The following is a 144,179-nucleotide window of genomic DNA, read 5'->3' on the forward strand; positions in this document are numbered from 1 at the left end:
ATGCAGGAGAGCAGACAGCAGCTGCAGAACTACAAGGCTCAGCATCCTGCATCCAGGACTGTATGCAGTTTTTTACCCAAAAAGAAAAAAAAATGACATGGGCTTCGCCATATTTTTGTATGCTAGCCAGGTACAGCAGGCAGCTACGAGCTGCCCCCAACCCCCAGCTGCCTAGTTGTACCCGGCTGGGAACCAAAAATATAGAGAAGCCCTTTTTTTTTAATTATTTCATGAATTTCATGAAATAATTTTTAAAAAAAATGACGTGAGCTTCGCCTAATTTTAGTGTCCAGCCGGGTACAACTAGGCAGCTGGGGATTGGAATCCACAGTGAAGGGTGCCCAAGCTTTCTGGGCACCCCCACTGCGAATTGCAGTCCGCAGCCACCCCAGAAAATGGCGCTTTCATAGAACCGCCATCTTCAGGCGCTGTATCCAACTCTTCCAGTGGCCCTGGTGGCAGGTGGCACGCTGGGTAATAAGGGGTTAATACCAGCTATGTTTTACCAGCTGGTATAAAGCCCGAGATTCTTAATGTCAGGCCAAGTTTAACCTGGCCATTAAGAATCTCCAACAAAGGGTTTTAAAAAAAAAAAGACATCACACAGAGAAAAATACTTTATTAGAAATAAATACACAGACACAGTAGGGACTCCATGTTTATTACTCCCTCTCACCCCTCCACGATGGAGAGATTTCTGTACTGACCATGCCAGGAGAGAGCGAGGAAAAGAGAGCGAGCGGGGGGAGAAGAGAGAGAGGGGGGAGAAGAGAGAGAGAGGGGGGAGAAGAGAGAGAGGGGGGAGAAGAGCGCGAGAGGGGGTGAGAAGAGAGAGAGGGGGTGAGAAGAGAGCGATGGGGGAGAAGAGAGCGAGGGGGGGAGAAGAGAGCGAGGGGGGGAGAAGAGAGCGAGGGGGGAGAAGAGAGAGAGGGGGGGAGAAGAGAGAGAGAGGGGGTGAGAAGAGAGCGAGGGGGGGAGAAGAGAGCGAGGGGGGGGAGAAGAGAGAGAGGGGGGGAGAAGAGAGAGAGAGGGGGGAGAAGAGAGCGAGAGGGGGGAGAAGAGAGCGAGAGGGGGTGAGAAGAGAGCGAGGGGGGGAGAAGAGAGCGAGGGGGGGGAGAAGAGAGCGAGGGGGGGGAGAAGAGAGCGAGGGGGGAGAAGAGAGCGAGGGGGGGAAAAGAAAGAGAGGGGGAGAAGAGAGCGAGGGGGGAGAAGAGAGCGAGGGGGGGAGAAGAGAGAGAGAGAGGGGGGAGAAGAGAGCGAGAGAGGGGTGAGAAGAGAGCGAGGGGGGGAGAAGAGAGCGAGGGGGGGGGAGAAGAGAGCGAGGGGGAGAAGAGAGTGAGGGGGGGAGAAGAGAGCGAGGGGGGGGAGAAGAGAGAGAGGGGGGAGAAGAGAGAGGGGGGGAGAAGAGAGAGGGGGGGAGAAGAGAGAGAGGGGGGGAGAAGAGAGCGAGGGGGGAGAAGAGAGAGAGAGGGGGGAGAAGAGAGAGAGGGGGGGAGAAGAGAGAGAGGGGGGGGAAGAGAGAGAGGGGGGGAGAAGAGAGAGAGAGGGGGGAGAAGAGAGTGGGGAAAGAAGAGGGGGGGGCAGAGGTGCTCTGTCACCAACTGTCTCCACTCTGTGACTTGTGGTGCAGGTGACAGAGTGCAGACAGTTGGTCCCATGCAGCAGGACAGATGGCAGAGCACAGCGGTGACATGCCTGTCAGTGTCTTGCTGCTGGGAGGAGCAGAAGATCACACTGCCCGACACCGGCCGCTCTCCTGACATCGCAGCAGAGCGGGCGGGTGGACAGTGTGATCACATACTTACGTGCAGGGGGGGATTCAGCTGAAGAACCCCCCCTGTACTGCACACTGGCGCCCCGTTCCTCTCCATCTGCAGGACGCTTCCGGCTCCACACTGACGTCCTCCGGCTCCTCCCCTCGATGCTGGGCTGTGATGTGCGGTAGTCACCGCCCACAGCCCTGTCACTCAATCTGAGTGGCGCCGGCATCCTGTGACGTACCCGTCTTGTTTGAGAGCCGGGACGTCAGAGGATGCCGGCGGCCACAGCTCCAGGGGGTCATGTGACCGGCACTGAGCGTGCAGGATAGCGCCGCTCAGTGCCAGAAATGGAAATACAAGCCAATGGAGAAGACGCCTAGAATGGTAAGTATAACTCCTACAGAAAATAAAAAAAATGGGTGAACCACCCCTTTAATCACTGTATATGCCCAGACACACTTTTAACGATTCTTTACATAGATATGACAACACATAACGTAAGACTGTCTCTCATAGTTCGATCATAATCACAGCAGATGTCCAAACTGACACATTTGTAACAATTAGTATTAGTCAAGTAGTTACACTAGGTACAGCAACACATGACATAAGTCTTTTTCTCGAACAGCAATATCGATTGTAGCAAATGTGTCACGGATGTGTCTGGACCTTCAGGTGCTGTTGCTGGGACCAAGTGCAGAAGGGCCCAGCGATCGTCCAGACGTTAATGGACGCTTTCCCTTTAAGGGCTTGATTTAGGTTTTTTTTCTGTTTCCTTGCCAGGTTGGAGGAGCAGTTCCTCCAGCTGGTAAATTAAGGGCCTTTATAACGTGGAACCTCTCACTCCTCCAGTGCGGGTTATACTCTTCACTTGGAGAAGTTGCTTGCTCAGGAGTGCATGTGGCTTCAGACTACTGTTGCTGTATATTCTGAAGATTCCCTCTCAAGATTAGTGGTTGTTTTTCTTTTTCCTCTTTTGCTGTTTATTTTTGTGTTTGTTTTTCCCTCCGTGGGTTGGTGGGTGGTGGGATTTAGTCATAGGGTCTGATTAGGAGACAGGGGCACGTTGGCGGGCTACACTTCCTAACCCTTATAGGTACCTGTGGTTTGAGGGCAAGCGCAGGGCCCCCAGTGCCAAGGTCAGTGCAGGAGCCCCTGGTCACTCCCCCTCTTTGTGTTTCAGCCTCCCTTATTCCCAGGAATCCGCTTGCTGGGTGTCTCTCCCCACACCTAGCGTGACAATATGTATATCTATATATCTATATATATATATATATCTATATATATATATATATATATATACTTTATATACATATATATGTATATATTTTATTTTGTTTTTTTCTTTTTTTTATCAATAAATTTATTAATAGCAAATAGTGATGGGTGAACCCGAGCTGTAAAGTTCGGGGTCTGTACCGAACACATAGTGTTCGTGCACACGGTCCCGAACATGAGTTTTCCTGGGAAACCCATATTAAAGTTCGGGTCCAAGGTGTTGTGAATGTCAGTTATGCGTTTGCTGCTGTGAGGCTCCCTCTTGTGGCCAGGAATGGTTTGGACAGAGACCAGGTGTGTTGAGCAATGGTTGTTTCCATTGCTAACTCTCTGCCTATTTAAACCCTGGTCTGCTAGCAGGCTATGCCGGATGTCAGTTGTTCTTTTTTCACCAGCCTGCTTCATCCTGCTCCAGACCACATCTATCCCAGATAAGTGCTTGGCTCTTTATTTGTTGTTTGGTTCTTTTTTCTCTTATCTGAGTTTGTCATTTACTGTGGTTGTTTTCAGTTTATTTGAACGCAGGGATCTTCCCTCTCAGTTGCTTAGCTGGGAAGCTCCCTGCAGCTATGTTTGGAGTATTGCTAGTCCATGTGTTTGTTGCTTCTTGAATATGTAATGGTTCCTGCTTTCTGTTCATTGGCATGACAAGAGCGCCTGGTATAGGACGGAGTTCAGATCTAGCGATCTGACGGCTTTTTGTACTATCAGGTTTTTGGATTTTTGCAGGGTTTTTCTCTGGCCATACAGCAAGTTGGGCTGCAGTGTGTACATCGCCCAGGCCAAAAGCTAATGCTCTACCAGGATACAGCTAAACCCCCACAGTGGGGTACGGCTTGGCAGCCCGCCTGATCTAATAGAAGGGCATCACCTAATAGGCTGCGGGTTTGTGACTGTGCCATCTGCATGTGAACAGCGCTCTATGCAAGCCACTTGTGTGCAGTTTTATCATCTAGCATTCGCCTCCCCTCCATTACATGGAGGTGTGTGTGTGATCTGCGTCTCCTGCACCTGTGATGCTTCCACATTAGTGGGGGTTTAGCTGTATCCTGGTAGAGCATTAGCTTTTGGCCTGGGCGATGTACACACTGCAGCCCAACTTGCTGTGAGTAATACTTAATTTTTGGAGGACATTTTCCTCTTTTTGTTGCTATTTTTATATTTTGTTTTTCTCTGGCCACCATCAGTCCCTTTCCTATCCTGTCCTATTCAGTCAGTAGGGCCTCACCTTTTGCTAATCCTATCATCTATCTGTGTATTGTGTTTTCCTATATCACCGCAGTCTTTGAATGTGGGGGGCTTGCTATAATTTATCTATTTTCTGATGCAGAGAGTTATTCATCTTTCCTTCCTTTAGGATAGCTAGTTCTCCGTCTGGGTTCGCGGTGCACATGATGTTAGTTCACGCCTCGGCTACTTCTAGTGTTGATGGTTAGTAAGGGGATGGCGGCCAGATTAGTTGCCAATGCTCTTGTCACCTTTTACCAATGATTTATGGTGGTCTTCCATAGTTCCGGACCTTAACAGTACATCCGGTTAACAGTACATCCGGCCAACAAATTTAAAGGGTACTCTTAAGAAGGAAAAAAAGAAAAAAGGTCTGCTGAAAATTTATTTTTTTTTGGTGTTTTTTCTCTTTTTCTTTGGGTTCCGTGGAAGATTTCTTTTTTCTAGCATGGATGAATTGGGTGAGCGTGTTGCTCATCTTGATGCTAAGGTTCGTCGTATAGAGTCTTATCTTGCACAGACTCCCCTTGCAGAGCCTAAGATTCCCGTTCCTGAATTTTTTTTGGGAGATAGGTCGAGATTTTTGAGCTTCAAAAATAATTGTAAATTATTTTTTGACCTGCGCCCTAAGTCCTCAGGGAATCCCGTACAGCAGGTCAAGATTGTCATCTCCCTGCTGTGTGGTGACCCTCAGGACTGGGCCTTCTCTTTGGCGTCTGATGATCCGATTCTCAGTGATGTAGATTCCTTTTTACAGGCCTTGGAATTATTATATGACAAACCCAATATTGTGGACCAAGCAGAAAAGGCCTTGTTGTCCTTAACTCAAGGTCTGGATTCTGCAGAAACTTTTTGTCAGAAATTTCGAGAGTGGGCGGTCCTTACCAAATGGAATGATGACGCGCTTGCGGCTCTTTTTCAGAAGGGTATTGCTGATACTGTGAAGGATGTAATAGTGGGATTCCCCGTCCCTTCTAGTCTTGATGCCTCTATGACCTTAGCCATTCAGATTGATAGGCGGTTACGTGAGCGCAGGAAGATACCTGCTGGTTTTGTGCCTGAGGAACAGCCTTTGGAGCCTATGGAGTGCGATAGGGTCCTTTTTAATGCTAGTCGGCAGGGGTTTAGACGGAAGAATAGACTGTGCTTCTATTGTGGAGACGCTTCTCATAATATCTCTGTCTGCCCTAAACGTGAAAGGAGATTGGCTACTTCTGTTACTGTGGGTTCGTTGCAACCAAAGTTTCTTTTGTCTGTCACATTGATTTGCTCATTGTCTTCCTTTTCTGCATTGGCCTTTGTGGACTCAGGGGCAGCGCTCAATTTGATGGCTTTTGGGTTTGCTAGGGATTGTGGTTTCCCCATGGTTCCTTTGCAAACTCCTATTCCTTTAAGGGGCATTGATGCTACCCCTTTGGCAGAAAATAAACCCCAATTTTGGACCCAGGTGCCTATGAGAATTGCACCAGCGCATCAGGAAACTTGTAAATTTTTAGTATTGCATAATCTACAGGATACCTTGGTACTGGGATTTCCATGGTTGCAGACCCATAATCCATTTCTTGACTGGAGATCCTTGTCGGTAGCTAGTTGGGGTTGTCAAGGTGTGCATCAGGACCTTTCCATGTTGTCCACGTCTGATCAGGCAGTTGATGTTCCGGCCTTCTTGTCTGATTTCCGTGATGTATTTAATGACCAGGAATCTGATTCTCTGCCCCCACACCGGGACTGTGACTGTGCCATTGAGCTGGTGCCGGGTTGTAAATTTCCCAAGGGGCGGATTTTCAACTTGTCTGTGCCCGAACATGATGCCATGCGGTCATACATCAGGCAATCATTGGAGAAGGGGCACATTCAGCCCTTCTCTTCTCCTTTGGGTGCTGGCTTTTTCTTTGTTGCTAAGAAAGATAGGTCGTTGAGACCTTGTATTGATTACCGTCTTCTTAATAAAATTACGATCAAATATCAGTACCCTTTGCCTCTGATGTCTGATCTTTTCTCTAGAGTGAAGAGTGCCAAATGGTTTACGAAACTGGATCTTAAGGGTGCGTATAATCTTATCCGTATTAAGGAGGGTGATGAATGACATTGAAATAAATCCCAAAATCTTTTATAAATAAATTAATGCCAAAAGGAAAACAAAGGATAGTATCGGCCCCTTAAAATATAATAACAAGTTAGTTATAGAGGACAAACAAAAGACTGAGATATTAAATAGGCATTTCTCATCTGTATTCACCAAGGAACTGACTGTACCAGGGATCATTCAACAAGTGAAAAATCAAAGTCCACCACCCGATATAATTAATTTAACACAAGATGAAGTACGCCTACGTCTGAGTAAATTAAACATTGACAAATCCCCAGGGCCAGATGGCATTCATCCACGAATATTGAGGGAATTGAGCTCCGTAATCGACAGACCGCTGTATCTCATCTTTTTAGACTCACTTGTAACAGGGTTGGTGCCTCAGGATTGGAGGATTGCTGATGTGGTACCGATATTTAAGAAAGGTAAGAGGGTAGATCCAGGCAACTACCGTCCAGTAAGCCTGACATCAGTAGTATGCAAAGTTTTTGAGGGCATTTTAAGGGATGACATGCAAAAATATATTGCAGAAAATAATATGATAACTGACAAACAGCATGGATTCATGAAAGATAAGTCGTGTCTAACCAACCTGTTGGGGTTCTATGAGGGGGTAAGTTCAAACCTGGATATTGGTAATGCAGCTGATGTGATTTATTTGGACTTTGCAAAGGCATTTGATACTGTACCACATAATAGCCTTATACTAAAGCTCCAGAAGCAAGGACTAGGGGACACAATATGCAACTGGGTAAGGAATTGGCTAAAAGATAGGAAACAAAGAGTAGTCATAAATGGTACATTCTCTAAATGGGCTATAGTCAGCAGTGGGGTGCCGCAGGGATCTGTGCTTGGACCGATTCTTTTTACTCTCTTTATTAATGACCTTGTGGATGGGATTGATAGTACAGTGTCAGTCTTTGCCGATGACACCAAACTATGTAGGATATTAAAAACTGACCTGGATAGTACAATATTACAAAAAGATCTGGATAAGATGTCAGAATGGGCAGATACTTGGCAAATGAGATTTAATGTTGTGTGAGACTGTGACCGGGGTTATCTATGACGGCCGGGACATCTCGCCCCGGTTGTGCTCACTCCATGCATAGAAAGCAACTCCACTCCAGGGTTTATGCTGTTTCCCTGCAGGCTGAAAGGAGGGTTAAAAGGAAACAGGAACATGGGCGTGGGGCCTTAGTGTGAGGGAGTGAACACAACTCCCTGAGTGTCTGCCCGGGGAGCACATGTATATTGTTGTTGGACTTTTGGTTTGTGTAATAAACCGTGTGCTGTGACCATTGGTGCCTGGATCCCGTGTCTTCTGCCGTGCAGCCGACCACGCTACCTCACAGATGGTGTAGAACGGCGGGCATGCCAGCCCGGTGAGGTGTAGCATCCATCCCTGGTGACCCGGTAGCACATGTCCTGGATTCGAGCGGCTATACTATAGCCCAAACCCGGTGACGCCATGGAGGATATACCAAAGCAGCTGGCTCAGGCTAATGCACAGCAACAACAGGCTAATGCACAGCAACAACAGGCTAATGAACAGCAGCAACAGACCAATGCACACCTGCTCCGGTCGTTGGAACGTCAGCAGCAATCCTTGCAATTGCAGGAAAAAAGGCACCAAGAACAGATGGTTCTCCTGGCCAAGTCGATCCGTGCAGGACCAGCAGCAACAACCCTGGAACCGGGTGACGACGGCAGCGTCCGGAAAGTGGTGAGACAAGCGTTGCAAAAGATGACCCCGGGGGATGATGTGGAAGCGTTCCTGGCGGTGTTTGAGCGGGTGGCCGAGCGGGAAAAGCTGCCGACCCCCCAGTGGGCTGAGGTATTGTCGCCCTATCTGACGGGGGAGCCCCAAAAAGCGTACCTGGACCTCTGTACCGAGGACGCCATAGAATATGCGACCCTGAAAGCCGAAATACTTGCTCGGTTGGGGGTGAATACCTATGTACGGGCTCAGCGGGTAAATCAGTGGTTCTATGAGGAAGCCAAACCCGTACGCTCCCAGGCCTATGACTTGTTGCATCTGGTAAAGAAGTGGTTGCAGCCTGACACTCTGAGCCCTGCGCAAATGGTGGAAAGGGTAGTAGTTGATCGCTTTGTGCGCACTTTACCCGTCACCATTCAACGGTGGGTAGGAGAGGGCGACCCAAGTACCCTGGACCAACTAGTATGCCTGGTGGAGCGGCATGTGGCTACGCAGGACTTGATACAGGACACTGAGACTTTGCGTACCGCCCGTCGGTCCGGCCCCTCCAAGCCTAGAGTCAAGGACCCACCGCTGACACCGGTGCGGGAGACCGCTACCGTCCCGTCCGAGGCCGCGCCCGCTGTCCCTGAGGTCCGGAAGGCTATGTACCCTAAACGACAACTCGTCAAGGGGGTTTCCTTCCCTATTAGATGTTGGCGGTGCCAGCGGGTGGGACATATGGAAGCCCAGTGCCCACTCACCACGGAGCCCATGGATTGTGGGGTTACCCGGCGGGGTTCAATGTATGCTCAGGTGGTGTGTACCGCTGACCTTGTCTCCCCGGAGACTGAGCCCCACTTGTGCCAAATACAGGTGAATGGATGTCCGGTTACAGGCTTGTTGGATTCCGGAAACTTAGTGACCCTGGTGCGATCAACCCTAAGGGCTGAAGTAAAAGCCACAGGACGTACCGTGGGGGTGGTTTGCATACATGGGGACCGCCGAGACTATCCCACGGGGATTGTCACCATCACAGCACCCTGCGGTCAGGTGCAACATGAGGTGGGACTTATTAACACTCTTCCCTATGACGTGATCCTAGGAAGGGATCTGCCCTATTTTTGGACTTTATGGAAGGGGTCTCCTAAGTCCCCTCAGATATTGGACAGTCCGGGACCTGAGCCCGACAATCCCGAATCCGGGACGCCTGCCGTAGGGATCCCCATGATAGGGACAGAATGTGAACCCGATAGGTCGCCCCTAGAGGTTTTGGCAGGAGAGGCTGAGATGGTCGAGCCCATCCCGGAGTTGGAGGCGTCCCCGGATACGTTTGGGACAGCCCAACTCCAGGATCCTACATTAATACATGCTCGGAGTCGGGTGACAGTGGTTGACGGGGTGGCACAGCTGCCCGGTGCCCAGGAAAGGTACCCCCATTTCGCTCTTAAACAGGATTTACTCTACCGGGTAGATGAAATACGGGGCGTGGGGGTAGAGCAGTTGGTGGTGCCCCGGCCATATCGCCGGCGGGTCCTCGACTTGGCTCATAAACACCTGATGAGTGGCCACCTAGGGGTCAAGAAAACGCAGGAGCGAATATTGCAAAGGTTCTATTGGCCCGGGGTCTTTGGGGAGGTAAAACGGTTCTGCGAAACCTGCCCGGAGTGTCAGCTTACCGCACCCCTGGCCCACTTTCGCAGTCCGTTGGTACCCTTACCCATTATAGAAGTCTCTTTTGAACGGATAGGGATGGATCTGGTGGGGCCCCTCGTAAAGTCCGCTCGAGGGCACCAACACATCCTAGTGATCGTTGACTATGCCACCCGGTATCCAGAGGCGATACCTCTCAGACATACTGCAGCGAAGCTTATAGCTCGGGAGTTGTTTGCTGTGTTCTGCCGGGTGGGGTTGCCCAAGGAGATCCTTACGGATCAGGGGACCCCATTCATGTCTAAAGTGACCAAAAAGCTATGCCGGCTACTCCAGATCAAGCAGTTGCGTACGTCTGTGTATCATCCTCAGACGGACGGTTTAGTGGAACGATTCAATAAAACCCTGAAAACCATGCTCAAAAGGGTGATTTCCAAAGACGGAAAAGACTGGGATATGATGCTTCCCTATTTGATGTTTGCCATCCGAGAGGTGCCACAGGCATCCACGGGGTTTTCGCCTTTTGAGTTGTTATACGGGCGACATCCCCGGGGATTGTTGGATCTGGCAAAGGAAACATGGGAGCAAGAGCCCACCCCCCATAAAAGTGTGATTGAACACATTTTAGGAATGCAGAACCGCATAAGCGCGGTCATGCCAATTGTGAAGGAGCATTTACAGGAGGCTCAGGCCGCGCAAAGCGGCCGCTACAATAGACAAGCCACCGTGCGGACCTTTAACCCCGGGGATCGGGTGTTGGTATTGATCCCCACGGCGGAGAGTAAATTCCTGGCTCAGTGGCAAGGCCCCTACGAGATAAAGGAAAGAATCGGGGTGGTCATCTATAAGGTATTGCAGCCCGGTAGGCGGAAACCTGAACAAATATACCATGTCAACCTGTTAAAACCTTGGCAGGAATGGGAAAGCCTGATGGTTGCTTTTTCCCCATCTCCCTCCTCTTCGGGTCGTTCAAACCTGGCTCCAGCGACTTCCGGAGAGAACGAACCGGAAGTAAGGATTGGAGAAGCCCTCACCAAGCAACAGAGGCGAGAGGCCAGACGGCTGGTTCAGCAGAACCCCGATGTCTTCTCCGAACTGCCTGGTAGGACCAGTCTGATACGACATGACATTGTCACCGAGCCTCACCTGAAGGTACGCCTGAAGTCATACCGGGTGCCGGAGGCTCGAAGACAAGCCATATCAGAGGAAGTGAAGACGATGCTACGCCTCGGGGTCATCGAAAAATCCCGGAGTGAATGGGCTAGTCCCATTGTCCTAATACCAAAACCCGATGGCTCCTTAAGGTTCTGCAACGACTTTAGGAGATTGAACGAAGTATCCAAGTTCGATCTCTACCCCATGCCCCGGGTGGATGAGCTGATTAATAGGCTGGGACAGGCGCGATATTTCACCACGCTCGACCTGACCAAGGGGTACTGGCAGGTGCCACTGACGGAGTCTGCCAAGGAGAAAACCGCTTTTGTTACGCCGGAGGGTCTCTTCCACTATGTTGTCTTGCCTTTTGGGTTACATGGCGCTCCGGCCACGTTCCAGAGGTTGATGGACCTGGTGCTGGAACCCCACCAGGCGTATGCATCAGCGTACCTTGATGACATCATTATTTACAGCTCTGAGTGGCAGACCCACTTGGAACAGGTACAAGCGGTGGTGAACGCGCTCCGAACAGCCGGATTGACAGCCAATCCCAAGAAATGTGCGTTGGGGCTCACGGAAGCCCGCTACTTGGGCTACGTAATAGGCCAAGGAGTGATTAAGCCCCAAATTAACAAAGTTGAGGTGATCCAGAAGTGGCCTAGACCCCTGACCACGAAGCAGGTTAGGGCCTTCCTGGGTATCGTGGGGTACTACAGGAGGTTTGTAAAAAATTTTGCGGGACTATCAGCCCCCTTGACGGACCTTCTCAAAGGCAAGAAGTCCGTCATGGTGCGCTGGACTCAGCAGGCCGAGGACTCATTCCGGGCCCTGAAGGGGGTCCTGTGTGGACAGCCCGTTCTTATCAACCCTGATTTCCGGAAGGAGTTCATAGTACAGACTGACGCCTCGGAGGTCGGCCTGGGGGCAGTGCTGTCTCAGGTAGTTCAGGTGGAGGAACACCCCGTCACCTTCTTAAGTAGGAAGCTCACCCCTCCCGAGCGGAATAATAGCGTAGTGGAGAAGGAGTGCCTGGCGATCAAGTGGGCCTTGGAGTCCCTACGCTATTACCTGCTGGGACGGCAGTTTCGCTTGGTGACTGATCACTTCCGCTGGTCTGGATGAGGAACGGAATGCCCGGGTTACCCGGTGGTTCCTTTCTCTGCAGAACTTCTGGTTTACGGTTGAACACTGGGCCGGTAGGTTGCAGGGCAACGCCGATGCCTTGTCCCGCGGCCCGTTTTTGATGGCGGGAGTTCAACCCCGCTCGCTTGAACTGAGGGGGGGTGTGTGAGACTGTGACCGGGGTTATCTATGACGGCCGGTACGTCTCGCCCCGGTTGTGCTCACTCCATGCATAGAAAGCAACTCCACTCCAGGGTTTATGCTGTTTCCCTGCAGGCTGATAGGAGGGTTAAAAGGAAACAGGAACATGGGCGTGGGGCCTTAAGCTGGTGTCACACATAACGACGACGACAACGACGTCGCTGCTACGTCACCATTTTCTGTGACGTTGCAGCGACGTCCCGTCGCTGTCGCTGTGTGTGACATCCAGCAACGACCTGGCCCCTGCTGTGAGGTCGCCGGTCGTTGCTGAATGTCCAGCTTCATTTTTTGGTCGTCACTCTCCCGCTGTGACACACACATCGCTGTGTGTGACAGCGAGAGAGCGACGAAATGAAGCGATCAGGAGCCGGCACTGGCAGCTGCGGTAAGCTGTAACCAGCGTAAACATCGGGTAACCAAGGGAAGACCTTTCCCTGGTTACCCGATGTTTACGCTGGTTACCAGCCTCCGCTCTTGCTGCCAGTGCCGGCTCCTGCACTGTGACATGTGGCTGCAGTACGCATCGGGTAATTAACCCGATGTATACTGTAGCAAGGAGAGCAAGGAGCCAGCGCTAAGCAGTGCGCGCGGCTCCCTGCTCTCTGCACTGTGACATGTAGCTGCAGCACACATCGGGTTAATTAACCCGATGTGTGCTGCAGGAGAGCAAGGAGCCAGCGCTAAGCGCGGCTCCCTGCTCTCTGAACTGTGACATGTAGCTGCAGCACACATCGGGTTAATTAACCCGATGTGTGCTGCAGGAGAGCAAGGAGCCAGCGCTAAGCGCGGCTCCCTGCTCTCTGAACATGTAGCACAGCGACCTTATGATCGCTGCTTCTGCTGTGTTTGACAGCTAAGCAGCGATCATAACAGCGACTTACAAGGTCGCTGTTACGTCACCGAAAATGGTGACGTAACAGCGACGTCGTTGTCGCTGTCGTTTAGTGTGACACCAGCTTTAGTGTGAGGGAGTGAACACAACTCCCTGAGTGTCTGCCCGGGGAGCACATGTATATTGTTGTTGGACTTTTGGTTTGTGTAATAAACCGTGTGCTGTGACCATTGGTGCCTGGATCCCGTGTCTTCTGCCGTGCAGCCGACCACGCTACCTCACAGTTGATAAATGTAAAGTAATGCACCTAGGACGGAGTAATCCTATAGCTGCGTATACATTAAATGGAAGTAAACTCGGGACTACAGAACAGGAGAAGGACTTGGGTATTCTCATTACAAATAAGCTGAGCAGCAGCACTCAATGTCAAGCAGCAGCTGCTAAAGCAAACAAGATTTTAGGGTGTATAAAAAGAGAGATTAGATCCCGTGATCCCAACGTATTGTTACCCCTCTATAAATCACTTGTAAGGCCACATCTGGAATACGGGATCCAGTTTTGGGCTCCACATTTTAAAAAGGACATTCAGAAGTTAGAGTTAGTTCAAAGGCGGGCAACTAGACTATTACAAGGAATGGAAGGCCTCCCATATGATGACAGGTTGAAAAAGTTAGATATGTTTAGCTTAGAAAAAAGACGTCTCAGAGGAGATCTCATTTATATGTATAAATACATGTGTGGTCAATATAAAGGACTGGCACATGACTTATTTCTTCCAAAGACAGTACTAAGGACAAGGGGGCACTCACTGCGAGTGGAAGAAAAGCGATTCCGACACCTAAATAGGAAAGGGTTCTTTACAGTTAGAGCGGTCAGACTGTGGAATACACTACCACAAGAGGTAGTAATGGCAGATACTATACCAGCTTTTAAAAAAGGGCTGGATGATTTCCTCAGTACACAAAACATTGTTGGTTATAAATGACTTAGTGACTAAATGTAGAACTGGTGGAGGAAGGTTGAACTAGATGGACCTAGGTCTTTTTTCAACCTAAGTAACTATGTAACTATGAATGGAAGATGGTTTTTAATACTCCTGAGAGGCATTTTGAGTACCTAGTGATGCCTTATGGGCTCACTAGTGCCCCCTCCGTCTTCCAGGCCTTCATGAATGATATTTTTCGGACCTTATTGGTACATTTTTGATTGTCTATTTGGATGACATCTTGATTTTTTCTGATGATTGGGACTCTCATGTTGGGCAAGTACGGGCTGTTTTTCAGATACTTAAGGATAATGCACTGTACGTTAAGGGGTCAAAGTTCCTCTTTGGGGTGCAAAGGATTTCCTTTTTGGGCTTCATTTTGTCTCCCTCTGCTATCGAAATGAACCCGGTTAAGGTTCAGGCTATTTACGGCTGGGTGCAACCGACTTCTCTAAAATCCTTGCAGCAGTTTTTGGGGTTTGCTAATTTTTACCGTAAATTTATAGCCAATTTTTCTGCCATTGTCAAACCTCTGACAGATTTCACCAAGAAGGGAGCTGATGCTGAGCATTGGACCCCAGAGGCGATTGTGGCCTTCCAGGAGCTTAAAAGGCTATTCACTTCTGCCCCAGTCCTGCAGCAACCTGATGTGTCTCGCTTATTTCAGGTTGAGATCGAGGCCTCAGAGATTGGAGCAGGAGCTGTTCTGTCTCAATGAGACGCTACTTCAGGTAAACTTAAGCCCTGTGCCTTTTTCTCTCGGAAGTTTGCTCCTTCTGAACGGAATTATGATGTGGGGAACTGGGAATTATTGGCTATGAAGTGGGCATTTGAAGAGTGGAGACATTGGTTGGAGGGGGCTAGACATCAAGTTGTGGTGCTTACAGACCACAAGAATCTTACCTATCTGGAATCTACCAAGAGGTTGAATCCTCGGCAGGCCAGGTGGGCTTTGTTTTTTTACCCGGTTTAATTTTGTGGTCTTTTTTTGCCAGGCACCAAGAATGTTAAGGCCGATGCTCTTTCCAGGAGTTTCTGTGCTGACTCTTTGGAGGTTGTTGAGCCGTCTACTATCCTGAATGATGGTGTAGTTCTCTCGTCCATTTCGCCTGATCTGCGGTTGGCACTGGCGGAATTTCAGGGGGATAAACCTGAGAGATGTGCTACGGGGAAACTGTTTGTCCCGGACCAATGGAGAGACCGAGTTGTCTCTGAGGTTCATTGCTCTGTTTTGGCGGGTCATCCTGGCATTTTTGGTACTCGGGATCTTGTGAGCTGCTCTTTTTGGTTGCCTTCCCTGTCCCGAGATGTCCGTAGTTTTGTGCAGTCATATGGAGTTTGTTCTAGGTCCAAGCCCTTTTGTTCACGTTCTAGTGGGCTATTATTGCCTTTGCTGGTACCTAAGAGACCTTGGACGCACATCTCTATGGATTTTTTTTCAGAGCTTCCCATCTCTCAGAAAATGACTGTCATTTCGGTGATCTGTGATAGATTCTCCAAGATGGTCCACTTGGTTCCCCTATCTAAGTTGCCGTCTTCATCAGAGTTGGTGCCTTTGTTTTTCCAACATGTTGTTCGTTTGCATGGTATTTCCGAAAACATTGTTTCTGACAGAGGGGTGCAGTTTGTATCCAGATTTTGGAGGATTTTTTGTTACAAATTGGGTGTTCAGCTGTCTTTCTCCTCGGCGTTTCATCCTCAGACCAACGGTCAGACTGAAAGGGCTAACCAGACCCTGGAGACCTATTTAAGGTGTTTTGTTTCTGCGGATCAGGATGACTGGGTTTCGTTTTGCCTTTGGCTCAATTTGCCCTTAACAATAGAGCTAGCTCTACCACATTGGTGTCCCCATTTTTCTGCAATTTTGGGTATCACCCCAGGTTCCTCTCGGGGCAGCTTGAGGCGTCTGACTGTCCAGGGGTGGATTCGGTGGTAAACAGAATGCAGCAGATTTGGGGACAGGTAGTGGATAAATTGTTTCGATCCCAAGAATCTGCCCAGAAATTTGCCAACCAGAGTCGGACTGTTGGTACCCGGTTTAAAGTGGGGGACATGGTGTGGTTGTCCTCTAAAAATATTCCTATGAGAGTTCCATCTCCTAAATTTAAGCCCAGATTTATTGGACCTTATGAGATTTCGGAGATTATCAACCCTGTATCTTTCCATTTGACTCTGCCTGTGTCATTTAAGATTCACAATGTCTGCCATAAGTCCTTGTTGAAGAGACATGTGGAGCCTACAGTAGCAGCAGTGCCTCGTGACCCTGTTTTGGTGCAAGGGGATCTGGAATTATTAGGTTGAAAAAATTCTGGATTCCCGTCGCAGTAGGCGACAGCTTCAATACCTTGTGAAATGGAAGGGTTATGGGCAGGAGGATAACTCTTGGGTTGTGGCTTCTGACATTCAGGCAGACAGGTTGGTTCACGCCTTCCATCATGCTCATCCTGAGCGACCCGGTGACGTTGGTGAGGGTTTGGTGACCCCTCCTCACGGGGGGGGGGGGGGGGGGTACTGTTGTGAATGTCAGTTATGCTTTTGCTGCTGTGCGGCTCCCTCTTGTGGCCAGGAATGGTTTGGACAGAAACCAGGTGTGTTGAGCAATGGTTGTTTCCATTGCTAACTCTCTGCCTATTTAAACCCTGGTCTGCTAGCAGGCTATGCCGGATGTCAGTTGTTCTTTGTTCACCAGCCTGCTTCATCCTGCTCCAGACCACATCTATCCCAGATAAGTGCTTGGCTCTTTATTTGTTGTTTGGTTCTTTTTGCTCTTATCTGAGTTTGTCATTTACTGCGGTTGTTTTCAGTTTATTTGCATGCAGGGATCTTCCCTCTCAGTTGCTTAGCTGGGAAGCTCCCTGCAGCTATGTTTGGAGTATTTCTCCTATTAGTCCATGTGTTTGTTGCTTCTTGAATTTGTAATGGTTCCTGCTTTCTGTTCATTGGTATGACAAGAGCGCCTGGTATAGGACGGAGTTCAGATCTAGCGATCTGAGGGCTTTTTGTACTATTAAGTTTTTGGATTTTTGCAGGGTTTTTCTCTGGCCACCATCAGTCCCTTTCCTATCCTGTCCTATTTAGTCAGTAGGGCCTCACCTTTTGCTAATCTTATCATCTATCTGTGTATTGTGTTTTCCTATATCACCGCAGTCTTTGAATGTGGCGGGCTTGCTATTCTTTATCTATTTTCTGACGCAGAGAGTTATTCATCTTTCCTTCCTTTAGGATAGCTAGTTCTCCGGCTGGGTTCGCGGTGCACAGGATGTTAGTTCACCCCTCGGCTACATCTAGTGTTGATGGTTAGTAAGGGGATGACGGCCAGATTAGATGCCAATGCTCTTGTCACCTTTTACCAATGATTTATGGTGGTGTTCCATGGTTCCAGATCATAACACCAAGGGCTGTAAAAAAAGCACAGTATTAAAAAACATTATGATTACACTTACCGGTCCTGCAGACTCGTTTAGCCGCTGTCTCCCTGGCCGCTTCTGCTTCCGGGTCCGATCATTAACTGCCGGTGGTATGCACTGCACTGCTTGTCACTCGTTAGTCTTTGGCTTTTTTTTGCCATGTTCGCGGTGACGTCAGGGTTCACCCAAGTCCATGGCTTAGCCATGGACTCAATTGAACTTTGACTGTCACTGTCAGTGTCAGCCTGCTTCTCGCTCTGTAGAGACGCTTGTCTGTACAGAGCGATGAAGCAGAGCTGACATTACTCTCCCTGGGTAATAAAGTGTTTAGGGCCAGCTTTATATTATCAGCTGGTACTAAGCCTGAAATTCATGGTGTCACGCCAAATTAGTCATGGCCACCATGAATTTCTAGTAAACAGTAAAAAAAAACACAACACATAGAAAAATATTTTTTATTAGAAATAAAAAAAAAACAATTAGAGACTATCTTTATTATAAAAAAAATCCCTAGCCCGACGTAGTCCACAGAGAGAACAATGTCCGCTTTGTTTCATCGCTCTGTACAGACAAGCATCTCTACAGAGCGAGGAGCAGGCTGACTCTGACAGTCAAAGTTCAATCGAGTCCATGGCTAAGCCATGGACTCGGGTGAACCCTGACATCACCACGAACTTTGCTGAAAAAAAGCCGAAGACTGCCAAGTGACGAGCAGTGGAGTGAATACCACCAGAAGTTAATGATCGGACCCGGAAGCAGAAGCGGCCGGGAGACAGCGGCTGAGTGGGTCTGCAGGATGCGTTGCGGGACCGGTAAGTATAATAACAATGTTTATTATTAACTATATTCTTTATTTTACAGCCCCCCTCCCCATCCCATAACTGTAAATTTCAAGCTCGGGGTTTGGACGTAAGTTCGTGTTATCTCCGACCCAAACTCAAACTTTACAAAAAGTTTGGGCGAGGCTCCCGATCCGAAACATCAGGGGGTTCGCCCATCACTAATAGTGAACACTGATGGGATACTACACTCAGAAAATAATGATGTTAAGAAATATCTGAGTTACTATTAGTCACACATATAGAAGAGAAAGATAAATAATACGCAATACCTAATTCACAAACCTTTATACTATAGAAAACTTAGATACAGAAGAATGAACAGGTTCAAGAACTACATAAATGCTGTAAAGGTAAAGTACTCATTCAAACCAAAGGGACTTTGTCACTTTAGCTAGTATATCAATCTAGCCTCTTTTTGTAGAAGTAATTTAACCAGATTATGCTTTCTCACTCTCAGTCCCACGTTTTAGGCCAAAGAATGTAAGATTAATAGGGTCTCCTCCATGATGCTTTCTCATATGTTTTGAGAGAGGAGTATCTATACCCGTATTAATACTACTGATGTGCTTTGAGATTCTTCTCCTAAATTCTTAGGTTTGTTCTTACCTGCGTACACTTTTAGACAAGGCCATATAGCAGCATAAATACCACCTTTCATCCTATAACAGATATCATCTCTAATGGGAAAATTGCAGTTATCAACCGGATTAACAAACTCTTTTGTTCCCAGAACATATTGGCAAAATAAGCATGACCCACAACCTCCTTGCACTCTACCTACCCAGTTCTTAGTTGAGTTATCCATACCGGAGAAGAAGTGATACAAGATTTATATATTGTATGGAAAAAAAAAAGTTTTTGCATTGCTGTATTCTGAGAACTATAGCTTTTTTTTTTTCACTTACAAAGCAGTATGGTGGCTTGTTTTCTGCTGAAAAAGATGACTTTTTTTGTTTTTTTTACTTAAATATACATATTTATTGGTCTAAAAAACTTTTCTTTCATTTCTTTTCTTCATTTTTTTTTTATATTTTTCAATTTTTATTTTTTTTTACTTTTCTTTAACTTTTTTTACTTAGTCCCCATATGGGACATTACCCTTTTATTGCCGTGATTGCTGATATAATGTATTGTAAACCACCTGCATTGCAATACATTACATCTGTCAGTGCAGCACTAACATAAGCCTCCGAGATCATGCTCCTCAGAGTCCTCGCACGATCTCAGTGGCTTTCTATAACTGAGTGACCTAAAGGTCGTCCTGATGATCTTGGCTATCCATGGCAACAATCGGGCCCTCGCGATCACATCGTGGAGACACCGATCAGAGTTGAGCACATTCCCTCTTCCAGCCACCTAGTATCATGGCATTTAGGGGGCTAAACATTCAGGGACGGCGTGGGGACCATACCTGCCTGTGACAGCCGGGGCTCGGCTGTTATGGTAAACCTAGCTCCCACCGTTGTTCGTATGGGTATAGCCCCTGTGCTCACACGAATAGGACGTAACCAATATTTCCAAGGTTGTGAAGGAGTTAAGCAGGCCAAAGGTTTCAAGCAATATGGAAAATATATAGACTATTTCTGCTGCTGAAAAGCATCACATTGTGCAATGAAGATCAAGAGAAGTTGAATTTCAACTTCTCTTGATCTTCATTGTTACATCAGGATCCGGCCTGATGTGTCTGGCATCATCCACTATCTTGGGATACATATAGGTCTAGGTGAGTTGTGAGATAATATAAAAAATAAAAAAAATTCAAATTTTTTTTCTTTTTTTTTACATTGTGCAATGCCTAGGTGGCCGGAATTGCTCAGTTCCAGAGCTACCCCATCTTCTGATACCGGGCATGGCTGGGTACTGCACATCCGCCTCCTATTGATTTGAATGGGAGGCAGATGTGCAGTACCCATCCCGGCCATTACCAGTTGACAGGGCAGCTCCAGATATTGAATATCCCCTTCACGACCGGCCGATTTTTCGCTTTCCGTTTTTTTTGCCATTCTTCTTCCGAGAGACGTAACTTTTTTATTTTTCAGTCAATATGGTCATGTGAGGGCTCATTTTTTGCAGAACGAGCTGTACTTTTAAATTAAACCATAAGTTTTCCCATATAGTGTACTGGAAATGGCAAAAAAAATTCCAAATGCGGAGAAATTGCAAAAAAAAGTGTGATATTTTATTCACTGTGTTCACTATATCGTAAAACTGATGTGTGGGTGTGATGCCTGAGGTCAGTGCGAGTTCGTAGACACCAAATATGTATACGTTTACTTTTGTACAAGGGGTTAAAAAAATCAGAAGTTTGTCCAAAAAAGTGGCGCACCTTTTACGCCATATTTTGTGACCCATAGCGTTCTCATTTCTCGGGATCTATGTCTCAGTGATGGCTTATTTTTTGTGTCTCAGGCTGCCGTTTTTAACTGTACCATTTTTATGCAGATGCTACGTTTTGATCGCATGTTATTGCATTTTGCGCAAAATTTGTGACGACCAAAAAACGTAATTTTGGCGTTTGGAATTTTTTTGCCGCTCACTGTTTATCAATCAGATTTATTGATTTTATATTTTGATAGATCGGGCATTTCTGAACGTGGCGATACCAATTGTGTGTATATTTTTTTAACCCTTTAATTTTCAATGGGGCGCAAGGGGGGTGATTTGAACTTTTAGGTTGTTTTTTTTTAATTTTTTAAAACTTTTTTTATTTTTTTTTTTTATTTTACTACTCCCCCTAGGAGGCTATATGGATCAGCAATCTGATTTCTCTTCCATATCTGCTGATCACAGCTATACAGCTGTAAACAGCAGATATGCTAATTTTCTGCCTCACCCAGCTCTGGGCCGGGTGGAACTGAAAGTAAGTCATGTGAGCTACATGACCCTGTGCTACCATGATAACCACCGGAAGTCACATGATCACGTCACGTGACTTCCGGTATCAGCCGGTTAGTAAATGTATACCACCGATGCCATTATAATGGCACTGTCACATATTGACAGCGCCATTTAAGGGACTAAATGGCATGGGCAGATAAAGATTCTGCTCATGCCTAGGAGGCACATATGTCAGCTGTAAAAATCAGCTGAGATGTGCGCCGATCGCGGCAAGCTGCCGGCAGCAGACCGTGGGCAGTAACACTTTGACTGCTAGGACGTAATATTACTGCCCGCGGTCATTAAAGGGATATCTATCAAAAAAATAGGCCATTATTGTAAAAGTAGTGTATAACCCCTTTAAGCATGATCATCGTACTGTGGAGACATTTGTAGCTGATACACAGTACAGACACGTTTATGCTGATAAAGGCATAATCTGGAAGATTTCTACTGACAAATTCATCAATTTAAGAGAACATCTGCTAAAATACCTTTACAAATCAGCAAAAATGTATTTGAAGCTGCTGATGCCTCTGAAGTCCAGCAAACATCAAGGTGTAGGATCATCCAGAGGCTTGCAGCTGTGTATGAATTTTCTTTTTTGACTACCCATAAACTGTGCTCACAATCAGAATTGCGCGGTCTAAACATACATGAGGACTCATTTTAAAACTGTTTTCTTGACTGATGAGTGCCTTGCATCACCAAGGAGGTGGCAGAGTCATATTTTAGGAAGAATACTGGGGAGAGAGCTGGTAGGCACCTTTAGGGCTCCTGCGCATGTTGCTTTTTTTTTTGCGTTTCCGCAGCGTTTTAAGCTGAAGCGTCACATTGTCAAAATACATGCATTCTGCTTCCCCAGCAAAGTCTATGAGAATCATGCAAAATCTGTGTGCACGCTGCTTTTTTGAACGCAGCGTTTTTAAAGTAAAAAATTTGACAAAATCTCTGTGTTTAAAAATGCAGCATGTCACTTCTTTTTTCCGTTTTGGCAGCGTTCTACACCCATTGAAATCAATGAGTTGTTGTAAAACGCTACCAAAATGCTAAGCAGTGCATTTGCACTGCATTTTTGTTGCGATCCGCATGTTTATTTGACATAACAAACGCAGGTCTTTCGGTCTCTCTCTCTCTCTCTCTCGATGTCGGTCTCTCCCTCCCACGCCCTCTCTCATACTCACCGATCCCCGATCATCAGCGCAGCGCTGCACGGCGTTCACACTGTGGAGGCTTCTCCTCTTTTGAAAATGCCGGCCGCTCATTATTCCATCTCATATTCCCTGCTTCCCCCGCCCACCGGCGCCTATGATTGGTTGCAGTCAAACACGCCCCCACGCTGAGTGACAGCTGTCTCACTGCAACCAATCACAGCCGCCGATGGGCGTGTCTATATCGTGCAGTAAAATAAATAATGTTTAAAAAAAACAACGTGAGGTCCCCCCCAATTTTGATACCAGCCAGGGTTAAGCCACATGGCTGAAGGCTGGTATTCTCAGGATGGGGAGCTCCACGTTATGGGGAGCCCCCCAGCCTAACAATATCAGCCAGAAGCCGCCCGGAATTGCCGCATCCATTAGATGCGACAGTCCTGGGACTCTATCCGGCTCATCCCGAATTGCCCTGGTGCGGTGGCAATCAGGGTAATAAGGAGTTAATGGCAGCAGCCCATAGCTGCCACTAAGTCCTCGGTTAATCATGGCAGGCGTCTCCCCGAGATACCTTCCACGATTAACCTGTAAGTTAAAGGATTTTTTGGATGTGTGTGTTTATTTTCTTTATTTGGAATGAAAGACAAAAAAACACCCTCTTTTACCACTTTATTAATCCCCAAATACCCCTCCAGGTCCGACGTAATCCACATGAGGTCCCACGACGCTTTCAGCTCTGCTACATGAAACTGACAGCGAGCGGCCACAGACCATGACCGCTCTCTGTCAGCTCCACGCAGCAACTGAAGTGAGCCGCGCGATCAGCGATGACGCCACTCAGGTTATCCGTGGTCACCGATCTCAGGTGGAGGACTCCAACTGTGGCCGCGGGTAACCTGAGTGATGACACCGCTGATCACGCTGCTCACTTCAATCACTCAGGGGATTTCCGGTCACCGGTGAGTCTTTTACGGGTGACCGCTAATCAGGACGCGACACACAGACAGAGCCGCGGGATGACAATGAAGTAGGGTGAAGTTCATCTAAGTTCATCTTCATTGCCCGGCTCTTTCTGTCTGCTGTCAGTGGGCATGTAGCAGAGCTGAATTGCCTATGGACCGCACTGACAAAAATGCATCCAAAACGCATGTAAAATGCATGCAAAATGTATCCAAAATACATGCGTTTTGGATGCATTATTTTTGTCAAAACGCAGTGTCAAGTCTGCCAGCGGGTGCGCTTTTTTCTGCATTGGTCAGGACGCAGTGTGCGCACGAGCCCTTAGATGTTATGGATGGAGTTTCTGTTGGTTTGGTCATTACCGGTTATGAAGGGGTTAAGATTCTTCCTGAGCATGTTTCTGGGATCCCTCTAGTGGCCAGTGCTGAAAGTGAGTCAGGTTCTGTGCTTGTCAGTGAGACAGGTGCGGGGCTTGGCTCTAATCCAAGTGGGCCAATCATGTCCAGCCCTTGGTATATAAATGAAGAGATTCTGCCTCAAGCTGACGCCAGTGATATAATTTCCTGTGTTAGTTTTTCGCCAGTGAACATGTCTTGAACACCAGGTCCTCCTGTTATGTCGGCCGTGTGACTGTGACCCGCTGGACTCTTCTCCAGCGCGCTCTAGCTTGTCTTTTTCTCTTTGAGATCTCCAATGTGTCTGCTATAGTTTGTTTGCTTCAGTGGATTCAATTTTTGCCTTTTTTCCTAGCCATCCTGATCTCGCCTTTAGAGCCTTGGATAAATACTTTGCTTTCTAGCCTGTGACTGAACAGTTTTCACACATTTTTCTCTTATGTGCAATGTTTATTTTGATTCTGTTTGAATTTGTTTTGAGACTGTTCAATCACAGTGGAAAAAATGCATAGTGGAGGTTTTTTTTTCTCTGTCTGAACATGGTCTTGTGTTGTTTGGTCATATATGCGTTTTGTGCACCATTGTGTTCCCACTGATGAACTTTAACAAAGGGACATTGCTGAGAATCCAGTGGAGACCTTTCACCATAATTTTTGCATATTTACTTTTGTTGTACTTAGTATAAAGTTTATTAGACCACAGGACTGCTCACTATTAGTCCTGTTGGACACTGAATATTTTTCTGCTATGGCAGTTGCTACTTAGCCGATTTTTGAGATAACCTTTCTTGGATGGTAATCCTGTCTGGTGTCCTGCAGGACTTCCCTAATGTAGTGGGTGGAAGATTGTTTTGTCCTAAGGGAATTTTGATCAACAGGAGTTGCATATATTAGGGTTTTGCTGGCTGCACCCAATGATCTATCCAATCGCTTGGTGTCTTAGTTAGCAGGGCTTCTCTTTACTCAAGTCTATTCCTAATCAACTGTGTATTGTTTATTTCTTATATCATCATTAATATATGTTGGGGGTTTTAACTATCCCTTTGGGGCTACTCTGAGGCAAGTTAGGATTCCTTTCTTCATCTTTGAGGCTAGCTAGTTCCTTAGGCAGTGACAATGCATCTAGATATCAGTAGGCATGCTCCACCACTATTTCTAGTTGTGTTCAAATAGTCAGGGGGTTGCTGCCTCTGTTAGTTACCAACCACTCTTGTGCTCTTTCTTTCTAGGTTCTCAAATTTTTCCTTCTGGACTGTTTGAGGTAGTGGATCTTCGTTCTTCCAAAATGGATACAGCCGCACACTAAATGCCATCAATGTATAAGGGAACTCTAGTTCTACATTACTGCTATATGAAAAAATGAGATTTTTAGTTTATGAATTGGCCAATGCATGTAAGTCCGGAAACCAAACGGCAAGGTAAATCTCAATATTACGGGTCCCTAACTAAAATGCCACTATCTAGGTTAAAAACATCCATGCCTGGGCAGCTAGACTAAAAATCTAACTTGAAATGCCACTATCTGGACTAACCTCCATGTCTGGGCAGCTAGGACTCCTGGTATAAGGATTGTGAGCACAGCCTGGTTTATAGGGCGGAGTGCTCAGTCAGAGCAATGGCTGTATCCATTTTGTATTTGCTAGGTTTTTTCAGCTGGCACCTATACACACTTGTAGGATGTGCAGGTCAGTCTTTTGAAATATTTGCAGTGATCTTCGTTCTTCGGTTGCCACTATCTTTGGATAAGGGATGGTGTTTTCCCTTGAATGGAATATCTACGGGAATGTCAGTGGTCTACTCACCATAACATTTAGGATTCCTGAAGGAGTGAAAATGACCTAAGCAAAGTTTATAGAGTTTCTGGTTGACCACTTTCTCCTATGATACAAAAAGAACCACTGCATTCAGACGAAAAAAATTATCTTCATGCATGACAATGCACCATCTCAAAAAAGGAGAGAAACTCATCATGTGGCCACACTGACCTCAACCCTATTGAGAATCTTTGGAGTATCGTCAAGCATAAGATCTATGAGGGTGAGAGAAAGTTCCCATCAAAACAGTTCTGAGAGGCTATCATAAAAATATATTCATAAGAGCTGTATTTTAATGTTTGTACTTCTGGCTTGAAAAAGATCAGAAATGGCTGAAATGTTGCTTTTTCTACCTTGATCTTTCATCTTTTCTATCTGCTTTTAAGGATGAAATAAAAGTTTAACTTTTTTCAGACAAGCTATATCTGGTGCCACAGATCTTTTGGAAATTTTATTAAAATTCCAACTATCTGATTCTTTTCTCTCCCAATAACATCTGTCATGCGAGAGATACGGGTCCTTACTCAATTATTGTCAGTTTTTCCTGTATTAGAATACAAATGATTCACTACTTTCTGGATTCTTAAGCATAGAAAGAGCAGTGATTGTAGTTAATTAGTTACTACTTAAAGGAAATCTGTCATTAGAATGATGCAGTCTGAAATAACTGGCAGCCTGAATCCAACCCTGGTTGGACAATTGCCACTATGAATGGTAAACTCAGGAATGCTGTTGCGTTTTAGAGAAACATAGATTGATAAGCCGTCCGGTGACTATGACCTAACTAGTCCCACCCTGCTTCAGATGATTGACAGGTCTTTGCCTTCTACACACATGGGAGAATCCTGTCAATCAACTGAAGCTGGGTGGTGAGAAGACGGCCAAGGACCGCATCGGGACTTATCAGATCTTTCTCTGTAGTCCCTGACACTTTGTCAAGCTCAAGCTATGTTTTTTCCAAAACGCCTTAGTATTTCAGAGCTGCATGTTCCTAGCTGCTGTGTTTAAGCCAAGCTCTGATTCATGTTGCCCATGGTTGTTGCTGTATGATTCTGATGACAGGTACCCTTTAAATGATATATGATTCTGCTGATATCATTCTGCTTTATAACATAATGCTGGTAGTTAGATCTACAGTATATGATCAAAATGGCAGGTTTACATCAATCCTCAGACCTTTACTGGGTATATATGTAGTTAACGTATAGCCTCACCCAGAATATTCGCTTGGCTTGCAAGGTGTTCATTAAGAGTTTCAGAAAGCAGAGTAGATATTATGCTGGTGCAATACAAGAGGACGACATGTACAGTTAGGTCCAGAAATATTTGGACAGTGACACAAGTTTTGTTATTTTAGCTGTTTACAAAAACATGTTCAGAAATACAATTATATATATAATATGGGCTGAAAGTGCACACTCCCAGCTGCAATATGAGAGTTTTCACATCCAAATCGGAGAAAGGGTTTAGGAATCATAGCTCTGTAATGCATAGCCTCCTCTTTTTCAAGGGACCAAAAGTAATTGGACAAGGGACTCTAAGGGCTGCAATTAACTCTGAAGGCATCTCCCTCGTTAACCTGTAATCAATGAAGTAGTTAAAAGGTCTGGGGTTGATTACAGGTGTGTGGTTTTGCATTTGGAAGCTGTTGCTGTGACCAGACAACATGCGGTCTAAGGAACTCTCAATTGAGGTGAAGCAGAACATCCTGAGGCTGAAAAAAAAGAAAAAATCCATCAGAGAGATAGCAGACATGCTTGGAGTAGCAAAATCAACAGTCGGGTACATTCTGAGAAAAAAGGAATTGACTGGTGAGCTTGGGAACGCAAAAAGGCCTGGGCGTCCACGGATGACAACAGTGGTGGATGATCACCGCATACTTTCTTTGGTGAAGAAGAACCCGTTCACAACATCAACTGAAGTCCAGAACACTCTCAGTGAAGTAGGTGTATCTGTCTCTAAGTCAACAGTAAAGAGAAGACTCCATGAAAGTAAATACAAAGGGTTCACATCTAGATGCAAACCATTCATCAATTCCAAAAATAGACAGGCCAGAGTTAAATTTGCTGAAAAACACCTCATGAAGCCAGCTCAGTTCTGGAGAAGTATTCGATGGACAGATGAGACAAAGATCAACCTGTACCAGAATGATGGGAAGAAAAACGTTTGGAGAAGAAAGGGAACGGCACATGATCCAAGGCACACCACATCCTCTGTAAAACATGGAGGAGGCAACGTGATGGCATGGGCATGCATGGCTTTCAATGGCACTGGGTCACTTGTGTTTATTGATGACATAACAGCAGACAAGAGTAGCCGGATGAATTCTGAAGTGTACCGGGATATACTTTCAGCCCAGATTCAGCCAAATGCCGCAAAGTTGATCGGACGGCGCTTCATAGTACAGATGGACAATGAGCCAAAGCTACCCAGGAGTTCATGAGTGCAAAAAAGTGGAACATTCTGCAATGGCCAAGTCAATCACCAGATCTTAACCCAATTGAGCATGCATTTCACTTGCTCAAATCCAGACTTAAGACGGAAAGACCCACAAACAAGCAAGACCTGAAGGCTGCGGCTGTAAAGGCCTGGCAAAGCATTAAGAAGGAGGAAACCCAGCGTTTGGTGATGTCCATGGGTTCCAGACTTAAGGCAGTGATTGCCTCCAAAGGATTCCCAACAAAATATTGAAAATAAAAATATTTTGTTTGGGTTTGGTTTATTTGTCCAATTACTTTTGACCTCCTAAAATGTGGAGTGTTTGTAAAGAAATGTGTACAATTCCTACAATTTCTATCAGATATTTTTGTTCAAACCTTCAAATTAAACGTTACAATCTGCACTTGAATTCTGTTGTAGAGATTTCATTTCAAATCCAATGTGGTGGCATGCAGAGCCCAACTCGCGAAAATTGTGTCACTGTCCAAATATTTCTGGACCTAACTGTATATTATTATAAAAGCAATCTTCTCTGTATTGAGTAATCAAAAAGGTATCACAATTACACAAGGTAATACAGTTGTTCTATTTTGATTTAACTCAATAAACCTAATCAGGAAAAGTATTGACACTATAAATTTCTGGCTTTCTGACATATCTAAATCAAAAGTAGGGTTAACCAATGACAACTTATTAGCTTAAGCTGAGATAGGAGTTTTTGTGCTTCTACATGCATGTACTGTAAAACACATGCAGTTTGAAGTGTTTTCATCAATAATGCCTGTTTTAGTGAAGCTTTTTAGATCATGACATTTTGCGCAAATTTTTTTTAGATGTTTTTGAAGCAATATTGAAAAGTCTATGGAGAAATCTAAAAAAAAATGCTCTCTCTACAGCATGCTGCATTTTATAAAGCAATGGGCCTAATTCATCAAAACTAATTCATCAAAACTATCTTAACAGTAAAGCCTTGTTCAGACATCTGTGTTTTTTTGTTTGTTAGTTGTTTTGTTTTTTTTTAAATACCATATATACTCAAGTATAAGCCGACCCGAGTATAAGCCGAGGCCCCTAATTTTACCACAAAAAACTGGGAAAACTTATTGACTTGAGTATAAGCCTAGGGTGGGAAATGCAGCACCTACTGGTAAATTTCAAGAAAAAAAAAAATATACCAATAAAATGTAATGTGCTCATCCTTGTCCCCTGTAGTAATGTGGCCATATTGTCCCCTGTATAGTAATGTGGCCATATTATCCCCTGTATAGTAATGTGCCCATGTTGTCCCTTGTATAGTAATGTGCCCATATTGTCCCCTGTAGTAATGTTGCCATATTGTGCCCTGTAGTAATGTGGCCATATTGTGCCCTGTAGTAATGTGGTCATATTGTCTCCTGTAGTAATGTGCCCTGTAGTATGTGCCCCATCCTTGTGCCTCATCTGGGAGTAATGTGCCCCATAGTAAGGTGCCCATTCTTTAGTAAAGGTCACCTATTATGCTGTGGTTCAGATACACAAAAAAAAAATATTTTCACTTGTCCTCCGTTCCTGCAGTGCCCTCTTACCTTTTTCTTGTGGAGCACAGGCACATAGCCCCCTTGGTGATTGTGTAACACCCCGGGGTCGAGAGGTTTTCACCTGACACATCGCCTGGCTGGGGGGTGCAGATCCTCTGCGTCGTCATGGGCTGGCCTGGCCCGGTTTCATGACCCTGGGACGTACAAGAGGGAGAGAAGGCGGTGTACGGGTGGCAGGACGGAGGATGGGGGTGGTAGTGATGGTTTAGGAAAGTCTTTTATGATCATGACGCCACCTGTGGTACACGGCCAGGAATGGACCGCCGCTGCGGGTACTAGTCTCCGGGGCTGATGGTGAGGGTCGCAACCAGGATTATGTCGCTCCCCACAGGCAGAGCGGGATTATGCCGGGGAGAATAATGGAGGACGGGCGGGGAGGGTGGTAGTCCCCATTGGCGCCGCAGCGTTGGACACCGGAGATGGTAAAGGATAGGCAGAGATAGGGGCTGCAGTTCTAGGTCTTTTTCCTCACAGGTACTTCAGGCGCTGCCCCAGAGTACCGGTCTCCCCCAGGATGGGCTCCAGCCGATCCTGAATCCGTGGAAGGTAAGATCCGGTGTGTGTCAGTATATGGGCCCATCTTTCTTTGATGCGCTAAGTATCAGACCTCAGTGGCATGAAGCACTTGGGGATCCTGGTGTCAGTAAAGTGTGCCCCGTTCTGTATGCTGATAGCGCAGTTCCGATGTGGGGCCGACCGAAGACCTTGGCCCCGAATCTTATATGCTATTTGGCTGCAGACTCGGTGGGACAGATCCGGTGACTGTTCTAGTCGTTCCCCGCAACCCTTGCAGAGTTGGTAGATAACGTGAAGTATATCTGCCCTAGGGTTCTGTACCCTAACAGCGCCGGTCCTGTGAAAACAGCCGCCTGCTTCTCCCCAGCGACCGTGTTGAACACCTTGTCCTACAGAGCTGCTCGCAGCACGTCCGCTCTGCTCTGTGTCTGAAGCTTTTCTCCCTTGTTTGTTGTAGTTGTGTTGTGTGTTCCAAGCTGTTGCCCCCATCCGCTGCCACCGGCTGGTTCACTACTTTCACTAGGTGATTGCTTCTCCCTGACCCCGAGTCCCTGGTTCCAGTGGATCGGGGAGCCCCTGGTGCGTTGGCGTCCTGTATACCCACCGCTCTAGTGACCTCCTACTCTGATCCGACCCTGGCCCGGTCCCCATTGGGGAGGGCAACCCAGTGTTACTGCATGTATGTGTAAATGGAAACCGGTACTGACCTTCCTTGGACCCAGGATAAGTACTACACCCTAATGGAGGTGCAGTACCCTGTGGCCACTGCAAAGTATTCAACTGTAGTAAAGCACCTACGGCAGTGGAACTGCGCAGCTTTCAACTGTAGTAAAGCAATGACAGCAGCAGCTCTCTTGCGCAGTGTGTACTGGTAGCAATCACTAAGGGGCTATGTGCCTGCTGTCTACAAGAAGCAGGTAAGAGAGCACCGCAGGAATGGATGACAGGTGAGAATATTTTTTTTGTGGGAACCTCACTCTAGTATAAATCGAGGTGGGCATTTAAGCATAAAAAATGGGCTGAAAAACTTGGCTTATACTCAAGTATCTACGGTAAGTAAAATAAAAATATCACTTTTCATCAGTGTTTTGGATTCGATTTTCATTAGTGTTTTGTCAGCGTCAGTCTTTATCATCAATGTTTGTGAGTAATTTTCTCCTATGCAAAAAAAAAGAAAACAATTGGAAAGCTTCTCCTATCCTTTACAATGTTAATCATGGACAGCACATAGCTTGTACACTGATGGTACCCATGTCTGTTCAGTGTTTCATCAATCCATAGACTTGTGTGAGGGATTTTGAATCATGACTTGGATCTAAAACAGACATGTCTCCTTATTTTGACAAATGTTTTTGTTGTTCAATGCGTGCTAAGCTTTTTGTTTTCTATATTGCTTGGGAAAAAAATGTAATTTTAACTTTAGTTATTATGGGCAGCAAGGGCAGTTTTAAGCGGGCTTTACACACTGCGACATCTCTAGCATTTGCTGCCGATATCGAGCGCGATAGCACCCGCCCCCCCGTCTTACAGCCGATATGTGGTGATCGCTGCCGTAGCGAACATTATCGCAACGGCAGCCTCACACGCACATACCTGCTCTGCGACGGCGCTCTGGCCGGCGAACTGCCTCCTTTCTTAGGGGGCGGTTCGTGAGGCGTCACAGTGACGTCACACGGCAGGCGTCCAATATAAGCGGAGGGGCGGAGATGAGCAGGACGTAACATCCCGCCCACCTCCTTCCTTCCGCATTCCCGGTGGAGGCAGGTAAGGAGATGTTCGTCGCTCCTGCGGTGTCATACACAGCGATGTGTGCTGCCACAGGAGTGACGAACAACATTGCTAATAATCAGAAAACTAATTTTTTTTAAGGACGATCTCTCTGCGGCAAACGATTTTGACCGCTTTTGCGATCGTTTAAGGTCGCTCATAAGTGTCACACACTGCGATATCGTTAATGATGCCGGACGTGCGTCACAAACACCGTGACCCCGACGATAATTCATTAACGATATCGTAGTGTGTAAAGCCCGCTTTACTGTTAGTTTTAATAGGTAGAGCAGACTTAATTAAGTAAAAACAAAAAGGTCGGAACAAGGGAGTGGTAAGTGGTGGTGGTGGGAGTTGTAGATAAAGCAGTGAGGGACAGTCACTTGAGGAGACTCTCTCATCTCTTCCTGCTGGGGGAAGAAGAGAGCGCAGTGGAGATAGCAGCGCAGTATGTGAGCGAATGTCATAGACTTCGAGAAAGAGAACTATGATAAGCCATGGACTTCCATAGCACCCCATCCTAGATGTGGCCCCCCAGACCCCACCCTGGATGTGCCCCATCCATCCTTCCTACAGTCCCCACCCTGGATATGCCCCATCATAAGCCATGGACTTCCATAGCCCCCAACGTCCCCACCCTAGATGTGCCCCATCCATTCTTCCTATAGTCCCCACCCTATAGTCCCCACCGTGGACGTGCCCCATCCATCCTACCTACAGTCCCCACCCTGGATGTGCCCCATCCATCCTCACTATGGTCCCTACCCACCATCCCTATTGTACACTTGCTTTGGCAAAACTAATTTGTATTTGGTCCTGCCAATAAAGCTTATTTGATTTTATAAAAACTACTATTTTGTATTGGCACCATAGTGTAGAAGTAAACCATTTCTTTCTAAATCCTCTCCAAAAATGTTTGAATAACTCTTCAAAATTGCTTCAGAAAGTGAAAAGCTCTTCTAAAAAACTCTCTAAAGAATGAGCATTTCCTGAAGTAGTTTGCAGTAGAAAATTCGCTAGTTTGTGTGCACATTTTCTAACATGTTCACCAATTTCTTAATTTGCAATCCACTAAGGATGGATTTCTCCTCTTCATTCCAAGTTAGGACAAAGACAGATACAGCTATAGCATGAAGGAAATTTTACAGCAGTACTGATCTGTGTAGATTACTTCCCGCTCTAGGTCGATGTACAGCACAGACCAAAAGTTTGGACACACCTTCTCATCTCTAGAACAACTATTAAGAGGAGACTTTGTGCAGCAGGCCTTCATGGTAAAATAGCTGCTAGGAAACCATTGCTAAGGACAGACAACAAGCAGAAGAGACTTGTTTGGGCTAAAGAACACAAGGAATGGACATTAGACCAGTGGAAATCTGTGCTTTGGTCTGATGAGTGCAAATTTGAGATCTTTGGATCCAACCACCGTGTCTTTGTAGAAAAGGTGAACGGGTGGACTCTACATGCCTGGTTCCCACCGTGAAGAATGGAGGAGGAGGTGTGATGGTGTGGGGGTGCGTTGCTGCTGACACTGTTGGAGATTTATTCAAAATTGAAGGCATACTGAACTAGCATGTGTACCGCAGCATCTTGCAGCGGTGTGCTATTCAATCCGGTTTGCGTTTAGTTGGACCATAAATTATTTTTCAACAGGACATTGACCCCAAACACACCTCCAGGCTGTGTAAGGGCTATTTGACTAAGAAGGAGAGTGATGGGGTGCTATGCCAGATGACCTTGCCTCCGCAGTCACCAGACCTGAACCCAATCGAGATGGTTTGGCGTGAGCTGGACCGCAGCAAAAGGGCCAACAAGTGCTAAGCATCTCTGGGAACTCCTTCAAGACTGTTGGAAAACCATTTCCGGTGACTACCTCTTGAAGCTCATCAAGAGAATGCCAAGAGTGTGCAAAGCAGTAATTAAAGCAAAAGGTGGCTACTTTGAAGAACCTAGAATATAAGACATATTTTCAGTTGTTTCACACTTTTTTAAGTATTTCATTCCACATTTTAATTCATAGTTTTGATGCCTTCAATGTGAATCTACAATTTGTAGAGTCCTAAAAATAAAGAAAACTCTTTGAATGAGGAGGTGTGTCCAAACGTTTGGTCTGTACTGTAGATTGCTTTGTTATAAAGATTTGAATGATCTTTCTGTGTCTACCACTGCTTGTTTTCTGACTCTGCTCTTCCCTCCTTCCCTCTTCTCCTGTCCCTATAGAGTATATTAGGCTGTGTCTCCTTCTGCTTGGTTTCTGACTCTGCTCTTCCCTCCTTCCCTCTTCTCCTGTCCCCATAGAGTATAATAGGCTGTGTCTCCTTCTGCTTGGTTTCTGACTCTGCACTTCCCTCCTTCCCTCTTCTCCTGTCCCTATAGAGTATATTAGGCTGTGTCTCCTTCTGCTTGGTTTCTGACTCTGCTCTTCCCTCCTTCCCTCTTCTCCTGTCCCCATAGAGTATAATAGGCTGTGTCTCCTTCTGCTTGTTTTCTGACTCTGCTCTTCCCTCCTTCCCTCTTCTCCTGTCCCCATAGAGTATAATAGGCGGTGTCTCCTTCTGCTTGTTTTCTGACTCTGCTCTTCACTCAGTCTCTCCACTCCTGTCTCCATATAGTATAATAGGTTGTGTAACCTGATACTTCATTGGGATATTATGTTTTTACCAACATTTTTTTTAATAAATTGGATATTTATCAATAACTCTACCCAATGACGTGGATGCTTGACTTTTTGCCTATTTTTCACATGGTGCCGGTAGTTTGTCTTGTATTAAGCAAAATGGATTTGAGATGTTTACTTTCTTTTCGGAGTGATTAGTGAGTTCTGGAGGTGATGGGGATCTTTGTAAGATACATTATAGTGTTTCTTATAATTGCCTGTAGTACTGATTTATTCATAGCTTGTACATAACTCATTCCTTTTAACTGTTTGTTTTTAAAAGTTTCCAAGCTTTTTTTTTTCTTAATCAGTGTGTATGAAAAGATTATAAGTGCTGTCATAATGAAATAATAAAATAAAATGGCTGTCTATGAATACTCAATCTTTACACAATTCTGCATTATATTATAGTTTACACAGTCATAAAATTGAGCAATAGAGAAAATATGGGTCAGATATTTAGGGTGTGATGCTTTAAATCATAAGGTGTATATAAATTGTGGTATATGGAGTACAAGTCGTACTCTGACTCCTCTTGGAGTACAGTAAAGGAAAGACAGGTGTTATTCAGATAGAATGACGTTTCACACATCTATATTTTAACCACTTGGAGACTATCCTCAGTTCATAAGTTTATAAGTCACAGCTGTCATATTCAGCTATGAAACCCAGAGAACATGCCAAATGCTATTAAATTCTGTCCCTATCAAAACTGTCATGCCATATTCACAGAGGTTGCTGCTTCCACTTTACAGGGGGAAATCCTGCAACATAACTGCTAACCCAGTGTAATGTAATTTATCTAACCAATTCTAATAAGTACGGCAATGACAGAACCCAGAGCTTCTAAATTAATTATTCCTTGACCAAGATGAGCTTTATGCAATAATTACTCTTGTGATGCCCTGGCCTATCAGGCCGTCACAGGGTATTGTGCAATCTGCCCTTCTGTGCAATATCCACCTTCTCCTTGGTTACGGGTCCCCAACTACACGATGTTGAATACATCAGCCAATCAAAATCCTAGGAACACTCTGCACCACACCCACCAGACACACCAGTGGATGGCCTGAGTGGAATAGGGTCGCCCACTTGGGGGGTTGGTAAGGGGAGGTCAGGAGTGTCAGGAGTAGTTTAGTTAGAGAAGGAGAGAGTGAAGTGAGGAGGTCAGGAGCCGGGCTCCTTGGAAGCAACTAGGTGGCAGACGTTGGTCTGGACCTAGTAGGAGCTGGACCCCCGGTCGCAGGGGATCGTGACACAAGGGGCACGGAACTGTCGAGGAGGACAGCCAGTGGCCTTGTACAATCACCGGTCTGGGAACAGGGCACGACGGGGTACGTGGACCCTAGGTCAGGGAGTAGCTTCAGGCAACCTGACAATTGACCCGACGAGGACTGAGCCTTCAAGAGCCGTTCTCCACCCGCCCCAAAATCGGGGTACTAGCGCAACGAGGGGGATAGGACTTTCTACAACCGGTCCAGAAAATTCCAAGTGTGAACCCTAAGAGCAAGCTCCCACAGTTACCCACACTGAGGAGCGGGACCCGACTAGTTTAATCATACCAGGGCCAACCAAGAAGTGAACTAAGTGCCACGGAAAAGGTCACAGATCATCAGGCAACACCATCGGGGACGGGACCCAAACTAGCTCCCCTCAGTGGCAGCGGTGTCCAGAACTTTGGTTTACCCAGTTGTCGGTGTCAGCTTTTTGGACTGTGTGAGTACGAAAGTGTTCCCCTTGGTTCCCAACGGCACTAACCAATCACCATCACCAAGTCCCGGGGCAACCCCCTACCCGTGGAGGGGTCTAATGCGGGCATCACACAATACGATCTATCGTGCGATCGCACGAGCGATCGTACCCGCCCCCGTCGTTTGTCTGTCACGGGCAATTAGTTGATCCTGGATGAATCAGGGGTCACCACCGGTGTTGTGAAGCGTGTGAGACCTTCCTCCTTGTGCCTTGTAGTTTGGATCCTCGTGACGTGAAGCTACTTGGGGACACCAGTGTCCTTGGCTTTAGTTGCCGTCCCCTTCTTTTCCCACGCCGGATGGTTAATGGCGGGTGTCAGTTCTCAATAAATGTTTAAATAAAAAAAAGTCTGTGGAGCCTCTGTTAGGAGTCTTGACACAGAAACTTGCCAGATATCCCTCCGGGAAGGACCTAGCCGGGGGGCAATGCACCTAGGATTTTACTGTGTTGAGCGCCCTCGTTGGCTGCCGGCAGTGTTCTTCTGGCTGGTCTCCCCGAGATCAGTGATTGTTTTGTCTCAATAAATGTTTGACACAGTCCATGAAGGCGCACAATACCCATTGTTAGGGTCTCGCGACTCTGCTCGCAGCGCCAAATGTAGCACCTCACGGAACCAGATCAGTGGTTGTTTTGTCTTGTTGGTCTACTAGGTATTGCTCCCACCTGGCCAGAATCCTACTCCACACTGATGAGTGTCAATACCACGAAACAGCTGTCTGTGGATGGATTCCTGGCCTTGGTATTTCCCTTATCATATCTTTAAACTTGTCAAAGAGTTGGATATTGACTAAAAGGGCCACTTAATATGGTGGTTATGGTAATCTCCTAAAAAGAGCCACTCCTTGGCTAGGTCCTTCCCGGAGGGATATCTGGCTAGTTTCTGCGTCGAGACTCCTAACAGAGGCTCCACAGACTTTTTTTGATTTGCATATTTCCCAGGGGGCAATGCACCTAGGATTTCACTGTGTTGAGCGCCCTCGTTGGCTGCCGGCAGTGTTTTCTCTGGCTGGTCTCCCCGAGATCAGTGATTGTTTTGTCTCAATAAATGTTTGACACAGTCCATGAAGGCGCACAATACCCATTGTTAGGGGCTCGCGACTCTGCTTGCAGCGCCAAATGTAGCACCTCACGGGACCTGCAGGGCTTACTCATCACCGGGCCAGTGGTTTTGTGGGGTTGCTGTGATAGGCCTGACCTGGCTCCGTGGCCCTGTCGGCTACAGGCAAAGAGAGTCCAAGGGGGGAATGGTGGTTTGCTTTGCAGCGCCACCTGTGGTGCGCGGCCAGGGATTAGCCACCGCTGCGAGATGTCACTCTCCTCCGGGGCTGATGTTACCGCAGCTCAGATAGTACAGCTCCCCGCATGTGGAGCGATCCCCAGGGAGGACGGTCACAACGGGGGAAGGGCCGTTGGTGCCGAAGCGCGGGGTGGCGGCGCCAGCAAATCAGAGTCTCACACAGGGGCTGCGGTTCCAGGTGTTTTACTCACAGTTCGTGTGCTGCTCCCGCAGAGTGCCAGTCATCGCCGTGATGGGCCCCAGCCGATCACGGATGAATCAGAGGTCACCACCGGTGTTGTGAAGCGTGTGAGACCTTTTTCCTTGCACCTTGTAGTTTGGATCCCCGTGGCGTGAAGCTACTTGGGGACCCAAGTGTCCTTGGCTTTAGTTGGCGTCCCGTATACAGGCAGCGCGAAACTTGTTATGGACCCGACCGTACCTCCTGTCTCTATATGCTGCTGGTGCCCTGGGCCTTTTGGACCATTGTGAAGTATGTTCTACCCTAGGGCTTCTGCATCCTGTGCGGCACTGGTCCCAAAGGGGCTGTTGGGACTCACTCTCTGGCTACCATATGAACTCCTCTGTCTCACAACTCCACCTGGTAGTCTCCTGCTTCTCTCTCAGTCTGCCCGGCACCCGGTCGGCACCTCTGGGGGGAGCCGTTCAGCATCCCCACAGAGGCCTTGCTCTTCTCTGCCTCAAGCTGTTCTCTCTCCTGCGTCCAAACTCTTCTGAGGTAAAACTCCTTCTAAAGTGAAATTAAGTGTGTTCACTCACTTCACAGGCAGCCCCTACCTTTTTGATGACTCATCAGTGCTGGGGAAATACCCGTTGCTATGGTGTGTTGTGTAACTGCTGGCTGGCTGGAAACCACCTAAGTGTATTGTGTAAGTGAAAACCAGTGGTTAACCTCTCCTTACCCAGGATGAGCATAGCATCTTAAGTCATCTTAAGTCAGATACAATTTTCTGTGGCGACTGAAGCCTCAGGGATGCCACACATCCCGTTCCCCAATCCTGTCAGTAAACTTAGCTTGGTTAACTTTCTGCCTGCATCTCTGTCTCGTGACTCACTGGATCCCTATTGGACCTTCAGTTATTACATATTAAACCTCGAGTAGTGTGTAGTGGCCTCTGCTAAAACCTCAGATCAGACCCTATTCTCCTAAATAGCCTTCATAAAAAAATTCCACCATCTTGCTTCTACAGAGTTTCTGTAAATCCTTAATTCAGCTGAATGTTTTACAAAAATGTTCCAAATCCATAGAGCTCTCTCTGCTTCTACTCCCTTTCCTCTCTGTTAGTCCTGTTTCACACGTCAGTGAAAAACAAAGACGTTTTTCACTGAAGTGTAAAAAACGCATACCGTATGTCCCTCCGTGTGCCGTGATTCACAGCACACGTGGGTATTCAATGTGCTATCCGTGATCTGTCATCCGTGATAGCACACGGGCGTATACTCACCTGTCCCCGCTCCTGCTGCCCGTGGTGCTCAAGTGTTCGGCTCTACTGTGTTTCTGGCTGCCGCTGACCCGCTGAAGCTACTTCCGGGTCGGCTGTGATGTGCATAAGTGCATATGCATGAGAATAATAACCAGCTTGGAAGCAGCAGAGCGCAGCGGCTGAACACAGCGTTGCTGGAGAAGGTGAGTATAAAAAGCTTTTTTTTTTCAATGTACGTGTTTTTCTGGTGCATGTTACACAGATCACACCATAGTGTGGTCCGTGGGACATCAATGAGCCAAGAAAAAACAGACATGTCTTCATGCAGAGCACCCGGACACGTGTGTACGCCACATGGAGACACTGTCAGTGAAAAATCACTAATGTGTGCGCAGAATCATTGATTTTAATGGGTCTGCGTATGTCTGTGATTCTGTAACGTATAAAAATTGTCACATACGTACCAGAATCACTGACGTGTGAAAGAAACCTTAGAGATAGCAGAAGTTGAAATTAGTACACATATACAGTTTCAAGGAGAGCTGAAAAAGTAGGCTGCAGGTAAAAAGGAAATTAGTGTAGGATAGAAGCTCTGCTAATATATAGTTAATGAAGCACCCTGCAATACCCTGGATACAAACATGTGTCGCAACAAGAATATATTATTGAGAGAGACACTCTCACAAGAGAAACATCTGAAACTTGAAGCAGGCTGCAAACAGTATATCAAGGGTTCTGAAAGTCAGAAAATGAATGAAGGAAAAAAAGGTGGATAAGTTGGGCATTGCAAGAGAGAGGATCAGCCAAATTGTAGATACACTATTTTAATCGCACTACGTTTTTCAAGGACAGACCGTCCCCTTCCTCAGGTGCATACAACGTAACAGGCACCAACAGCCAGTTATATAGCTGTGGAGCTAACATTGAAATCAATAAACAATATTGTGTATATATTAAAAAAAAAACCATTACTATATAACCTAATAAAAACACATATTAAGAACAAATTAGGAATTATGGAATACATTTTCCACCCAAAAACAGTACACTGAACTACATTGACATATATGAACTGAACAAAAATATAAACTCAACACTTGTTTTGTTTTTGCTCCAATTTTTCATAAGCTGAATTGTGGCCAGCTTAAAGCACAGCTGTGCAATAATCATGCTGTCTAATATTGATGTGCCACACTTGTGAACTGGATGGATTATCCTGGCAGAGGAGAAGTGCTTACTAAGGCCTCCTTCACACCTCCCTGTCTTCGGGGTCCATGTTCTGTCCGTTTTCACACCTAAAGGCGGCATGTTCATATGCATACTAATTAAAATCAATAGAAATCTTCACGCCTTAGGGGTACTTCTCACATAGCGAGATCGCTGCTGAGTCACAGGTTTTGTGACGTACCAGTGACCTCATCAGCGATCTCGCTGTGTGTGACACTAAGCAGCGACCTGGCCCCTACTGTGAAATCGCTGATTGTTACACACAGTGCTGGTTCATTTTTTGCTCGTTGCTCTCACGCTGTGAAGCACACATCGCTGTGTTTGACAGCGAGAGAGCAATGATCTGAATGTGCAGGGAGCAGGGAGTCGGCGTCTGGAAGCTGCGGATGCTGGTAACCAAGGTACACATCAGGTAACCAAGCGAAGCGCTTTGCTTGGTTATCCAATATTTACCTTGGTTACCAGCGTACGCTGCTCTCAGGCTGCCAGTGCTGGCTCTCTGCTCCCTGCACACGCAGCCAGAGTACACATCGGGTAAGTATGCTTTGCTTAGTAACCCGATGTGTACCCTGGCTACGAGTGCAGGGAGCCAGCGCTAAGCGGTGTGCGCTGGTAACCAGCATAAATTTCGGGTAACCAAGCAAAGCATTTTGCTTAGTTACCCGATATTTACCTTGGTTACCAAGCGCAGCATCGTTTCCATAAGTCGCTGGTGGCTGGTCACTGGTCGCTGGTGAGATCTGCCTGATTGACAACCCACCAGCGACCATGTAGCGATGCACCAGCGATCCTTACCAGGTCATATCGTGGTCGGAATCGCTGGTACGTCGTTTAGTGAGATGGTACCCTTAGTGTTTTCACCCAGTCCTTGTGTCCCTGTGAAACACCTACAGTATGTATCCCGGTGAGTCACGTGGAGACAAGTCAGTTTTTTTTCTGGCAGCAGGGGTCAAATATGGACATCACACTCATGAGAGATAGCTACATAGCTTGTACAGCTATTTAACAGAATTAATGACTAATTTTTTTTAAAAAAATAGCTTGGGCAACCAAGGGACAGCAGACAACTGAGGGCTAATATTTTAGGGTGGGAAAGGCCATGGTTATTTGTCCCTTCCCACTCTAAAAATAGCAACCTGCAGTGGCCCCAGATTTAGCACATCTATTAGATGCACCAAATCTGGCGCTGTACTTGGATCTTTTTCTTGCCTTTGGTGTGGTGGCAAATGAGTTAATATATGGGGTTGATACCAGCTGTGAATCAAGCACTACTAATCCAGTTGAAATATAAAAAATATATTTTATTTGAACAAAAACACCCCAAATACAGCCCTCGTTCACCAATTTATTAAAAATGTATTTAAAAGAAAAGCCTGCTGTAATCCATAGCGATGTCCCATGACGTTCACCAAAAAAGAATCTAAAAGACATAACAAGAGAAAAGGATTAAAGAAATAAAGACAATAGACACCCTCATTCCCCAAGTTATTTCTCTCCAAGGTTTGGTGGAATGCAAAAGGAGGTCCCACGACGTTTCAAGACTCACTTTCCCAACTAATGATGAACAGATCATGCCTCAATGGAGGGAGAGCAGTCACTGACCTCACTGCAGCGGGTCACAATTCAGTGTGTGAGCAGCCGCAGGAAGGGATAAGCTGTGACGGCATGATTTCACCCAGTTCAGTGCCTGCTGCTGTTCTCACGCCAAGTACCGCAAGAGCGCTTATGTGGTACTTGGCGTGAGAACTGCAGGCAGTAAACTGAGTTTGAACTCATGAATTTACCAAAGTTCATTGCTGCAGGCTCTCACGTTACTTGGTGAGAGAGCTGCATGCACTAAACTGTAGTTAACTCACGCAGTCTCTGCTGACCCTTGCCCGTGGTGGCTTACACACTACTGTGTGAATTGCTGCAGTAACCTGGGCTGACCTCATGAGGTTCACTGCAGTGATTGTCAGACCGCTCAGTGTCTGTGCCTGCAGTGACTGCTATCCCTGCCAATGAGGAATGATCTGTTCTTCATTGGCTGGGACAGTGAGCCTTGTAACGTCGTGGGAAACCCTTTTGGATTCCGCCAGGCCTTGAATTAGATTTTTTGTAAGGTAATAAATTGGTAAATGAGGGTGTCTATTGTCTTTGTTCTTTTTAATGTTTTTTTCTTTTTCTGTCTTTCAGGTTCGTTTTCGGAGAACGTCATGGGACATCTTTATGATTTACGGCAGACTTGTTTTTTTCTATTTTTGTTAATAAACTGGTGAACAAGGGCTGTAGTCAGGGGGTGTTTGTACAGATAAAATATTTTTTTTATCACTATACACTACTGGATTAGTAATGGGGAGTGTCTGCTAGATGCCCAACCATTACTAATACCAGGGCTTGATGACAGATGGAAATTTACAGCTGGCATCAACCCCAAATATTACCTCATTTGGCTTCGCACCAGGGCAACGGGAAGAGCTGAGAACTGCACCAGAGTTGGTGCATCTAATAGATGTGCCACCTCTTGGTTAACTGTGGGCTGCAGTTTTTAGGCTGGGAAGGGCAAAATAACCATAACCTCACCCTAAAAATATCAGCCCCAAGTTGTCTGCTCTCCCTTGGCTGGTTTTGAAAAGATGTAAGGGACCCTACACTGTTTTTTTTTTAATTATTTTTTTCAAATAATTAAAAAGCATGGGATGTACTCTATTTGCTGGTTATGCAAATTAGGGGGAATCTCACCTTTTTCTGTGGATTATTTATTAACTATGCTAAATCGCTGTACAATCTATCTACCTATCTATCTAGCATTTATAATTTTTCTTGCTTTGCACATCTTTTATGCATAAAAAAATATTAATTTCAGTATCATGCCTTTTTTTCCAGTACCGGTCACACAGATCTCAGATGGACATGTCACACAGACATACGGACGGCACACAGATGACACACGGACACACAGATGGCCACACGAATGGCAAAAACGGACCGTGCAACACGTTTTTTTTTTTAAACACATGTGCGAAAGAGGAATTAAATAAATCTGTAAACAATATTTGAGAAAAAAAAAACTTTTGTGTATGTATAAAAAGTCTTAGATATTTGGTTTCAGCTCAAGAAAAATGGGAGCACAAAAAAAAGTGTTGCATTTATAGCTTTCTTCAGTATATACAGTATATCACAAAAGTGAATACACCACTCACATTTTTGTAAATATTTTAATATATATTTTCATGGTACAACACTGAAGATATGTCACTTTGATATAACGTACAGTAGTCAGTGTACAGGTTGTACAACAGTGTAAATTTGGTGTGCCCTCTTGCTCAACACACAGCCATTAATGTCAAAACTGCTGACAACAGAAGTGAGTACACTTCTAGGTGAAAATGGCCAAATTATGCCCAAAGTGTTAATATTTTGTGTGGCCACTTCATAGGTTGCCACTGGAATCCTCTTCCACTCCTCCATGAGATGGTGGATGTTAGAGACTTTGTCCTCCTCCACCTTTTGTTTTTGGATGCCCCCCAGATAGGGTTTAGGTCTATAGACATGCTTTGCCAGTCGAGCACTTTATCCTCAGTTTCTTTAGTAAGTGGTAATCTTGGAGTTGTGTTTGGGGTCGTTACGTTGGAATACTGCCCTACGGCCTAGTTTCCTAAGGAAGGAGAATATGCCCTGTTTCAGCATGTCACAGCACATATTGGTATTCATGGTTTCCACAATGAATTGTAGTTCCCCACAGCCGGCAGTACTCATGCAGCCCCAAACCATGATATTACCACCACCATGCTTGACTGTAGGCAAGACACACTTGTCTTTCTACTCCTGTATAGGTTGCCGCCTCACACGCTTGACATCATTGGAAGCAAATAAGTTTATCTTGGTCTTATCAGACTACAGGAAATGGCTCCAGTAATCTTTGTCCTTAGTCTGCTTATCTTCAGCAAACGATTTGTGGGCTTGCATCATCTTTAAAAGAGGCTTCCTTCCGGAATGACAGCCATGCAGACCTATTTGATACATTGTACAGTGTATGGTCGGAGTACTGAAAGGCTGACCCCGCACCCCTTTAATCCCTGCAGCAATACTGACAGCACTCATACATCTATTTTGAAAAGACAACCTCTGGATATGATGCTAAGCACTTGCACTCAACTTCATTTGTCAGCCATAGCAAGGCCTGATCTGAGCAGAATCTGTCTAATTAAACCATTGCATGTGTCGCGGGCGGGGAGGAGGGTGTCAGCACACCGCGCTCACCCCTTCTGCTCGGGTCCGGCAGTTGCTCCTGGTGGCTCGAGCCGTGGGCCGGATCCCGGGGTGTCTCGAGCGACACTCCTCGCCCGTGAGTGAAAGGGGGTGTTTGTTGGGTGAAGGGATTGTTATAGTTCGTGACGCCACCCACGGTTGTGGTGATTGCACCACCGCTGCTCAGTGTGGGGGTCCCGGGGATGGTGATGCGGAGCAGCCAGGTGTTGTGTTGCCCCTCCGTGGGTAGGGGTTAGTGATCCCGGGGCCCGGTGATGAGATGTGAAGTGTAGGGCCCGGTGGGCGCAGGGACGCGGGGGCAGCGCTGTGCCTTGCGGCACTGTGGTACTCACTCAGCCTGAGACACGGACACAGTTTGTACGGTAAACCAACGGCTGGTAGGACAGTCCCACAGACGGCTGCACCTGCACTCCCGGTAGGTAACGGTGACGTCTCTCTTCCTTGCACCTGTGTTGTCTGATGGTAGCGGTGGATTCCCTCCGGTTACCCGCTCCCCGACTGCAATCTGGGCCGGAGGAGCTCTACACTTTGCCCGCAGGCGCTGGCCCTGGGGAAACTGGTGCCCTGGCGGTGGCGGTGTCTCCCCGGTAATGGTCGGGCTGTTGCCGTCAATCGGGACTTGGTTGTTGGGGGATCTGCGTCCCCGTCACTGACGGATTTGGCAAATCTGGCGACTCCTAGCCTTGCCGGGGTCCGAGAGGCCCCTGCCCTGGTGCTGACTGTCCTTCGGAACACTGCTCCAGACCACCGGGCACACAGCCAACGGGGTCCTTCCAGGAACTTCCAAACGGTCCCCCTCCGGACAGTCACCGCCGTCGCTGACCTTGCTGTTCTGGCCCTACACAAAGCTGGGCTCTCAGGCTTTCTTTCCTTCTGTCACTTTCACTTAGCTGTTTACTCTCTCACTTAACTCCTCACTCTTGCCCTCCCTGGGCTAATCTTCCACTCCTTCCACTTCCTCCTCCCTGACTAGACTGCCTGGAACTTCCTGCCTCCAGAGTTGTGAGCTCCTCGGTGGGCGGAGCCAACCGCCTGGCCCACCCCCTGGTGTGCATCACAGACTCCTGGAGGAAGGCAACAAGGATTTGTGGTTAGCAGATGTGCCTACCTGGAGTGTGGGGTGTGGTGATGTTGTGACCCGTGTCCCCTGGCTTGCCCAGGGCGACACATTCCCCCTTAGCAAAATGCAGACCGTCCGCGGGCTGCCGTCCTACACCGGTTTTATTTTTCTGTAAAAAGGGGATAACAGGGTTAAGCAAACATAAATAACATTTTTAATCAAAGACTCTTCCCAAGACGGGAGGCACATTTACTTAAACGTTGCAACGGTTTACGGCTACGGTTTCCGCTCTCTCCCACCCAAGCAACCTGGCCCTGATGCTGCCCCTAAAGCCCAGGCAGCACCCCTTGACCCACAGTCCAGCACAAGTTACCCGAGCGGGATCTGTCCTTCCCTCCAGAGGGTAGCCACCGGTTCCTTTGGTGGCTGGGCCCTAGCCTGCTCTGCTCAGGGCCCTCCCTCCAACCTGCCTCTCCGGAGACGGCATTGCGGAAACGGTAACGGTAACCAACATATTTACAAGCCACTTAACGTTTGTGGTGCCCTGCAAGTTCACGGGCTTGTCCATGGATAGTTCCCATGCATTTTAAACGGTCCCCACGGGGACAACGGTGCCGGCTCCTGCCGGTTGCAAATCAACATCAGATAATCAGGTAACTTCTTCGGTAATTTCATTTATCATTTCAAACTTTCAAACTTTTAAACAGACACACAACACTCTTTTACATTTACGGACCCCTTTTACTCATAGAACGGTCTCCCTGTACCTAAGTGGGGGTCTACCTAGGTTGGAACGGGTGGACCTTCGGGGCCCGGTGTCAGTAGTGCTAGACAGTGGGATAGAGGGAACAATCGGTTCCTCCTCCCTGCTATAGTGTGGAGCAGGCGGAGGTGCAGGGGGGCTGGGTACAGGTTCATCCCTGGGCACTGGCACTGGTTCTGGCTCACGGTTAACCGCTTCCACTACTTCTTCATCCACGGGTTGTGGGAACAGTATCACTGGAAGTATCACCGCGCCGTTCTGTGTAGGCCAGTTAGCTGGGAAGTCACCCATCACAGTGTGGATTACCTCTGCTGCCTTTTCCACTGGTGGAGGAACCGGTACTTCAGCCTCTGCCTTCAACGCTGGCGGGCATTTTTTTAGATGGTCCCGAGAAACTGTGGCCAGGGTGCCCCCTTGGTCACGACTGATCTGGTAGGTCTTCCCATTGTCCCACTCGGTGGGTTGTACGACGTAAGGGACTTGCTCCCACTGGTCATCCAGTTTGTGGGCTTTTCTCTTCCGTTTCAGCACCACATCTCCTGGCTGGAAAGGACCTGCAGGCGCCTTCTGGTTGAACCGGTGCTCTTGCTGTTCTCGACTTCGACTGAGGTTTTTCTCCACATACTCCTGGATTTGCCGGTACTGGGCCCTCCTCCGACTTTCCCACTCTGCCGTTGAAGGGAGTGCTTCCGGAGCCTCCAACCCCATCTCCAGATCCACCGGCAGGCGGCCAGGCCGAGCCCTCATCAGATACGCTGGGGTGCACTTCGTCGAGCTGGACGGGATATTATTGTACATGTCGACCAAGTCGGGTAACTTTTCCGGCCACATGTTCCGTTCTTCCAGCGGTAGCGTCTTGAGGAGCCCCAGGACCAAGTGGTTCATTTTCTCGCACATGCCGTTGGTTTGGGCGTGGTACGGAATGGTCCGGATCTTCTTGCAGCCGTACAACTGGCAGAATTTGTGAAACACTTCTGCTTCAAAAGCCGGGCCTTGGTCAGTCAGCACCTTCTCGGGGTACCCATGGGGTCGGCAAAAATAGGCCTGGAACGCTCGAGCAGCGGTTCGACCAGTCAAGTCCTTAACGGGGACTACCACCATAAATCTTGAGTAGTGGTCTACCATGGTCAATGCGTAGGTGTACCCACTTCGGCTAGGGGTGAGTTTGACATGGTCCAGGGCGACCAGCTCCAGCGGCTGATGGGTGACGATGGGATGTAACGGTGCCCTCTGGCTAGTCTCGTCCTTTCTCCTCAGTGTACAAGGACCGCACTCTCGGCACCAGGCTTCCACCGATTCACGCATCCCACTCCAATAGAACCGCTCCCTCAACAGCATCTCCAGCTTCTTCCACCCGAAGTGGCCAGCACCATCATGGTGTGCCCGCAGGACAGTAGCAACCTCAGCTTGAGGAACGATCAACTGGCATATTTTCTCATGGGTCTTTGGGTTGATCAGCTCACGGTACAGCCTCCCTTGGTGTAGGTAGAGCCGTTTTCGTTCTTTCCACAAGCGTTGGGCTTCGGCTGGAGCGGCAGGGTCTATTCCCATAGTACCTTGTTCCACCAGGGTCTTGACAAGGCGGACAGCCGGCGCTTGGTCCTGGGCGTCCTGCCACTCTTGACTGGGCCGCGGGTCCAGATCCACCCGTTGCTGACATACTTGTACTCTTTCAGTAGGCGGCTGGTGGAACGCAGGCAACTCAATTTCCTCGAGGTCGTCATCCTCGCACCCCTCTTCTGACAAATGGGGCATCCGGGAGAGTGCATCTGCATTGATGTTGACACGACCAGCACGGTACTTTATGGTGAAATCATAGTTGGCTAACCGGGCTACCCACCGCTGCTCCAGCACGCCCAACTTGGCCGTGTTCAGGTGAGTCAGTGGATTGTTGTCCGTGAATGCGGTAAATTTTGCTGCCGCCAAATAGTGCCGAAACCGCTCCGTGATAGCCCACACCAACGCCAGTAGCTCAAGCTTGAAAGAGCTATAATTCTCAGGGTTCCTTTCGGTCGGCCGGAGTTTTCGGCTGGCGTAGGCAATCACCTTCTCCTTTCCATCCTGGACCTGGGATAGGACCGCTCCTAGCCCCACGTTACTGGCGTCCGTGTGGAGGATGAATGGGCGCCCATAATCAGGGTACGCCAGGACCTCTTCTCCGGTCAGGGCCGCCTTCAACTGGCAAAAGGACTCCTCATGCTTGTCTTCCCACGACAGTGGGGCTCCAATGGGTCTTCCACCTTTGGTCTGTCCCACGAGGAGATCTTGCATGGGGGCAGCCATCTTCGTGTACCCCTTTATAAAGCGCCGATAGTATCCCACCAGGCCCAGAAACTGCCTTACCTCCCTCACTGTGGTTGGTCTCGGCCAGCTCTGGATGGCAGTGATCTTCTCAGGGTCGGGGGCGACACCATCCGCACTCACCACATGCCCTAGATACTGCACCCTGGGTTTCAGCAGATGGCATTTTGAGGGCTTCAACTTCATCCCGTACTTGGCAAGGGACGCGAACACCTCGGCCAGGTGCTCCAGATGGGCTTCATATGTCTGGGAATAAACAATCACATCATCCAAATACAGCAGGACGGTATCGAAGTTTAAGTGTCCCAGACAGCACTCCATCAACCGTTGGAAGGTCCCAGGGGCATTGCACAGCCCAAACGGCATGCTATTGAATTCGCAGAGCCCCATCGGGGTGGTGAAGGCGGTCTTCTCCCGGTCCTCTGGGGCCACGGCCACTTGCCAGTATCCGCTGGTGAGGTCAAGGGTCGAGAAGTAGTTTGCAGTTCTTAGTGCAGCCAAAGACTCTTCAATACGAGGCAACGGATAGGCATCTTTATGGGTTATCTGGTTGATCTTCCGGTAGTCCACACACATCCGCATGGTACCATCCTTCTTCTTGACCAGTACCAACGGAGCGGCCCAGGGACTACAGCTGTCCCGAATAACCCCTGCCTCCTTCATATTCCTCAACATATCCTTGGCACACTGGTAATGTGCAGGGGGAATAGGTCTATACCTCTCTTTGATAGGGGGATGTTCACCCGTGGGAATATGGTGTTGGACCCCCTTGATCTGCCCAAAGTCTAGGGGGTGCTTACTAAAAACCTGTTCGTACTCCTGCACCACCCTGTGTACCCCTGCCCTGTGATGTGTAGGGGTGTCATCCGTGCCTACATGTAGCTGTTGGTGCCACTCCTTTGTGTCCCCCTGGGGTGGGGAAGTGCTGGTGGTAGGTGGGAGTGTGGATGGACTGGCTTCATGGATAGTGTGAGGGTCCAGGGTGAGCAGCTTGGCAATGGTGGCATACCGGGGGAGCCTGACTTCTTCCTCCCCACAGTTCAACACTCTCACGGGCACTCTCCCTTTCTTCACATCTACCACCCCTCGGGCGGCTACTACAGTGGGCCAGTGCTCGGAAGGCATGGGCTCCATCATCGCAGGGTAGTCACGCCCCTGAGGCCCTACTGCTGCCCTACACCAAATCATCATCTCACTCCTAGGGGGCACAGTCAATGGAGCAACATCCATCACTCTCACTCCACCAATCTCCCCTCCGGTTGAGCTTACATGCTGGCGGTACATCAGGGCGCGGATCTCACGCTGCACAGCCCTCTGCCGGCTCCCCGCCGCTGTGGTGGCTAGCTGTTGCAATAGGTTCAACACATCAGCCATGCAGTGTTCCATCACATTGGTTCCCAGCACTATTTTCGGGTTATGATCACTGGGTTCATTCATGATCACAATCATGCCCTGATGTTGCAGTTCAGCTTGCCCCACTGTCATAGCCACCTGTTTATACCCCACCTGGGTCAATGGAAGTCCATTAGCGGCAATCAAATTTATACTATTGTCTGGAGGCGCCAGCTCGTCTGTGGCCCAATACTGCTGATACAACGTGTACGGTATGGTAGTTACCTGTGATCCAGTGTCCAAGAGAGCCATCACTGGTATGCCGTCCACAGCCACGGGGATGATAGGGCGGGCCCCGACATATCGGTCTCGCCAGTCCGGGGGGCCACGGTGTTCTACTCCTGAGGATTGGCCCGGGGCCCCAGGGGTTGCTCGTTTAACGGGCACTGTTGGTAATACTGGCCCGGCTTACGGCACTTGTAGCAGATTGGAGGTCTGCTCCGCGGGTTGTTAGCGCTTCTCCGCTGCATCCAGGGAACATCTTCGGGACTGTCAGCAAGCTGTATCTGCGCTGGAGGCTGGGATCTGGTCAGAGGTTGCAGTGCAGCAAGGATTTTGGCAAGGTCTCCGTCCAGGCGACGGACCTGGGTTGCCAACTCTTCGACTGTGCTGCTCGGGGCTGCAGGCATTACAGAGGTTGGTTTGGCTGAGGCCGCCATAACAGGAGCTGTCTCGACGGGCCACGGGACGGGTTCCAGAACTTCAGCAGCTGGGGGCTGTAGTGCTTTGATAGCCCGCTCCTTTAACACAGCAAAGTCCACATCAGGGTGTTCCAGGGCCCACAGCCGGAGTTGTTTACGATCCTCAGGGGACCTCATCCCCTGCGCAAATTGCTCCACTAACATCTTGTTGCTATCCGCCTCATTAATAGAGTTCACCCGCTTCAGCGTGCGGAGGGCGGTCTGCAGACGTAGAGCATAGTCCCGAATGCTATCCCCAGCTCGTTGCCGGCACTGGTAAAACTGCATCCTCAGCTCAGCTACAGTCCGGGTCTCGAAGGCAGTCTGTAGCTTCTCGAAGATGGTGGCTACAGAGAGCCGGTCCCCCTCGGCCCAGGTCTCCGCTTCCTGCTCCGCCGCACCGGTTAACTGGCCTAGCCTTATCGCTGCACGTTGCTTATCAGTCAGGGGGTACAGCTCTAGCAACGGGTTAAGCTTTTTCCGGAAGGCCTGTAGGGCATCCGGTTTCCCGTCATACTGCGGTAGCCAGGCAGCTCCGGGCGCATAGGGCAAGGAAAACGGCATGACCTGAGCAAGCGCGGGGGCCGCGGCACCTCCCGCCGGTACGGCCGGGGCCTGGGCAGGCCCATTCCCATCCGCGGGTGCCGCTGCGGCTGCGACCACCGCTCCTCCAGCGGCTCTGTCGGGCGCAGACATCTTGTTTCCGTCCCCCTTAGCTCTTTCCGGCCCCTCCTCTCTCGGGGCGGGGTTTTGGCCTTCGCGCCTCTACTGCTCGAGAAGACGCTCGAGCGGGGACTTTTCGCGCCAAAGATGGCGGCTTCTGAAATTTTCCTGCCGGATACCTCCGGCGGTAACAAGGCGCACCTCTACCAGACGGCAGAGCGGTAAGATCCTGTTCGTGACGCCAAGTTGTCGCGGGCGGGGAGGAGGGTGTCAGCACACCGCGCTCACCCCTTTTGCTCGGGTCCGGCAGTTGCTCCTGGTGGCTCGAGCCGTGGGCCGGATCCCGGGGTGTCTCGAGCGACACTCCTCGCCCGTGAGTGAAAGGGGGTGTTTGTTGGGTGAAGGGATTGTTATAGTTCGTGACGCCACCCACGGTTGTGGTGATTGCACCACCGCTGCTCAGTGTGGGGGTCCCGGGGATGGTGATGCGGAGCAGCCAGGTGTTGTGTTGCCCCTCCGTGGGTAGGGGTTAGTGATCCCGGGGCCCGGTGATGAGATGTGAAGTGTAGGGCCCGGTGGGCGCAGGGACGCGGGGGCAGCGCTGTGCCTTGCGGCACTGTGGTACTCACTCAGCCTGAGACACGGACACAGTTTGTACGGTAAACCAACGGCTGGTAGGACGGTCCCACAGACGGCTGCACCTGCACTCCCGGTAGGTAACGGTGACGTCTCTCTTCCTTGCACCTGTGTTGTCTGATGGTAGCGGTGGATTCCCTCCGGTTACCCGCTCCCCGACTGCAATCTGGGCCGGAGGAGCTCTACACTTTGCCCGCAGGCGCTGGCCCTGGGGAAACTGGTGCCCTGGCGGTGGCGGTGTCTCCCCGATAATGGTCGGGCTGTTGCCGTCAATCGGGACTTGGTTGTTGGGGGATCTGCGTCCCCGTCACTGACGGATTTGGCAAATCTGGCGACTCCTAGCCTTGCCGGGGTCCGAGAGGCCCCTGCCCTGGTGCTGACTGTCCTTCGGAACACTGCTCCAGACCACCGGGCACACAGCCAACGGGGTCCTTCCAGGAACTTCCAAACGGTCCCCCTCCGGACAGTCACCGCCGTCGCTGACCTTGCTGTTCTGGCCCTACACAAAGCTGGGCTCTCAGGCTTTCTTTCCTTCTGTCACTTTCACTTAGCTGTTTACTCTCTCACTTAACTCCTCACTCTTGCCCTCCCTGGGCTAATCTTCCACTCCTTCCACTTCCTCCTCCCTGACTAGACTGCCTGGAACTTCCTGCCTCCAGAGTTGTGAGCTCCTCGGTGGGCGGAGCCAACCGCCTGGCCCACCCCCTGGTGTGCATCACAGACTCCTGGAGGAAGGCAACAAGGATTTGTGGTTAGCAGATGTGCCTACCTGGAGTGTGGGGTGTGGTGATGTTGTGACCCGTGTCCCCTGGCTTGCCCAGGGCGACACACATGGTCTTGGCAACCGTACTGTAGATCAGTTTCAGGGGACCGGCTGCTGCATCCTGCAGAATTGTGTGATAATAAAATGATAAAAATTCTGATGGCTTTATTTCTGGTGAGGGTTTTTTTTTTTTCTGTGAAATTATTTTGATTATGTCCTTTGGTGAGCTTTTTTGATGTAGTTAGGGACTCGTAAGCGTGGGGACCCCTTGACATATGGGTTACGAGCTTATATATTCTGGCCAAAATATGACCAATACCTCACTTTTATTATCATAATTTTTATCATTTTATTATTGCACAATTCTGCAGGATGCAGCCGGTCCCCTGGGATGTCTGTCCACTGTGCCAGTGCACCTTTTAGGTGCTGGGCAGCCCGCCTGATCTAATAGAAGGGCGTGATCAATATGCTTTGCCTGGACACTGTGCATTGCACGTATCTGTGTGACTGATGCCCTATATTAGATCCTATTAGTGTGCAGTGTTATGCCGGCAACCTCCCCCTCCTGACATAGGCTGGGGGTGGTTGTTTTATAGGCATTCTGCACCTGTGAAATTCCAACTTTTATCATGGGGGGCCGTATGCATCTTGCAGATGCTTTTGCCATTATTTGACCATTTTTTGGCTGGTGGCTTTATTTCTGGTGAGTTTTTTTCTGTGAACTTATCTTGATTATGTCCTTTGGTGAGCTTTTTTTTTTTATACTATATTTCAATGTAAAATAGCACAACCACTGAATTGTTCTATACACAGTGTTAATAAAAAGATAAACCCTATTCCATCAGAGGGGCTATACAATTTCACATTTCCTAAACTCCAGCAATTATGAATAAATAGATAAAAACACACTATGTCTATAAATTACAGGTATATTAAATACTAGCCTTTAAAGGGAACCTGTCAGGTGTAGGTGTATACGAGCGGTTCTGGGTGCATATTGTTAATCCCTGCCTAACCGTCCCTGTATACACTAGCATAGATAAAGAGATCTTAAAGGTCCAGTCACACTAAACAACTTACCAGCGATCCCAACAACGATAGGGATCGCTGGTAAGTTGCTAGGAGGTTGCTGGTGAGATGTCACACTGCGACGCTCCAGCGATCCCACCAGCAACCTGACCTGGCAGGGATCGCTGGAGCGTCGCTACACGAGTTGCTGGTGAGCTCACCAGCAACCAGTGACGAGCCCCCAGCGCCGCGTGGAAGATGCTGCGCTTGGTAGCTAAGGTAAATATCGGGTAACCAACCCGATATTTACCTTGGTTACCAGCGCACGCAGCTACACGTGCAGAGAGCAGGGAGCAGCGCACACCGCTTAGCGCTGGCTCCCTGCTCTCCTAGTTACAGCACATATTGGGTTAATTACCCGATGTGTGCTATAGCTACATGTGCAGAGAGCAGGGAGCAGCGCACACTGCTTAGCGCTGGCTCCCTGCTCTCCTAGCTACAGCACACATCGGGTTAATTACCCGATGTCTGCTGCAGCCACATGTGCACAGAGCAGGAGCCGGCACTGACATTGAGAGCTGTGGAGGCTGGTAACGAAGGTAAATATCGGGTAACCAAGGACAGGGCTTCTTGGTTACCCGATGTTTACTGTGGTTACCAGTGTCAGCAGAAGCCGGCTCCTGCTGCCTGCACATTTAGTTGTTGCTGTCTCGCTGTCACACACAGCGATCTGTGCTTCACAGCGGGACAGCAACAACTAAAAAATGGCCCAGGACATTCAGCAACAACCAACGACCTCACAGCAGGGGCCAGGTTGTTGCTGGATGTCACACACAACAACATCACTAGCAACATCGCTGCTACGTCACAAAAGTTGTTCGTTAGCAGCGATGTTGCTAGCGATGTTGCTTAGTGTGACGGAGCCTTTAGAAAAAGTATTTCTAAGGATCTTTTATCTTATGCTAATGATTGTGGGGACTTGTCCCAAGGGTGTTATATCCCCGACTTGTCTGCCCACTTAGCATGTTGGTACGCCCATAGGGGCGTACTAACATGCTATTCAATGCAGCATCACCAGCGGTGACACGAGTACCTGTGTTCGCTGTGACTGATTTTCTGAATTCCCCGGCACTTCCAGTCATGTCCTTTCACCCTTGTCCCTAAACCTTTAATTCAAAATTTGTGATTCCTTTAGGAAATTCATTTGGTGCAATTTTTTTTGAATGTGCCAAATTATTCATATGGCACATTCTTTATCCATTTTTTGAGGTGGGGACTGGAGTTGTCAAGATGTGACTGTAGGAAAGCGAGTGACAGGGGCTCCTGTGCAGTCCCTCCTGCTAGGGGTCCCTAGGCTATCCCTAACCTCAGGGTTACCCCTAATGGTGGAGATACCTGAGTCTGGCTATGCTCCTGATCAGAACTAATCTGAATCCCTCCTCCTACCAGGGAAGAAAGGGCAGTGGTGAGATGGAAATGTGATGCCCTGGGCAAGCCAGGGGTCACAGGTAATGACACCACCACACCCTACACCCCGGATAGGTACACCAAAGCTAAACCAGAAACCCTTGTTGCCTTCCTCCAGAGGCTGATGTCCACACCAGGGGGTGGGCCAGGTGGTTGGTCTCCACCCACCAAGGAGTTCACAGTCCTGGAGGAGGGAAAACACAGGCATATAGAGTTTGGAGGAGGAAGTGGAAGGAGGAAAGGAGTGGAGAGGAGAAAATTGACAGAAGTAGAGCCTGAAGTTGGTCCGGGTGTGTGCCCCGGACAGAGACAGCAAGGTTAGCAGACGGCGGTGACCGTCTGCAGTGGAGGCTGATCGGAGGTTGCCGAAAGGACCGTGGATGGGTGGTGGCCCGGCGGTACCGGAGCGGTATACAAAGAGAAGCCAGCACCATTGGCAGGGGCCTTTCGGATCCCGGCAAGGCTAGGAGTCGCCGTGAATTTGCCAAATCCATCAGTGAAGGGGACCTCCGGGTCTCTAAACAACTAAGTCCCGATTGAAGGCAACCGTCCAACCTATGAGAGAGACATCGCCACTGCCAAGGCACCAGTTTCTCAGGGCCAGCGCCTGCGGGCAAAGAGGGGCTCCTCCGGCCCATATCCAAGCCGGGGAGCGGGTAACCGGTGGGAACCCATCGCTACCAACAGAAGTACTAGGTGCAGGAAAAGAGACAGTCACCGCTAACTACCGGGGAAAAGCAACAGCAGCCATCCGTGGGAACCGTCTTTCCAGCCGTGTGTTTTACCGAGAACTGTGTCAACGTCTCAGGCTGAGTGAGTACCACCGTGCCGTATGGCACAGCGCTGCCCCCGCGACCCTGCACCTCACCAGGCCCCGCACCTGGCCTGCCATTCACCCCTACCCCATCAGCGGGCCCCGGGACAACCAACCCCCTACCCACGGAGGGGAGAAATAACAACAAAGCTGCTCCCTGTCACCGCTCCCGGGATCCCCATACAGAGCAGCGGTGGTGTCCACACAATCACCACAACCGTGGGTGGCGTCACGGACAATAAACCCCCAAAACCAATCCCCTTTTCACTCACGGGCGAGGAGCGCCGCTCGAGTCCCCGGGATCCGGCCCATCGCTCGAGCCACCGAGCAGCAGAGGCCGCAGCAGCAGCGGCAGCCGGACCCGAGCAGTTGGAGAGTGCGGCGTCCCCTCCTCCGCCCGCGACAGAAACACAGACAAAGACAAACAGGGGAAAACCAAAACTCTGATGCACTGCAAACAGACAGGAACAAACAATGATAGATTCAGGAGAAAAGCAATAGCAGGAAGATAGCAACAAAAAGACAACAAGGGTTAACCCTACAACCGCACACAGCAACAAGTACTACAACCATTAGTTAGTCTGGATCAAAAGACCTCATGAGACCAGCTTAGATAGCCTATACAATAGCTGGCATAGTAGGAATGATTTATACAGCATATATAGGAGGGTAGCAGCTCTTATTGGCTCTCCCACAACATGTGATCAAAGGAGACTCACAATCAGATCAGCAGAGATTAACTCTTGCTAGCCTGGCTATGATCTACAAATCTATTGGTGGCCACTAGAGTCTGCGTGTGCTGATCACAGACATCAGAGAAGTTATCAGTCGGAGTGTCAGTATCTGCAGTCTTTAATGATTGTAAAAACTTCCATGTGACAGGCGTACTCTGAATAGCTGCTCACATCCACTTGTTAAAAAGTGGGGTGACATAAATATGGTCCCCTCTTCATCTTTTGTAATAATCAAGTCCAAAAAATAAATTTGTATATTGGAAGAGGTAAACAAACAATTCCAATCCTGAGGCCTAAAACACACTTCCGCATAAAAAACGTCCGTGTGACACGGTCCATTTTCGGGTCCATGTTCCGTTTTTTTGGGGCGTTTCTCTGGTACGTATGGCATTCGTGTGATGGCGTATGCGAGCCGTGTAAAATGTCCGTGTTTGTGTGTAAAATGCCTGTGTATGTGTACGTGGAATGTCCGTGTGGAATGTCCATTTGTGTGTTGCACAATGTCGTTGATACATGTCGGCTGACAGCAGACAGAGTTGCGCGATGAGAATGAACTCGGGTGAACTTCACCCAACTTCATTGTCATGCCGCAGCTCTGTCTGTGTGCCGCGTACTGATTAGCGGTCACCTGTGAAGGATTCACCAGTGACCGCTAATCCCCCGAGTGACTGAAGTGAGCAGCCCTCTCTCATACTTACCGCTCCCCGATCACCAGCGCGGCGAGGAACAGCTGTGCAGAGAATACGCGGCAACAATTACTTTGAATATGCCGGCCGCTCATTAATCAATCTCGTATTCCCTGCTTTCCCTGCCCACTGGCGCCTATGATTGGTTGCAGTCAGACACACCCCCCACGCTGAGTGACAGCTGTCTCACTGCACCCAATCACAGCAGCCGGTGGGCGTGTCTATACTGTGCAGTAAAATAAATAAATAAATAATTAAAAAAAGCGGCGTGCGGTCCCCCCCCAATTTTAATACCAGCCAGATAAAGCCATACGACTGAAGGCTGGTATTCTCAGGATGGGGAGCCCCACGTTATGGGGAGCCCCCCAGCCTAACAATATCAGTCAGCAACCGCCCAGAATTGCCGCATACATTATATGCGACAGTTCTGGGACTGTACCTGGCTCTTCCCAATTTGCCCTGGTGCATTGGCATTCGGGGTAATAAGGAGTTTTTGGCAGCCCATAGCTGCCAATAAGTCCTAGATTAATCATGTAAGGCGTCTCCCCGAGATACCTTCCATGATTAATCTGTAAATTACAGTAAATAAACACACACACCCGAACAATCCTTTATTAGAAAAAAAAACACTAACAAATTGCCTTGTTCACCAATTTTATAAGCCCGAAAAAGCCCTCCATGTCTGGCGTAATCCAGGATGGTCCAGCGTCGCTTCCAGCTCTGCTGCATGAAGGTGACCGGAGCTGCAGAAGACACCGCCGCTCCTGACAGCTCCACGCAGCTAATAAAGGGAATAGCGCGATCAGCTGAGCTGTCACTGAGGTTACTCGCGGCCAACGCTGAATACAGCTGATCGATTTGGTGATTACATTTTTACAACATATTCGTGCACCCAATCTACACCTCATGGTAAAAAAAATGCATCAAAACTGCATGGTATATGGTGTCAAAATTTCAGCATCAAATCTGCAACTGTTGGCAAGAAAACATCGGTTTTCTGCCCGAATATGCAGGTTTGTAAACTCAGTGACCTCACCTGAGGTAAGGTCAATAAGTTAAATGAGGTCACCCAAGGTCAGGTTACCTGTGATCACAGGTGAAGGACTGAGGTGAACCTTCAAATGTGCGCAAATAACCTGAGTGACGTCACCACTCATCGCGCCTTCAGATGTAGCAGAGCTGGAATCCTTGTGGGACCTCTGGTGGATTACGTTGGACTGGGGTGTTTTGGGGAGTTAATAAATTGGGGAAAGAGGGTGTTTTTTGTATTTTATTTCAAATAAATGATTTTTTGGGTGTTTGTGTTTACTTCTTTTCACTTACAGATTAGTAAATGGGGGGTCTCATAGACACCTCCCAATACTAATCTAGGGCTTAGTGGCAGTTGTGTGCTGTTTTTATTAACCCCTTATTATCCCAATTGCCATCTCACCAGGGCAATCAGAATGAGCCAGGTAAAATTTTGTGATTGTCACATCTAACGGATGCAACAATCATGGGTGGCTGCAGGCTGCTATTTTTAAGCTAGGGGCCCCAATAACTATCGGTCTCCCCAGCCTGGGAAAACCAACTCCCAGCTGTGGGCTTTATCATGGCTGGGTATCAAAATTGGGGGGACCAGACGCCAGTTTTTAAAATTATTTATTTAAATAATAAAAAAAAAAGAGGCGTGCGGTCTTTTACAATGATGCACAGTATGGCTGGGGGGCTGCAGCCTCTAGCCGTATACTTTATCTTTGCTGGGTATCATCTTATGGGGGTCCCTATGACAATTTTTTTTCTAAAAAATGAAGAAAATACACTGGTGCTCACAATACGTGGTTAAACAAAGTTTGTGAAGACACAACGAAGTTTATTAGAAAATGGTAATTCTTAATAATGGTAAGTTAAGAGCTGTGAGTAGAGTGCAGGGTCCGAATTAACAAAACTGTCAATGTAAAAAAACAAAATGGATAAATGAGATCTACCGCGCTTTAAGAATAAATAGCTAAAGTGAGGGAGGTTATGGACTTGCCTGGTCTCTCATAAAGATGTACCCTGGGTATGTATAAATCCAGATACCTAATGAAAAATAATAATAAAAAAATAATAAAGTGAATATGAATGTTTCTTATGACAGTAGATCACAGTGTTTAAATGAGGTAGCCATTAGAGGCACTAAGGATTAATGTAATACGCTTGCCTTAAAATGGTCTTTGAGACATAGGAAAACAGGGAAGTCTTGAGGACAGTGCCTTAGGTGTGATTGCTATAAGGCAGAATAGATAAAACTAAAAAAAGTGCCGCAAAAAACCCAAAAAGATAAAAATAAAAAAAGATGTACCAGGTGCCTTCAGGTGTTATTTCAAAAGGAGTTATTAATTCCGCTGTGTAGTGCAGGCGGACTTTAGGGGGGCTGACTCCTGGGGTGAGGCGGGCAGGGAGAGGTTTCTAATGAAGTAAAATATCAGAAGGATCTCTATGCTTTATGCAGTATACTGTGATCATATTCACAAGCATAGTCACTAGTGATGAGCGAGTACTAAAAAGCTTGGGTGCTCGAGGCTCGGGCCGAGCATCCCAAGATACTCGTGTACTCGGCCCGAGCACCGAGCCCAATGTTATCCTATGGGAGACCCGAGTATTTTTATGAAATGACCCCCGGCAGCATGTAGAAACCCTAAAAATGTCACAAAAGTCTCAGAAGAGTGCTCAAATGACATGGCAACAGCATGGGGAAGACCCCTTGAAGCATTTATCACTCAAAAGTCACAGCCGTGAACAATTTTGTCCGCGTTTTACGCCATTTTTACGGACTCACCAGAAAACCTTCCAAAATGACACCAAAATTAATTTTCATGGCGGAAATGTTAAGGGCACATACCCAATAGTGAGATAGAGCTGGTGTATGTTACTTTTGGAGATTACATGAAAGATTTTACGTGAAAACATTGTGTGGCACTTCGATGTCCCTGAGAAGAGACGTACATGAAGGCCTCTTGAGTCTAATGTGCCCATTTTGAGGAAGTGGGTCTATTGTAGTATAGCCCTTTGGCAGGGCAGCCAAAAATTGGGAGGCTCCACATTGTCCCTGGATAGAGACGTGCATGAGGGCCTGTAACCCTGAAGTGCCCATTGAAAGGAAGTGGGTTTATTGTAGTATAGCCCTTTGGCAGGGCAGCCAAAAATTGGGAGGCTCCACGTTGTCCCTGGATAGAGACGTGCATGAGGGCCTGTAAACCTGAAGTGTCCATTGTCAGGAAGTGGGTCTATTGTAGTATAGCCCTTAGGCAGGGCAGCCAAAAATTGGGAGGCTCCACATTGTCCCTGGATAGAGACGTGCATGAGGGCCTCAAAACATTGTTCCCATTGCAAAGGAGCGGGTCTCCTGTCGTTGTAATGTCCATTCTGAAAGAATGGGCGAAAAAATTTACCACTTGGGGGTATACCTGAAACAAAGGCCTAACTATTGTAACGGTCATCATGGTGGCGCATGAGGAGAAGGAGGAGCAGTCCAGCGATTATCCAAAGTCCAGAAGTGTGTACCCATGGGTGAGTGGAGGTACATGGCAAATTCCCGTTACAAACTTTAAATTCTGCTCTCATTTGCTGGTGGTGTGGTGAAGTCTGGCCCTATCCAACCCTTGTTCATCTTGATCAGAGTCAGCCTGTCAGCATTTTCAGTTGACAGGCGGGTGCGTATATCTGTAATGAATCCACCTGTGGCACTAAAAACACGCTCTGACAAAACGCTAGCGGCAGGGCAGGCCAGGACTTCCAAGGCGTAGAGAGCCAATTCATGCCACGTGTCCACCTTGGAAACCCAATAATTGTAAGGCACAAAGGAATGTCGGAGTACAGTTGTTCGATCTGCAAGGTACTCCTTGAGCATCTGGGCAAACTTAGGATTTCTTGTGGCACTACCCCACACCTCAGGGGCTGTGGTACGTGAGGGGCTGAGGAAACTGTCCCACATCTTAAAGACTGTTCCCCTACCTCTGGCGGATTGGACTTGTGCCCCTCTCGGCTGTACGCCTTGGTTGTCCACTGATTCCTGACCTATGCCGCTAGCGTTTTGTGAGGGGAATGCTTTGCCTACTTCTGTGACTATGGCCTTCCGGAACTGCTGCATTTTGGCTGACCTCTCCGCCTCGGGAATAAGAGACATAAAGTTCTCCTTGTAGCGTGGGTCTAACAGTGTTACCAACCAGTAATGATTGTCGGCCAAGATGTTCTTAACGTGAGGGTCACGAGACAGGCAGCTTACCATAAAGTCAGCCATGTGCGCCAGACTCTTAACAGCCAGTGCTTCAGTATCCTGACCAACACGATGACTGAACATGCTGTCCTCCTCCTCCTCCTCCTCCTCATTTACCCTGTCCTCTGGCCAGCCACGCTGAACCGAGGATATGACTGGTGTGCATGTCATATCCTCAATTTGGCCGGAGAGTTGCTCCATGTCTTCATCCTCCTCCTCGTCATAGTCCTCCACTGCACGTTGTGATGAGACGAGGCTGGGCTGTGTGTTATCACTCACACCCACTACTGTTTCTTGCTCCAACTCATCGCGCTCCGCCTGCAATGCATCATGTTTGTTTTTGAGCAGAGACCGTTTTAGAAGGTAGAGAAGCGGTATGGTGACGCTAATAATGGCGTCATCACCACTCACCATCTTGGTGGAGTCCTCAAAGTTTTGGAGGATGGTACATAGGTCGGACATCCATCTCCACTCCTCAGGTGTTATGTGTGGAGTTTGACCCATTTTCCGACGGCTTAGGTGATGCAGGTACTCAACAACTGCCCTCTTCTGCTCACATATCCTGACCAACATATGCAGAGTTGAATTCCAACACGTGGGGACATCACACACCAGTCTGTGAGCCGGAAGATGCAAACGGCGCTGAAAGCCGGCAAGGCTGGCTGAAGCAGTAGGTGACTTTCGAAAATGTGCAGACATGCGGCGAACTTTTACCAGCAGATCAGACAGCTCTGGGTATGACTTTAGAAACCGCTGAACCATGAGGTTGAGCACATGGGCCACGCATGGAACATGTGTCAGCTGGCCTCGCCTCAAAGCCGCCACCAGGTTCCGGCCATTGTCACACACGACCTTTCCTGGCTTTAGGTTCAGAGGTGTGAGCCAGTGATCTGCCTGCTGTTTCAGAGCTGTCCACACCTCTTCTGCATTGTGGGGTTTGTCACCTATGCAGATTAGCTTCAGCACAGCCTGTTGCCGCTTCGCCGAGGCAGTGCTGCAGTGCTTCCAGCTTGGGACTGGTGTGGAAGGTAAAGTGGATGAGGATGCGCAGGAGGAGGAGGAGGCTGAAGAGCATGACATTCCGGAGCTGTAGAGTGTGGGTGAAACCCTGACTGAGGTAGGGCCTGCAAACCTTGGTGTGGGAAGGACGTGTTCCGTCCCTCGCTCAGACTGGGTCCCAGCTTCCACAATATTAACCCAGTGTGCCGTCAACGAGATGTAGCGGCCTTGCCCACAAGCACTTGTCCACGTGTCTGTGGTTAGGTGGACTTTGGGTGAAACAGCATTGTTTAGGGCACGTGTGATGTTTTGTGACACGTGGTTATGTAATGCGGGGACGGCACACCGGGAGAAATAGTGGCGGCTGGGGACCGAGTAACGTGGGACAGCTGCCGCCATCAGGTCGCGGAATGCTTCTGTCTCCACCAGCCTAAAAGGCAACATTTCCAGCGCAAGCAGTCGCGAAATGTTAGCATTTAGAACTGTGGCATGTGGGGCGTTGGCAGAGTATTTGCGCCTGTGTTCAAAGGTTTGCTGAATGGATAACTGAACGCTGCGCTGGGACAAGGACGTGCTTGATGATGGTGTTATTTCTGCGTAGGGAACTGCAGGTGCAGGACCGGAGGAGGCTTGTTCGCAGGCAGCATGGACAGGGGATTGGCTCGCATGCACAACAAGCGAAGACGTAGCAGTGACATCAGCAAGCACTGCTCCTCGACTCTGTTGTACTTCCCACAAAGTCGGGTGCTTGGCTGACATGTGCCTGATCATGCTGGTGGTGGTCAGGCTGCTAGTTTTGGTACCCCTGCTGATGCTGGCACAGCAGGTGTTGCAAATGGCCTTTTTAGAATCATCTGGAGCCAACTTAAAAAACTGCCAGACTCGGGAAGACCTAACATTTGTACAGGCACCTTGTGTCGTGTTGTTGTTTCGGGGAACGGTTGCCTGACTTCTGCCTGGAGCCACCACCCTGCTTCTTACTGCCTGTTGGGATGCTACGCCTCCCTCCCCCTGTGCACTGCTGTCCTCGCTTTGCATATCCTCCTGCCAGGTTGGGTCAGTTACTGGATCATCCACCACGTCGTCTTCCTCTTCCGCACCCTGCTCCTCCTCCTGACTTCCTGACAATTGTGTCTCATCATCGTCCACCCCTTGTTGAGACACGTTGCCAACTTCGTGAGAACGTGGCTGCTCAAATATTTGGGCATCTGTACATACGATCTCCTCATGACCCACTTCAACATGAGCTGGCGAGAGGCCAGAATGTGCGAATGGAAACGTGAACAGCTCTTCCGAGTGTCCAAGTGTGGGATCAGTAATGTCCGAGGACGTGTACTCAGCCTTGTGGTAGGAAGGAGGATCAGGTTCTGAAATGTGCGGTGCAGTATCACGGCTACTGACACTTGACCGTGTGGAAGACAGAGTGTTTGTGGTGGTGCCAATCTGACTGGAAGCATTATCCGCTATCCAACTAACAACCTGTTGACACTGGTCTTGGTTCAAGAGCGGTGTACTGCTGCGGTCCCCAAGAATTTGGGACAGGACGTGCGAGCGACTAGATGTGGCCCTTTGTTATGGCGAAATTAGAGCTTGCCCACGACCTCGGCCTCTGCCTGCACCACCATCACGTCCACTTCCTTGTTCGTTGCCAACGCCCTTGCGCATTTTGCAATTCTGTGCTGACGTGTATTCACTAGACTTGTGCGTTATATCCAAGTTTGTGCAAAACGCACACAAGTGCACCTGTACGCTGCCACCGACAGGCACACACGTGCGGTTTTTAAATGCAAGCACGGACGCACTAAGAACCTAACAGGTTTTTAGGAGCGACAATTACTGAGAAGTTTGACACTATCAGACACTGCTGACTGACGTGTATTATACACTAGACTTGTGCGTTATATAATAGTTTGTGCAAAACGTGCACCTGTACGCTGCCACCGACAGGCACACACGTGCGGTTTTTAAATGCAAGCACGGACGCACTAAGAACCTAACAGGTTTTTAGGAGCGACAATTACTGAGAAGTCTGACACTATCAGACACTGCTGACTGACGTGTATTATTCACTAGACTTGTGCGTTATATAATAGTTTGTGCAAAACGTGCACCTGTACGCTGCCATCGACAGGCACACACGTGCGGTTTTTAAATGCAAGCACGGACGCACTAAGAACCTAACAGGTTTTTAGGAGCGACAATTACTGAGAAGTCTGACACTATCAGACACTGCTGACTGACGTGTATTATTCACTAGACTTGTGCGTTATATAATAGTTTGTGCAAAACGTGCACCTGTACGCTGCCACCGACAGGCACACACGTGCGGTTTTTAAATGCAAGCACGGACGCACTAAGAACCTAACAGGTTTTTAGGAGCGACAATTACTGAGAAGTCTGACACTATCAGCCACTGCTGACTGACGTGTATTATACACTAGACTTGTGCGTTATATAATAGTTTGTGCAAAACGTGCACCTGTACGCTGCCACCGACTGGCACACACGTGCGGTTTTTAAATGCAAGCACGTATTGGGGGGTGCTACTGCTATGGACAATAAGAAACACGCTGCCACTTTAAGAGACAGAAACCTCCCCGTGTTGAGGGGTAATGGAATGTTCTGCTCCCCCTGCAGAATAGACAGCTCGAGTGTAAGAAGAGAAGTGTGAGTTTCCGTTTTGCTTTTAGAAGCGTGTGAAGGAACACACAGCCGGTGTGTCTCGGAGGATTGGAGTTTTTCTTCTGAATCAAGAGAGAGACTTGCAGATAACAGGGAACAAGCGAGGAATCTGAAGCAAGAAGAAGATTTTGATCTCCTTAACCCGGCCCAGGAGACGTGCCCACCTCCGGATGAGACTGTTGTTGGGGGGCCCCCGGGACTGGATCCACATCCCCAGCATCACTGTGAGTTGAATATTGTGCACATACTAGGGGCTAAAGTAGGCTTCAGTAGTTAGAACACGGCATCCGTGTGGCCCGTTTAGCAGAGGCCAGAGAGGTTACGTGCAGGGTAGCATTGTACTTGACTGTTATTGTGTTTCTTGAACCTGTAATAGTTGGAGCACTGTGCTATTGAGCGGACCAGCTAGACAATACAAAAGTGTTGTTAAATCACGTTTTGCCACTGTATACCCCGTGCCTGAACCTGCCTTCTCCACATCTTTCCCCGCCTGTTAATAAATACACCCTTGTTGTTCGCACCTCGTCTTGTGTACTGTAACCTACTCTGCACTGCGGTGGTCCTCTCGGCCATCACTTCAAGTGGCGCTGCGAGCAGGGTACGGTCACCAAGATGGAGGCAGCGGACAGCAACGGCGGGGATGCTAATGTTAATGGGGGTGCTGTGGGCACTGGTGGGGTGGAACCCTTGCAAGGACACTTCCAATGGGCACCATATTTAGTGTGCTACCAAAATTCGATGGCAATAACATGGCACTGTGCGACTGGGTGTCCCGGCTGCAGAGCACCCTGAAAGTGTATAACATCGGCCCAGAGCTTGAGGTGGACATCGCTTTGACTGCCCTAGAGGGAGAAGCCCGTAGAAACGTCTGTCGACAACCAGAACCCACCCGTAGTACCCTGAAAGAGTTAGTTGGATTCTTGGAAGAGATCTATGGCGAGACTGCTAGCGCGGGACATCTTCGCGCCAAATTTTTTTCGAGGCTGCAGCGGGAAGAAGAAGGGATCTCTCAGTATGCAACAGCACTACAAGAAGTGTTAGCGGAGGTCCAGAGAAAGGAGTCAGATGGACTCGGCGGCATAGGCTCTACCGACCGGATACTCCGGGAACAGTTTATTCTGGGATTGCATAGCGTATCCTTGCAGCAAGCCCTGGCAGAACGGGTCCGAGCGAATCTGGCTCTTACTTTTCGTCAAATCCTAGCAGAAGCAGTAGCCCGAAGTAAAGAAGAAAGTTACGCATCTGGAGTGGTGCGCGTCCAAACCGCCACCTCCAGAGTGGACCCAAACTGCTAGGTGGGACTGGTCCAGGTGGTGCAAGATTTACAGAAATCCGTTCTCAACGTACAGGAGAAGCTAACCCAGATGGAGCAAAGAATGAGGGACTTGTCTGGTGAACATCCCTACCCAGCTGCATCCTCCTCATTCCAACCTGGCCCATCATACTCACGCAATAATTCCTCGGCTCTACCAATGGGGGACTGGAGGCTGCAGGCTTCCTCTCGTCAGCCACCAGAGGCACGAGGTATTCCCCAGCGAGGAGAAGACATCCACTGCTGGGGATGTGGAGGTCGGGGGCATATTGCCAGGGGGTGCCGGAATAACACTCAAAGCCAACGGAATCCATCGTTAAACTACCAACCCCCGCAGTAGTGCAGCACTCTGCGGGGGAGGCGAGAAGGGAGGCCGCTCCATATCATAACGAACATTTGATCGCTGGTTGTCCCATCCTACGTGCTGAATTCGAGAGTGTCCCAGTGAATTGCTTGATAGATACTGGGTCACAAGTGACGACGATGCCAGAAGCATATTTCAATCAACATTTCCAGACACTGGCCAGGCCAGAGAAAGAGACCCTGATCCGGGTGATTGCTGCTAATCAACAACTGATCCCGGTCACAGGAGTTGTGTGGATGAATGTTCGAATCTGTGGGCAAGAAGTGGGGAAAAAAGGGATCCTACTAGTCCCCGAGCCCATCAACGAAGATGTACCTGTAATATTTTGGATGAATGTCCTACGTGAATTAGATCAGATTATGTTCACCAAACGGGGACCCGGATACTGGAAGCAAGCTACTACACATAAGCCTACACAGGAAGCACTTCAACGGCTGATCCGCGTCTGTGGGACGCAGAAGAGTGTGCCATCTCATCAGACGGTAGGGGTCATCAGGGCTCCTGGGAAGGAACCTATAATCTTGCCTTCCGGCCGAGAAAGTATATTACACCTCCCAGTGGGAACCTATCGCAATCTCGATGGGATAGAAGTGATTGTTCAGCCTGTAGCAACCGGAAGAGTGGACCAAGAAGTTATGATAGCTCGTAGGGTAGCTGTGGTCCAACAAGGACGCGTCCCTATCAGAGCCTTGAATGTGGGCCCCGGTGAGGCCACCTTGCCTCGAGGGACGGATCTGGCCCTGGTGTACGTACATAAAGGCGAGGTAATGAGTCATAAAGAGATATCCTTATCGCCGATAGAAGGTGTGGGGTGGACCCTAGCAGTCTCTGCGAGGGCCAAAGAGATGCCATCCCCAGAGTGGAGTGGAAAGGCCATCCTCGATCAGATGGAAGTGGATGTGAATTCGCTGGGCCCTGAGCGTGTGCAAGCAGTAGAAGCTATGCTGTGGGAGAACCAGGCCGCATTCGCTCGCCACGCTGAAGATTTCGGCTGCACTGAAGCCATCATGCATGAGATACCGACCGGGGAAGCTCGCCCGATTCGAGAACGGTACCGACAGATCCCTCCCAAGATGTACCAAGAGGTAAAGACGTTACTGAAGCAGATGCTGGATTCAGGAATAGTGCAGGGCAGCCAGAGCACTTGGGCGGCCCCGGTGGTACTCGTCAAGAAAAAGGATGGAACCATCCGGTTCTGTGTAGACTACAGAAAACTCAACGCTTGTACCGTTCGCGACTCGTACCCATTACCACGAATCGAAGAATCCTTGACGGCCTTGGGGAAGGCCAAGTACTTCTCCACCTTGGATTTAGCAAGCGGGTACTGGCAAGTACCTGTGGCGGAAAAAGACAAAGCCAAGACCGCGTTCATCCTCCCGATGGGATTGTTTGAGTTTAACCGGATGCCCTTCGGACTCTCCAATGCTCCGGGCACGTTTCAATGGCTGATGGAAAAGTGCTTGGGAGACCTAAATTTTGAAGCGACCCTGATCTATCTGGATGACATCATCGTGTTCTCGGCCACGTTCAAAGAACACCTTGACCGGCTTGGACAGGTACTCGGGAGACTGCAGGCTCATAACCTGAAGGTGAAGCCCAAAAAATGCCACCTCTTCAAGAGAGAGATCGAGTACCTGGGCCACACAGTGTCACAAGATGGACTCCTACCCTCCGCAGAAAAGGTGGCGGCCATTCAGAAGTGGCCAGTCCCTCGAACGGTGAGGGAACTCAAGGCATTTCTTGGACTCGCCGAGTATTACCGCCGGTTCGTCAAAGACTTCGCAAAGGTGGCGGGTCCTTTGAACGAGCTGCTGAGGGGGACCGCCGGAATGTCGAAGAACCAGGGCATCTCTTGGGCTCAAAGACAAGATGAGGCTTTTCAGGCTTTGAAGAATGCCCTTACTTCAGCCCCGATCCTGGCCTATGCGGACTTCGACCGACCATTCCTGCTGTACACAGATGGTAGCCTTCATGGACTCGGCGCCGTATTGTCTCAGATGCAAAATGGACATGAGAGAGTCATTGGCTACGCCAGTAGGTCCCTGCGGGACAGCGAAAGAAACCCCCACAATTACAGCTCCTTTCGACTAGAGCTCCTGGCCCTAGTGTAGGCCATGACAGAGAAATTTGCTGGCTTCCTAACAGGAACCAAGATCCAGGTCCGGACAGACAATAATCCTCTGGTCCACCTTACCACCTTGAGAATACCAAATTGGGAGCCTTGGAACAACGGTGGGTGGCTCGCCTTGCAAAGTTTGACTTTACCATCTGTTATCGCCCTGCTACCGAAAACGCAAATGCGGATGGGCTGTCAAGAGTGACGGTGGAGACCCCAGTGGGGGATCTCGATGAACGATTAGAGGAGGAAGAAACGCCAGACTTTAGCAAGTTTGGGCCCTCGGTGGTTGCGTCCCAGTTGAGTAGGCAGGCTTGCACACTGCCCCGGTCCCTGGGGAGAACCAATGAAGAATGGGGACGTGCTCAAGATGCAGACGAAGGGCTGCAACAGATGAAACACTGGGTAACAGAGAAGCAGAAGCCAGACAAACAAGAAAGGGCTAACCTGGACGCCGAGATGAAGAGTGTCTTACACCAGTGGGATAGACTGGAAGTTCGAGGATCAGTGTTATATCGTAAGAGACAACAGCCAAAAGATATAGAAGCAAGATGGCAGGTGGTCACCCCTGGAAAAATGGCTCAAGAGGTAGCTAAGGAAGCTCACGAGTTTGGCGCTCACTTTGGACCTGCAAAGACCTACCAATGGTTACAGCAGTACGTGTACTGCCCCAGGTTGGAGTCTGTGGTGGAAGAGGTTTGCCGGCAATGTCGAGTATGCGACCTCGTTAAAAGCACCGAACAAAGGGCACCCGTTCAGACCATACAGACCAAAGAACCGCTAGAACTGTTGATGATTGATTATCTCCTCGTGGGACACTCCACTCGGGGACTACAATACTGTTTGGTTATGACCGACCATTTCTCCAAGTTCGCTGTAGTCACCCCGACTAGAGATCAGACTGCTGAGTCGGCGGCACGGGCCATCTGCCAAGACTTCATCCGGGTGTATGGATGCCCGAAGCGGATCCACTCCGATCAAGGTGCATGTTTTCAAGGCAAGGTGATGGAGGAATTATGTCGTATGTATGACATCGAGCGATCTCGGACTACACCTTACCATCCCCAAGGCAATGGAGCATGTGAACGCTTCAACCGAACTCTACTTCAAATGCTGAGAACATTAGAGGAAGATAAGAAGGCATGTTGGCCGGATTACCTGCCAGAACTGGTCTGGGCCTACAATAACCGAGTTCACTCCACTACAGGTTACACCCCATATCTACTGCTGTTTGGAAGAGTTGGGCGAGAAATCATCGAGCTGAATTTGGAGCAGCCAGAGGATTTCATGGAACGAACTGTCACTTCGTGGGTGAAAGAACATCGACAACGATTACAGACGATACGTCGGTTGGCTTGTCAACAGCTACAGAAGAAAGAACATATGAGCCCTAAACCGATTCAAGAGATACCGCTTCAACCTGGAGATCGAGTGTTAGTCAGAGAGAAATGCCCCAAGGGTAAACTGAGTGAAAGATGGGAAGTGCAACCCTACATAGTAATCGAACGGGTGTATGCTGACGGCCCGGTCTACAAGGTGCAAATTGAGAATGGAGCGTCCGGCCCTAGAGTACTACACAGAAATATGTTGCGACCATGCCGGTCTGAAGCTCTTTCTACGCTAAGATCTCCTGCAGTCTCTGCCCCACTCCCTGAACATACGTCATCTGTGTGTGAAGTCGATGATGACTGGTGGACAGCCCCCGATGCAGGGGGGGATCCTCAGCCTTCCGGAAACGGAGATCCCATGGATGAGTCACTACCGCCACGGGAAGAAGAGACCAGCCAAGATTCCACTGCAGCTCCCACAGCAAGTGTTCCGCCGGAAGCTAGTCAAGCCGGGCCTGATAGTCAAGATCTTAGAAGATCTCAGAGGTCTACTACAGGGGTTCCACCAATCCGATATGTTGAACAATGTACTAGGTCTGCTGTACTACCATTGTTGTCTCCTCTACAGGTTTGAACCTTCCTTCAAAACACAGTGGGCTCGAAGCTGTGATGGCCGAGGACGACCATCATTAAGTGGGGAGGCATATTGGGGGGTGCTACTGCTATGGACAATAAGAAACACGCTGCCACTTTAAGAGACAGAAACCTCCCCGTGTTGAGGGGTAATGGAATGTTCTGCTCCCCCTGCAGAATAGACAGCTCGAGTGTAAGAAGAGAAGTGTGAGTTTCCGTTTTGCTTTTAGAAGCGTGTGAAGGAACACACAGCCGGTGTGTCTCGGAGGATTGGAGTTTTTCTTCTGAATCGAGAGAGAGACTTGCAGATAACAGGGAACAAGCGAGGAATCTGAAGCAAGAAGAAGATTTTGATCTCCTTAACCCGGCCCAGGAGACGTGCCCACCTCCGGATGAGACTGTTGTTGGGGGGCCCCCGGGACTGGATCCACATCCCCAGCATCACTGTGAGTTGAATATTGTGCACATACTAGGGGCTAAAGTAGGCTTCAGTAGTTAGAACACGGCATCCGTGTGGCCCGTTTAGCAGAGGCCAGAGAGGTTACGTGCAGGGTAGCATTGTACCTGACTGTTATTGTGTTTCTTGAACCTGTAATAGTTGGAGCACTGTGCTATTGAGCGGACCAGCTAGACAATACAAAAGTGTTGTTAAATCACGTTTTGCCACTGTATACCCCGTGCCTGAACCTGCCTTCTCCACATCTTTCCCCGCCTGTTAATAAATACACCCTTGTTGTTCGCACCTCATCTTGTGTACTGTAACCTACTCTACACTGCGGTGGTCCTCTCGGCCATCGCTTCACACGGACGCACTAAGAACCTAACAGGTTTTTAAGAGCGACAATTGCTGAGAAGTCTGACACTATCAGGACTGTTTTAGACTGTGTACACCAGCCCCAGATATGATGAAGGCTGGTATACGGTCACCACTAGGAATGGCTATATACCCTGCCTGCCTGCCTGCCTGCCTGTATACTGCTACAATAGTCCTGACAAGGACTCTTCTGGTCACTAGCCTGTATTCCGACCTGGCTATACCCTGCCTGTATACAGCAACAATAGTCCTGAGAAGGACTCTGCTACTGTACTCTGACCTGGCTATACCCTGCCTGCCTGTATACAACTATAATAGTCCTGAGAAGGACTTCTGGTCACACTGTTTGCAGCCCTGCTACGGAAATAACTATAAAGGGCCGCAAACCTTTCCCTGAAGCAGCAACACTCTCCCTGCACTGACTGTCTGGATGGCTGTGTGCAGAGCACAGCGCGCCCGCCGGTATAAAGGCTCGGTCACGCTGTGCAGGCCGGCCAATCACTGCAATTCCACAACTAACAGGGCTGTGGCATTGCAGTGGTCTGCCAGCCAATCCCTGCATGATGGCTGGCTCTCAAAAGAGCGCCAACATGCAGGGATAAAGACAACGAGTACAGCACGAGTATCGCGAGATTACTCGGTCCCCGCCGAGTAGCCCGAGTACAGTGATACTCGTGCGAGTACCGAGTAGTAACAAGCATACTCGCTCATCACTAAAAGTCACCTGATCCTTTTAAACATAAGAAAAAGTCTGAATTAACTTGCCTGAAGGGGGAAGAGTTGTATTTTTGTATTTGTATAGAGCAAATAAGGAAGGAATGATTTGTACTCCTTATTGAAGGTAGCCAAACATTAATTTGGCCTTCAGATACCTTTCATGACTTCTGCATACATACAGACATGTACACACAATGTGTCAGCACACTGCAATGATTGAATACATGAACTCAGATATTGCTATAAACGATTGAGATAAAGATACTTAGCTATTGTTTTTTGATCAAAAAGCATAAAACTCATCCAACCACCTCAAGGTGTACTTTAATATGAATGGTCTCTAAACACTTTTGTTTTACCTCCCCATTAGCAAAACCAGCCCTTATCTGAACTGGTAGTAAAGAGGGAACTGGGCACAGCTCGCAATGAACCTTGTGTGGGAAAGATGGGTGGATTTTCTGCAGACATACATACAGTGCCTACAAGTAGTTTTCAACCCCCTGCAGATTTAGCAGGTTTGATAAGATGCAAATAAGTTAGAGCCTGCAAACTTCAAACAAGAGCAGGATTTATTAACAGATGCATAAATCTTACAAACCAACAAGTTATGTTGCTCAGTTAAATTTTAATAAATTTTCAACATAAAAGTGTGGGTCAATTATTATTCAACCCCTAGGTTTAATATTTTGTGGAATAACCCTTGTTTGCATTTACAGCTAATAATCGTCTTTTATAAGACCTGATCAGGCCGGCACAGGTCTCTGGAGTTATCTTGGCCCACTCCTCCATGCAGATCTTCTCCAAGTTATCTAGGTTCTTTGGGTGTCTCATGTGGACTTTAATCTTGAGCTCCTTCCACAAGTTTTCAATTGGGTTAAGGTCAGGAGACTGACTAGGCCACTGCAACACCTTGATTTTTTCCCTCTGGAACCAGGCCTTGGTTTTCTTGGCTGTGTGCTTTGGGTCGTTGTCTTGTTGGAAGATGAAATGACGACCCATCTTAAGATCCTTGATGGAGGAGCGGAGGTTCTTGGCCAAAATTTCCAGGTAGGCAGTGCTATCCATCTTCCCATGGATGCGGACCAGATGGCCAGGCCCCTTGGCTGAGAAACAGCCCCACAGCATGATGCTGCCACCACCATGCTTGACTGTAGGGATGGTATTCTTGGGGTCGTATGCAGTGCCATCCAGTCTCCAAATGTCACGTGTGTGGTTGGCACCAAAGATCTCGATCTTGGTCTCATCAGACCAGAGAACCTTGAACCAGTCTGTCTCAGAGTCCTCCAAGTGATCATGAGCAAACTGTAGATGAGCCTTGACATGACGCTTTGAAAGTAAAGGTACCTTACGGGCTCGTCTGGAACGGAGACCATTGCGGTGGAGTACGTTACTTATGGTATTGACTGAAACCAATGTCCCCACTGCCATGAGATCTTCCCGGAGCTCCTTCCTTGTTGTCCTTGGGTTAGCCTTGACTCTTCGGACAAGCCTGGTCTCGGCACGGGTGGAAACTTTCAAAGACTGTCCAGGCCGTGGAAGGCTAACAGTAGTTCCATAAGCCTTCCACTTCCGGATGATGCTCCCAACAGTTGAGACAGGTAGGCCCAACTCCTTGGAAAGGGTTTTGTACCCCTTGCCAGCCTTGTGACCCTCCACGATCTTGTCTCTGATGGCCTTGGAATGCTCCTTTGTCTTTCCCATGTTGACCAAGTATGAGTGCTGTTCACAAGTTTGGGGAGGGTCTTAATTAGTCAGAAAAGGCTGGAAAAAGAGATAATTAATCCAAACATGTGAAGCTCATTGTTCTTTGTGCCTGAAATACTTCTTAATACTTTAGGGGAACCAAACAGAATTCTGGTGGATTGAGGGGTTGAATAATAAATGACCCTCTGAATAAACTTTTCACAATTTAAAAAAAAAAAATAAAAAAAGAAATAACATTCAGTGCATTTCACACTTCCAGGCTGATCTACAGTCCAAATGTCACAATGCCAAGTTAATTCCGAATGTGTAAACCTGCTAAATCTGCAGGGGGTTGAATACTACTTGTAGGCACTGTACTTGGTTCATTGGTTTGGCCTAGTGTGTATGTGTTTTCATGATGAAGAGGGCAGTAAAGGTTCCCAAACACACTACAGAAATGTTGGTAAAATTATTGAATTTGGCTTTTCAGACTCTATACTTAAAGTGTATGGGGTCTCCTTACTCTATCCCCAACAGATGATGTTGGGGAACAATTGTCAGACATATTGAATTTAAACAATACATTTTTATTGATTTTCAAATCATTAAAGTACAGAATGGAAAACATTAGAGAGAAATTATTATTTAGTCACACAATGAAATTTGACATATCATTTCGGTAGAAATTTGATTGAGTACAGTATAACGTTGACAATCTGACATGCTGCGTCACAAGGATTTATTAGTGGCAGTGACTCCCATGGTCAGGAAGTAACATAAAAAGAGAAAAAAATAAAAATTATATATTCAAGCATGTGTTCAGACGAGTTATCATCTTTGGTCTCCCAACATGGGGGTTTCTTAACCATGAGAGAAAAAAGAAGAACATTTAAAGTAGGGAAAGAGGAGGCGTGAGCTATAAAGTAAGAGAAGAGGAGAAGAAAAAGAAATACGGGACATTGCACTTTACGTCAAGATCTGACGGTATAGGGAAGAGGATAAGAACGCCTCCCAGTGTAACCAAGTCTTCGCAACTATATCCCTTTCCCGCTGGGAGCACGCAATCAGAGACTCCATACGGTATGTCGTAGCCACCTCTGCAAACCACTCCTCCAGGGACGGGGGGTCCAGGGATCTCAAGTGTCTGGGGATCACTGTTTTCGCTGCCTGCAATAGATGTCTGAGCAATGATTTTTTATACTTAGATTTGGACATGGGGAACATGTATAGCAAGATTGCTTCTGGTGATGGTGGGACTGAGATTCCTGTTACCTCCAGAATTGTCCTGAGGACCCCTTTCCAAAAGGCGTTCAGGGTCGGGCATGACCACCATATGTGCGACATCATTCCTACTTCCGCTCCACAACGCCAACATGTATCCGGAACCCCTGAAAACCATTTATTTAGTGTGATTGGAACCCTATACCACCTCGATATTATCTTATAACTTGTCTCTTGTGATTTAGATGCTATGACTGATTTGTGTGAGAGGAGAAAACATTTGTCCCATTGGGTTTTCGTGAAGGTTTTATGTAGTTCTGATTCCCAGGCTTTACAATATGGGGGAAGGGAGAAGAGGTCTTTTTCAGAGAGAAATTTGTAGATAACCGAGGTCGTATGTGAAATAATAGGTTTTGTAAGGCAGAGAGATTCAAATGTTGACAGGGGGCATATTAGTGTTTCTTTCTCAGGTATTGACGCAAAATAATGTTGGAGCTGAGTGTATTCAAATTCATGACGTGGAGTGGGAGGAATGTCACCTAGGATCGTGTTGATTAGTAATAATACCCCGTTAGGGGCCACGTGGCATAGTCGTAGAGGGCGGGATTTGGGGCAACCTAGAAATATCGAAGCGGTGTATCCCGGACCAGACTTGGGGTTTCCTGAAATGGGGAACATGGGGCCGTTTCCATCCAGTAACTCTTTTTTCATAGAGGGGACATTCAGGGTCTTCAGTGTGTTAGCTGTTGTATAAGATGTCTGGGCTATGTGGGAGAGGGGATGAGCGTAGCCACGGCAGGGTTCCAACCGGAAACGGGCACATATCAGTCGCCATGCGTACCCATAATTTCGACGCATAGTTATGGACTAAGTCCAATACACGAGCGTGTGCAGCAGCTAAATGATAATGACGACAGTCTGACAGGCCCATCCCGCCCGCCTCTTTTGGACGAATTAGAGTTTCCCATCGTAGTCTCGGGTGTTTTGAGGCCCATATGAAGCACCTAAATTGTCGTTGTAGTCCTACCCAAAAAGAAGCAGGAATGTAGGAAGGAATTGTGTGCAAAAGATACAATAACCTGGGAAGAATAGTCATTTTCAATATATTGATGCGCCCAAACCATGAGAAACTCGTTCGCTCCCGTGTGGCTAAGTTATTTTCAAGTCTTAAAAGAATTGGATGAAAGTTCAAAGAGAACAATCTGGAGAGATCCGAGGGTAGACGAATGCTTAAGTAGGTAATGACATTGTCTGGGGGCCTCTTAAATGGATAATGCGTCCTCAGGTTGTTTACCATCTCGCTAGAGAGGGATACATTAAGGGCCTCAGATTTGTCCATATTGATCTTGAAAATGGACCACCCACCAAATTTTTCCAGCAGGTCTAACAAGTTAGGTAGAGAGGTCGATGGGTTGGTTATATAGATTAATAAATCATCCGCGAACGCAGAACAGTTGTATTCCTTTCCGCCTAATTTAATTCCCCGAATTTCTGGATTATTACGGATGGCAGCTAGGAGATGTTCAATAATTAGTATGTTTAGCAAGGGAGAGAGTGGGCAGCCTTGTCGCGTACCATTGTGGATGGTGAAGGGGTCTGATAATGAACCGTTAATCTTTAAACTAGCTACTGGGGATTTGTATAGTGAGAGAATTTTAGCAAGGAACGAGGGGCCGATACCAACTTGTGTGAGAGTTTGTGAGAGAGATGACCATAAGATTCTATCGAAGGCCTTCTCGGCGTCAAGAGATAGGATCATCATTGGGATTTTACGGGTCTTTGCGTGATGTATAATGTCTATAGTTTTCAGGGAGTGATCCCGCGCCTCTCTGCCCGGGACAAAGCCCACCTGGTCAGGGTGGACCAGAGAGGGAAGCAATGGATTCAGCCTGTTTGCTATTAGCTTTGCAAAGATTTTTAGATCAATATTCAGTAAGAAGATTGGGCGGTAACTCTTGCAAACATGTGGATCTTTTCCCGGTTTAGGGATCATGGTGACATTCGCAAACGTGGATTGGGGGGGAACGGGTAGGAATCAGAGATAGAATTGAATGCTACAAGCATCAACGGGGTCAGGAGGTACGCTAATGTTTTGTAGAATTTCCCTGTGAATCTGTCTGGGCCTGGACTCTTGTTGCCTGGTAAATTTTTTATGACCTCCAGTAGTTCTGTGTGTTCAAAGGGGGCTTTTAGTTCGGCTATCAGTTCTGGTCTCAGGGAACTAAAGGGGGATGTGATGCGGTGAGGTGAGCCTGCCGGGTTGGGTAGGTTATATAATTTTGAGTAGTATGATCGGAAAGTTTCCGATATCTCCGCCGTTGTGTGGACCATGGCATCATTGGGCCCTTTGATAAAAGGGATAAAACTCTGGGTGCATTGTGAGCGTAAAGCTCTGGCCAGCATCCTCCCGGGTTTGTTACCAAATTCATAAAAATGACTGCGCCTTATCTGGAGGTATCGTTTATAAGATTCGTTTAGTAGTTTTTTTACTTCCAGTCTAGCTTTAACCCCTTCAGCCCCCGGGCACTTTCCGTTTTTGCGTTTTTGTTTTTTGCTCCCCTTCTTCCGAGAGGCGTAACTTTTTTATTTTTCCATCAATCTTGCCATATGAGGGCTTGTTTTTTGCGGGACGAGTTGTACGTTTAAATGAAACCATAAGTTTTACCATATAGTGTACTGGAAAACGGCAAAAAAATTCCAAGTGCGGAAAAATTGCAAAAAAAGTGGGATTGTACAATAGTTTTTGGGATATTTTATTCACCGTGTTCACTATATGGTAAAACTGATGTGTGGGTATGATGCCTCAGGTCGGTACGAGTTTATAGACACCAAACATGTATAGGTTTACTTGTATCTAAGGGGTTAAAAAAAATTCACAAGCTTGTCCGAAAAACGTGGCGCACGTTTTGCGCCATTTTCCAAAACCCGTAGCGTTCTCATTTTTCAGGATCTGAGGCTCAGTGATGTCTTATTTTTTTGCGTCTTGACCTGACGTTCTTAACGGTGCCATTTTTGCGCAGATGCTACGTTTTGATCGCCTGTTATTGCATTTTGTGCAAAATTTGCGGCGACCAACAAACGTAATTTTGGCGTTTGGAATTTTTTTGCCGCTACGCTGTTTACTGATCAGATTCATTGATTTTATATTTTGATAGATCGGGCATTTCTGAACGCGGCGATACCAAATATGTGTGTATTTTTTATTTTTTTAACCCTTTAATTTTCAATGGGGTGAAAGGGGGGTGATTTGAACTTTTAGGTTTTTTTATTTTTTTTTAATTTTTTAAAACTTTTTTTTTTACTTTTTTTTTTTATTTTACTAGTCCCCCTAGGGGGCTATTGCGATCAGCAATCCGATCGCTTTGCACAATCTGCAGATCTCAGCTACAGAGCTGAGAACTGCAGATTTGCTGCTTCACTTTCAATGCCGGCTGTATTCCGGCATTGAGAGGAAGTGACTCATGTTAGCCACAGGCGTCATCACATGACCCTGTGCTACCATGGCAACCGCCGAAAATCACGTGATCATGTCACGTGACTTCCGGCGGGGGCGGGGTAAGTCACTGTCATGGCGGCGCCCATATACATATCGCTGCCAAGACTTTGGCAGCGAAATGTAAGGGGTTAATGATGATAACAGCTGATATGTGCGCCGATCGCCGCCGCCGACCGGTGGCAGGGGGCGGGGCTTACCGGAACACGATCCATGACGTATCTAGTACGTCATGGGTCGTTAAGGGGTTAAGTAGATCTCTCAGCGTTTCCGTCGAGAGCGCGTTTTTTGGGCTAGCTCCAGTTTGGCAACGATTTGAAGGGCGGAACTCAGGGCTCGGGCTTTGGCCTTTTTCAGGCGTGAGCCATGCTTAATAAAGACCCCTCTCAGAACACACTTGAGGGCCTCCCATTTAAAGATAGGGGCAGTCGTGTTGTAGGAGTGATCTGAGAGGAAGTGTCTTATGGAGTCCTGGATATCCGACAGACACACGCACACACACGCAGTCCGAGAGTAGGCTTTCATTCAGGCGCCATGGGCGTACCACTTTGGAAAGGGAAGGGTTCAGTAGTGAACAATAAATTGGGGCGTGGTCAGACCACAGTATTTTACCGATAGATGTAGAAGACACCCAAGGGAGAGCTGAATGTTGGGTCATGATATAATCAATCCTACTATATGAATTGTGCGGTGTGGAATAAAAGGTGTAATCCCTGACCGCGGGCTGCTGTAGTCTCCAGACGTCACACAATTGCAATCTGAGAAGGGCCTTTTTGAGGTGTTTAATGGCTCTATATGATAAGTGTGATTTTTTTCTTTGAATTGTCTAAAACCATGTCCAGGGTAAGGTTGAGATCTGCACACAGAATTAATGTGCCCTGTATCAAAGGGGTTGAGATGTCCACCAAGTTTGATATGAAGTTGGCCTGGTCTTGGTTAGGGGCGTACATATTTAGTAGAGTTAATATTTGGCCTTCGATTGTTAGGCAAAGAATGATATATCTGGCCTCTCTGTCTATCGTACAGCTAACAATTTGGTGGGGGATGGATTTGTGGATGGCAATGGCCACCCCTTTAGATTTGTTACTAGGGTTATTGGCAAAATGCCAACTGGTGTAATGTTTATGTTTGATGTTGGGGGCATGGTTTTCTTTAAAATGAGTTTCTTGAAACCAGATTATCTGTACCTTTTGTCGATGAAAATGTTGCAGGATTTGCGCCCGTTTTTCCAGAGTGTTCAGACCTTTGGCGTTGAGGGAGGCAATTCTTAGTTCTGTCATTCGAACTGAAAGGCGTTTTGGTTACGGTGACTGGAGTGCTTCGTGCAATGCCGTGAGGGAAGTAAAGGTAGAAAGATTTAAGTATGTAGAGAAAACCGAGAAACAGTGCTTCTGAAAGCGTGAAGAGTCAGAGGTATAGCCTCTGTGCGAAAAACTAAAAAGGTACTAGCATAGAACAGGAGCTTGTGCAACCCTGAGAGGCAGGACAGAGGCTCACACCCTATGTGGGGCGAAGTCTGGTCAAGCAGGTGACAAGGCAGCACAGGAGCCTGCATAACACTATAAATTCACATTTATAACAAAGCATAACTTAGCATCCATCGGCTAATTAAACTAGAATATAGTTTGTGGGCAACAGGAGACTATAACCTTATTCATATATAACTCAACCCCTAAACTTGGGAGGTGAATATGCAGTGTATAACGGACTCAAAATTACCAATTTCTAGACATATTGAATTTAAATACCCTTTAACACTAGAACTACTGAGGTAGTCATTTTGACTACTTTCCACCATGTATTTCTATATAGGTGTCACGAGTCCAGTAGTTCTAGTGTTAAATCCTTTTGTTCTCCCAGGAGACAGTGACAGCAGTCATAAATTTTGTGTATAGAGGTTTAGGAAAGGTAGGTCATTTTGAATAAAGTATATGGACAGAAGTGTCATGGTGGTGACCTGCTTGAATCCCCAGCGCCGTGCTACTAATTGTGTTCACTTCTGCACTCCTCCACTTGTCAATATGCCACGCTGAGCCCTCATGTAGATTTTCCACTCTGCTGCAAACCTAGAGTTGAGTCTAGACTTTCTGGCACCGGGGCAAGAATTCTGTTTGGCACCCCCAACCCCACTCCCCAAGCGGTTTGAGTAGTCATCATGTGACAACGTATATATGATTTGCACACTTAGTAACATGTAGACGAGCTGCTCTTCCTGACTCTCTCAATGTCCAATGAAAAACAGAGAAGTAGAAAGAAAAGCTAACATGACTAAATGAGAAAAGTGCATATGAGTGGAGTGGCCATGTGATGACTGCTGATTCCTGACAGGAAGTATGTTACATGCTGTTAGGATTGGCATGCTACACTGCTTAATTTTATAATTAAGACTGAGCAAATCCTGAATGGAGCGCTTCCGTCAACCTGATGCCACCGTCAGTACCTAGACCCCATCCGATCAGACATTAGTGAGTTATCTTAAAGATGGGTCATCAATGTTAAAGTAGTGGAAAACCTCTTTAGTATAGCCATGTATATCATAATCAGAACTAATAAAAGCACAGAAATACAATCACCAGAACCACTAGAGGTATAGAAATACAGAATTAGAACCCCCCTCAGTACAGAAACACAGCATTAGAACCCCCAGCAGTAAAAAAATCATCATCAGAACCCTCAGCAGTACAGAAATTCCTCACTAGAACCACAGCAGTACATAATTTCTCACCAGAATCACCAGCAGTACAGACATTATTCAACAGAATCACCAGCATTACAGAGACTTAATCACCAAAAACACCAGCAGTACAGAAATTCATCACCAAATCCAACAGCAGTACAGAAATTCATCAACAAAACCATCAGCAGTACAGAAATATATCCATATAATCCCATCAGTACAGAAATAGACCAACAGAACCACCATTAGTATATGGTATATCAATTGTAATGTCAGGTCAGTCCCATATACATTTGTATTGCATGAACCTACAACTTTCAGTACATCCTTAACAATGGTAAAGAGATACTGGAAGTATCATGAACAGCCAGGGAGGGGGGATAACACAGACATCCCATTGCTGCAACCAGTTTGTCATGAACATCTGGGGAGGTCACACAGACATGAAAACTCTGTTCATCAATTAGTCACGAAATAGCCCTCTGGCGCTCTCTTATTGTCAGGACAATTACGGAATTTACAGACAATAAATGAGTGAGGCTCCAGCTGTTCTGATCTTATGTGGATTATTGAGGCTCTCACAATGAGGGTAATGTATATATATCACCAGTTCTAGCTTATGGAATATTTATATACCTCTGATACTGTCACCATCAAGGCCCAAAATAACCCAAGCAAAATACTGACTGCCACCACCAATTGTTTATAGTTAGATTGGACACCCGATACAGATAGTTTAAGGTTTATTTAGGCTTGTGATTTATATAGAACAAGAGAAACAAAGCTATTACATTTTATATATTTAATCCAAAAGAATAGGCAATGTTTATACAAATATACAAGATTTTACAAAAGGGAACCATACATGATATAGACAATTATATAAAACTAGAAGGTGGCCCGATTCTACGCATCGGGTATTCTACAATTTACGTATTGTGTAGTTAATGTATGATTTTTGTTATATATATATATATATATATATATATATATATATATAGATGTTGTTGTGTGTAGTTACCAAGTGTTTGTGTAGGGTGCTGTACATGTTCTGGGTGTTGTCTGGGTGTGGCGGGGGGTGAGAGCGGTGTTGTTTGTGTGTTGCGTTGTTTGTAGAGCGCTGTGTGTCTGTAGCGTTGTGTGTGTGTGTTGCGCGGTTTGTGTGGGTGTGGGGTGTGTGTGTGTATTTTGGGGGGAGGTATGTTTTGTGCAATGTGTGTGTTGTGCGGTATGTGCGTATATTTGTGTGTGCCGCGGTGTTTGTGTGTTGGGTGTTGTGTGTGTGCGGCGTTGCCTGTGCATCGTGCTCCATCCCCCATGCTGCGCACCCCCCATCGTGCTCCATCCCCCATGCTGCGCACCCCCCATCGTGCTCCATCCCCCATGCTGCGCACTCCCCATTGTGCTCCATCCCCCATGCTGCGCACTCCCCATTGTGCTCCATCCCCCATGCTGCGCACTCCCCATCGTGCTCCATTCCCCATGCTGCGCATTCCCCATCGTGCTCCATCCATCCCCCATGCTGCGCCCTCCCAAACGTGCTCCATCCCCAATGCTGCGCACTCCCCATAGTGCTCCATCCCCCATGCTGTGCACTCCCCATCGTGCTCCATCCCCCATGCTGCGCACTCCCCATCGTGCTCCATCCCCCATGCTGCGCATTCCCAATCGTGCTCCATCCCCCATGCTGCGCACTCCCCATCGTGCTCTATCCCCCATGCTGCGCACTCCCCATCATGCTCCATCCCCCATGCTGCGCACTCCCCATCGTGCTCCATCCCGCATGCTGTGCACCCCCCATCGTGCTCCATCCCCCATGCTGTGCACCCCCCATCGTGCTCCACAGTCACACATCAGACAGTATACACGCACACATCTGATCGCATACACTCACACACACACCCCACTTCTCCCTGTGCCCACCGGTGGGCGGTCCCAGCAGCTGTGCTGCACGCCGTGCTCCTCTGCCGACACGCACACACACACACTCACACATCAGATCGCATACACGCACACAGACACTGACGATATCACACATACGCGCTCACACAATCACAACATCCGGAGATACCACATGCTTCCGGCTATGTGATCCTCCGGCAGGTCCTGGAAGGTTACTGCAAGCACAGTATCGCCGCCGAGAAGCAAGCGATATCACGGGATGTTGTAAGTATGTGGATGCGATCTGATGTGTGTGTGAGGTGTGTGTGAGAGTGAGTGTGATCTGATGTGTGTGTGTCTGTTCTTATGTGTGTGCGTGTGTGTGTGTTCCGCCGCTGCAGGACCTTGATGCACTCCCCATCGTGCTCCATCCCCCATGCTGCGCACTCCCCATCGTGCTCCATCCCCCATGCTGCGCATTCCCCATCGTACTCCATCCACCATGCTGCGCATTCCCGATCGTGCTCCATCCCCCATGCTGCGCACTCCCCATCGTGCTCTATCCCCCATGCTGCGCACTCCCCATCATGCTCCATCCCCCATGCTGCGCACTCCCCATCGTGCTCCATCCCCCATGCTGCGGACTCCCCATCGTGCTCCATCCCCCATGCTGCGCACTCCCCATCGTGCTCCATCCCCCATGCTGCGCACTCCCCATCGTGCTACATCCCCCATGCTGCGCACTCCCCATCGTGCTCCATCCCCCATGCTGCGCACTCCCCATCGTGCTCCATCCCCCATGCTGCGCACCCCCCATCGTGCTCCATCCCCCATGCTGCGCACTCCCCATCATGCTCCATCCCCCATGCTGCGCACTCCCCATCGTGCTCCATCCCCCATGCTACGCACTCCCCATTGTGCTCCATCCCCCATGCTGCGCATTCCCGATTGTGCTCCATCCCCCATGTTGCGCACTCCCCATCGTGCTCTATCCCCCATGCTGCGCACTCCCCATCATGCTCCATCCCCCATGCTGCGCACTCCCCATCGTGCTCCATCCCCCATGCTGTGCACCCCCCATCATGCTCCATCCCCCATGCTGTGCACCCCCCATCGTGCTCCACAGTCACACATCAGACAGTATACACGCACACATCTGATCGCATACACTCACACACACCCCACTTCTCCCTGTGCCCACCGGTGGGCGGTCCCAGCAGCTGTGCTGCACGCCGTGCTCCTCTGCCGACACGCACACACACACACTCACACATCAGATCGCATACACGCACACACACACTGACGATATCACACATACGCGCTCACACAATCACAACATCCGGAGATACCACATGCTTCCGGCCATGTGATCCTCCGGCAGGTCCTGGAAGGTTACTGCACGCACAGTATCGCCGCCGAGAAGCAAGCGATATCACGGGATGTTGTAAGTATGTGGATGCGATCTGATGTGTGTGTGAGGTGTGTGTGAGAGTGAGTGTGATCTGATGTGTGTGTGTCTGTTCTTATGTGTGTGCGTGTGTGTGTGTTCCGCCGCTGCAGGCCCTTGATGCGCTCACCTGGAAGCCGGTGTACGCTGGTAACCATGCTACAATATTACATGGTTACCAGCGTACCCCGCCCCCCGCTCGCACGCAAGCCCACACCAGCGTACGCCGGCGTACGCTGATGTGGGCTCCTGGGGGTACAGCACTCACCTGGGAGTCGGTTCGGAGAATGCGTGCGGGGGGCAGGGCCAGAGCGAGCGTGCAATGCGTGAGGGGGGCAGGGCGTGGCCGAGTTGCCAATGCGTGCAGGGGGCCGGGGCGAGAGGCCAATCCGTGCGAGGGGGCAGAGCCGAGGCGAGGCGAGCGGCCAATCCGTGCGGGGGGGCGGGGCCATGGCGAGCCCAGCGGCCAATCCGCTGTTTGTCACCGGAAGGACACAATTTTGGAGCAAGAAAGACAGACAGACAGAATAAGGCAATTATATATATAGATGAAAAGGGATACATATGAACTTACTAAGGCTTATGCCACAGGGTTGACTTCCAGGCCTTTGGAGGGGGGTCTTCTAGAAATGAACAGACAGCACCAGAGCTTATCTGTGCCTCCCAGAACTGAACCACTCAAAAATGTAGCAGCTAACTTTTATGACCTCAGGTTACCAGCCCCCTGATGGCCTCATATGGGGCTGTTTTGGTTATCTTGATGTGCCCAGACCTTCAGAAAATTAGGAATTCCAGTTTTCAGCATACTTTGCCCCTGGAGTTCACAGGTGAAGCATATTAGCATCATATTTTCTATCATGATTTCTATCATGATTTTACCTCATCATAGGTAGGAAACATGACATAGCTGGTATAATCTAACTGGATAATATCTATTTGCGTGGATTCCAGCCATTGACCAGTGAAGCAATACTGTGTTTCGTTAGGATTCCAAAAAATATAATTTTTATATCTTTGATATTAATGTGCTACATTAAATCTTGGTTGATAGCTTTTTACCCAGATTAACAAATTAACTTGTCTTTCTTTGCCTTTTCTGCCATGTGTTCTTAATCTACCCCTGTTCGTAAATACCTTTCCCCAAAGCTGATCAGATAAGGTCTCTTTACTTACCAAGAGGAGAGAGGGGTATCTATCTAGTCTATGTTCACACTCTATCTTTTTTCTGAGTGCATCTTAAGTTGATCTTTTTCCTTTGGTCACAGAAAACGATGTTTCTGGCCCAAAAAACGCATGACGTTTTGCCGTGTTTTGTTAATGCGTTTTGTAACGGAGAAACAAAATATGATAGGATAGGAAAATTGATAGCTACAATAGATAGGTAGATAGATAGATAGATAGATAGATAGAAAAAATACAAAAATCCATAGAAAGAATAGATAGAAAGAAAAAAAATTTGGGTCATGGCCTGATTTGTGGTCACAAGTGGAGGACTACAGCTGTGACCGCAAATCAGGCAGCGACTGAAATGAGGCGCACGATCAGCAGGACATCGCTCAGGTGATTTACTGTCACAGGTTGAGGACTCCAGCTGTGACCGCAAATCAGGCTGCAAGAGAAGTGAGCTGCGCGATCAGCAGGACGTCACTCAGGTGATTTGCTGTCACAGGTGGAGGACTCTCGTTGTGGCTGTGGCTAACCTGAGTGATGTCACCGCTGAGCACATGGCTTACTTCAGTCACGGCCCGAACCTCACAGAAAGCAGTCATGCTCTATGGCTGGTTCTGTCAGCTTCAGATATGTAGCAGTGCTAGAAACGTCGTGGGAGCTCGTGTGGATTACGTTGGACCTAGAGAAGTGTTTTGGGGGTAATAAAGTGGTGAAACATAGTGCTTTTCTGTCTTTTATTTCAAGTAAAGTATTATTTCGGTGTTTGTTTATTTCTTTTCACTTACAGATTAGTGATGGGGGGTCTCATAAATGCCAGCCATTACTAATCTAGGACTTAGTGGTAGCTGTGGGCTGTTATTAACTCCTTATTACCCCGATTGCCATCTCAACAAGGCAATCTGGAAAAGCCTGGTAAAGTGCTGGGACTGTCGTATCAAATGGGTGCAGCAATTCCGGGCGGCTATTGGCAGATATTTTTAGGCTGGGGGTGCCCAATAGCCATGGGTATCCCCAGCCTGAGAATTCCAGCCACAGCTGTTGGGCTTTATCTGTGCTGGTATCATAATATGGGGGATCCTACACCAATTGTATTTTACTTCACAATATAGACCCTCCCACCGGCGTCTGTGACTGGTTGCAGTCAGATATGCTGTCTCTCAGGTTGGAGGCTCGTCTGACTGCAACCATTCACAGCCACCGGTGGGCGTGGGAAGCAGTGCATATTAAATTAAGGTAATGTGCTACCCGGGAAATGAATGAGCGGCTGCGGGAGCAGTGTGACTCGGTAAGTATGAAGCGCTTTCTCCTACCCCTTTGCGCCAGATTCTGGTCCCTATAGACTTCATATTGGAACCGGCATCTAGCCAGATACCAGGAATCAATCCCCTGCCGACCCCGACTCAGCGGGGAATTGATCTGCCAGTCCTCCGCAGCGCAGGGACAAAACGCAAAAAGAATTGACAGCTGCATCTTGGCTGCATCTTTAAAAATGCAGCCTAAAAAAAATGCATTGTGCGGACAGCAAAATAGAAATCTTATAGACTTTGCTGGAGGAAGTAAATGCATGCATTTGTGACCACAAAAATTCACCAAAAACGCAGTAAAAGATGCAGTGTATGAAGATAGCCTTAGTCGGGCTTTGCACACTACGATATCGCAAGCCGATGCTTGCGATGCCGAGTGTGATAGTACCCGCCCCCGTCGCAGCAGCGATATCTTGTGATTGCTGTCGTAGCGAACATTATCGCTATGGCAGCTACACATGCACTCACCTGCCCTGCGACGTCGCTCTGGCCGGCGAACTGCCTCCTTCCTAAGGGGGCGGGTCGTGCGGCGTCACAGCGACGTCACGTGGCAGGCAGCCAATAGGAGCGGAGGTGCGGAGATGAGCGGGACGTAAACATCCCGCCCACCTACTTCCTTCCGCATTGCAGCCGGGACGCAGGTAAGGTGATATTCCTCGCTCCAATGGCTTCACACACAGCGATGTGCCCTGCCTGCTGGAACGAGGAACAACATCGTACCGTCGCCGCTGCTAAATTATAGAAATGTCGGGCCCTACACTGATCATACAATAACGACGCTTTTGCGCTCGTTAATCGTATGTAAAATGATTTACACACTACGACATCGACAGTGACGCCGGATTGGCATCACTTTCGATTTGACCCCACCGACATCGCAGCTGCGATGTCGTAGTGTGCAAAGCCCGCCTTAGAATGCAAGCCGTGGTTTGGCCAGCAGAGAATTTAAAACTTTTCATGACAGGGAGTTATCAGTTATCATCATCAGACTGCAGACCATACAAGAACCACAGTAGTGATGAGAATTAGGCAGGCTTTGCACACTACGACATCGCAGGTGCGATGTCGGTGGGGTCAAATTGAAAGTGACGCACATCCTGCATCGCATGCGACATCGTAGTGTGTAAAGCCTAGATGATACGATTAACGAGCGCAAAATCGTCGTAATCGTATCATCGGTGCAGCGTCGGCGTAATCCATAATTACGCTGACGCGACGGTCCGATGTTGTTCCTCGCTCCTGCGGCCGCACACATCGGTGTATGTGAAGTCGCAGGAGCGAGGAACATCTCCTACCGGCGTCACCGTGGCTTCCGTAGGATATGCGGAAGTAAGGAGGTGGGTAGGATGTTTACATCCCACTCATCTCCGCCCCTCCGCTCCGATTGGCCGCCTGCCGTGTGACGTCGCTATGACGCCGCACGACCCGCCCCCTTAGGAAGGAGGCGGGTCGCCGGCCAGAGCGACGGTCGCAGGGCAGGTGAGTGCATGTGAAGCTGGCGTAGCGATAATTTTCGCTACGCCAGCTTTCACAAGATATCGTACCTGCGATGGGGGCGGGGACTATCGCGTGCGACATCTCAGCATCGGCTTGCGATGTCGCAACGTGCAAAGCCCGCCTTCTGTATTACCATATACAGTGCCTTGCGAAAGTATTCAGCAACTTTGAATTTTTCAACCTTTTCCCACATTTCAGGCTTCAAACATAAAGATAAAACTTTAAATTTTATGGTGAAGAATCAACAAGTGGGACACAGTTGTGAAGTTGAATGAAATTTATTGCTTATTTTAAACTTTTATAAAAAATAAATAACTGAAAAGTGGGGTGTGCAATATTATTCAGCCCCTTTAAGTTAATACTTTGCATTGCCACCATTTGCTGCGATTACAGCTGCAAGTCACTTGGGGTATGTCTCTATCAGTTTTGTACATGAAGAGACGGAAATTCTCGCCCATTCTTCCTTTGCAAACAGCTCGAGCTGAGTGAGGTTGGATGGAGAGCATTTGTGAACAGCAGTTTTGAGCTCTTTCCACAGATTCTCGATTGGATTCAGGTCTGGACTTTGACTTCGCAATTCTAACACCTGGATACGTTTATTTGTGATCCATTCCATTGTAGATTTTGCTTTATGTTTGGGATCAATGTCTTGTTGGAAGACAAATCTCCGTCCCAGTCTGAGGTCTTTTGCAGACTACAACAGGTTTTCTTCAAAAATGGTCCTGTATTTGGCTACATCCATCTTCCCGTCAATTTTAACCATCTTCCCTGTCCCTGCTGAAGAAAAGAAAGCCCAAACCATGATGCTGCCACCACCATGTTTAACAGTGTGAATGGTGTGTTCAGGGTGATGAGCTGTGTTGTGGACGGCTGATGGCACCGAAGCTCAGGGCAGCGGCGCAGGCAATGACAAGGGCGACACAGGGGTCTGCGGTTCAAAGTTCTATTTACTCACAGTTCTTAAAGCTCCCCGGAGGTGCCGCTTTCCGGCGCCATGGATGAACTCTAGCCGTGGTCCCAGGTGAATCAGAGGCAGTCACCGGTATCTGTGGTAATGTGTGAGATTGTCCTCCTTGCGCTGACTCGTGGCTCCCCATGGCATGAAGCAACTCGGGGACTCCGCTGTCTGTGTTAAGTGTGCCATCCCATATGCAGGTGACGCGGGTCCTCGCCGTGGGGCCTGGCTGTAAATCCGACCCCGGATCCCATATGTCACTGTGCTCCAGGAAAGTGGGTGGTGGGCGATGGGACATGAAATCCCCAACCATTGCAGATCCTTGAGAGTCCAGGAAGGTTTCCTCAACCAAGGGTTCTGCACCTTGACTGTGCTGGCACTGTGGAAGCGCTAAAGCTCCCCCCCAGCTGCCATGTCTCTTCTGTCTCACAATCTCCACCGGTCGCCTCTGACTCTCGCCCTCTTCCAGTCTGGCCGGTCATAGCTATAGACGTTCTGTGATGTACTCTCTATAGTATCCATGGTAAGTCCCATGATGTTCTGGCACTCTCTCCTCCTTCCCGAGATAGCTCCTAGGCATGCATCCTGGGTGGTCCTCCTGAGGGGAGCTGGGTGTAACGCTCCCCCCAGGGGACCTGTTCTCTCTTCGCTGTCTCAGACTGTTCTCTCACTAAAGTGAAACTGTTTGTCCCTTTCTACTCACTCACTGGGAGCAGCCCCCACCCTCTGGAATGACTCAGCAGTGCTGGGGAAATTACCCGTTGTTATGGTGCCCACCTGCAGTCTGGCTTCCTGTATGTAGTGACTCATGCTAGATGTTCTGTGTAAGTGGCAGAAACCAGTGGTTAACCTCTTCTCACCTGGGAGAGCATTACAACTTAAACCAGATGCAATTCCCTGTGGCGACTGAGCCTCAGGGGCGCTACATATATATGCCCCTTCCCCATCATCTCTCCCCATACTGTGTGGCCATATATACTTCTCCCTCACCATCCTCTCTTTCCATATGTTCTCCATATATACATCCCCCTTCCTCACCCCCTCTTCCCATACTGTGGCTACATATACATTCTTTCGTTCACCCTCCCCTATGTCCGTATATACACAGCTCAAAAAAATAAAATGAACACTTAAACTACACAATGTACACAATCATACTTATGGGAAATCAATCTGTACATTTATGAATTGACACTGATTGTGAATCAATTTCTACTGCTGGAGTTCATACAGCCATGTGGAGGACACACCCACACACCAAACACACACACACACACACTACTAAGCCTCATTTTTTTGTCTTGAGGAATTTCCACTGAAGTTGAATCAGCCTGTAATTTGATTTTCCACTTTGATTTTGAGTATCATTCCAAACTGAGAAATATTTGGTTTTGATTTACATTCATAATTTTTTATATTTTATTATTCTCAATGTGGTATTTTAGTGTTACCTTTATTTTTTTGAGTAGTATGCTTCCTCTCTCACCCTCTTTTGTTCTTTGAGGTGTGTTTAGCTCCACTGGAACACTTACCACCAGCGCTGTTTGCCACTTCTGCAGCACTGACAAGTGAGGTCAGTGACTTTCAGACATCAGAAAGTACAGTTGATCTCAGGGAGCCGCACACTGCACTTTCTCTAAGTTTGGCTGTCAGCTTGACAGCTGGATTCAGGATATCTGGCTGCCACTAAAGAGGATGGCAAAACACAGCCTCTGGGAAGACACTCAGACTGTCGCATCAGCAGCCCGATGACGCCTCCCTGACATTTGCGCCTGGGGCATATCCCCTGCCAACCCCGTAGATACACTTCTGCATAGCCCTGCTGTCTCCACCTGGCTATAGGGAGGCGCGGACGGTTCCTGCTGAGATTTAACCCTACTCTGTCTTACAAGGTTAATCTTCCCTGATCTATCTCCAAGCTGCAGGGATTTATAAAGCAACCACTCCTACTATTCCTTGCCCGAACATTTGTTTCTAGTTGTATCGTCTGCTAGTGTCCTGTTCATGCTTTAAGTTGTATTGATTCTCCTATCTCTAACCTGCCTTGTTTACTCATCCTGTCTGATCGCTCCTCTCATGACCTTGGCTTTGTATTATGATTCTGTGCAACCTGGCTTGATCTTGGGCCATCTGACTATGCCTCTATTTTATCCTTTTGTACCTTATTTCAAGTGTTTCACCCTCTGGTCAACTGCTGCAGTCCCAGGGACTGCCCTGAAGTGGCACCTGATGTCTACCTGCGGCCCAATCTATCCTCTCCATCACAGGCACTAGTGAAGACCCAGTAGACACTTAGCCATGACCCTCCAGTGTAAGTCCGGCCCGTGGCTCGGTGGGTCCACACCCACCATTGTTACATCATGTTTGGACCCCTCTGGCTCAGGGATCCCAAGTCCCATGTGCAAGTTCTGTACAAGGAGGTATGTTCTCAATATGAGCATCAGGACCAGATGATGCAGGCTATCAATGTGGTGGCGTTCCACAAGGATCCCATCGATACAACGGGTCGACCAATCGTATCAGGGATGGAGGGTTTGTGCAGTCCAATCTGCCAATTTATAGAGAATTATCTTAAATCTTTGGTAGAAACCCTTCCATCCTATGTGCGAGACACCACAGAGGTGTTAGATAGAATCGATGGGATCCATGTGGAGACTCAAAGCCTTTTGGTGATGGCTGATATAGAGTCTCTGTACACCTGTATTAGGCATTAAGATGGGTGTGAGTAACTGGGACGGATATATCTGCGAGTTGGTCATTGAATTCCTCCAGTATTTACTCACTCACAATTTCTTCGTCTTCAAGGATAGGTACTATCTGCAGAGGCGGGGGAACTGCTATGGGCGCGGCCTGTGCGCCTACCTATGCAAACCTCTTTCTCGGATTCTGGGAGAGGGGTTTGTTTCAAGGCGGAGGCGCATGGGCCGCCCCCATGGTACATATGTGGGTGAGATACATTGATGATCTTTTGATCATCTGGCATGGCACAACATCTAAACTTGGGGAGTTCATGGACGAACTCAATGATAATGAGTTTAACATCAAATTGACACTTAATTCTAGCAACAGTAGAGTTGACTTTCTTGATGTGAAAATCTCAGTGGATAAGGCTAGGTTATTACAAACTGACGTATTTAGGAAACCAACATCTGTCAATTCACTGCTTCATGCTACATCGGCACATGTCAGCTCCACTGTTCGCGCTGTCCCAGTTGGTCAATATCTCAGGGTGAGGAGGATTTGCTCTCAGTACAGCTCATTTGAAAACTAAGCAAATGATTTGAGGATGAGCTTTAGGGAATGTGGCTATAGTGGACGATGTATTAAAAAGGCCTACCATTGAGCCAAATCAGTATCTCGCAATGAATTGTTGCATGGGAAGAGACGAGAAAAAGAGTCATCACAAAATGTCAGGTTTATGTCTGCTTTCAATGAAAGATGCCAGGACATGAGGGACATTTTGGCTAAATATTGGCCAGTGCTCCAATCTGAGCCTTCAGTAAAATCCTTTTTACCATCAGCACCACTTATGACAGCTAAACGCTGTAGAAATTTAAAGGATCTATTAGTCAAAAGCCATTATGTTCCACCCAAGATAACTAATGTCTTTGGCTTCTTAAGTCCAGTTAAGGGTTGTTTTCCTTGTGGTTGCTGTCTCTCCTGCCCCAATATCTCTCGCTCGGACATCTATACAAGTGATGGTACAAAAGCTTTTGTAATTAGAGAACATATTACTTGTAATACAAATAACGTGATTTATTACGCTATGTGCGGATGCAATAAAATCTATATTGGTTTAACATCTAGAGAGCTTAGGGTCTAAGTTAGAGAGCATGCGAAGAATATTGAGGTGGCAAAGACAGCGACCAAAGAAACTGAACTAAAAATTATTCCTCGCCATTCCAGGCTATTCCATGGATGTAATCCTAAGTCCTTCGAGGTTAAAGGGATCGATGTGATCCATTGTGGTATAAGAGGAGGCAACATTAAGGGGTACTTTGCACACTACGACATCGCAAGCCGATGCTTGTGATGCCGAGCGCGATAGTCCTCGCCCCCGTCACAGCTGCGATCTCTTGTGATAGCTGCCGTAGCGATACATTATCGCTACGGCAGCTTCACATGCACTTACCTGCCCTGCAACATCGCTCTGGCTGGCGACCCGCCTCCTTCCTAAGGGGGCGGGTCGTGCGGCGTCACAGTGACGTCACACGGCAGGCGGCCAATAGAAGCGGAGGGGCGGAGATGAGCGGGACGTAAACATCCCGCCACCTCCTTCCTTCCGCATAGCCGGCGTGAGCCGCAGGACGCAGGTAAGGAGATGTTCCTCGCTCCTGTGGCTTCATACACAGCAATGTGTGCTGCCGCAGGAACGAGGAAGAACTTAGTAACATCAGTCCTTCCGAAATCATGGAAATGACCGACGATACACCGATGATACAATTTCAACGCTTTTGCGCTCGTTAATCGTATCAAAAACGATTTACACACTCCGATATCGACAGCGACGCCGGATGTGCGTCACTTTTGATTTGACCCCACCGACATCGCACCTGCGATGTCGTAGTGTGCAAAGTACAGTGGAATCTTGCTTAACGAGAACAATCCGTTCTGGGACTGTGCTTGTTAATCAAGTTACTCGTTCAGCAGAGCAAGATTTCCCATAGGAAATCATTGCAATGCTGACAATTCGTTCCACAATGTGTTAAATGTCCCATCCTGGTCCCCTATTCTATCATTCCACACATGCAAAAACGCACACAAACATGTACAAACACACACAAACACACAAGCACGCACACACATCACATATTATATGCTCACCTTGCCTTCCGTTCCATCGCCGGTCTCCTGGGACTTGCTGTTCTGCGGTGCGGGCCGTGTATCAGCTAACCATAACAACGAGGGCGGAACTTCCTACCAGAGTGCTGACGTCAAAGGCAGAGCCGCTTGCCTCTGATTGGCCAGCACGCTGCCTTTCACAAGCGGTGACAGGAACCAGGAAGTTCCTGCTTCGTTCCTATGGATGCCGATGCCTGGAGCGGAGCAAAGCAGAGCGGCGCGGCGCGGCGCACTACAGGACCCAGGAGGCCGGGGATGAAACGGAAGGTACAGATATTATATGCTCACCTTACCTTCCGTTTCACCGCCGGCCTCATGGTACTTGTAGTTCGCCGCGATGTACCCGGGAACTACAAGAACCAGGAGACCGGCGGTGGAACGGAAGGTAAGGTGAGCATAATACTGTATGTGTGTGAGTGCGTGTTTGTTTGTGTGTGTGTTTGTGAGTACATGTGTGTGTTTGTGTGGACTGTAAGTGCAGGTTAGAGCGCGGTGGATGGACGGAACCGGAAGTGTCTGAGGTGAGGATTTCGCTCGTACAGCAAAGCTTTCTCGTAAAGCGGGTTACAAATTTACAGAAAGCTTTGCTTGTTAAGCGAAATTCTCGTTAAGTGGGTTACTCGTTAAGCGAGGTACCACTGTACCTCTAAGAGGCTCTTAGCACAACGGGAGATGAAGTGGATTATCACTCTAGACACTATAACTCCCAAGGGCCTCAATGAAGCACTGAACTTTGCACCCTTCTTGTAAAATTAGTTGCTGCTCCCGTGTACTTAATGCACTGTTTTTTATGTGTTTTTAATTTTTTGTGCTATAAATTGTATCAGAATCTAAAACCTATTATTTTGTGACCCCTGTAGGACCTTTTTCTACATATTATGATATTTGATTAGATACATAAATTTGGCCATGATTAATACACCGAAGAGATAACACAGTAGTATCCCTCGGGGGTAGTGCCAACTCTGGAAGGCATATCAAAAAAGGAGAAAAGGAGATAAGGCACAAATATGATTCAAAATGTTAATTTTTATTAATGGTGGTTAAAAGACAATACAAAACAGTACAAAAGGACATACGAGACATGGAATAGGTTGCCAATGGTGTGGAAAAGGAGAAAATATTCCTTTATGAATGGTCAGAGGGGTAAGGAAAATGCCAAACAGAACCAGCCAAAAAAGTAATTTAATGTATAGATTATATAAATTATACATACACCAGTGTCATGATGTAATAAAAAAAACATATAATAGGTATATGCCAAAACTCAGAGAGTCTATGGGGGCGCACGTTAAAAGAATATATGTACATATATATACCTGTAGTCTGACTACATGTATATATATGTACATATATTCTTTTAACGTGCGCCCCATAGACTCTCTGAGTTTTGGCATATACCTAGTATATGTTTTTTTTATTACATCATGACACTGGTGTATGTCTAATTTATATAATCTATACATATACATTAAATTACTTTTTTGGCCGGTTCTGTTTGGCATTTTCCTTACCCCCCTAACCATTCATAAAGGAATATTTTCTCCTTTTCCACACCATTGGCGACCTATTCCATGTCTCGTATGTCCTTTTGTACTGTTTTGTATTGTCTTTTAACCACCATTAATAAAAATTAACATTTTTGAATCATATTTGTGCCTTGTCTCCTTTTCTCCTTTTTTGATATTATCATATTTAAAGTGTGGACCTGGTTGAAAGATCTTAATTACATTCCAACTATGATTTCCTTCTATATACAGTTAGGTCCAGAAATATTTGGACAGTGACACAAGTTTTGTTATTTTAGCTGTTTACAAAAACATGTTCAGAAATATAATTATATATATAATATGGGCTGAAAGTGCACACTCCCAGCTGCAATATGAGAGTTTTCACATCCAAATCGGAGAAAGGGTTTAGGAATCATAGCTCTGTAATGCATAGCCTCCTCTTTTTCAAGGGACCAAAAGTAATTGGACAAGGGACTCTAAGGGCTGCAATTAACTCTGAAGGCGTCTCCCTCGTTAACCTGTAATCAATGAAGTAGTTAAAAGGTCTGGGGTTGATTACAGGTGTGTGATTTTGCATTTGGAAGCTGTTGCTGTGACCAGACAACATGCGGTCTAAGGAACTCTCAATTGAGGTGAAGCAGAACATCCTGAGGCTGAAAAAAAAGAAATAATCCATCAGAGAGATAGCAGACATGCTTGGAGTAGCAAAATCAACAGTCGGGTACATTCTGAGAAAAAAGGAATTGACTGGTGAGCTTGGGAACTCAAAAAGGCCTGGGCGTCCACGGATGACAACAGTGGTGGATGATCACCGCATACTTTCTTTGGTGAAGAAGAACCCGTTCACAACATCAACTGAAGTCCAGAACACTCTCAGTGAAGTAGGTGTATCTGTCTCTAAGTCAACAGTAAAGAGAAGACTCCATGTAAGTAAATACAAAGGGTTCACATCTAGATGCAAACCATTCATCAATTCCAAAAATAGACAGGCCAGAGTTAAATTTGCTGAAAAACACCTCATGAAGCCAGCTCAGTTCTGGAAAAGTATTCTATGGACAGATGAGACAAAGATCAACCTGTACCAGAATGATGGGAAGAAAAAAGTTTGGAGAAGAAAGGGAACGGCACATGATCCAAGGCACACCCCATCCTCTGTAAAACATGGTGGAGGCAACGTAATGGCATGGGCATGCATGGCTTTCAATGGCACTGGGTCACTTGTGTTTATTGATGACATAACAGCAGACAAGAGAGGCCGTATGAATTCTGAAGTGTACCGGGATATACTTTCAGCCCAGATTCAGCCAAATGCCGCAAAGTTGATCGGACGGCGCTTCATAGTACAGATGGACAATGACCCCAAGCATACAGCCAAAGCTACCCAGGAGTTCATGAGTGCAAAAAAGTGGAACATTCTGCAATGGCCAAGTCAATCACCAGATCTTAACCCAATTGAGCATGCATTTCACTTGCTCAAATCCAGACTTAAGACGGAAAGACCCACAAACAAGCAAGACCTGAAGGCTGCGGCTGTAAAGGCCTGGCAAAGCATTAAGAAGGAGGAAACCCAGCGTTTGGTGATGTCCATGGGTTCCAGACTTAAGGCAGTGATTGCCTCCAAAGGATTCGCAACAAAATATTGAAAATAAAAATATTTTGTTTGGGTTTGGTTTATTTGTCCAATTACTTTTGACCTCCTAAAATGTGGAGTGTTTGTAAAGAAATGTGTACAATTCCTACAATTTCTATCAGATATTTTTGTTCAAACCTTCAAATTAAACGTTACAATCTGCACTTGAATTCTGTTGTAGAGGTTTCATTTCAAATCCAATGTGGTGGCATGCAGAGCCCAACTCGCGAAAATTGTGTCACTGTCCAAATATTTCTGGACCTAACTGTATATATGGACTATAATGCACTGCCACTTTAAGAAGATCGAATCCACCTATTATGGAATTATTTATGAATTTTTGCATGTGAAGCCATTGTGATATTGTATAATTTATGTCTAATTATATTGTGGTTATGATATGTGGTTCGGCTTGTTTATATGGAGATTGTGTCCTCCTTTTAATTCTATGTTATTCTTGGACCGCTGTGCGCATGCGCCTTGCCTGGGGGACGCGTCGCTCTGTCTTCCTTGGCATCAACAAGGAGGAGGGAGGTGCTTGGCGTCCTTGGTTACTGGCACCTCCTCCCTCTGGATGGCTGGGTTGGGCGGTAGTGGGCGCGCGCTATGCACTGCTATGCACTGCTATAGCGGTTCAATGATTGGTTGTGAGATAATATAAGCAGGTCCTGTAAGATCTAATGCGGTCACATGACCGGCTATTTAAGGTCCTCTCCCTGCGTCATTTACTAACCCGCCCTGAAGAAGCTGACACTGTGTGATGCGAAAGGCGCGTTGGAGGGGTTTTTTGTATGTGTGGGAGATGAGGGCGAGGAGAATTATTTATGAGTAAGCCAATTATGACTATATGACTATATTTCAAGCCAATGTCTGCCTTATTACCTTGTGGATGTTTGGATGGCAGTCTCACTATATTTGGCTAGGCTATTTATATGATATCTGATTATTTGGGCACCCTGTTATTTTCTGGGATATTTTTCCTGACCCCTGTCTCTCACATGCTTGTGGGTGTTATCCCTCTTTAACATCTGAATAGCACTTTTAGTAATTTTGCACAATTAGTGTTAATTAAATGCTGCTTTTAACCTTGTGATTAATAAAATCTTTTGTATATTGCCTTATAACTCCTGCTTTTATGTTTCTAATTCTTGGTCATGATGTATCAGTTTCCAAAATGGCTCATGTCTTTCCCCTAGTCGGCCTTCCCTCCACTCCCAAATTCGCTATGTAGTTGTTTCAACATGTTTTTCAGCTCCCTGGCCTTTCTCTCCACATTATCTTTGATTGTGGGATTCAGTTCACTTTTTAAATTCTGAGGAGCTCTTTGCAAGTTGCTGAATATCCAATTGGATTTCTCCTAACCTTATCATCCATAGACCAATGGGCAGGTGGAACTGGTTATTCAGAGTTTCGAGACTTTACGTTGTCATTTTATCTCTGCCTGTCAGGATGACTGGGTACAGCTGCTCCCCTGGGCAGAGTTTTCCTATAACAACCACATTGGGGAGTCTTCTGGAGCATCTCCATTCTTTGTAGTATACTCCGGTCCTACTCAAGTCCCTCTACAATGTTGGCTTCCTCTGGGGTGATCCCTCGTACAGTGACCTTCTCCAGATTTGTTGGCAGACATAGGTTTCCCTTGTTAAGGCCGTGTCTTGGATCAAGACTCATGCTGACAAGAGGAGAAGTTAACCGCCTCAATATCACCCTGGAGATAAATTCTGGTTGTCATCCCAAAGTATTTGCCTGAAGGTGTTTCAAGTTCCAATACCTAGGTCTGGTCAAGATCTTCAGGCAATTTAATCCAGTGACCTACTGTCTTCAACTCCCTGCAAATCTACAGATCCCTAATTTGTTTCATGGATTGGTGGTCCTGAATTGCTTCTCGAAGTCCCATTGTCAGGAGTACATCACACCCGTAACCCCTCGGGTATCTAGGATCAGATGGTCATGGTATTTGGCTGAACACAGGTCCTCTTTAGAGCCCGCTTAGCGATTATCATCAGTGGAGCGAAATTATTTCCTTTCTGTGTTGAAGGGGTTAAGAGAGCCTTTCTTTTCCTGCTGAGAATCCTTGAAGCTTTAAATCTCAGCTACTGCACTTTATGACCACTCCCTTTAAACTCACTCCTAGCTCTCTCTTTTGCCGGTTATAGATCTTCTATGCTGACCACTATGGTGAAGTTGTTCCAGTTAACGCTGTAGAATTCTTTCTAGTAGAAGCTGTGAAATCGATCTCTGAAGAAGCTTTGGAGTTGCTTTTTTTGTTTTGCCCTCTTGTTTGCCTCTCTCCCAGTGTGGTCTCATTTCAGTAGTAGCTGCCTTACACACTGAATAAGGCTAGTCCAGAGTTAGCCAAGGCCTATGCATGTGATCGTATATGGGGGAATGGACCTGTCTAGAGATGAGAAGGAACGCAGGGTTCAGACTCAGGTGAGTGTTAAGGAGTGACCCTTCTTCCCTCTCCTTATGGCTAGGGCCTCCCATTTACCTCTTCCCTGGTGTTCCTCTCCTGTGCACAGCATGCCGAGCATTTCGTTCCTACATCATGACATTATAATCAGCCAAGAACCACCATGTATCCTATCTCAGCTCTTGCAAAATAGATGCAGAGTCTGACTCTGCAGGTCTCATATCTGCTGTCAATAGTTTTGCAACAACAGCCCTCTGGTCTGGTGGTCTCAGCAGTCAGCCAGCCTAAACCTAAGCCCAAGGTGGCCTTCCCGGACATGTTTCTGGAGGGCGGGATAAGTTTCTTGTATTTCATGAAGCTTGCAAACTTTTTTTCAATTTTTGGACTCGCGCCTCTGGGAGTGAGGAACAATGGGTGGAGACTGTTGTTTCTCTCCTTCAGGGGGATCCTCAATATTGGACCTTTTCTCTTCTTTCGGACTCACAGTTCATGCAGTCTGTAGATAAGCTTTTTTGCGGCTCTGGGTCTCATCTATGATGATCCTGACAGTGTCTCCCTTACTGAGTCCAAGCTTTATAAACTTTTGCAGGGGACCGGACTGTGGAAGCGTTTTGTTCGGAGTTCTGCATATGGGCAACTGACAATAGGTGGAGCAACCCTGCTCTTAGAAGCCATTTGTTTTTAGGATTTGTGAGAAAAGTTAAAAGATGCTCTAGTTTTATATAAAGCTCCTGAGGAGTCTGTTGAGACCACTATGGCCTTACAGAAATCACTCCACGTAACCATCTCTCTAGACTGCCAAATAACAGGATAATGAATAACCAACCAGGGAAGGCCCAATACAATGGGAGTAGGAAGGCATTCAAGGACATAGCAAGAAATACTGTAAACTCATTGTCATGGGCCCCTATGTGAAGGTTTACATTATGCACAATTTGCTCAAAACGCTCCAGGCCAAGAGGTGCAGAGTTGATGACAAAAATGGACATGGGTCTTGTCAAAATACTACAGGTGAGATCATAGGTCCGAGCAAACTAGGAATCCACCACATTAGCCCCGTCCCACTATTCAAGAGGATTGAAATGATCTTACTTATCGTATCGAAGACAATCTCAACAAGTAGGAAAAACTGAAATGTACCGTACAGACCAAAAGTTTGGACACACCTTCTCATTCAAAGAGTTTTCTTTATTTTCAGGACTCTGAAAATTGTAGATTCACATTGAAGGCATCAAAACTACGAATTAAAACATGTGGAATTAAATACTTTAAAAAGTGTGAAACAACTGAAAATATGTCTTATATTCTAGGTTCTTCAAAGTAGCCACCTTTTGCTTTGATTACTGCTTTGCACACTCTTGGCATTCTCTTGATGAGCTTCAAGAGGTAGTCACCGGAAATGGTTTTCCAACAGTCTTGAAGGAGTTCCCAGAGATGCTTAGCACTTGTTGGCCCTTTTGCCTTCACTCTGCGGTCCAGCTAACCCCAAACCATCTCGATTAAGTTCAGGTCTGGTGCCTGTGTAGCACCCCATCACTCTCCTTCTTAGTCAAATAGCCCTTACACAGCCTGGAGGTGTGTTTGGGGTCATTGTCCTGTTGAAAAATAAATGATGGCCCAACTAAACACAAACCGGATGGAATAGCATGCCGCTGCAAGATGCTGTGGTAGGCATGCTGGTTCAGTATGCCTTCAATTTTGAATAAATCCCAAACAGTGTCACCAGCAAAGCACCCCCACACCATCACACCTCCTCCTTCATGCTTCACGGTGGGAACCAGTCCATCCGTTCACCTTTTCTACAAAGACTCGGTGGTTGGATCCAAAGATCTCAAATTTGGACTTATCAGACCAAAGCACAGATTTCCACTGGTCTAATGTCCATTCCTTGTGTTCTTTAGCCCAAACAAGTCTCTTCTGCTTGTTGCCTGTCCTTAGCAGTGGTTTCCTAGCAGCTATTTTACCATGAAGGCCTGCTGCACAAAGTGTTCTCTTAACAGTTGTTCTAGAGATGGGAAGGTGTGTCCAAACGTTTGGTCTGTACTGTACATGCAGAGGAGATATATACGCCCAGTTTGTAATTCTCCACACAAGCTGGGGTCAGAAGTTTTCAGACATTATTTTCTGTTTAGGTATGGAAGGTTAGGTCTAAAATGATCCATTGGATACAAAAGAAACAAACCCCTGTCTTACAGCGAACCACAGGAGGCTCAGACTGAGGAGTGGCCCCAACTAAGTTCATGACCTCATCAGAGCAGACAGAAGGAATTTCAGCACTAGGAAGTACAACTGGAGAAGGGTTCATCACAGGTCTATCTCTTAAGGCCCAGTCACACACAACGACTTACGAGCGATCCCGAAAACGATGCGACCTGATAGGGATCGCAGGTAAGTCGTTAGGAGGTCGCAGGTGAGATGTCACACAGTCAGATCTTACCAGCGATGCAGGAACAATACAGGTCGCAGTAGCGACCTGTATAACGATCTCAGCAGTCACTGTGACCCAGTCACACAGCGTCAAACACAGCGATGTGTCCTGCCCAGCAGGACATCGCCTTTGAAGAAAATGACCTGGACCATTCAGCAACGACTAGCGATCTCACAGCAGGGGCCTGATCGCTGGTAAGTGTCACACATAACGAGATCGCTAACGGGATCGCTACTGCGTCACCAAAACGGTGACTCAGCTGCGATCTCGCTAGCGATCTCGTTATGTGTGACAGTACCTTTAGAGTAACGGCCTGAATACTATTCTCTACCGTCTCTACTAAAACCTTACTCTCTTTTCTGTCCGACTTTGAGGATGTTTTCTCAGAAAACGGTGTCAAGAACTGCCTCTTCCCCAATTGTACATATGATTGCACTGTAATTTGCTCCCTGTAGTAAAATTATCCAAATCTAGGTTATACAATCTTTCTGACCAAGAAATACAGGCTATGAAAGACTACATCTCTGAAAGTCTTAAATGTCATATTAGACGCTCTTCTTCTCCCATGGCAGCGAGTTTTTTCTTTGTTAAGAAAAAAGATGAGTGTCTGTGTCCTTGTTTAGATTTTCTTGAGCTTAATCGAATAACCATTCAAGACCCTTATCCCTTTCCGCTTGTTCCTGATTTATTTAATAAAATTGTTAGAGCTAAGTGATTCTCCAAGTTGGAAGTTAGGGGGACCTTTAATCTGATCAGAACCAGAGAGGGGGATGAGAGGAAAACAGCCTTTAATACTCTTCAAGTTGATTATGAAAATGTTGTCATGCCTTTTGGTCTGTTTAATGCTCTCGGCGTTTTTCAACATTTTGTTAATGATATCTTTTGTCATCTGATGGGCAGATTTGTGGTTGTATATCTTGATGACATTTTGATCTACTCGCCCACGTTTAAGAAACATCAGGTACACGTCAGGCAGGTTTTATAGATATTATAGGTTAATAAACTGTATGGCTATATAGCAAAGATTAAAATATAACTTTTAATACTAATGTCTAAAAACAGACAATACATAATGTAAAGTGCATTAAAGTGTAAGTAATAAAACGCATTGGGAGGGATTAATTTTCACTGGGGTAGCCTGCTTGATTTGGGTGCTGCCCTTGTAAGGGCGAAAGCTAATGCATGGGCACGACAGGGGTTAGTTTGCACTGAAGTGATATCCCCTTTAGTTTGTCGGCTCTCTTTCGCCTGTGTATCCGGTGGTGTGTGATCTACTCGGGGAGAAGAATCGGGTGAGATCTATCTTATTTTTATTACTTTATTGCACAGCACTTTATATTATGTATTGTCTGTTTTTAGACATTAGTATTAAAAGTTATATTTTAATCCTTGCTATATAGCTATATCTATCAGGATTTGGGCTGCATGTCTTGGCTGTGTAGCAGGAATTGCTTTTTTGTTTAATAAACTGTATGATAAACTTGAAAAATGAGTATTCCCTTTACAGGGCCCACCATGCTCCAGATGGCAATGGAGCTGCTGGCACCCTGTGGGTTAGGCGGAGACTATAGAGCTGATGACTCAGAGATAACCCAGGAGACCTAGGAACCGGTCACGTGTGTAGGGAAACGTCAAACCGGACGACAACCTAGTTAGCGTTTCGGTGGAGTGGGCGCTACTCCGACCACGTGTGTAGGGAACACGTCAGGCCGGATGGTAACCAGTTAGCGTTGACCGAGAAGACCGCTGCGACAGCGCCCTGTCGGCCACGTGTGTAAGGCACGTCAGGCCGAAAGGTCCTTCAATTAGCGTTTCTGGTCACCACTCGACTGGCCACGTGTGTGAAGGACACATCAGACCAGGTAGTCACACTAGTAGCATTTGACTGGGAAGCCGAGGAGAGAAATAGGGTTCACACACCCAATCCAGGAACACCCTGTTAACTCCACAGGGGTTCTGAAATACGCTGTCCGTGCGCGTAGAGGGCACTCTTGGTGAAGTGACGCAGCAGGTATGCTGTCCGTGTGCGTAGAGGACACAACCGGACAAGTAACGCAACAGGTATGCTGTCCGTGTTCGTAGGAGGCACAAACGGACAGGTGACACAGCAGCCGCAGTCCAGTTAACGCCACTGGACTGCTATAGCACAAATGGAACGGCAGTAAGGAAGCAGGGCGCCTGACCGTGATGTGCTGAGCCACGACTCTTGGCGTGACAGGCACCCTTCGCCTAGCCCTACCTACCAATTCCAACAAAGCTTATGCCACCATGAACTCTAAATGAAGACTGCGCACCTCCATGTTGTCTCATGCCCCTTTTATAACCTAGATCCATCCCAATCCCAGGGTCGAACCACCAAGGTCCAATAGCAGAGTGCCATATCATCAGCGACGTCACCAGCGGCCTATCCGGAACCGCCACGTCATTGATGACCTCATGGCAGCCACGCCCCAAACACTTCACCAGTCATCGTCTGATGACAAATGGTGAGGTGCCAGATCATAAGGCCGGGCCTCTGCGAGCTAGTACGGAGTGGCCGCGTCATCAGGACACCTGACACCCTCTGCCCTATCAGGGCCTGCCACCTCACGGACATGCTCAGTGAGGTCCTTACTGGACCTAGCCTCTGATGCACTAAGTGCCTGAGCATGCTCAGTAGCCTGAACAACAGACTCAGAAATCAGACTATCTGCCTGAGCATGCTCAGTAGGCACATCCCAGAACTTAGACACAGCACGAAGTCCAAGTACCTGTGCAAAGAGGCTGTTAGGATTAATTGTGGGAGCATGCTCAGTAGCCTGAACTGAGGACTAAGGCGGGCTTTGCACGTTGTGACATCGCAAGCCGATGCTGCAATGTCGCACGCGATAGTCCCCGCCCCCGTCGCAGGTACAATATCTTGTGATAACTGGCGTAGCGAAAATTATCGCTACGCCAGCTTCACATGCACTCACCTGCCCTGCGACCGTCGCTCTGGCCGGCGACCCGCCTCCTTCCTAAGGGGGCGGGTTGTGCGGAATCATAGTGATGTCACACGGCAGGCGGCCAATAGCGGCGGAGGGGCGGAGATGAGCAGGATGTAAACATCCCGCTCACCTCCTTCCTTCCGTAGAGCCGCCGGCGGCAGGTAAGGTGAAGTTCCTCGCTCCTGCGGCGTAACACACAGCGATGTGTGCTGCCGCAGGAACGAGGAACAGCATCGTACCATCGCTGCAGCAAAATTATGGAAAAGTCGGAGCTTGCAACGATGATACGATAACGACGCTTTTGCGCTCGTTTATCGTATCACCTAGAATTTACACACAACGATGTCGAAAGTGACGCCGGATGTGCGTCACTTTCGATTTGACCCCACCAACATCGCACGTGCGATGTTGCAACGTGCAAAGCCGCCCTTAGTCTCAGAAATGACACAATCAGGCTGAGCATGCTCAGTAGGCAAAACACCAGACTTAGACTCTGGCTGGGGTAAATCGGTGCGCGCATGGGCACTAGCCACCTCTCCACACTTATACGTGGTGGAAGGAGCAGCCAACTGGATGACCCGAGGCACGGCCAAGAACGGCAGCCGGCGCCTGGGTGCAACAGGAACCGCAGCAGGCTGCTTGCGACTATGGCGGCGCAGGTTCATAACACTAAGTCTCCTGCACAACTGTAAAACTACTTCCGGGCCGCTCATTAACCCTCATACATATTCACTGCTTCCCCTGCCCACTGACAGTCCTGGCATCTGTGATTGCTTGCAGTCAGACCACGCCTTCACCCTATGTGACTGCGTCTGTGATTGCATAGAATCACACATGCTGTCTGTGTCTCTATTGTGGTGTAAAAATAAATAAATTGGCGTAGGGTCCCCACATATTATGATACCCAGTGCAGATAAAGCATACAGCTACAGACTGCAGCCCCCAGCCATGTGCTTATCTTGGCTGTGTATCAAAATAAGAGGGACTGCAATCAGCTTTTCAAGAATCATTTAAATATATATTCTAAAAAAAAGTTGTGTGGTCCCCCTAATTTTAATACCCAGCTAAGATAAAGCCAACAGCTGCGAGCTGGTATTCTCAAGCTTTGAATGCCCAAGATTATTGCCCCCCCCAACTTAAAAATAGCAGCCTGCAGCTGCCTAGAATTGTTGCATCCATTAGATGCAACAATCCCTGCACTTTACCCAACTCATCCCAGTTACCCTGCTGCGGTGGCAATCTGGGTAATATGAGAGGTCTTGATTAGTAATGGGAAATGTCTATGAGACATCTAAGTGAAAAGAAATAAACACAAACACTGGAAAAAAAATCCTTTATTTAAAATAAAATTCAAAAAGCAACCTCTTTCGCCAATTTATTAACCCCAAACACCCAGTTCCGACGTAATCCACACAAGGTCCCATAACCATCCTGGCTCTGTCCACCACTGCTAGACAGTAGCATGTTTGCAGTGTTTGCAAGTTCTTTTCTGTTAAGCTTATAAGCACTGTTTTGAAGCTGACCAACATCACTGGAGTGCACCATTGCCGTCTAATTCTGGTCAGCTTCAGCACTGTACTCACAATCTAGACAGTAGAAGTGGTAAGTCTCCTAGGCAACGAGCTGTAAACAAAAGAAAAGTGTTAATATCTCAAGATCAGCTGCAAATTTTAAAAAGCAATACATTTCAAAACTACTTCATTTTACAAGTACTAACAGACAATATTAATTTATGAAGATTAAAATTTCCCTTTAATGCAATTTTTTATTCCACTTTTCATTAGATGATGTGAAGCACCTGAAGTGTTAAGAAACATACTAAACAATATTTTTAATACTGTAACGTGTGCAGTTTTAAAATGGTGTAATTTGTGTGGGGAGGAAGGATTGAATACATAGACCTATCAAAAGCACTTGAGAAATAAGCTAGAAATTAAAAAGTAAATTTCTGAAAATTTCTTAAAAATTTGAAACAATGCTACTGAACTTTCAAGCTATGTGAAGTTGCTAAAAAATAAATGATCTTATAAAAAATTGAAAATATATGAAAAATATCAATTATTAACAATTTTGTGTGACAGATCAATCTGTTTTAAGGTTAGAAAAAATTAAAAGTTTCTGAAGTTCAGATTTTTTCCAAAGTTTTTGAAAAATGTAATGTTTTTGTTAAATAAATGAAAAAAATATACAGTACAATGAGTCATGAAAAAATAGTCTCAAAAGCCAGGAGAGACGTAAAACCATTCCCAAATTATTGCTACATAAAGTTGCTAGATTTTAACTTTACAGCGTGAAACTAGATTTCTGGCCTCTCCAGTTCTGATATCAAGTGCAGACATAAGCCTAGGTGCTAGGTAAGTGTGGTGCCCCTGAGGCTTCAGTCACCACAGAGTATTGCACCTAAATTTGGGTGTAATACTAAACCTGGATCCTGAGGAGGTTTTTCCCGGTTTCACCACTTACACACTCAAATACACACCAGTTTGTCCCTGTTCCCACTGGGGACTGGGCTAGGGTAGGGTTATAAAGGGGTTGCCTGCAGAGTGATATTTACAGGATGCCCTCACACAGGGGCCCCAGTCCCACTAGCTTAGGACCTGGGAGGGGGGAGGTGCAGACAGCAGGGGGAGTCAGGAGCCAACACAACAGTTCAGGAGTTATCCAGCAGGAGAGGAAAGGAGCAGACGTTTCTCACGGGTGCTCCGGTGGGAAGGAGGAGAACTTCACACAATTGCCGTGGGGAGAGTGCATCTTCTCTCTTTGGAATCGGCACCACTCAGGCCGGCAGGACCCTAGGGAAGATCATACTCCACGTTGGTTTTCCAGAACCTGACTGGACAGAGAGAGTTTCAAGCTTCCCTGGCCACACAGCACCCTAAAGCACAGTGTCATATAGGCCTAGGATTACGCCAGACCCCACAGCGGAACTGTGATGCCCTGGACTAGCCAGGTAGTCACAGACATAACAACACACACACCCCCTCCCCTGGATAGTTCACACCAGTCAAACAAAAACCCTTGTTGCCTCCCTCCAGGGTCTGATGTCCACACCAGGTGGGGCGGAGCCAGGCGGTTGGCCCCACCGAGGAGTTCACAGGTCTGGGGGCGAGAAAAGTGACAGATTGAGTTTGGAGGTGAAAGTGAGAGGTCAGAAACTGTCGGTGTCTGGGTAGGGGCCCAGGCACAAACAGCAAGGTTGGCAGACGGTGGTGGCCGTCTGCAGGAGTTAGTGGATCTCCGTGGAACCGTAGGACCGGGGTCGGGCGGTGGCCCGCAGGTACCGAACCGGGGAGCGGAGTGAAGCTAAGCACAAAGGAAGGGCCATCAGACCCCGACTAGGTTTGGAGCCGCCTACAACGGTCAAATCCGAAAGTGACCGGAACCCCAGGGGTTTCCTAACAACCAAGACCCGACAGAAGGCAACAGTCCACACCGTGAGGATACACAGCCACCACCATAGGCTAGAGATCCAAGGGCCAGCGCCTGCGGGCAAAACGGGCTACTTCGGTACCTATACGCCGGGGAGCGGACTACCGGTGGGCAACCACAGGAGTCAGAACATTCTAACAAGGTGCAGGGAAAGACAGCCACCATCACACTGTCCGGGGAGAGCACAAACACTGCAGCCGGCTGCGGGACCCGTCCATCCAGCCGTTTGGTTTACCAGAGACTCTGTGCATCTGGGTCTGAGTGAGTACCACAGTGCCATCCGGCACCGCGCCACGCTGCCCCTGCAACCCTGCACCCCAGCCATCCAGCCTCCCCGTTCCACAACCGGGCCTCGGGATCACCAACCCCTACCCACGGAGGGGACAACATCCTAGCTGCTCCCTGCCATCGCTCCCGGGATCCCCGTCACCAGCAGCGGTGGTGCCCATCATCACCACGACCCGTGGGTGGCGTCACGAACTATCTCCCAAAACAAACCACCCCCTTTTCACTCGTGGGCGAGGAGCGCTGCTCGAGTCCCTGGGTCCGGCCCACCGCTCGAGCCACCGAGCAGCAGCAGCAGCCGCGGACCCGAGTGTAGCAAGCGCGGCCCCTCCGCCCACGACAGAACCGCGGCACCTGCATATAGGGACAAGAGTACTACTCGTGAAAACCCGGGTCCCCTCATAGCTTCAAGCCAGGGGGTCCACAGACAAGCACTACATGGAGAGAACCCACCGAACACCACACCAAACTGATCTCTAAAAGGGTTCGGGTTCAACGGAGCCCATCACAGCAGGTGACCGGTATTACCCGGGTGAGGGGCACAACACAAATAGTGAGTAAACAACCTGGAACTGCAGCCATAGACTCTGTCTCTTAATTACTGGCACCATCGCTCTGCGCTTCGGCGCACGCCATTACTGCTCCCCTCATCATCTTCCCCGGGGCCCGCTCCACCTGTGGGGAGCGATACCATCCATAGCTGCTACCACTATCTGCCCCGAAGGACAGCGACAGCAGCGACGGCCGTTTCTCTGGCCGCATACCACAGGTGGCGTCACGACATTCACCTCACTACTACCCCATCATCCTTCCCCAGCCATCTTCTGTACGCCTCAGGGCAACGGAGCCGGGCTAGGCCGCACGTGACAACGACAGTCGTCCGCCCGGCGACGAGTAGGTTAACCGCCTGCCCCATGGTGCGCTTTATAAGGACTCTGTACGTATTACCTTTTTATTGTAAGGAGGTATGGTATGTATGATTTTATTTTATTTGTTTGGGTCACACTTTTAACCACTAATATAATTTTTCATGCCTTTATTTTTTTTACAAAAAAATCACTTTGACACAAAATTCCTTTGTAGAGAGTTCTGGCTAGAAATATTCCAGGTCTTTATTTGCAGAAAATATATAGGTTTTGGGGTTAATGCAGACAATAGTAAAGGTTCTGTCCAGCACACATTCTAATGGTAATTTCTTCCATCTTTATTGTATGGTCTTATGTTGCTGATTAGAGATGGACGAGCCCGCAGAAGTTCGGGCTTCCCAGCTCCTGCTGGACTTAAAAAAACAAACAAAAACAAAGTGCGGTTTGGAATTGGATTTGAAAACGAACTTGACCTCAGACACTGAACCCATGGGACCCTGAAATTAAATGTTATAAAAGGGTGTTAGTAAGGGCTAGGGGGTTGCAAATGGAATCAAAATAGGGGTTAAAGTAGGACAATTGTACATACTGAGTCTCCGCACAACTGTCACACTGCTTAAGGGCCTACTCATTAAATCTTATGAATATTCACTGCTTCCCCTGCCCACACTCTCTGACAGCATCTCAGATTGGTTGTAATCAGTCTGCCGGCGTGCCAGCGTCTGTGATTGGTTGCCCTCACAATAGCTGTCTGGGTCCCCAGAGTGGAGTGTAAAAATAAATAATTTGAAAACATGGTATAGGGTCCCCAGTGTTTTGATACCCAGTGCAGATAAAGCAGACATCTGTAGGCTGCAACCCCCAGCTGTGTATTATCTTGGTTGTGTATCAAAATGCGAGAGACCCATGTAGCTTTTTTAAAATATTTAAATAAATAATTTTAAAAATTGCCATGCTGCCCCTTCAATTTTGATTTCCAGCCAAAATAAAGCAGACCGCTGGTAGCTGGTATTCTGATGCTGGTAAAGGCCATGGTTATTGGGCCCTCCCCAGCTTAAAAATAGCAGCCTATGGCCATTCCGGAATTGGCGCACCGATTAGATGTGCCAATCCTGGCGCTTTACCTGGCTCATCCTGATTGCCTTGGTACGGTGGCAATCGGAGTAATATAACGGGTTATTTACAGCTGTTATTTGTCAAAAAATTACAGCTGCCATGAAGCCCTGGATTAGTAATTGTGTAAGTAAAAATAATTAAAAACAGAACAGAGAAAAATCCTTTATTTAAAAAAAACACCCCTTTTCTCCATTTTATTAACTCCCCAAACACCCTGCAGACTTGTTGTAATCCATACAAGGTCCCACGATGATCCCAGCTCTTATGATTTCGCAGTGCACAGTCACATTAGAAAACAGATCATTGCAGCTGTGGGGACACACTGATGGAACCGTAGCTGTGAGAGCAGTGACGTTAGTGAGTTCACCTGAGATTCACGGCTGGCAGGTGCTATGGAACCCCAGCTGTGTCCTCAGGTGAACTGACTAGAGGTGAACTCATTAAACTCAGTGACCTCACCTCAGGTGAAGTTGTTGAACTCAATGCCGGATTACTGGATTTGGCTATGTGCGTACATTGAGTATTTGGTTGCAGACATTTCTGCACCAAATCTGCATCTCCTGGCAGAAAAATGCACCGAAACCACATGTGCTTTCTGTGCTATTTTGCCAGGAGATGCTGATTTGGTGCAAAAATGTCTAATGTGACTGTGCACTACGACCTCAGGATGTAGCAGAGGTGGGATCTTCGTGTGATGTCGTGGTGTGGATTACATCAGACCTGCAGGGGTGCTTTGGGGGTTAAAAAATTGGAGAAAGAGGGTGTGTAAGATCATGAGAGCATCCAATAATGAGTTTTTCCTCAACAGTGTAACAACAATGTGGTAGAAAAAAGAAATGGCCGCACATCCAAAATTCATAAGTTGGTCTAATGCCACTAGGCAAAAAATTAAATACCTGAACATGAGGTTCTTGGTTTAACATTCTGATCAGGCTGCATGAAGCCCACATCACGGCGAACTTCTGAGTGGGTCCCTAACTCTGACGCCTTTTTGCTGCGGAACCGTGTGCCAACCATTGCCACAGCAACAATGCACCAGCAGGGCAGGTGACCTGGTGCCTCACAGCACCCATGCTGCACGGCTGAGTCCCCATGATTCCAGGTCACACCGCTCCACAGAAACAAAATCACTGCAACAATAGCCGCCACACAACACCAACACCCTGTGAAGGGAGCAAATTAACTCACCTTACACCAGCTCCCAGTATGTGAACTGGGAGCAAAGAAAAGGCAGACCCCTCTTGCAGTCTCCTGCCAATTAAAATCACCTGTGCCAAATGGGAGGAGTGCTGGTCCAAGTAGACACAAAAAAATGAGGGGATCCATTATGCATAGCAACAACGTGGTAGAAAAAAGAAATGGCCGCACATCCAAAATGTATAAGTTGATCTAATGCCGCTAGGCAAAAATTAAATATCTGAACATGAGGTTCTCAGTTTAACATTCTAATCAGACTGTATGAAGCCCACTGCCACGTCACGGCGAACCTCTGAGTGGGTCCCTAACTCTGATGCCTTTTTGGTGCAGAACCGTGTGCCAACCATTGCCACAGCGACAATGCACCAGCAGGGCAGGTGACCTGGTTCCTCACAGCACCCATGCTGTAAGGATGAGTCCCCACGACTCCAGGTCACACCGCCCCATAGAAACAAAATCACTGCAACAATGGCCACCACACAGCAACAGTGTGAAAGAGACGTTGTAGATGATTCTTCAAAGCAGGGGCTGTAAGTTTATTAGAGCATACAACTGAACAGATAAAGAAAATAGGTTACAAGGCATGCAGACACGCGCAGGTGTCCAGGTATGAAGACAGTGGGTGGTCTGGCTATCTGGCCCCGAACTATAGCGTGGATGCTTTTTATACCTGAGCTAGACAAATGGCAACATTTTGCAGAAAAGGCGCAGATATGTTACATCATACTGTGGAAAAGGCAGTCATATTCTAAGACAGAGAAGGCACAAGTCCAATATGTCAGTATACATACACATCGATATCTAATTCCATTATAAACCATAAATCTCTATGTTCTTATTGTGACACCCTGTCAAACCCAGGTAGTCACAGAGGTTGTACAAATCTCTCAGGTACAAAGCTCCATCCTCCTTGGCATACCAACACAAAACCCACACCTAGGTGCACAACACCAGCCAGTAAAGCCTAGTCACCCCCTCATGACAATAGGGACACACCAGTGGGCGGGACCAGGCAGATGGGAGTGCCCACCTAGGGGTCCTGAGGTGTCAGGGGCGGGAACACAGTAGTTGAGTTCTGACCATTGACAGTAGAGGAGTGTGGAGTGCAGTGGAGTCAGGGGTTGGGGCCCCTGAACTACCGGACTAGGTGGCAGACAGCAAGCAGGACGACAGGCGACGGAGATCCGGTCGCGGGAGACCTAAAGTGGACCGGGGCAGGGTTGTAGCCCGCCGGTGCCGACAGCGGGAATCCGGTCCGGAAGCCGGGCACAATCGGGGTACCTGGACCCTAGGAAGAGGAAGGTTGCAAGCCCCTTGTTAATTGACCAGCCGAGGACAAGGTTTCAGGCCTTGTTCTACAGAAGCCCAGAGAGCGAAACGGAAGCCCAACGTGGGGGATAGGGTGTCCGTTAGAACCCACTGAAATCCCAAGTGTAAGATTTTGTGGGCCACAGCTCCCAACGTACACAGAGTGGACTTCCCCGTTTCAAACGGAGTTGTCCCAGTGAAGACACAAACACTGAGTTCAGGAGGAAGGGACCCCTGTTTGCTACACCCGGGTGTGGGACCCGAATACACCCGCCGAAGGCGACCGGTCACTGGCAATTTGGTTTACCACTGCACTCTGTGTGCAATTCTTTTGAACTGTGAGTACAGCATTTACCCCCAGTCCAACCCTTCAAGTCACCTTCAGCAGCCATTGTTCCCGTACACCTGGGCCCCGGGACTACACCTCGATTACCCGTGGAGGGGATTCCATCCTGCTGCCCCGCTCCATCAGCCCCGGGCGTCCCATCACCAGGCAACAGCAGTGCTACCAACTCTCACCGCAACCCACGGGTGGCGTCACCGACAAATCAATCCCCTATAAATACTCCCTTCCTACGTTTGTGATGACAGACGGCCATACGAGCCACAGTAGCGAACCCAGATCCGAGCAGCCCCTGCAGCGGCCCGGCCCCCCGTCCGCAACATTATCAACTAACATCATTAATCACATCACGACTCTTAGTATGGTCCCATAACTCTTCAATATTGACAGGCCGATGGTTCTGGTTCTTGTATTACCTCACTAAATTCACTATTTGCTACCATACAATACCACATATTTAGTCTCATAGCTCTGAGGCTGTTTCAATTATGGCTTTTCTCTATTCTTGCTAAATGACACTAAGGTCATTTTATGGCTCCATTCTGGGGAGAACTTTTATATATGCATCTCAGCTGCAAAGTTGGCCTGCTTGAATTTTTCTCAGGATAAAAGCACAACATGGCTGACCATTCTCTCACAAATCCACCTCTTGTACTCTATCCAGAGTACAACTTAAATTCATGGGGTTGAATTATTGTAGACTGGGATGGCGAGAGGCTGCATGGCTTCATATACTTGTGAACCAAGTGACAGGGAGTTCTGGAATTCACCAGTCAGTGAGAGTCCCCCTCTGGGTGGCTTACAGGGAAGGGCTCCTGTAACGTCTTCTGTAGAGTCAGATTCCTGGTAAAAAAAACTTCTGTATGCAACATATACAGAAAAAATACAAACACAATTCCACCCAGAATGAAAATCCAAAGTATGAGATACGTAAAAAAAAGTAAAAATGACCTTTTACACTCTAAAGAAGAAAAAAGTCCTTAAAAAAATGCAAAAAAAAACCATTAAAGTATGAGTCCCAAAATAATCAGTCCCATAACAGTTCTTAAATCTGATATGTGTCCTCTTCTTTGGTCTCTAAATTCTCCGGGTCTTTTCCCTCTCTCACACTATCCAAGTCCTACCATATAGTGTGAAGCAGAATCTGCAGATACGTAAGCGGATCCATGGTTAGGGACCTGGGTAAAAAATGAAAGTGAGGTATCAATTCTTACCAATATTAAGAAGTTTCCATTGATCAATGTGAACAATTTTAACACCTTTGTCTCTTGACTTACTAACCCTATGTACTCCAAAAACTGTGGGGCCACTCACTTGAGTGATAGCAAAAGGACAGCGTAAAACCTTTTTCCATGGGACTGAGCAACCTCAAGTAATACTCAAAAGCCTGCTTTACATGCTGCAATTTCTCGTGCGATCGCACCCGCCCCCATCGTTTGTGTGGCACTGTCAATTTTTTGCACGTGTCGCACAAAGTCGTAATCCCTCGTCACATGTACTTACCTTTCAAACGACCTCGCTGTGGGCGGCAAGCATCCACTTCCTGAAGGGGGAGGGACGTTCGGCGTCACAGCGACGTCACACAGAGGCCGGCCAATAGAAGCGGAGGAGCGGAGATGAGCGTGTCAACGAGCAACGATAAGGTGAGTAATTTTGGTCGTTCACACTCGCTCATAGCTGTTACACGCTACGATATGTTAAACGGCGCCGGATGTGCGTCACTTACGACGTGACCCCGATGACATATCGTTTGATATATCGTAGCGTGTAAAGACCGCTTAAGGCATGTATTTGACTAGGAACTTCATGACTTTCTTTTGGCTATTTTTGTAAAAGCACTGAGGAGATAGATACATCTCCTTTATGAGCTTGGATGTAAAAGGGCTGGGAGGGATCAGGATTGATTTATGCTATGGCTGCAGTGATAGCTCCATTTAACACCTTGAACGTCTGTAGGGCTTCCCTCTTGACAATGATTTGGGCATAATCATTTTCAATACCTTGAAGGAGTTTGTACAGTGGTTTAGCAAGGCGAGCAATAAATTCTCTGGAAAAATTAACACAACCTATTGTAAGACTTTGTCTCCGTAGCCAAGGGGTTCTAAAACCAAAGTCATGCCAGATGGAAATACACAGAACTGTGGAATCCCATGAGCAAGAACAGATTCAGGTGTGAAGGCCGCTTTACATGCAACAACATCACTAACGAGATGTCGTTGGGGTCACGGAATTCATGACGCACATCCGGCCTCGTTAGCGACGTCGTTGTGTGTGACACGTACGAGCGACCGCTAACTATGTAAAATAGTCACCAAATCGTTGATTGTTGACACGTTGTCCATTTCCCAAATATCGTTGTTGATTTTGGACGCAGGTTGTTCGTCGTTCCTGAGGCAGCACACATCGCAACGTGTTGCATCCCAGGAATGACGAACAACACCATGCCTGCGTCCTCCGGCAACGAGGTGCTCTCCGCCCCTCCGCTTCTATTGAACGCCTGCCGTGTGATGTCGCTGTGATGCCACATGAACCACCCCCTTAGAAAAGACGCTGTTCGCGGGCCACAGCGACGTCGTTAGGAAGGTAAGTATGTGTGACGGGTACTAGTGATTTTGTCCACCACGGGCAGCGATTTGCCCGTGACGCATAAATGACGGGGGCGGGTGCGAATGCTAGCGACATCGCTAGCGATGTCGCAGTGTGTAAAGGCCCCTTTAGGATACCATTTCATTAAACGACGTACCAGTGATTCCGACCATGATACGACCTGGTCAGGATAGCTGGTGCGTCGCTACATGGTCGCTGGTGAGCTGTCAATCAGGCAGATCTCACCAGCGGCCAGCCACCAGCGACTCCTGTCACGATGCTGTACTTGGTAACCAGGGTAAATATCAGGTAACTAAGCAAAGCGCTTTGCTTGGTTATCCAATATTTACCCTGGTTACCAGCGTACACCGCTTAGCGCTGGCTCCCTGCACACGTAGCCAGGGTACACATCGGGTTGCTAAGCAAAGCGCTTTGCTTAGTTACCCGATATTTACCCTGGCTACATGTGTAGGGAGCCAGCGCTAAGCGGTGTATGCTGGTAAGCAGGGTAAATATCAGGTAACTAAGCAAAGTCTCCCGCCGTCAAACACGCCGATGTGTGCTCCACAGAGAGAGACCAACAAGCAAAAAATGAACCAGAACAGTGTATAATGATCAGCGATTTCACAGCAGGGGCCAGGTCGCTGCTTAGTGTCACACACAGCGAGATCGCTGATGAGGTCACTGGTATGTCACAAAACCTGTGACTCAGCAGCGATCTCGCTAGCGATCTCGCTATGTGAGAAGTACCCCTTAGAGCAGACCTGGGCAAGGGGCGGCCTACTCTCTGTGACCGGCCCGCCTGGCTCCGGGTGTCCTTGCTGGCCGGTCACTGATGAGGGCAATCTGACCTGTTGTTCGGAGCTCCAGGCTCCGGGCGGCCCATGGTCAGATTGCCCTCATCACACGCTGCGTGTCGGCGTGCAGGGAACAGAGGACAGATCCTGCAGCGCCGCACAGTGCAGCAGCGGAACGCAGGAATCTGTCCTCTGTTGCCTGCCGGCACTTTCTCTGTGACACACACGCGCGTGCCCTGATGTCGTCAGTACGGCGCGCGTGTGTCATTTGAAAAGTTCCCGCCCGGCAGGAGAAGTAGATGCAGCAGCCGGGGCCTCTATGAAGAGAGGATGCAGCTCAGCGGGGGGCCGTACAAGAGAAGAAGGATGTCAGCGGGAGACCGTACAGAGGTGCCTGAGGAGGGAGGGGTGAGTGCTGACTAAGTAACCAGAGGGGACAATGGGGGGAGTGGAGTGGAGGGGAGGGGGTGGTAACTGGTGAGTAATATTTGGGTGTAGTGATATAGTATATGGCAATGTAGTTTTACAGGTGTAGCATTTAGGGGTCTAGTGATGTATATGTGGATGTAGTGATGTATATTACAGGTGTATATAGGGGTGTAGTGATGTTTATTACAGGTATATATGGGGGTGCAGTGATGTATATTACAGGTGTATATAGGGGTGTAGTGATGTATATTACAGGTGTATATAGGGGTGTAGTGATGTATATTACAGGTGTATATAGGGGTGCAGTGATGTATATTACAGGTGTATATAGGGGTGCAGTGATGTATATTACAGGTGTATAGTGATGTATATTACAGGTGTATATGGGGGTGTAGTGATGTATATTACAGGTGTATATAGGGGTGTAGTGATGTATATTACAGGTGTATATAGGGGTGCAGTGATGTATATTACAGGTGTATATAGGGGTGCAGTGATGTATATTACAGGTGTATAGTGATGTATATTACAGGTGTATATGGGGGTGTAGTGATGTATATTACAGGTGTATAAAGGGGTGTCGTGATGTATATTACAGGTGTATATGGGGGTGTAGTGATGTATATTACAGGTGTATATGGGGGTGCAGTGTATATTACAGGTGTATATGGGGGTGTAGTGATGTATATTACAGGTGTATATGGGGGTGTAGTGATGTATATTACAGGTGTATATGGGGGTGTAGTGATGTATATTACAGGTGTATATGGGGGTGTAGTGATGTATATTACAGGTGTATATGGGGGTGTCGTGATGTAGTATATGGGGATTGTTTGTGTATATATGTATATAGTGTGTGTGTGTGTATGTGTGTATGTATATATAATATATATAATTAGAGAGAGAAGCCCGTAACTGCGAGTGGTACTGGAGTTACATCGGGTACCACGTGCTCTCTCCCCGCCCCCTGCAGCGCCATACCGCCATTACAGGGCCTGATTGCGTTTCTCCGGTACCTGTTTGCATACATGTGACAGGTACCGGAGAAAACACGAGTCTGTGAAATAAAAAGATTTTCCATATTTACCTGCTTTCTTCAGCTCTGCTGCCTCCCGCTCCTGACCACCGCTCATTCATTGATTATTCACCGCACTCAGGACCTGGAAGCCGGAGAATCGCGATGACAGCACCGGGCACAGCGCCGTTGAGGACATCACCGCAGGCACAGGTGAGTATTCTGCAAGCACAGTGACCTCCAGGAGGTCATCAGAGTTTCCAATGAACTCTGATGACCACCCTGCGACACCCACGCTACAGCTTCATGGGTTCATCAGAGTTCATTGGGAACTGTAACGAGTCCCCGAGATGCTCCGGCTTCCAGGTTCTCAACACACACACACACACCTGTATACTAACCCAGCGATGCGGTTCCCAGCGCTGTCCCTGCTTCCATCTGCTCACTGCAGTGAATATTCAGTGAGTATAATTACCAGCGATAAGGAGCCGGAGGCAGCAGAGCCAGAGGCAGCAGAGGCAGCAGAGGCAGCAGAGCCAGAGGCAGCAGAGCCCGAGGCTGCAGCGCTGGAGAGAGGTAAATATAGAAAATCTTTTTATTAAAAAGACCCGTGTTTTCTCTGGTACTTTTCACACTGATGTCACACAGATCACATCTGTGTGCGGTCCGTGTGACACCCGTGCTGCCGGAGAAAAAACGTACATGTGTACGTGCAGGTCCACGAGGGGTCACACAGTCCGTAACTTACTGTTTGTATATGAAGGGATGGCAATTTTAAGCCACGCCCCTAACCACACCCATTTTTCAATCTGTCACGCCCACATCCAATCCTTTTCAGCACTGCTGATCACATTGTTTAAGGCTGCGTGGCCACGATCAGTATTTGCAGCATTTTGGATGTAGCGTGTTTTTGCTGTGTCCGCATTGTACAGTACAAGCACAGTGGAGGGATTTCTAGAAACCCCGTGCCCATTGTGCTTGTTTTTTCTGCAGCAAACACTGACCTGCAGAGCGTCTTTCCAGACTGCAGCATATCAATTGTTTGCTGCAGTTGCATGCGTCCTCCGTAGGGAGAACACAGCAGGAGACCACAGCGCACTGAACCCTGATCGTGGGCAGAGGCAGCTGTGGTCTCCTGCGGAGGAGACGTGCAGCCCCGCAGATCAGGACGCGCTGCCTCCAGGATACAGCGAGTCCTGATCGTGGGCACAGGCAGCTGTGGTCTCCTGCGGAGGAGACGTGCAACCCCGCAGGTCAAGAACCGCTGCCTCCAGGATACAGCGAGTCCTGATCGTGGGCACAGGCAGCTGTGGTCTCCTGCGGAGGAGATGTGCAGCCCCGCAGGTCAAGAACCGCTGTCTCCAGGATACAGCGAGTCCTGATCGTGGTCACAGGCAGCTGTGGTCTCCTGTGGAGGAGACGTGCAGCCCCGCAGATCAGGACGCGCTGCCTCCAGGACACAGCGAGTCCTGATCGTGGGCACAGGCAGCTGTGGTCTCCTGCGGAGGAAACATGCAGCCCCGCAGGTCAGGACTCGCTGCTTCCAGGACACAGTGAGTCCTGATCGTGGGCACAGGCATACGCACATATACGGTACATATTTGAAGACAAATTCCCTAAAATACATATAAACAGACAAATCTATACACAGTCATCTGCACTGACATACATGGATATATACATCATACATATACACACATTGGAGGTAATAACATGGGGAAGCCGGCAGCAGCCGCACTCACCTACCCCGCTTGTCTCTATCCAGATCCTCCTCGGCATGTGATCGGCAACACTTTAACAGACCTAGCCACGCACAGTGCACACTGACACCGCTGTGTATGTATCACAAGGGAGGATGGGGGTTTTATATACTATAATATATTTTATATATATATATATATATATATATATATATATATATATATATATATATATACACACACACACTGTGTCAGGCTTCCGGGATTTCCAGTTCTCTTTTGAAAGAGCTTGCCCTCGGTTAACATGGAGTTTGCTGTTCTGTTGCCCTACTTCCTGTCCAGCTGCTTAAAAGGCCGCCCCTAAGCTTAGTCCAGTGCCTGAGTATACTGCTTGCTGTGTGCTCCTGCTTTGCTGCTCTTGGTTCCTGATTGACATTTGGATCCTCCTGAAAAACAACCGACACCGACTCTGGACTTTACCCGGTCTCATCAAGCTGTGCCCGGACTCCGTCTGCCGTCTTTGGTCAGCACTTCTGCCCGGTTCCTTCCGGTTCGTAACCACTCTGGACTCTCATCCCGTGCGGACATTTTTGGACTTTACCTATTGCCCCTTGTGTCCCGGCTGCTGCGCATTTAGGTCTTCTGGGGTGATTGCCAGACAGTCCCTGTATAGGGGTTCGCTCTTGGTGGTCTCCCTGGGGGAGTCCGGTGCGTGGCCCCGGGAATTCCCTTCGCTCCGATCCTGGAAGGTATTTCTTGTGTTTATTGTTCTACTGTGTTTTGTTCCGTTTGTGTACCTATCGTTGGTTACATATTATAAACATCTCTGCACCAAGAACTCGTCTCTGGTTGTCATTGCCCTAACGCTATCGAAATCCTCAGTACATACAATAGTATTACACACTGTATATATACAGTATATACAGCACAGGAGGGGCTGGGGGCTACAGTATATACAGCACAGGAGGGGCTGGGGGCTACAGTATATACAGCACAGGAGGGGCTGGGGGCTACGGTATATACAGCACAGGAGGGGCTGGGGGCTACGGTATATACAGCACAGGAGGGGCTGGGGGCTACGGTATATACAGCACAGGAGGGGCTGGGGGCTACAGTATATACAGCACAGGAGGGGCTGGGGGCTACAGTATATACAGCACAGGAGGGGCTGGGGGCTACAGTATATACAGCACAGGAGGGGCTGGGGGCTACAGTATATACAGCACAGGAGGGGCTGGGGGCATAGACAGTACTTGAGGGGCATACATATTAGGCCTATTTCAGATGTCAGTGATTCTGGTACATTTGTGCTAGTTTTTATACGTTCCAGAATCACTGACCTATGCAGACACATCATAATCAATGGGTCTGCACACACATCAGTGATTTTTCACTGACCGTGTCTCCGTGCGGCGTACATGCGTATCCGTGATTGCCGCACAGAAACTCTGAAACCAGAAACGGTCTGGTTTTTTTCTGGCATCACTGATGTCCCACAGACCACACTATGGTGTGATCCGTGAAACACGTACCAGAAAAACACGGACATTTTAAAATAAAAATCTTTTTCAACTCACCTTCTCCAGCGATGCTGAGTTCGGCAGCTGCTCTCTGCTTCTTCCTGGCCGGCTCATTATGGCATGCATATTCATTTATGCAGCCAGAGCCGACCCGGAAGCAGCTGCAGAGGTGAGAGAGCGGTGGCTGGATGCTGAATCGCGGGACTCTTCAGCACCACGGAGAGCAGGAGCGGGGGCAGGTGAGTATATGTCCATGTGCAATCACGGAGTACGGATCACGTATCATGGATTGCACATGGACAACCACTGTGTGCCGTGAATCACGGAGTATGAAGGAACATATGCGTGTTTAACACATCAGTGAAGAACGTCTGTGTTTTTCACTGAGGGGCATACACGTTACTAAGGGGTATACACATTTCTGGGGGAAATACACTTTACTGTGGGGCATACAAATTACTGGTAGCATAGATATTACTAAGGGGCATATAGCTCTGGTGTTGGGGCTTATACAGCTCTGGGGGCACATACAGCTCCGATGGGGGGGCTGGGGGCATACAAATCTGGTGTTGGGGCTGGGGGGCACACAGATCTGGTGAGGAGGGGGGGCTGGAGGCATATAGCTCTGGTGAGGAAAGGGCTGCTGGGGCATACATATCTGGTGAGGGGGGGGCTGGGATACATATCTGGTGGGAGGGGGCTGGAGGCATACAGAGCTGGGGAGTGCTGGGGGGTATATAGATCTGGTGGGGTGGCTGGGGGGTATACAAATCTGGTGTGGGGGCTGGGGGACATACAAATCTGGTGAAGGGGGTGGCTGGAGACATATAGCTCTGGTGAAGAGATGGCTGCTGGGGCATACATATCTGGTGGGAGGGATCTGGAGGCATACAGAGCTGGGGTGTGCTGGGGGGCATATAGATCTGGTGGAGGGGCATACAAATTTGGTGAGGGGGCCATACAGATGTGGTGAGGGGGGTGACTGGAGGCATATAGCTCTAGTGAGGAGGGGGCATACAGCTTTGGGTAGGTGGGGGGTCACATACAGCGTTCCTTGGTGTTCAGCTGCTCTTCCTGCAGTCTCTTTATCTGTGGACAGAGCTCAGCATGTTGCTCGGTAGCTCCGCCCACAGATGCACTTCCGTACACAAACAGCCCAGCAGTGAGCAGTGAGTGCATGCTGAGCTGCAGATTTAAAGTGCCAGCAGCCAGAGTGTTGCTGCCGCCCACCCATAACAGTGGCAGCACAGAGCCAGAGCAGTGAAGCAGCGCTCGGCTCTGCTCATGTGCATTAGGAGGGGGAGAAAGTCAGACGGGGAGAGAGCGGGTGGACGGAGCCACGGGCGGGACAAAAAGCCTCACGATCGTGACACCGGGACACCCGCTGAAATCCGGTACAGTCCCGCTGTATCCGGGACGGTTGGGAGGTATGGGATAGTATATATACTGTATACAGTATTGGGTAAAACTGAGTTAATTATATTAGTCCGACCCTCTAAAACCATCCCAATTTCTCATGCGGCCCCATGGGAAAATTAATTGCCCACCCCTGCCTTAGAGGTATGGAGAAAAAGCCAATTGCAATATCCAAATAAGGAAACACTTTACATTCACTTCTCAGCTGCGAGATAACTTCAGGGACAGGTGCAACAAGAAGAGCAGCTGACGGAGTATATTTATTTACAATTCTCAGATCCACAATCATGCGAAAGCTGCTATCTTCCTTTCTGACAGGAAGTATAGGGCTCTTAAACTGGGAATTAAATCTTACAATGACACCTTGTTTTTCATTTCACTGACAGCAGCTCATTATGTAAGGGATCACATCCTCAGCAATACAATACTGACATTGGAAAGGTGGTAGCTTTTCACCAGCAATTGTAACTTGAGTTTGCATTAAAATTTTCTTTGAGATCCACAATTCTGATAACATCCTGTGTAAATAACCTTTCAAATCATCATTTATAACATTAGTTTCAACAGATTAATCAGAATCTAGGTTCAGACTAGCACTATTCAATTTGGGACTATCAAACTCTTCTTCAACTGACACAATCACGGAACAAATGGTTGCTCTTTTGTCACGCCACAAAGCTTTATTACATAAATCAACAACAAACCCCATTGTGCCTAGTACATCAGTTCCCAGAATAGCGGACCGTAACTGTGGGTTTACCCAAAAAGTTCATCGAAGACCCCTGGCTTCGATCCCCCTGTATCTTGAAATTTCAGGTTCACTGGACAACTCTTTATTGGTTATATACAGGAGCCTTCAAATCCTACCAAAGTGGTAGATGTGACGACATGGACTCTCATGGGTTAAAGTTTCTTAAAATCCAGCCAGACAGCATGATAGATTGTCTATAGACGGGGGAGAAGTCCCTCATTGTTTTTGCAAGACTCTTGTTGACTCAATGTAATTGTGTTGGCCACTGAAAGCCAAACGTATTGTTTCTCCAGACATTTCCAGTAACCATTGTATTGTAGTTGTGTATTGATAATGTAATTACCTTAGTAGCCATTGTCTAGTCGGTGACTCCCAGTTTACATGTACACCCTCAGTCTTTCTATGCACATCATTTAAATGAACATTATCCATGCAGCTTGAAATTCCTCCAATGGGAGAAGCAATCTTGTCCAACCAATCGATGAGGACGCAGTGTATCCAAGTGGAAGGTTGTGGCTATAAAAAGGACTTCTTTAAGCCACCAGGGGTTGTTGATGGATGCTGATGGATCCAGTCTAAGCTCTTTGGAGCTGACTAGAGGATCAGGATATCTTATGGCTTCAATCTAGGGACTCCGGACCCGGTTGGAGACCATATCCACAGCCTAGGGATTTCGACTCCGGCTGCCAGGATTTTATCATCAACCCAGGACTACCTAAGGAGGACACTCAGGTTGGGACAGTTCAGTCACCTGTTACAGACTTTTCAGACCTCAGACAGCTTGGAACCTGTGAGGCATGGACATTCAAATCCCTGGTGAGCCAGCGGAAGGGTGAGACTCTGTTGCCGGTTACATTTGTGTGTTTTGCTGGTTATGTGTTATGTGCCGTTAATTGTTTGGGGATCCAATAAAGTCTAATTATTGTGGTTCCCTCACCCTGTGTTGTCTGAGTAGTGTTACGCCCACGGTTAAGGAGGCCGGCGTTCAGTTGGGATGAGCCCTGAGCCACGCTGTCTTTCTAAAGGCGGCGGGTTTTGGTGGACGAGAGCGCCCACTGAGCCCCGTGTCTCCACAGTAGATTCTGGCAGTCCAGAGGATAACTTCAATTTGTGTCCGGGAACAGAAACGGACGCTCCTGTGTTGATGAGAATGTCTTCCCACAGCAACCCCTCTATTCACCCTCTGACATAAGGTCGTCCGTCCCCGTCCATGGAAAGTGGGGCAAGGAAGGAGAGGGGAACAGGGGGGTCACGGCATCAGTCAATGTTCCCTATGGTGGGAAGCCCAAAGAAACCATCATCTTCATCAGAGCAAGGTTTTCGTCCTACCACGCTTACCTCAGCTCCAAAGAGATCATCAGAAAGAGCCTGGTCCTCATGTGCCTGTAACACCTGGATAGGGGGAGGAGAATTCCCCCAGGGAAAGGTTGCTCATTTCTGAACAGCATTGATCTTCCAGCTGGGATAGCTGGGCACAGCAGGATTGAGAGGTGGAGCAGTGGGCTCCTGGGAGACAGGGTTAATCATTTGAGGAACATTATACTGCTGATACTGTCTTGGATCATTAACAGCTGGATATGGAGGTCTAATGCCTTGGGAGGGTCCAGGGAAACCTTGGAGCATTGGGGGGTTAAACTGCGCTCGTGGTTCATTTAAGGGGTCCAGGAACACCTCTGGGCACGTGAGGGTTAAATTGTGCCCGGAGATCGTTTTGGGGTACAATGTAAGGGCAGACTTGTTTACTATGCCCCTCTTGTCCATAAATGAAACACAGGAGGACCCATGGGGTTCCGGGGAAATCTGCTGACTGGGACCTGCTCGCTCTCGCCATTTGGCCATACCCCCTGGAAACCCTGGTCCCCTAGCATAAGCAGATGCAACCCAAGACGGACGGTAAGCAAAAACATTGGAATTGTCACCCTTCATCTAGGACTGCATTGTCCAAGCATGGGTTAACAAAGCCTTAACATCATCAATAGATTCGGCATTCTGTAAGACTCCTGACTTGAAAATACTACGCACCAGGCAGCAACTCATTTACATGTTTCAACTCTGAAATCATCCCCTTTCTTGATTTCGAAGGATTCTATCAATCCTGAAGTGGGCTTTCTACCACCTAACATTTGAGAAATAAACTTCATCCATTCCCTGACTTTCTCTTCACTGATTCCCTCCTGGGACACTGCTTGCTACATCCCCCCCAGTATGCCCTGAAGTCCCTCTATCCCTTACCCCTCCCTTTGTGTTACCTCTGCTCATCTCAATGTCTCATTCAGCTCCTATTTTCTCTCCATACACTGTGCCCCCCACCCCCATGTAATTACATTAACTTGAAGGATGCCTATCAATGGACATGGTCAAAAGCTATAAATGCCTTACACAATGCCGCTGTTGGGCTACTAGTTTTCCCCAATAAATTTTTCTTATCTAATTCACTACCTTCTTCTGCAAAATCAGCATAAGCCATGTAATTATGAGGTTTCAGTAGTAACCCCTTCAAGCTGCAGGGTGCTAGCGTGCTTTTCTGCCTGTATATCCTTAAACACTCCATTTTGGAGGACTACAAAGACGAATGTTTCCTCTGGTCTGGTATCAACCAATGCAATTCAAGCAAAAGTTAAATACTCCTACTCTCCATATGGAAGACACATCCTGGGTTGAGTCGATCAAAAGAGGTGTGGTTGTGCTTCAGCCTCTCTCTCTACGCTTGCCAGGCATCTCCGTCCGTCTTTTAAAGTCTCTCTGCTACTGGGGCAACATTTTTCCTTTTTCCATGTCTTCGTAGATAACTCACATAGAGGTTTCTCCTTGGATGCACCTATATTTTTATAGTCTCTGGGTTTTTGTAATTTTCTTATAAAAAATCAGGAAGACTGGGAATCACTCGCGAGAGGTACTCTTTCTGGCTTCCTTTGAGCAACTTTCCACATGGCGCCACACTTTTACTTTACCAGCCCCTAGCTTCTCAGCTAAAATTTTTCCTCAGGTTCTTTGGGAAGCAGTCATCAGTTGTTCTTCCTGGCTGGCTCGCCATGTAAGATCACGAGAGTGTCCAATAAAGGGTTCTTCTCAACAGTGTGAAGGAGATGCTGTAGACGATTCTTCAAAGCAGGGGCTGTAAGTTTATTAGAGCACACAACAGAACAGATACAGGAAACAGGTTACAAGACACACAGACACATGCAGGTCTCCAGATATGAAGGCAGTGGGTGGTCTAGCTATCTGGCCTCCAATTATAGTGTGGGTGCTTTTTCTACCTGAGCTACACAAAGGACTACATTTTTCAGAAAAAGCGTAGATATGTTACATCATACTGTGGGAAAGGCGGTCATATTCTGAGACAAAGCAGTCACAAGTCCAATATGTCAGTATACATACGCATCAATACCTGATTCCGTTATAAAACATAAATCTCCATGTTGTTATCAACTAACATCATTAATCACATCACGGCTCTTAGTATGCTCCCATAACTCTTCAATATTGACAGGCCGATGGTTCTGGTTCTTGTATTAGCTCTTCTATTTTCACTATTTGCTACCATATAATACCACATATTTAGTCTCATGGCTCTGAGGCTGTTTCAATTATGGCTTTTCTCTATTCTTGCTATAAGACACTAAGGGGTACTTTGCACACTATGACATTGCAAGCCGATGGTAGCGATGCCGAGCGCAATAGTCCCCGCCCCCGTCGCAGCTGCGAAATCTTGTGATAGCTGCCGTAGTGAACATTATCGCTACGGCAGCTTCACACGCACTTACCTGCCCTGCGATGTCGCTCTGGCTGGCGAACCGCCTCCTTCCTAAGGGGGCGGGTCGTGCGGCGTCACAGCGACGTCACACGGCAGGCGGCCAATAGAAGCAGGGGGGCGGAGATGAATGGGACGTAAACATCCCGCCCACCTACTTCCTTCCTCATTGCAGCCAGGATGCAGGTAAGGAGATATTCCTCGCTCCTGCGGCTTCACACACAGCGATGTGTGCTGCCTGCTGGAACGAGGAACAACATCGTAACATCGGTCCTTCCGAAATTATGGAAATGACCGACGCTACACCGATCATACGATTTTGACGCTTTTGCGCTCGTTAATCATAGTAAAAAGGATTCACATACTCCGATGTCAACAACGACGCCGGATGTGTGTCACTTTCGATTTGACCCCACCGACATCGCACCTGCGATGTCGTAGTGTGCAAAGTACCCCTAAGGTCATTTTATGGCTCCATTCTGGGGAGAACTTTCATTTACGCATCTCAGCTGCAAAGTTGGCCTGCTTGAATTGTCCCAGGATATGAGCACAACATGCCTGCTCAATACAACATAGCTGACCATTCTCTCACAGGGTGTTTTTTTTGTTTTCTTTTTATAAATTATTTTTGTCTGTATTTTGTGGGGTTTTTTCTTACATGATTAGTAATGGGGGGATCTCATAGACCCCTACTCATTACTAATACGAACCTCGGGCTTGATGACAGCTGTTATGTTTTGACAAATCACAGCTGTCATTAACCCCTTATATTACCCCGATTACCACTGCACTAGGGCAATCAGGATGAGCTGCTTATAGCACAGAAGTGGCGCATCTAATGGATACAACAATTCTGGAGCGGCCTCTGGCTGCTATTTTTAGCCTGGGTAAGGCCTTCAAGCCTGCGAATACCAGCCAACAGCTATCTGCTTTGCTGGGTATCAAAATAGGGTGGGACTGCATGCCATTTTTTAAAAATTATTTATTTAAAATAAAAAAAAAGCTGCATGGGGTGCTTTATATTTTGATACACAACCAAGATAACACACACAGCTGGGGGCTGCAGCCTTCAGCTGTCTGCTTTATCTGCGCCGGGTATCAAAATACAGAGGACCTTACACCATTTCTTCCAATTATTTATTTATTTTTATACTCCACTTAGAGAACAGAGACAGCTACTGTGAGGGCAACCAATCACAGACACTGGCACGCCGGCAATCCAACTGTAACCAATCACAGATGCCGTCACAGAGGGTGTGGCGAGGGAAGCAGTGTACATTCATGAGGTTTAATGAGCGGCCCTGAAAGCAGTTTGACAGTAAGTATAATTGTCCCGTTTTAAACCCCATTTTGCATTTTTTTTTTTTTCCATCTGAGCGACCGAACCCGAACAGTAACACGGACTTCCCATGACATCCGTGTTTGGGGTCCGTGCACAGACACTAGGTGTCTTCTACGGATACAAATACCAAACCTCACAGTTCAGGTTTGCCCATCACTATTGGTGATCACTCTATTTCTGCAAGGAATGTTACAGAGAGACCTATGCCCTGATTCATCAAGAGTGGCATTTTGCACACCATTCTGGTTGAAGAGTGCACTGGAGTAAAATGATGACAAATTTATTAAGAGGTATGTAATTCTTAAAGGGAACCAATCACCAGGATGTTCGTATATAACCTAAAGCCAGTGCTATACTGGCACTATCAGGCTGATTCTATACATACCTTTAGTGATCAGCTAGGATGTTTAGGTTTTCAAATCGAAGAAAGAAAGTAAAGTTTATAAAATCGGCAGCTGCTTGAGTGGCAGCAGCAGAGGATCAGCTAATAGCTGGGTGGGTATTCATATTGATTCCCGCCCCCTGCCTGTTGTTCCTCCCTCTCTATGTTCTTTATACTAATTTTACTATCTACTAACTTCTTCACTAAGATGGCGTCGGAATTAGCGCTTATTTCTGCCGCCATCTTTGTGAAGATCGTGTGACCCCCTGCTATCCTTTTCTTACAGCTGAGCAGCTGAGAGGGTGGCGCATGCGCCTTTGCATCTTCAACTCTCGTTATGACTGTGGGAGCGAGCAGTCACAACAGTAGTGGAGAACAGCTGATTGTAGCGATTAGCTGCAGAAGAGGACACTGTGCCAGGACACCATGCCAGCTCCAGAACATCGTACCAGCACAGCATCCTGCCAGGACAGAAGTGGAGACCGCCTCCTGGAATAGCTGATCGGGGGACGAGACAGACCGGAGAAACAAGCCGACAGCAGCGTATCAGTGACATCAGCACCAGATCGCACTGCACGGAGTCAGGAGAGGTGAGTTCACAATGGACTCACGGTTGTGGTCTTGGTCTTACGCCCAGACCCCAGCTTCTGTTATAATCAACTCTATGCCCACATGGACTTAGAAGAACAATGTATCTTTCTGGTATTAGCAGTGTTGGTGGAGGCTCCGCCCCTTCTGGTCACATGGGTAGGACATCAGCAGAGGTCCCTATGGCCACTGGGATTTAGACATTACCATGGACTCACTTAATCCAGTGACGTCAGTGCTGAGCGACCTGGTCGTGGGTAGCGATATCGTGCGGCAGTGGCGTCACGGGGTTAGTTGAATGAACTCACTTGCACTTGTGACGTTGTTGCCCTTGCAGGCACACACACACACACACACACAAACACAGTGCTGTGTGCGCCCCTGCAATGACCTGTGCTCACCTTATGAGGTCCAGGTCACCGCAGGGAAGCATACACAGCAATGTGTGTGCCTGTAGGGGCTGCTCTCACAATCAATGGGGAACATTATGCTCTTCATTCAATGTGCCAGAGAGCATGGGATCGACCTCAGATTTGGATTAGGCGGACCTAGATTAGGGATTTGACAGGGAATTAAATTGTAAAAGAGCGCGTCTTTTGTGTTTATATACTAATTTCTATTTTATGTCTTTTCAGGTTCAACTTTCAGGTGTAACAGGCTCAACGGAAGCTTGAACTAGATGGACTTAGGTATTTTTTCAACTTATGTAACTATGTGACTTTGGAAAACGTCAGGGGACATCAAAAGGGATTATGGAGGACCTTTTGCATCGTAATACATTTTTTAATAAATTGGTCAACAAATGATGGGGTCAAGGGTGTTTTGTTCTAGTAAATTTTTTTTATTACTTTCAAATAATGGAATTCGTAATGGGGTGTCTGGTAGACGCCCACCCATTACTAATACCAAGGCTTGATGCCAACTGGCAACTCACAGCTGGCATCAACCCCATTTATTACCCCGTTTGCCACATCCGTTAGGATGCGCCACTTTTGAGGCAGCTGCGGGCTGCCATTGTTAGGCTGGAAAGGGCCAAATAACCATGGCCCTTTCCACCCTAATAATATCACCCCTCAGTTGTCTGCTGTTCCTTATATGGAGATAAGGTATGCACACCAGTGACTATGCAAGGGGAATACATGTAATAGCAGAAACTGCTGTGTGAATACTGACATGAAAAATTCAATAGCTATATGTAAGAATGAAATGTGAAAAATGGAGTCTGCATTACTGCCATGAATATATGAATAAAGAGAAATTTAGCTACTGAATTGATCAATGCAATAGAGCCCCAACACTACGCCAAAGTATTTCTCTACGTTGGGGTCCCTAGCTTGTGTGTGTCCTCTCATGCAGTTAAAAAACTTACTGTGTATGGGAAGCTGAGACCCAGGCTATATATACGTATCATGTGGATTGGCAATAGGTGTGAGTGGGGTGGGTTCACAAACGAAAAACTACTAACAAATAAGGAATAACATTTGGAACTCCATTCTATGTCTCATTCTATGTTCCATTTTTCACATTTCATTCTTACATATAGCTATTGAATTTTTCATGTCAGTATTCACACAGCAGTTTCTGCTATTACATGTATTCCCCTTGCATAGTCATTGGTGTGCATACCTTATCTCCATATAGTGATTTTTTTTAGGTTTTTGCACCCAGTTGAGACATAGAATGGAGTTCCAAACGTTATTCCTTATTTGTTAGTAGTTTTTCGTTTGTGAACCCACCCCACTCACACCTATTGCCAATCCACATGATACGTATATATAGCCTGGGTCTCAGCTTCCCATACACGGTAAGTTTTTTAACTGCATGAGAGGACACACACAAGCTAGGGACCCCAACGTAGAGAAATACTTTGGCGTAGTGTTGGGGCTCTATTGCATTGATCAATTCAGTAGCTAAATTTCTCTTTATTCATATATACATGGCAGTAATGCAGGTTCCATTTTTCACATTTCATTCTTACATATAGCTATTGAATTTTTCATGTCAGTATTCACACAGCAGTGTCTGCTATTACATGTATTCCCCTTGCATAGTCACTGGTGTGCATACCTTATCTCCATATAGTGATGTTTGTTTAGGTTTTTGCACCCAGTTGAGACATAGAATGGAGTTCCAAACGTTATTCCTTATTTGTCTGCTGTTTCTTGGCTGGTTATAGAAAAATGAGAGGACCCCCAAGTCATTTTTTTTTTTTAAATGCATGGGATCCCCTTTATTTTCATAATCAGCCAATGTACAGCAGACAGCTGAGGGTTACAGCCTGTAGTTGCTGCTGTTCCTGTGCTGGATATGATAAATGAGGGGGACACAACGTAATTTTTTACCAAAAAATAATTTAAAAAAACAGCTGGCCAAGCTGGCTATCACTCTACCAAGCTATTCTATTTTATATATTCTATTTATCTATTCTTTCTATCTTTTCCTATCTATTGTAGCTATCTGTCAATTATCCTGTGCTATCATATTTTGTTTCTCCTTTAACCCCTTCACTCCCGGCTGATTTTCCAGTTTACATTTTTTTCTGCTCCCCTTCTTGCGAGAGATGTAACTTTTTTTATTTTTCAGTCAATCTTTCTGTGCTGTGATGCTGGTCTGTGACGAGTGGTGAAACTCCACCCACAGCCCAGTCACTCAGGAAGACTGCGGCCCAACGTGGTGATGTCAGGTCAACTGGAAATTGACGTGACATCACCAGATCCAAGAGGTCACGGAGCCTGGGGGGGTTACGTGATGGGGATGAGAGGACCACAATAGCGCTGCTCACAGGCACTATTGGCAACACAAGGTATTTTAGAGAATGAGAATAATAATAATAATAATCTTTATTTCTATAGCGCCAACATATTCCGCAGCGCTTTACAATTCAGGAGGATCATATACAAACAAGTAACAGTTATAGAAGATACAATATTTAAAGGGAGAAAAGGCAACCCTGCTCGTGAGAGCTTACAATTACAGTGAGATGGGGGGAGGGGCAAGGTACAAATGATTATTTACAATGACAATTTAGCCATCTCAAGGAAATGGGGGATAGATAATGGCTTCCTGGACCAGTTGGCTAGAGCCTTGAGATGCATTTGGGTGCCATGGAGTTTGACGTGGGGTTATTTTCTGAGAAGTTGTGGGGGGATTAGGTGAAATTAGTTCGGCTAGGGAGTGTGATAGGCCGCCCTAAAAAGATGCGTTTTTAGGGTGCGTCTGAAGCTGAGTAAGTTGTGATTCATCCTAACTTCTTGGGGTAGAGCGTTCCAGAGGTTTGGTGCAGCTTGGAAGAAGTCTTGGATTCGGGAGTGGGAGGTTCGAATTAGTGTGGATGTTAGTCGAAAGTCATTTGCAGAGCGAAGAGAACGGGTGGGGTGATAGACAGATAGGAGGGTGGAGATGTAGGGGGGTGCTGCACTGTGGAGAGTTTTGTGGGTGAGAACAAACAGTTTGAATTGGATCCTGTGATATATGGGCAGCCAGTGCAATGACTGGCACAGAACAGAGGCATCCGAGTAGTGGTTAGCCAGATAGGTGACCCTGGCTACTGCATTAAGGATGGACTGTGGAGGAGAGAGTCTAGTTAGGGGATGACCAGTTAATAGAGAGTTACAGTAGTCAAGGCGAGAGTGGATCAGGGCCATGGTGAGGGTTTTTGTCGTTTCCATTGTGAGAAAGGGGCGGATTCTAGAGATGTTCTTGAGGTGCAAGCGGCAGGAGTGGGCAAGAGATTGTATGTGGGAGGTGAAGGAGAGATCAGTGTCAAGTATAACACCCAGACAGCGGGCTTGCTGCCTAGGACTTATCGTTGTGCCACACACAGAGAGGGAGATGTCAGGTTTAGGAAGATTGGGAGATGGAGGGAAAAGAACAAGTTCAGTTTTGGAAAGGTTAAGTTTCAGATAGAGAGCAGACATGATGTTGCAAACTGCAGTCAGGCAGTCACTTGTGTTCTGTAGTACAGCGGGGGTGAGCTCAGGGGATGAGGTGTATAGCTGTGTGTCATCAGCATAGAGATGGTACTGAAAACCAAATCTGCTGATGGTCATTCCAATTGGGGCAGTGTAGAGGGAGAAAAGAAGAGGGCCAAGGACTGAGCCTTGAGGGACCCCAACAGTGAGAGGAAGAGGAGAAGATGTGGAGCAAGCAAATGATACACTGAATGAGCGGCCAGAAAGATAGGAAGAGAACAAGGAAAGCACAGTGTCCTTTAGGCCGATAGAATGGAGCATAGAGAGAAGGAGATGGGGGTCAACAGTGTCAAAGGCGACAGAAAGGTCATGAAGAATAAGCAGAGAGTGGTCACCGTTGCGTTTTGCTGTCAATAGGTTATTGGTCACTTTGACAAGGGCTGTTTCTATTGAGTGTAAAGGGCGGAAGCCAGACTGTAAAGGATCTAGAAGAGAGTGAGCGGAAAGGTAGTGGGTGAGACGAGAGTAGACCAGGCGCTCCAAGAGTTTAGAGATGAAGGTAAGATTGGAGACTGGTCTGTAGTTGCTTGTGCAGGACGGATCAAGAGAAGGTTTTTTTAATAATGGAGTAATGATAGAGTTTGAGGGAGCAGGGGAAGATACCAGAAGAGAGAGAGAGATTGAAGATTTTAGTTAGGTGGGTAGTGACAACCGGAGAGAGGGACTGGAGAATGTGTGAGGGAAAGGGATGAGTGGGGCAAGTGGTAGGAGGAAAAGAAGAGAGGAGCCTGGAGACTTCCTCCTCTGTGTCTGGGTCAAATGTGGAAAGTGAGCTGGATGGGATATGGGTAGGGATGGGATTCACAAAGCTTGGTGGCTGGGAGCTGATCTGTCGGCGGATGTTTTCTATTTTCTCTGTGAAATACGAGGCCAGGTCATCAGCATGAAGGTCTGTGATAGGGGTCTGTGCTTTTGGACTGAGGAGGGAGTGAAAGGTGTCAAAGAGCTTTTTAGCATTGTTGGATAGTGAGGAGATAAGGGTTGTGAAGTAGGTCTGTTTGGCGAGGTGAAGGGAAGAGTTGTAGGTCCTTAACATGAACTTGTAGTGGATGAAGTTTTCTGGTGTGCGGGTTTTCCTCCATAGGCGTTTGGCACTCCTAGAGCATCACTGGAGGAATAGAGTTTGTGATGTTAGCTAGGGCTGTTTTACTCGGTGTTTGGAGGTTCTGAGGGTGAGGGGTGCTACTTGGTCCAGGGTGCTTCTGAGTGTTTCATTGTAGTGGTTTACAGCCAGATCAGGACAGGAAAGTGAGGAGATAGGGGACAGTGATGAGTGTAGAGAGTCTGTAAGTGTCTGGGAGTCAATGGCCTGTAGGTTTCTGAATGTGTGATAGGTGGGAGTATGCTGGGGCGGACGAGGGTTTGTGAGCTTGAAGGAGAGGATGTTGTGGTCAGAGAGGGGAAGAGGTGAGTTGTCAAAGTGAAAGATTGAGCAGAAGCGGAAAAAGACCATGTCAAGGGTGTTACCATCTTCATGTGTCTCAGTGGATGAGAGCTGTGAGAGGCCAAGGGAGGTGGTTAGAGATAGAAACTGGGATGCAGATGGAGAGGAGGGGGCTGTTCATGGGGATGTTGAAGTCTCCTAGGATGAGGGTTGGCAATTCAGAGGACATGAAGTGTGGCAGCCAGGCTGAAAAGTGGTCAAGGAACTGGGTGGGTGAGCCTGGTGGACGGTACATGACAGCTACTCTGAGGGAGAGGGGATGGAAGAGCCTGATGGTGTGGACCTCCAAGGATGGGAATGAGAGTGATGGAGCTGGGGGGATGACCTGGAAAGTGCATAGTGGGGACAGGAGTAAGCCGACTCCACCACCATGTCTGTTTCCAGGTCTTGGTGAATGGGTAAAGTGTAAACCACCATGAGAAATTGCAGCAGGGGAAGCAGTGTCAGAATACTGAATCCAGGTTTCATTGAGGGCAAGGAGGTTAAGAGAGTTATTGAGAAAGAGATTGTGAATGTAAGGAAGCTTGTTACATACGGACTGTGGATTCCAGAGAGCACAATTAAAAGAGGGAAGTGAGGGTGTACAACTAATGTTAATAAGGTTAGCAGGGTTTCTATAGGAGGTGGGGTTTGAGGTAAAGTTAGCATGGGGTGAAGCGGGATTAGGTGAGATATCACCTGAAACCAGTAGGAGTAGAAGGAGAATGGTCAGATGGTTTTTGGACTTGTGGCATGGCTTTTTGTGTGAGACCCTGGAGCATGATTGATTGAGATTATTCAGATAGGTGAAAAGAGCCTGAGAGCTGTACATGGGAGAGGGGAGTACAGAGGGACTGATGTGGATGAGTGGTGATGGAGGGGGGACGGGACGGTGAAAGTGGACAGTAAAAGCACATAGGATGGTGAGGATAGAAATAATAGTCATGGTGGAAAAAAAAAAAAAAAAGGTGTCAAAGAGTAGTTTACCTGACTCCTGCCCTGACTAACTGCCATTGAAATAACTGCCCAGCACTTAGCAACGATGGCACTTTGCATAAGATGGCAATCATGCAGGCACCCCACACGCGTACACCCCTTAAGAAAGCCCCAAATATATAGGGAAATCGAGAGAATAGGTAAGGGGGATTGTGGGAGGCCAGCTTGTAAATTAACAAAAGGTAATCATACCAGGGAATAATTAGAGAATCAAAGGGAACAGGGCATTTTTACATCCAGCCTGACACCAGACTGCACAATCACACCTTCCACCATCAGATAACATTTTCAAAGAAGAAAATAGTCATACATCTGTGAGTATCAAAGATAATGTAAAGGTGACATAGCAAAACTTACATCAAGCAGGATATTAAAGTTGTACCAGAAGAGGGGGTTTAGTAGAGATATTCTGCAGGAATCATGGAGATACAGCAGGCAGTATATTAAAGTTGTACCAGAAGAGGGGGTTTAGTAGAGATATTCTGCAGGAATCATGGAGATACAGCAGGCAGGATATTAAAGTTGTACCAGAAGAGGGGGTTTAGTAGAGATATTCTGCAAGAATCATGGAGATACAGCAGGCAGGATATTAAAGTTGTACCAGAAGAGGGGGTTTAGTAGAGATATTCTGCAGGAATTATGGAGATACACCAGGCAGGATATTAAAGTTGTACCAGAAGAGGGGGTTTAGTAGAGATATTCTGCAGGAATCATGGAGATACAGCAGGCAGGATATTAAAGTTGTACCAGAAGAGGGGGCTTAGTAGAGATATTCTGTAGGAATCATGGAGATACACCAGGCAGGATATTAAAGTTGTATCAGAAGAGGGGGTTTAGTAGAGATATTCTGCAGGAATCATGGAGATACAGCAGGCAGGATATTAAAGTTGTACCAGTAGAGGGGGTTTAGTAGAGATATTCTGCAGGAATCATGGAGATACAGCAGGCAGGATATTAAAGTTGTACCAGAAGATGGGGTTTAGTAGAGATATTCTCCAGGAATCATGGAGATACAGCAGGCAGGATATTAAAGTTGTACCAGAAGAGGGGGTTTAGTAGAGATATTCTGCAGGAATCATGGAGATACAGCAGGCAGGATATTAAAGTTGTACCAGTAGAGGGGGTTTAGTAGAGATATTCTGCAGGAATCATGGAGATACAGCAGGCAGGATATTAAAGTTGTACCAGAAGATGGGGTTTAGTAGAGATATTCTGCAGGAATCATGGAGATACAGCAGGCAGGATATTAAAGTTGTACCAGAAGAGGGGGTTTAGTAGAGATATTCTGCAGGAATCATGGAGATACAGCAGGCAGGATATTAAAGTTGTACCAGAAGAGGGGGTTTAGTAGAGATATTCTGCAGGAATCATGGAGATACAGCAGGCAGGATATTAAAGTTGTACCAGTAGAGGGGGTTTAGTAGAGATATTCTGCAGGAATCATGGAGATACAGCAGGCAGGATATTAAAGTTGTACCTGGTAAGAGAGAGGAGAGGGATGTTAGTCCATTGCCATTGAAATAACTGCCCAGCACCTAGCAACGATGGCACTTGGCATAAGATGGCATACGCATGCAGGCACCCCACACACACAAGCCTTGTTTCTCAACATTTTATTGATGTGGCTTTGAAAAATAAGTATTGAACCACTCCTTTAAAATCCCAATTCAAACAGCCGTGTAATATAACTATTTTTAACATTCGACAATTCAATTGTGAGGAATATATTTTGGATAGAGTACTATGATAAACTATGTATGTAACATTGAAAACCAATATATGTTCGAATGTTTGAAGGGACCATGGCAAAAATAGATGCAGCCACAGGTGGATTGAATTAGCAATATGTATATAGTTCATATTATGTTAAAAAAGCTGCTCATAAAGAGCATACATTACATTCTATTAATGTAAACAGTAAAAATTATCACAATAAAAGAATAATTTGAGCTTTTACTATGGGCAAAAATAAAACTAAACTTTAAATATTAAACAGAGTAGTAGTAATGCATCATGGAAGAGCAACCTACATGATACCCCACAATTAATTCCTCCGCAGCATCCTACACAAAGAATGATGACCCTACTGTACGCCCCTTCAACTACCCTGGCAATGAATGGTGACCCCGACACAGTAAGATCCTCAACTGTGACCCCCTCACAGCCCTTTATCCAGAATAATGGCCCCTTCTATCCCTGCAAATAGTATAATGACCCCCACACAGCCCTCCGCACAGTATGATAGACCCCAAACAAACCTTCACACTGTATAATTGCTTGCACCCAGTATAATAGCCCTCATATAACTGTAGATAAAGTATAAAGGCTTTCTCACAGCCCTCCAAATATTACCAGGGCCCCACAAAAGCCATCCATATAGTATAATGTACCAAACAGTCCTCCACATAGTAATGAGCCCCATATAGTCCTCCGTATAATCTAATGTACCTCATAGTCCTACATATATTATAAAGCGCCTCATAGTCCTTCATATAGTTTAATGCACACCTCATAGTCCTGCATGTATTAAATTGCCCCCCATGGTGGAGGATAATATGTGGGGCTGCATAATACAATATGATGGCGCATAATACAATATGAGGGTGCATAATACAATATGGATCTGCATCCTACTCTATGGTGGCACATAACACTATGAGTCTGTGTGGCGCCCTGGACTAGCCAGGTCGTCACAGATAACACACAAACACCCCCACCCCCATTAGATAGGGACACCAGCCAAACACAAAACCCTTGTTGCCTCCCTCCAGTGTCTGATGTCCACACCAGGTGGGGAGGAGCTAAGCGGTTGGCCCCACCCACCGAGGAGTTCACAGGCCTGGAGTCGGGAAAAGTGACAGATAGAGTTTGGAGTTTGAGGAGTGAGGAGTAAGCACTTGGGTGTCTGGGTTTGTGGCCCAGGCACTGACAGCAAGGTTGGCAAACGGTGGTGGCCGTCTGCAGGAGTGGTGAAGCAACGCAGGACCGTAGGACCTGGGTCGGGCATTGGCCTGCCGGTACCGACCGGGGAGCGAAGTGAAGCCAGCACACACAGGCAGGGCCATCGGACCCCGACCAGGCTTGGAGCCGCCGACAATAGTCAAATCCGAAAGTGACCGGAACCCCAGCGGTTTCCTAACAGCAAAAGTCCCGATTGAAGGCAACCGCCCACACCATGAGGGTATACAGCTACCGCCTAAGGCTAGAGACCCAAGGGCCAGTGCCTGCGGGCAAACGGGCTCCTCCTGTACCCATACACCGGGGAGCGGACTACCGTTGGGGATCCATAGTAGTCAAACGAGAACATCAAGGTGCAGGGAAAGACAGCCGCCCTCACCTGTCCGGGGAGAGACACAGCAGCCGGCTGCGGGACCCGTCCATCCAGCCGTTTGGTTTACCAAGGACTTTGTACATTTCTTACTGAGTGAGTACACCCGTGCCATCCGGCACCGCGCCGCGCTGTCCCTGCAACCCTGCACCTCACCAGCCCTGCCTCCCCGTCACATCATCGGGCCCCGGGACCACTGGCCCCTACCCACGGAGGGGGAAAACAACATCCCAGCTGCTCCCTACCATCGCTCCCGTGATCCCCGTCACCAGCAGCGGTGGTGCCCATCTTCACCACGACCCGTGTGTGGCGTCACGGACTAAATCCCCCAAACCAAGCACCCCTTTCACTCACGGGCGAGGAGCGCCACTCGAGTCCCTGGATCCGGCCCACCGCTCGAGCCACCGAGCAGCAGCAGCCGCAGCAGCGCCGGACCCGAGCGTTAGCGAGAGCGCAGCAGTGGCGGCGTCCTCCCCGCCCGCAACATCTGCATACTAGTATACTGTATGGGGGCAACAGAACCTATTCCCAAAAAATAGCCATAAAATACTATTATATAAAAAATGTTGTTTTTATTAATGATAAGGTATAGAAATAAGGTAAAGAAATATAAAAAACGCATGAAAGAATAAGAGTTTTTAACCACTTAACTACCGCGGGCAGTAATATTACGTAATAGAGAAAGGGTTTTAACCAGTTCACCTGTATAGGAACACCTCCCTGTTTTAGAAGCAAGGATAACAGCGTTGCTGGTGCAGGAACTTGAAATAGAAAGGATCTCCAGCTTCCAAATGCAGAAAATCAATTTCTTTTATTCCAAAAATTAAAATCCAAAGTACAGGACTTGATCCAAAATAGTAAGAGCAATTATTTTGGATCAAGTCCTGTACTTTGCATTTTAATTTTTGTAATAAAAGAAATTGATAAAGGACTTGGGACTAGAAGTATTATGGAATTAGCCATATAGGGAACAATGTTACGGTAGAGTGAATGAGAAGATTGTGATTTGCATTTAAGCCAATGTATGTAAATGAGTATGTTTGATCGTTGGACCCGGAGAGGGACCATACTTGAGATTTTTCTATCTAATCTTTCCTTATTCCCCATTACTACTTTCTTACTCTCGTATATAATGTTGTTTATATTTGATTTATGAAAATTCAATAAAAACAGATTAATCATAAAAGAAATTGATTTTATGCATTTGGAAGCTGGAGATCTTTTCTATTTCAAGTAATATTACGTCCCTGTGGTCATCGTGTTAATCTCCACCGGCTGCCACGGGTAGCCGGCAGCGATCAGCGCACATGTCAGCTGATTTATATAAACCTACAATCGACTCATAGTTGCATATAAAAATATAAATTAGTCTCCAAGTGGATTTATTATATCCCTTTATTTTATTATTAGAAATTATATTTTTTGGATACACACAGTGCAGATAGTGCTATATAAAAACAAACTATACGTTTAAGGTAAACAACACACAGGGCAGTGTGACCTAGGTTCCATGCATGGCAAATTCATTAGACCAATTATATATATTCATACACGTGGTGAAAAATTATTCAACATCAAGAGAGCAACCTATTTAACACTAGAACTACTGGACTCTTGACACCTATATAGAAATACATGGTGCAAAGTAGTCAAAATGACTCCCTCAGTAGTTCTAGTGTTAAATATATACAGCAATGCATTGGGCCAATAAATATACAAATAAATAATTAATTAGATAAAGTGCTTGATTATAATGCTTACTTACTAGTCTCATGTACCGTCATATTGCACTTTTATCATATTGCACACATCCCAAACATTATACAAAATTGTTATCATAGGTGATCTATAATTATAAATGTATGTATATATTGCACGTAAAGTAGCCCAATTTCAAATTTGGTGCTCAGATCCTGAACAAACTCTCCAAAATTCCACTGTTATACATAAAGGTGGCTCATAGTAGTAACAGATTAAATGGGCTAAGTACAGTGTATATAGACAATCTCAATCAGCTCAGCAATTTCCCCATTCAACCTGCTTTTCAAGATAAACACCTGATGTTACCATGCCCGGTCTCTGGTCACACCGCCCCGCACTCCAGCGCATTTCGCCGGAGCTTCGTCCGGAGGTGCGGGTGTCGCGGGCGGGGAGGAGGGTGTCGGCACACTACGCTCACCCCTTCTGCTCGGGTCCGGCAGCTGCTTAGTGGTGGCTCGAGCTGTGGGCCAGATCCCGGGGTTTCTCGAGCGACACTCCTCGCCCGTGAGTGAAAAGGGGGGAATGGGTTGGGTGTGGGGATTGTTATAGTTCGTGACGCCACCCATGGTTGTGGTGATTTCACCACCGCTGCTCTATACGGGGCTCCCGGGGATGGTGATGCGGAGCAGCCAGGTGTTGTGTTGCCCCTCCGTGGGTAGGGGTTGGTGATCCCGGGGCCCGGTGATGGAGAAGTAGGTGCGGGGCCTGATGGGCGCAGGGACGTGGGGGCAGCGCTGTGCCTTGCGGCACTGTGGTACTCACTCAGCCTGAGACATGGACACAGTTTGTACGGTAAACCAAACGGCTGGTAGGACGGTCCCACAGACGGCTGCACCTGCACTCCCGGTAGGTGACGGTGATGTCCCTCTTCCTTGCACCTATGTTTGACTTGTGGTAGCGGTGGATTCCCTCCGGATACCCGCTCCCCGACTGCAATCTGGGCCAGAGGAGCTCTACGCTTTGCCCGCAGGCGCTGGCCCTGAGAAACTGGTGCCGTGGCGGTGGCGGTGTCTCTCTGCTTCAGGTTGGGCTGTTGCCTTCAATCGGGACTTGGTTGTTGGGGGATCTGCGTCCCCGTCACTGACGGATTCGGCAAATTTGGCGACTCCTAGCCTTGCCGGGGTCCGAGAGGCCCCTGCCCTGGTGCTGACTGTCCTTCGGAACACTGCTCCAGACCACCGGGCACACAGCCAACGGGGGTCCTTCCAGGAACTTCCAAACGGTCCCCCTCCAGACAGTCACCGCCGTCGCTAACCTTGCTGATCTGGCCCTACACAAAGCTGGACCCTTCAGGCTTTCTTTCTCTTCTGTCACTTCACTTGCTTTCCTCCTTTTCCACTTTTCTACTTTCACTTTCACTTAGCTCCTCACTCCTGCTCCTCCCTGAGCTGACTGCCTGGTTTCTCCCGCCTCCAGAGCTGTGACCTCCTCGATGGGCGGAGCCAACCGCCTGGCCCACCCCCTGGTGTGCATCATCAGACTCCTGGAGGAAGGCAACAAGGATTTCTGGTTAGCTGTGATGTGCCTACCTGGAGTGTGGGGTGTGGTGGTGTGTGACCTGTGTCCCCTGGCTTGCCCAGGGCGACACATTCCCCCGTAGCAAAATGCAGACCGTCCGCGGACTGCCGTCCTACACCGGTTTTATTTTTCTGAAAAAGGGGGGTAACAAGGTTAAGAAAACATGAATAACATTTTTAATCAAAACTCTTCCCAAGACGGGAGGCACATTTACTTTTAACGTTGCAACGGTTTACGGCTACGGTTTCCGCTCTCTCCCACCCAAGCAACCTGGCCCTGATGCTGCCCCTAAAACCCAGGCAGCACTCCTTGACCCACAGTCCGGCACAAGTTACCCGAGCGGGATCTGTCCTTCCCCTCCAGAGGGTAGCCACCGGTTCCTTTGGTGGCTGGGCCCCAGCCTGCTCTGCTGAGGGCCCTCCCTCCAACCTGCCTCTCCGGAGGCGGTATTGCGGAAACGGTAACGGTAACCAACATATTTACAAGCCACTTAACGTTTGTGGTGCCCTGCAAGTTCACGGGCTTGTCCATGGATAGTTCCCATGCAAAACTTTTTAACGGTCCCCACGGGGACAACGGTGCCGGCTCCAGCCGGTTCAATCACAAGCAAATCAGGTAAAACTTCGGTAATTTTCATTTTCCTTATCATTCTTTCCAAAACTTTTAAACAAACAGCAACTAACAACCTCTCCTTCACTTTTGCGGACCCCTTTTACTCATAG

This window comes from Anomaloglossus baeobatrachus, chromosome 1 (assembly GCF_048569485.1).
Source record: "Anomaloglossus baeobatrachus isolate aAnoBae1 chromosome 1, aAnoBae1.hap1, whole genome shotgun sequence".
NCBI classification, from domain to species: Eukaryota; Metazoa; Chordata; class Amphibia; order Anura; family Aromobatidae; genus Anomaloglossus; species Anomaloglossus baeobatrachus.